At 41.7% G+C, this 139,267-nt stretch overlaps 4 protein-coding genes across 5 annotated transcripts in view; 2 read left to right on the plus strand and 2 right to left on the minus strand.

The window, feature by feature from the left end:
• The window catches only part of mettl16 (methyltransferase 16, N6-methyladenosine), a 24,382-nt gene extending 7,813 nt beyond the window's left edge, over positions 1–16,569 (plus strand). Inside the window, exons 3-10 of the mRNA XM_083913614.1 lie at positions 3,809–3,996; positions 4,624–4,764; positions 5,136–5,251; positions 5,437–5,579; positions 8,191–8,260; positions 9,612–9,701; positions 14,328–14,501; positions 15,753–16,569. Coding sequence (XP_083769740.1) covers positions 3,809–3,996; positions 4,624–4,764; positions 5,136–5,251; positions 5,437–5,579; positions 8,191–8,260; positions 9,612–9,701; positions 14,328–14,501; positions 15,753–16,430 — 1,600 coding nt within the window. The 3' untranslated portion in view covers positions 16,431–16,569. The remainder of the gene's footprint in view (positions 1–3,808; positions 3,997–4,623; positions 4,765–5,135; positions 5,252–5,436; positions 5,580–8,190; positions 8,261–9,611; positions 9,702–14,327; positions 14,502–15,752) is intronic.
• Positions 16,570–20,397: 3,828 nt separating this feature from the next.
• On the plus strand, positions 20,398–38,002 carry mnta (MAX network transcriptional repressor a). Of its 2 annotated transcripts, XM_083913728.1 has the most exons (6): positions 20,398–20,576; positions 26,658–27,246; positions 27,580–27,621; positions 27,905–28,016; positions 34,792–34,984; positions 35,161–38,002. In XM_083913728.1, the coding sequence occupies exons 1-6, from the start codon at positions 20,504–20,506 to the stop codon at positions 35,973–35,975; spliced, it is 1,824 nt and encodes a 607-aa protein (XP_083769854.1). In that variant the 5' UTR covers positions 20,398–20,503; the 3' UTR covers positions 35,976–38,002. The 2 variants fall into 2 exon arrangements, with proteins under 2 accessions (XP_083769854.1, XP_083769855.1); XM_083913729.1 differs by lacking the exon at positions 27,580–27,621.
• An 859-nt stretch (positions 38,003–38,861) lies between these two features.
• septin4b (septin 4b) lies at positions 38,862–85,832 on the minus strand. The gene is made up of 13 exons (XM_083914660.1): positions 85,615–85,832; positions 48,825–48,950; positions 47,512–47,844; positions 47,068–47,164; positions 46,859–46,945; positions 46,610–46,733; positions 45,887–46,021; positions 44,955–45,072; positions 44,739–44,840; positions 43,337–43,433; positions 42,941–43,103; positions 42,107–42,206; positions 38,862–40,519 (listed from the first exon to the last, which is right to left on the minus strand). Exons 1-13 carry the CDS (start codon positions 85,672–85,674, stop codon positions 40,451–40,453), a joined length of 1,611 nt encoding a protein of 536 aa, XP_083770786.1. The 5' UTR covers positions 85,675–85,832; the 3' UTR covers positions 38,862–40,450.
• A 1,681-nt stretch (positions 85,833–87,513) lies between these two features.
• Positions 87,514–113,697, minus strand: limk1a (LIM domain kinase 1a). Its single transcript, XM_083914355.1, has 14 exons — positions 113,607–113,697; positions 98,830–98,939; positions 97,544–97,759; positions 97,142–97,247; positions 96,822–97,033; positions 96,294–96,480; positions 95,920–96,006; positions 93,928–94,059; positions 93,737–93,796; positions 93,213–93,278; positions 92,582–92,750; positions 92,386–92,441; positions 91,433–91,590; positions 87,514–90,640 (listed from the first exon to the last, which is right to left on the minus strand). The coding sequence occupies exons 1-14, from the start codon at positions 113,607–113,609 to the stop codon at positions 90,472–90,474; spliced, it is 1,731 nt and encodes a 576-aa protein (XP_083770481.1). The 5' UTR covers positions 113,610–113,697; the 3' UTR covers positions 87,514–90,471.
• Positions 113,698–139,267: the final 25,570 nt, after the last annotated feature.

Below are 139,267 nucleotides of genomic sequence, written 5' to 3' on the forward strand. Positions count from 1 at the left end.
TCTTGAATGAATCTAAACTCCTCTGTAATGAATGTTTATGTCTATTTGTTCAAAGACCTCATGTTCAGCTCTCAGTCATATTTAAAGTGTTATATATATGAAATACTGTATATATGACATGACTTACAAAACTCCAATAAACATTTTATTCATCAAATCATAAATAATAATAGATAATCAGAGAAACAAATAGAAAAATAATCCTTTAAACCATAATTACTGGTTATTATGATCCAAACTAGCCATCAGAATCATCAAATCACTGAATGAGCTCTGAGGTACTCAAAGTCGTTACCTTTAAATCCTAAATCCATGTTTTTAGGCAATGCACTCATTTCTGCTCTTGTGAGGACTCCTGAGGAAAAAAACCACCTGACGTGTTCGAGGAAGTTGCAGCTAATCAGCACAATTTCTTTTCCCCGGCACAGTCAGAGTGGAGTAGATGTACCTTGAAGGTCACCTCTCTCTGGACAGAGATTGAAAGTGTGTGTGTGTTTTCATGCTGATCATGTAGCATAGAGGTGAGTGAGCTGTTTGGCTCAGCAGTAAACTCTCCTCCAGTCTCATGATGTCCTTTTCTTCATCCATCTGAACCAAAGACTGGTTTCTTCTTCCCAGCACTTAAGTATCTTCTTCTTCTTCTTTTTCTTCTTCTTCTTCCTCTTCTTCTTCTTCTTCTTCTTCTTCTTCTTCTTCTTCTTCTTCTTCTTCTTCTTCTTCTTCTTCTTCTTCTTCTTCTTCTTCTTCTTCTTCTTCTTCTTCTTCTTCTTCTTCGTCTCCTTCTTCTTCTTGCTGCAGCAGTTTAACCTGAACATTAGCTGGAGTCGAGTTTTGAGTTATAACTGCTTCCTGCTCCCCACCTTTCCCCCCTCTTTCACTCGTCTTATCATCGAACAGTATATTCAGTCTCATCACAACTTTCTCATTCAGGTTTGTCCCACGCTGCGCCCCGTTGGTCATGTTAATGTCGTAAGCACGCAGCGGTGCACCTACGGGGCAGCACAGACGTAAACCGCGGGCACGCTCACGCTCCGTCTGGCATCAGCCATTGCTCCAGCGTGGCCGGATTTGCGTGCTCTCCTCATCTGTTCAGTAGGAGGGGTTGCCATGGAGACGTGGCATTTGCAGTGCTGCTGATGGGAGTGATCGGTCTGCATTGCACTCACACACTCACACACGCTCTCTCTCCTCAGGGGCTAAAAATAGAGGGCTGGCCTGAGCTGCCTCTCTCTCTGAATATTGATCCTTATCTAATGATGCCTCAGAGGAGAAATGAAAGAGGGCAGAGTATCTGAGGGATTCAGGCTTTCATTTTTGGAAAAGAGCGAGTGATGTGCTGACGTATCACATCTCCCTCATTAGCTTGATTCCTCCCTTAAGCTCAGGCCATTTTTACAAAGTACAAATTTCTTCTACTTTAGAAAACGTGCATCCTCAAAGGAGGGCCAGGTGTTGGCTTTCCTGCAGAAGGTCACACCCCTTCAGCCGCTGATTCAACCGGACCATTAACCTAATATGTTCATTAGGTAAGAGACACAGGGTAAGATTGATGACTGGCTCTACAGGTAAATCGCTTCTCATTTGTATCTGTCTCACACCTGGAGGCTCGTTTGTCTTTGTTGTCACTCCTCAATGAAGATGTGGAGTTCACTGACCAGAGTCACTTCAGCAGCGAGGCAGGTTTATATCCCGTTTTGCACTCAGTTTTTTTTTTACTTTAATGAATTCTAATTTAAAGAGTAATTACTCTTTAATATTTTGACAGCTGAGGGAACAAAACTGCTAAGGACATAAGCACAACACACACAACTCATGTCCTGACCTGCATATGTGTTAAAACACACAACACATGTTTGTCCTCGGTGTCACTTCTGAACAACTCCGCCAACTCATAGGTACGGAAGTAGCAGGTAGCATCTTTCTTTTCACAATGCACTTCTGCCATGACCCCCCCCCCCCCGCCGAATTTTGATTGGTTGACGTGTGTGTGTGACGATTGCTGATATACGCCTAGTCTCTTACGTGACTGAGATAAATAATAGCCCGGGCTATTATTTGATATTTTACGGTAATGTGTTAATAATTTCACACATAAGTCGCTCCAGAGTATAAATCGCAACTGCGACTTATAATCCGAAAAATACGGTAATAATAATATCAATAATTTCATTATTTCTTTTATTACGTTTCCAGTCTTAATTGTGCTTTAGTGGTGCTCAGACCGACTTCGGCCCTGCATTGGGGCGTGCTATGTCAAAAATCGAAGGGTCGCTCTGACATGAAATGTGAAAGCGCACATTCAGGACAAATAACTTGTAACGTGAACGCTGTAATTCTACTGCTTGCCTTGTGATGGTAGGGAAGAAAGGTTAAATAATTGCTGCTCTGAAACCTCTACAGGGTAAAATCCTTCTAAAATCATTATATTATAAACTGTGGTGCAGCGTTTTGGCCTCTCTTTGGATCTCATGCTCAAACTTGACTGTTGTAATTAATGTGTCTGTGGTACCTGAAGCGACAAAGGACTGTTATCAGCCATCACATTGGCCTAGAAGAAAGGGAGAAAGAAAGGAAATTCGGATTCACTTTTATTTGTTGTGAAGAATCGCTGAAGAGGAGCTGAGTAGTGAGAAGGCAAAATATTTCAGCTCTTTATGGGTAATTGATGAGTGAAGAGAAATAAAAACAAAATCTGAGGTTGTGTTTTTTGAATCTCAGTTAAATCTCCGTCTTTACCCGCAGTGGATGTTTTTTTTGGGGGGGGGTTTGCTCACACCCAAACTGCTGAGGTGCCAGACGCTGCCATCACCAGGATGTGTCTAATTACATCTGCTGAGGTGCGAATGCGCTCAGCGAAGCTTTAATTATACCTATCTCGCCCACTCGTTCTGTCTGCCGCACACGTGCCCATTTGTGTGACAGCTGAAATCATTAAACACTTCGAGAGGAAAAGACGAGAGAGCTGAGGGAGTGGGGCTGAGAATTGGGAGTGAAAAAGTGGGTGGACTTAGCAATGTTGAAAATGTGAATTTCATTGTCATTAGAGAGGGATTGTGAAGTGATGGGCTGCTTATCTCCCTATTGTCCTTCGTGTGTGTGCGTGTGTGCGTGTGTGCGTGTGTGCGTGTGTGCGTGTGTGCGTGTGTGTGTGTGCGTGTGCGTGTGTGTGTGTGTGTGCGCGTGTGAGCATTTGGTGCACGTGTGTGTGTGTAAAAGTAATGGGGCTCGGTGCGGAGAGCTGCAGCGGACTGGAGGAGCAGAGGGTTAATGAAGTGCTGCATTAAGAGCAGTTTGGTAAATTGCTGTCAGGGCGCCTCATTGATAAAACAAGAGGATCAGCAACTCACTAAATTGAAATCATCCCTAAAAGGGAGTTCTGGTTTCATACAACAGTTTTATTTCTGTAGCTTTGGTCACTGTTTCTATCAGTAAAAATGTCCTTCAGGCTAATGTTAGCAAAGGAGAAAACAAAGGTGAACAGTAGAACTATTACTGTGTTTGATAATGCCTTTTATAATGCCACCTCTCTTCAATTTAAATTAAAACATGGGTTTGCTTTTGTTTAGTTTTTACAAACCCTTTGTTTAACAATAGGAGATAAACACAATTATTGAAAGTTTACTTAACAAAAGCAGCTTTAAAAGAAATTACAACTAAATAAAATGGTATAAAATCAGATTAATTGAAGTGGTTTTTCATAAAATAAAAGCTGAAACTACAAAGATGATAAACCGGAATGTTCCTTTGTGTCACTGTACGATTTAGACGTCAACATAAACTCAATTATCCATGTTTGTTCCTCTTCTAGTGTGAATTTCAAAGAGCCGGAGGCGGTGCGAGCGCTGACCTGCACGCTGCTGAAGGAGGACTTTGGTTTGACCATTGAGATCCCTCTGGAGCGCCTCATACCCACTGTCCCCCTCCGCCTCAACTACATCCACTGGGTCGAGGACCTCATCGACGGCCGGAAGCAACCACGCAGGGGCATCGACATCGGTAACAGCACCACCGTTTGTGTCATTTTCTGGACGGGAAAAACAAATGTTTAAGTGTTTTTTTTTCTCCGAGTTAATTAGCGTTCGAGACCCATGCTCTTGTTTATTCTGGATGTGGCTGCCAGCAGCTCAGAGCGGCGCGCAAAATGTCAGTTGGTGCTTCCAGCTGGTGCACATAAGCCCAGTCTCTCCCAGTGTTCCCAGCACTCAGCAGCCAAATCCCCATCCACATGTCACAGCCTGTTTGCCGTTCTGTGTGTCACAGAAAAAGCTGTCTGACTTTGCGTGTGTGTCCTCTTTAGGACCTCAGGTCACTGACTGGTGACCCTGAATGTTTCTGTAAGCACATTGAAGCTGTCTGCTCTCTGATGGATCACCTCTGGGCGTTACTTACTTGTGCCACTTTGGTCTGAGCCCGGACTGAATTATGCGGCTGTGGTCGTGGTTGTCATACGTGGATGATTTAATAACAGCTGCTGGAACTGACATTTATTGTCCATTATAGTCCCTTTACCATTTACTTTAAACAACATATTTCCATATAGTCCAATGAAACTCATAACCATTCATCATCTAAATGAACACACACATCCTCAAGCTGCAAACAAATGTGTGTGTGTTTCCTCAGGAACTGGTGCATCCTGTATCTACCCCTTACTGGGAGCCACAATGAACGGCTGGTACTTTCTGGCCACAGAAGTGGACAACATCTGTTTTGATTACGCTACGAAAAACGTGGAGCAGAACAACATGTCTGAGCTGATTAAAGGTAAATGTGTTCCACTCGTCCTGAAGAACAATGTCTCTCAAGACATTAGTCTTTCAGTGTGTGTTTGTATATTGTCTCACTTAATCTGTCCTTAAGCTTTCGGTCATAATTAGGGATGTTCCTTATTACTAATTTTCCTTGCCAGACCACGCTGTTTTTACGAGGTGTCGTGTTTTTTCAATCCGGAGTAGTTAACATTAGTAGCTGACTAATTCTCATTTTTTAAAAAGCATTATAAACATGTGACTAGTAGGAAGACGACATTTCAGTGCAAGTTATGTCATGGAGTAATTAAAATGTATATGTTAATAAAGTAATGATAACAATAGCTTAAAAACCTGTCTCCCCTCTGTGTGCCTGCACTTTCCTAGTTGTTAAAGTCCCTCAGAAGACTTTACTGATGGACGCCTTGAAAGAAGAGACAGAAATAGTGTACGACTTCTGCATGTGCAACCCTCCTTTTTTTGCAAACCAGCTTGAAGCAAAGGTGAGTGTTTCCCCGCCTTAATGTTTCACTGGTGTCCTGCACATTTCTGTTAAATAAATAGACTTCGTTGAAAATAAGTGTTTGGCTCATTGAGAGTAAACCCTGCACTTGTTTGTTTACACGATAGTAACGTGCCTCTAATAGGATTTCATCTTAATCTCTGTCTGTCTTGTTGCTCCGTCCAGGGGGTAAACTCCAGGAACTCACGTCGACCTCCTCCCAGTTCAGTGAACACAGGCGGCGTGACGGAGATCATGGCGGAGGGCGGGGAGCTGGAGTTTGTCAAGAGGATCATTCATGACAGCGTGCAGCTCAAGAAACGCTTGCGGTGAGATAACGACACGGAATTTGACCAGCAAAACAAAACCTGACTCAAACGTGATTTCTGCCTGTAGTTGCAGGTGTGTTTGTCGAGTGTGTAAAAGCAAATGTAAGCCAGATTCCTTGAGCTCAATCATACACAGAAACTGTGAGTATTCAGGGTTACACAGCTACATATCTGAAGTGGCAGATGCATGAACAAGAGCGCTGCAGTTCTGTTGCCTTTGGAGAGGCTTTGAGAGGTTTCAATGGGCGCAGAGAGCACCAGTGAAAGGGGAAACACCAAGAGGTGAAATGTGCAGATGGATCGCTGCACATTAATGGAGCTGTCACCTACACTTGGTTTAATGATTTTGGCACAGGCTCACCCTGTACTGTATCCGGGAGCCCACAGGGAACAGCTGTGTTTGGGTGGGTGGCTATGGGTGTCTCCAGCGGCCATCACTTTACCCTCCCCCGTTACCAGGGCTGTCACCGGGGCAGCAGAGTGAGACACAGATAGAGGGGGCTGCAGTGGTGCTATTAAAACTGATTAGACATGCCACACCTGCTTTGCCTCCAAAAGCAGAGTACGGTGTGTGTGCTGTATACAGTGTGTGTGTTTGCATACTTCACTGGAAAGATGAGCGGCCCTGGGAGGGACCTATCCGAACACCTGCCTGCTCCTGTGTTACAGCCATGTAGCGGAGAAAGGAAGTGAGAACGATCCCAGTCTTATTTAACAGGTTTGAGGCTCGGGCCAACCAACTGGAGCCGGCTGTCACTCCAAAATGCATGCTGGGACACCAGAGCCACCAGGTGTCCATGGAAACATTGCCAGCTTCACCGATTGGTCCTATGAGGCGCCCTCAGCACCCCACCCTGCTCCTCTTCCCCTCTTCTTTCCACTGAAGTGTAATTACTGTCAGATAACCACCTTAGTTCCCAGTGTAACACACATCCAAAACCCCAGTTAGAAATGAGGTAATACTCCTCATTTATCATGCCATTGATATGAAAATTACTATCTCTGCTAATAAGATTGTAATCATTCGTGCTTCAACATGTGAAGAGTGAATATATTTGCAGCTGCACTCTTGTACATGTTTGAAGAGCCGCTGGTGGAGGAGGGAAAGCCGGGGAGCTGCTCTGGGTGTTCCTCCCCACTGTGTCGAAAAGTGGGGAACATCTGTGAATATTAGAGCTGTTCAATATTTCATTGTGTCAACCGAGGCTGACACGTTGCTCTCCCCGCCCCTCCTCCCCTTCTGGGCATCTTCAGACCTCCCTCAGATGATTACAAATCATCAACCTTTTCTCTCTGGCAGTCACAAGTCAAGCTGTAATTTTTTCTACAGACGTTGCTCGCGGCTGTTACTTTGTACCTTTCTGTATCTTAAGGGATATGACTATGCCTGTCACAATAACAAATTTTGCTGGATGATAACTTGTCCCAGAAATAATTGCGATAAGCGATAATACTGCCATTTTTAGTCCATTTTCAACTGATTTGATGATAATGTACACCCTTTCAAAGATCAATAAACGTTTATTTCTAAATAATATTTAACACTAGAACTGGAAGACATTTAAAATATCCAAAATAGATAAACAAAACAACCAAAAACAATAAATCACTACAAGTCACAATAAATGGACTCTCAGTCTATTTTAACACATTGGCGCGTTTATTTGTTACTGTTTTACAACAAATGCGATTGCCTGGAGTGAAAACTCTGGTCATCCAGTCTCTTTGATAGAGAAACATGAGGAAAACAAACAAGCATGCAAATGGAAATGATTGCGTTTGGCAAAGTTATCAAGCTCATTTTAAGTTATCATGGGATAAATGGATGTATTGCTTATTGTGACAGGCCTACTGACTATTTACAAGGACTTAGATTTGAACACAATCTGCTAACTACTTAAAATCGCATTTAGGTCCATTGATGTATTTACATTTTACCACAATCCTTTTCTCTTTGATTGAGGTTCAATTCTATTCTCATTTTTACGTAAATATTTACTAAACCTGCAACTATTGTTTTCATCATTGATCCTTCTGTTAATTTAATATGTATCTGGGGTTTCCCTTATGTCCGTCCATCCGTCCCGTTCTTGTGAACGTGGTACCTCAGGAACATCTTCAGGGAATGTCTTCAGAATTAGCATCAACGTCCACTCGTATTCGAGGATGAAGTGATTCGATTTTGAACTGATCCCTTCCCGAGCTGTGGTGATTAAATAAAGACCATGTAATTAGCTTTATATAAGGCGAAGTGAAAACTAAACAGACCCTGACAAGGTTTGTGGAAACTGACCAGTCCGACTCGCTGATGTGTTTATCTTTCCTCCATCCTCCCCGGGCCGGACTCTGCTGCTTATTGATCCAGACCAGCCTCACCTCTTTATTGCACAGCAGTGATTATTGATCAGACCTCCACCCAGGGATGACTTCAAAAGAGCTTTTCCTCCAATGTGGACAGTACACACGCACCGATGTTTTTCCTGTCTCATGTTTTATATTTTGTGTTTGTGTTCCTCCCCAAAGTTCAGCTTGGCTCGTTTGATCTCTGCTTGGTAGTTCATGCCCGCTAACACAGCTACACACAGCTGGTTAATATGGTTTCTTCCTGCAGGTGGTACAGCTGCATGTTGGGGAAGAAATGTAGCTTGGCACCTTTGAAAGAGGAGCTGAGGAAGCAAGGGGTAAGTACCAACCAAGCCCAGCACACAAACATGTCTACATCCTCTGCAATCAATGAGTTACAGGGCATCCACAGCTTTTGATCTCAGTTCGTTCATGCAGGGAGGTGCCCCTACTGGGCAGGGTTTGATAATGGCTTATTGAAACAATCTCTGCTTCCCGTCTCAAACCACAACACTCTTCTGGGACTCTGTATTGATGTTAGAAGCAGACGTCCGTCACTGTCGGAGCAGCAGAGAAATAAAACACACCAGCAATTTCTAATATACCCATTGAGCAGAGTCACAAACGAGGCATGAAGGAGCTGATGTCTGTTAGCGGTGCATGACTGGATCACACGGCACTCTGTGGCCAACATGCATTAGTGTCATTAGCCTAACTAATAGCCCAGCACATGACTCCTGACTGTTGAAGGCCTCTCCCTGCGCCCTCACATGCTTAAAAAAAGAAAAAACTCCACCTGCCATCCCTCAAAGCTCCTCCAGAGGTTTTCGGGTGCTGTCGCTGCTCATCAGAGTGAGTGCAGCCTTGGCTAACGTCCAGAGAGGAGACGGTTGCCTCTTTTTTTTTTTAAAGTGTGTGTAAACAGAAACCAGGCTTCTTAATATGCTGATGCGTTTATCACCCCGTCTTCTCTCTGGTGTCTCCTCATCTCTCTTTGAGTTTTAATTTAGCAAATGTGAACATCTCAGATACAGAGCTGTTTGACCTCTGACCCTTTACTGAAGCAGTCCTGGGAGACATTTAAAGTGCTCTGTTAGCACAAGCTTTTTTACACCAAACCTGGGTCTTTTCACACCATGGGCCTTTGTTTTTTCACCCACTATTAGAGATGTGGAGCTCACTGAAGCGTGCGGAAAATACATTTCCAAGGACGAGCTGTCGGTGTAACATTATTGGTCTGTTGAAAATGATTTGGTTATAGAGAAATTATCTAAATTTTATGACATACTGTACAAATCATGACTTAAAATCCAGCCAACTACTGTAGTTCAACTAACTCCAGCTGTTTTATTGTTTAATTTTATGGGAAAACATTTTTGAATCAGCGTTGATGGGAGGTTACAATGTTCCCTCTAATAGATGTAAAGTTACCAGATAAAATATGTAAGGCTATTTCAGGTTTTTTTTATATATTCACAATGCTTTAAAATATATAATTATATAATTTGGAGTACTCTGACACAGCCAAAAATAAGAGCATGACCAGAAACGAACTAACTATAAAATTACTGGTGGAAGATGGGAGTCAGATTTTGGACCAATTGTCATCAGTTTGCACTGTGAAGTCATCTGCTGCAAGCAGCGAGTGACCCACTGCTGCTCATACGTCTGATTGTCTTTTTTTCTCAGGTACCTAAAGTAACACACACAGAGTTCTGCCAGGGGCGGACGATGCGTTGGGCGCTGGCCTGGAGTTTCTACGATGATGTGATTGTTCCGGTAAGTCTGAGCAGATTTAATTTCCCGTCGTGTGCGCTTGAACTCCGGTCCCACTGCACACTTAGACTCAACAGATTGTTTTGTGGTCCTTATGGTTGGGTAATTTAGAACCCATCCAGCATCGTGCATCGATGATGCCAAGAAATGGACTTGACATTTGGTACCGTAAGTCAATACACATGTAAATAATCTCAACAGCTTGAACTTGATATTTCCAAAACCCAAAGCCTCCTCCTCAATTATGCAGCACCTCCATCCTCTCGTCCTCCTCTTTCCCTCCAGCTCACTTCCATTAGAAGCACTTACTCCATCCTCCTCTGGGGAGATGTTTATGTGAGTTTTAACATGCCGTATCCAGGCAACAGTTGCCAGGGCATGCACTGTGTGCCTGCACACACCGTACAATTGTCTTGCCTGGACAGTGAGAGAGATGAAGATGAATAGAAAGCAGAGACAGCGAAGTAGCCACAACAGTTAACAGTCAACCTAAAAAAACACTAATAATAATGTTGGAGTGTCAACAGACGGAAGGCAAAGTAAGGTGTTGAGGCGGTCAGCGGGTGCAGCAGAGGCTGTGTGACGACAACTGTTTGTGTTTAGTTTAACTGATTTCTGTTTTGGCCTTTTCAGCATAAAAGCAGTTGAGCAGAATGATTGGCCTACATTTACTACTCCTCATTTACACTCACTCACTCACTCACTCACTCACTCACTCACTCACTCACTCATTCATACATTACAAAGCAGACGTGTACGTGTACGTGTGCGCATGCCTGTGTGTGTGTGTGTGTGTTTGCGCCCACATGACACAAGTTTCTGCATGTGTAGTTCCTTGCATGGCTGACTGCCTAATTCTGCCTGCACGCTTGTATTTCTATGGACGTCTGGTCTATATGTATGTGCATGAGGTGCTCATTAATGTTACATATAGACTATAACATATGTGACATACATGCAGCTGTGACCTACTTACCAGATCAGGTTGCAAACTAATATTACTACCATTACTTTAAATGTATCTTATCTTTCATTCTGTTGTCTGGTTTAAACTTAAATTAACTGCACAGGTGACAAAGTGTCTTCAACACAACTAATGAACCAATCTAACTCTCTGGATTCAAAAGGTTGACTTATATCTCAAATCCAGGAAGTCGTCCTCGAAACAGTCCTCGGGACTAGACTGCCAGTTTCACACATCACAGGTTTACAGGTCTGGAGGAGTAAGACTGCTTATGTGAATAAAGTTGCGTAAAGTCTTTTGTAGCTCCAGAGTGAAATATGTGTGTGAAGCTTAAAGAAAGAAGTGAGCTTACAGTACTGCTGGTTTTGCTGTATGTTTTTTTGTTTTGTTTCTTAACCGTCTATCGTGAGTCTGATGATGTCATAGGAGTTTGATGCTAAATCCATGGAGCGCTCTTTAAAGCCATACCTCGTTATAGCTTTTATGGCGGTATCTGTCTCTTCCCTGTACAGCCTCAGTTTATTGTCCCAGAAAGGCCTTAATTTAGTGCAACTCCAGAAATCAAACGAGTGGTTTGACCACAGAGCTTTCCGCATATTTGTTCTTGAGTGCTTGGCTTTTGATCTGGGTGTTATAAATACATTCAACATTGAATTCTGCTTTTTAAAGACAGAATAATATAAATATCAACTCATTGTCACAGGGGAAAGATGCTGAGGATAGATTAAATAAATTGGACCGAAGGAAGAAATCCAGCAAAAAAGACAAAGAGATCGAGACTGTGGATAGTGAGATGAGCACGTGGACAGAAGAGACAAGGAAGCCCGGCTTAATCGGAGCCCTGAGGTGTGCTGTTGTTGCTCATACAGGCCTCTGGCGGGAGAGGGTTCAGGAAGGTCCAGAGTTCAGGCCTCTGTGCGGGGGGATTGGGACTTCACACAAAGGAAATGGGGGTTGGCAGAAGAGGGATGATAAGAGTATGATTTACAATGTTTGCCTGAAGGTGAAATCAGCATTTTATTTTTCTATTTTGTGTGTGTGTGTGTGTGTTTGCGTTTTGTTCTCTCTTTGTGTGTGTGTGTCTGTGTGTGTGAGTGTTTTGTTCTGTGTGCGTGTGCACGTGCCATCAGGATGGATGGTTGAATTAAATTATATCTGGAGAAGCTCTTATTGGACTTGTAGGCTTTTACTGTGCCTAGTGTTCAAAATTAGGCCAGGCTTTTATTGTGAGGTTGTCATTTACCCGTGTGTGTGTGTGTGTGCGTGTGTGTGTGCATGCAGTGAGGTGCGAGTGAGTGTGTAAGTGGGATTAATAATGGAGTGAAAGAGCAGCAGAGTCAGAAGATGATGTGATTCCCTGTTAAAAAAAAAAAGAACTGTACACAAGCGGCTTGCATGCTCTTTGTCTGAGTCTATCTTTGTGTGTGTGTGTCTGTGTGTGTGTGTGTGTGTGTGTTTTGTGATATATACTAATGTATTAGTGCAAGAATCTGTGTGAAGGATGCTTCATACAGACAGACATGTTTGGCTTGATGGATTTTATTGATTTATTTTCCTTGTACAATGAGCTGCAGGGCTTAGAGGAAAAAGGGGGAAGAGACATCTGTGAGAAACAATAAGAAGTACATAAAAAAAGAAAAATCAACAAGCAGCCAGACAAGGCAGTGTTCATCATTAACCCATTTATTAAATACGTCCATCCCTTCCAAACATGCATCTACAAGGACAATCATTTTAACTAAAAATCAATACGTGATCAAAATTAAAAAACCTTTTACTTGAGATCTTGTTTTTTCAATGATGCAGGAATGGGAATGTATTTATTATACTTTGTTTCCATTTCATCTGTTATTCTTAACATTCTTATCCCTAAACAGTTATATATTACATGCTAATTAAAACAAAAAAAGGCCACGAAGTCTTCCAAAGCACTACAATGAGTGAGTAATCAAGAGTTGACTCTCAGATCAGATCAGTGCAGCAATGTGAAGGTCACCGTCTGCTCCTTCGTGCAGCTGTTTGTAGGTCAGTCGGCCATGCTGTCTGCTCTGTCACAGTACAGCGCGGCTGCAGACCCCTGCTGTCTCCACACTTTCAGTCAGACCGCAGTGACTCGCCAGCGCAGCGTTGACTTATTGGCTGCAGTGGACGTGAAGGGGACGGTTGCTGCAGAGCGTCTGATGTATTCAGACACGGTTGGGTAATGACCTCCTCCGCCATCACAGCGTGACATTAGAGGGGATTACAAATAAGGAGCGGCGCTTAATTCAAGGCAGGTTCAGGAGGAGCTTGTGTGGTTAGAGTGCCCTCTTGTGGTTTGCAACGTACGTCCATGTTTCGTTTGACTACAGACACTCATCACAGCTTTATGGAGTGATGATCTCTGACTCAGTCAACGAGGGTTATCTGTCATCACGTTTTGAGAAGTTGAGACGGATGATAATTGGAAAAAAAAGAAGAAAAAAGCTTGTTGTACAGTGTGCTGCAGAGCAAGAGGTGATAGCCGAAGAAACACAAGTGCTTAAGATAGTGACAACATACACCTCCCACAAGTGTACATTTTTACATGTTTTTCTTAGTGTTTTGGGGATATTTTAAGCTTTTTTAGGCAGTAGAGAAACAAAAGTGACAAAACTCACACATTTACATCCAGGTTAGTAACAGACTCCTCTGATTTGATGATTGAAAAAATAAGGGAACATTCCTAATGTCTAAAGTATGTGTGCTATTTATTTGACCTCTGCCTGTGCACTCCTTTTACTATCTATTGTGTCCGTGAATACTCACAACCCTTTATTAGTTACGGTGGAAATGAAAGATAATGCATGAGGAGCTGTGTTGAGGTGAGAAATCATTGTCACAAACAAGGAATGTGTTTCAAAAGAGGGGGCCTAATTCAGATAAATGTAATTTAAGAGTTCATACAGGTTTCTTGTGGTCTGTTGGTCTAATATCAAGGCCCATGTGATTACCTCACTGAGTTTGATAGTCAATGCATGAGCAGTATGTACAAACCTGTGGAAAGACCTTCTCTTAGACAATCAATTGTCTTTTTTCAAACATGTTACCTGGAGGAAATTGGCCTTTGTCTTGACTTTTAACTTTGCTAAAAAATTAGGTGGTGCAGCTCATACTGTGTGCGAAGCACTGCCGTCTGTTGGCAGCCCTGTTCTTGGTTCCTGTTCCTGTTATTTGTTGCCTTCTATAGCTTCAGTCATACCTAGCCTCTGTTGTAAAAATGTAAAATCACTTTGCCCCAATATGTCACTTAAAAACACAGAAAAGCCTAAGAACCGACAAATAACTGGACAGATAAAAGAAACTAGGGAAGACAAGCATAAATGTATTTAAAATATGAGGTGACATGGGGAAATAGACAAAACATAAGCATACAGTTTGGAAAGAACAACATGAAAAATGTTATATTTTCAGTTTAGGAATATTTTCCTGCATATTTAAGGCTTTGCTCATCATTGCAGCTTAATCTTGTTGATTACTACACGTACAGTATCTTTGGCATTGACTTCACCCACATGACCCATGTTTTTTCTGTTACACGACACCTTTGAAACCAGATTATTTGTGTCCATTGTGTTTTGTTTGACATACAAAATACTCTATTACAGACTCTTTATTCATTTTCTTGATCTCCCTTTTTATCTCAGTCTCCTCCTAGTAAGAAGCGTAAACTGGAGAAGGTGCGGAAACCCCTGTCGTTCACTCTACCAGAGGCCGGACTAAAGGAGCTCCAAGCCAAGGCCGCAGCTTTATGCGGTGCAGCCCGCGGCCCCGTGGACAGCATCACTGCTCTGCTGGAGAAAACACTCACTGACCTGCGGGTAAGCTTTATGGCTGTACCACTACAGTTAGGAGAGGACAACTAAATACAAGGTTAAAGTTGTAGACCTGGGGGACATTACGGCTGCGGAAATCATCAGTCAGGTTCTCTGTGATTTAAACATTGGGACCGTTTCCTTGCTCACATCAGCCTGGTTCACATTTAGCACTAAAAGCCACCTTGAATAATCCAATCACAAAGGGGACGCTCTAACAAGTTCAAGTTCAATTTACTTTATTAGTACCCAGAGGTAGGTTTTGTTTGCAGTAGAGTTCACATACACATAGAAGCACACCACACACGTTGTCACACTGAAGACAGTGGAAATTAAAAGGAAATGGCAAATTAAAAAGTTCTTACAGGTCCAGAAGTATCTTAAACCATATCATGTCTGCGTATATAAATAAAATCGTCAATAAATAATCACCTTCGCAAAATATAGCGTTGACTTATTCCTAAGTGTGATGGCTGCAGGTATAAAACTGTTTTTGTGTGTGTTTTTGTTCTACACATGGGGACTGAGGGGAGAAGCTCAAACTCAGTGTGCAACGGATGGGAACTGTCATTTAGATTGGGGTGTAACTGCCCCTGAATTACAACCAGCAGTCAGTTCAGTTCAGTTCATATCAGAATATTTCCAGTAGAACCATTTCATTCAGTCCTGATTACCATCTGTTGAGGTACCTAGCAGCCTAATCAGATATTAAAAGGTGGAGATAGAAAACTGTAGTCGGGGATGGTCGCTGGATGGAGCACCTTGTGTCTCAGCGCTCTTACCATCCGGTAATAATCCCGTCTACATTTAAGAGTACCATCTGTGGTGTGTAGTTACACCATATAGGATATGTACGGATTTAAAGTTACTGTACCGAAAGTGTTTGATTGGAACATGGCTCTATCTCCCATGCACAGGTGCTACTGCAGCACTTTTATTCATTGCACAGACTGATTTTTGTGTAGCATGTGCAACATCTATGTTGCACTGTACAGCCCTGGCTTTACAATATAATGTTAATGTAGTACAGCATATAGAGTTGAGTCCACTTGTCTGAAAGACTCGGCACACACTTCACTCTTTGCAAGTCTGTTGTATTAGAATGAACAGGTGATGCTTCTGTCCCATCCTGTATGTAGCAGTAATTTTGAGCCACAGTCAGCTATTGTTCACAGACGTACATCAGTTAAAGCAATCGATCAGTTCAATACATCCTTCATCTCCATGAGTCAGATTGTTTTCTGTGTGGCTCTGCAGGTGCTTCACAAACGTGTCCCATGCAAAAAGCAGGAGCAGAGCCTCTTTCTAACAGCTGTGGAGAACACCTGGATCCACGGACGTCAGAAGCGACGTGAAGGGTCACGTCAGTTGCGAGAGCTTCCCAGGGCGCCTCACTGTGCTGGAACCAGCTCTCAAACTCCTCTGGTCACAGCTGCTCCTGCCAAAACCCCAGCACCTCAAAACCAGTCCGCCTCCAAACAAAACAGCAACACCGAGGGTGAGGACGCCCAGAAAAAAACAACGTCAGCGCAGGAGGTCACCGTTCAGCAGAATCCCGCAGAGCAGATTGAAAATGGCGCCTCTTCAAATGAGACAAGTAAAGATGTAACACACAACCCGACAGCAGAACAGAATGAGGTCTTAGAAAATGTATCAGGTGAAGAGGTGGACATGGAGTCGTCCACCTGCACAGACGCAGGGCAGGAAGTGGGTCCACAGGAAGCTCCCGCTGCAGCGTGTGAACCGCCCTCTAAACGACCCCCGAGCCCCGCTGGAGGCGAACACTTCCTGTTTAAGTGTCTGCTGAATGTGATGCAGGAGGAGAGGGATGCAGTGATCGAGATGCACTGGGTGGAGGGGCAGAGTAAAGACCTGATGAACCAACTGTGCACGTACCTGAAGAACACCCTTTTAAGATCTGTTGCAAAGCCCTAAATGATCAGAAATGTTGTTTTTAGATTCGATTTTTCACTGTGACTTCTTAAGGTTTATCCCAGTAGATAATCCGCAGTGCACAGCATGTCATTTTCTTGCTTTACTTTGTCAGTTTACCTTTTAAGTTCGTGCATACTGTATAGTGGTGTTTTGTGCTCTAAATTTTCAAAACACTTGCAATAAATATACATTTTTATAACATGTTTTCTACTTCATGGTCCATCTTTTATGCACAGTTGAGCATTTTTGGTGTTTTTTTAAATGATGATGATGCAGTACAGTCACATGGCGACAAGGGGGCAGTGTATGTTCCTCTATAAGTGACTATATTCCTGTCAGGATCTATGGCACTGGTTCTTAAACTGTGGTACTTGTACTGGGGCTTTAGCCGATGTCTGTCGCAGGGCACATAGAGACAGACAACCATTCACACTCACGCCTACGGGCAATTTAAAGTCATCAGTTAACCTAACTCATGCATGTCTTTGGACAGTGGGAGGAACCTGGAGAAAACCCACGCAGACACGGGGATTACATGCAAATTTCACACAGAAGGGCCCCAGCCGGGATTCAAACTAGGAACCCTCTTGCTGTGAGGTGACAGTGCTAACCACCACACTACTGTGTCGCCCAACTTTTAACATTCATGAAATGTAATTTAAAATAAGTTTAGCATCATTCATTCATCCCTCTTCAAACGCTTGTCCTGTCATATTTTTTGTTTTAATATCAGCCTGCTACGTGGTTATGTTCATGAGTTACAAGCTAAACTGTGATGGCAAGAGAGTCAGCAGAGGTAAAATGATTGGTTTGAAAAAACGTAATAGTGGCTCCTAAATGGGAACTAAGTGCGGATCAGGAGGAGAATATTTAGAACAGAAACTGAAGTCATGGATGAAGACAGTCAATAATAAATAATCTCCTGATTAGTAATAAACTTTCCTGTCCTTAGCTGAATAGTGCCGGTCTACGCTACTGTAGTTTAACACTGGTCTTAGTGGTGGGACTCAAAGTTTGATGACCACTAATCTATTGTATTAAGATGAGACCCTTTAATTGCTTTCTTAGAGATTTTGACTTTTTGAATGGCTTTGGAAGTTGAGCCCATTGCTTCTTTATAGTTGGCATGTCTTAAATTTACACACAGTCTGCTTAATTCAGGATGTTCCTGGAGCCCCTCAGGCCTTCCTGTGCCTGGAGAATCTTTAGTATTGTGGTTCACTATTATTACGCTGCTGTAGGCGACATACTTCCTGCCCAGAGCTGAGTGAATAACAGGAAAAGAAACCTAAATATCCAGGGCCATGTGTATGTACCATACTTGCACTTTGATTGTGTGTTGTAAGCAAAGACCCAGTTCCGACTCGTACCACATGGCCCTCGGTTATACCAGGACTTTGACTCCACCAGCTCTTCTGTGTGAACGTCAATCTGGCTATTCCTGGGCCATTAGGGCTGATGTAATGAAAAAAAAAATGACTTATCTTTTAAGGTATTGTTCTGAGGAAAAGCCCAAAACATTTGCCGACTCTAGCCCCTCAAATTCAAGAAGGTGCTGTTTGTTTTGTTTTGTTTTTTACTATCTCACAGAATTACAAATTGAATATCTTAAGGTTTTGGACTGTTGGCACGACAAAAATAATAATTAGAAGATGTCACCTTAGAATCTGGGGAATGGCGTGGGTATTTGTTTTTTATTTATTTTATTTTATTGAATACATGATTAATCCATTAACTGAAAAATGAATCGAAGATATATATCAATGTGTTTTGCTGGCAGGTTACATACAGAAGCATACGTCTATTTAACTATATTCATTTTCCACGCACAGATAAATCCAATTGGTTTAGACTATCATATATCTGATAACAACTCAATAAAGAAGTTGCACTCATAGCCTTAATATGTTGTGCAATGGTGGAAAAAAAAAAAGACTCAGATATTTCCATTAAGTTAAAATAGCAATACCACGGTGTAGGAATACTCTGAAGTAAGAATCCTGCATTGACAATCTTAAGTAAAACAAAAAGAGTACCAAAAGTAACTGTACTCATAATGCAAATTGATGCATTAAACGTGTATATCCCTTTTATGCTCCTGGTAATCACTTCAAGTCTTATCTTAACATAAAAGACTACATCACACTTTAATTATTGATACTATTTGATATTATTAATCTGAATCAGCATAGTAAACAAATGTATCAACTAAATGTATTTGAATTACAGTACAATATTTTCCTCTGATATTTAATGTAGCAGTATAAAGTACAGATATGAGGTACAGTTCACATTTTGTTTGCAGGATAAACATAAGTAAAATGTTAAAAAAAGATAGTAGAGGTGTAATGCATAATGTTACATTACATGCTCTTGCACTACAGCCCTTTTAATTAGCTATACGTGTTTTTATCCACTGGGCTGTCGTTTTCAAGGCTGCATCCTATATATCTCCGTTATTATCCGTGTAATGCTCGGCTGTGACGCCAGGACGCGGGAGATACTGCTGCACAATGCATCGCTTGTATCCATGTGTGCAGACTTGTTGTTCTTCACGCCCATTGGCCGATGAACAATACATCACTGAGATGTAGATCTGCTGCAGTCATGGTTACAAGTAAATTACGGAGACGGTTGTCAACATAACGTTTTCCCTTACACCAGACACTGGAACTATATTTGTAATATTTAAGTATGTGATTATAACATGTTGACACGTGCATATGGGGGAATAACCACAGGAACTAGAGTTCCGTGAGTGAAAGTATGTTAGGATTATAAACCAGTGGATAAAACTGAGTGTGTTAGATTAAAACTAAACAGTTTTTATGCACATTATCTGGAACAAACTCCCAGAGAACTGCTGCAAAACTCAGGTGCTTTTAAACCAAGACTGAAGACTTTTCTGTCTTCCCATTGCCTTTCAGTAAACAAAACCATTTATTAACTGCTTATACTGCACTGTACTTATATTTCTTTGATATTCTCGGTTTTATTTATTTATTTTTATTGTATTTGTTTGTATTTTTTGTTATTATTTTATCAGAAGGCCATTTTATATCTTAATATCATTTAAAATATATAATTAAGATGTCTAAAAGCCATTATAAATCATTTCTCCTTAGTTTTTTTAATTAAATACTTCAAAATTCAGTACATTGCATGCAGTACAGTGAAACAAGTGAATCCCTTCTTATAACATGTGGATACATTAGACAGACATAAGATTAACATAAAGGTAAGCAACAAACAAAACAAATAAACAAAGGGAAATCACAAATTTATATTAAAAGTGTTTCTTTGATACCTTGCATTAAAATACCGCAGATACTTGGATAAACAGGGGTTGTGTCCCCGTTTTTTCCGTTAGCTAACATATATTTGAGTATAATATTTGCTCTCTTCCTTGTCATTGTATAAAGGGGTTTCGTATATCTTTTAAATTCTCTCTTAAATACTAGAAAGTGAGGGAATGTTTTTAAATATCTGTTTTTATGAATAAAAATCTAATATAATCACCACATTCACCGTGTAATATTCTTCTGAATTTCTCCGTAGTTAAGTTGCTCTCTTGTTGCGCTGAAGTGGTTGCTAAGCGACACATGACTAGCAACCGTGTGAATGCTAACCGTCGTTTTTGCAACATTTTGTTACATTTGTCTGAGAAATGAAATGAAAAAAAGCATCAGGTGAGTTTTACAACAGTCCCAGTCGTGACTCAGCTCCCGGGTGTAGCTTTATAACACAGTTGTTAATCCAATCCTAGCTTAAAGTTCCGTGTTTTATCGTTTTCTCGGTGTGTGTGCATGGGGAGGGAGCGTGTCTGTGGGCGGTTACAAACGGTGCGTGATTCACAAACCCCTTGTTTGTTCCTACTACTTTGAGCGCCATCTTGTTTGTAACTCTTCAACGTAAGTGGTAGAGTTTCTACCGAGGGGGTATCACATTACCCTTTTTTTCCAGCGTTTAGACTGGGACCCTCTCCCTGTAGTACTCGGGCGCATTGCTGCATTTCGCTTTAACGCCTTCCTCTTTAAAACATTAAGTCACAGTCTCTCTGTAACTGGACAGAAATGAGCATCGAAACGCTTCTGGAAGCAGCCAAGTTTTTGGAATTGCAAGCCCAGCAACAACAGAAAGCACGTGGTAAGTTGGTATTTTTATTAGAAATATAATCACGTTTTTTCAGTATTGCTAACTGTGAAATAGTAACCGTCCACCACTCAACAGCTCAGTGTAATGCTTCTGTCAGAGACGCGTTTTCTGAGTTAAAAGACAAACCCTTTATGTTCACGTAGTTCCGTTCGTGATCGTAATTAACGTTTACAGCAGCACATTGCCTGTTTGTTATTACATTTAAATTAAAATACGATTAACCACTTAGACGAGCACGTCTCAGTCGGTGACATTATTGTTTTACTTTCATATTCGTCAAAGTGAGCAGACGCGTTTGCAGAATGATGTACACCTCTTGCTTTGGTTCATGTAACAGTGTGGTAAACCTAAAATCCAAATAATCTAATAAACATACACTGGCTGCTGCAGTATCAGGAGCTACTGCATTGAAACCTGCTGCATAGACAGGGTTATTAATGGTAGACTGCACGGACAGCAGCACTGTAAACTTCTCAGATCCTTTCCCTTTCGTATTTTTCCAGTATATTTATGACTGGTGCACGAATGGTTTGGAGACATTTCAAGTGAAATAACCGAAACGTGCGAGATAAAGGGCGGTGGCGCAGGGGATGCCAAGCTCGTTTTATATAATGACCTGACATCTTCCGCCGGGGGATCAAGTGACTGTGTCCAAGGCTTCCCCTGTATGCATCTGCGCTCCTCAGTCACGCCATATGCTTTAAAAATGTACTGTTTTTGTTCTTTAACGCTGTAGCTATATGTGCATGCTTCAATCTGATTGATTTTGTAAAAAAAAAACAAAAAAACACACACACATAAACTCCCTGGCCTTTCCGTCGCTCGTGGAGAGCTTTGAGTGTCTGTCGATGACGTGTACCAACCCACCACGCCTCCATATTTTACCAGCAGGGGGTGGCCCCGCCCCTTTCACCACGTGCGTGCTGGGCTACCCCTCCCAAAGATTGTTTATGAAGAAGATGAGTCACTACTACATGCAGTCTGGAGAAAAAAATTTGCCCACCTCCTCAAAAATCATTTGTGTGCTCCTAATTTTGCAGAAGAAAAGCAAATGCTGCAGCTCCATGGCTAAAAAAAAACACATGCAGTGTGTCCCAATCCCATACTGCATACTGTCTGCTGTATACACACATTTACAGCTGCAGTGCAGGACATTAATACATGTTGTCACTACCAAGCCGAATGTTTTCCAAAGATTTTTGTTTCCTCACTTTCACAGTGTGATATTTAAAGGTTAGATATGGGGAATAAGCAGAACACCGCTGTCTATAGTGTCTCAAGATCGTAGTCGCAACAAAAAAAAATAAATCCACCACTCAGGTTGCCAGGTTTGTCAGACCCGGCCCAGTAGCCTACAGGGGCCTGGAGTCAGTTTGAACCCATCCCCTACAGCAAATCGCACCATAAAAACAAGTATTGCAGAGGAGTTGGAATGACAGTTACCGTTAGCTGTTAGCGTTAGCCTTTACTGCTAAGTAAACGCATAAGTTAGCTTAGATAGCCATTTCGGCATGTGTTTTAATGCCGTTGAACTCCTTTATCTCAGTCCATGGAGTGAATGCTTGGCCCATATTGACTCTGGTTTTTGCCCGTCTCCGTTCACTGAGCTGCTGGGACAAATAAGCAGCTGCAGGATTGGCAAACTCCATTTCACCACTGCTAGCCTACAGTAGCTGCACCCAACAACAGACAGCCCTGGCAACCTGCAATGCCGGACGCTATTGGCTGGTGCCATGGAAACAGAACTTGATTTGTCAAACTCGTACAATTTAAAAAGAAAAAGTACTAATATAGACTAAATATTTTTATTTATTTATGGAAAAGCAATACTTTCATTCTCTACCCCTCAAAACGCCCTGTGGGTGTATTATTATTGTTATCAATATTATTATTATATATTTTTTTAAATATAGCTTTTTTTTGAAGATTTATCATATTCAACATGTAATGTGAACTCTATTCTTCAATATTGCACCCACTGAAAAATGTGTAACTACACAACTTTTTGCTGTTTTTATCTGTTAATTGTACATCATTTGTTATAGATGTCACGGTTACAGTATCATTTTCATATTTTTATTATTTCTATTTATGTTATTGACTACAGTACTTTGCTTACTGTTATTTCTTTTTCACTATTGTATGCATTGAACACCAAGCAAATTCCTTGTATGTGAAAACGTACTTGGCAATAAACGCCTTTCTGATACTGATTCTATTACCTTCATAAATCCACACAGTATAACGTAAAACAAGTATTAGAAAAATGAGCCCCTTACAAAAATCGATTTTCTTCATTTTGTTTGTGAGTAAATTGGTTGAAAAACAGTGGATATAAGTTACATCAAACACAACAGTGAAACATGTCCTTAAACCTTCCTACTGTATTAACAGGACACCTGTACCCTGTAAACACAGCCAGTGTTACATGTCACTCGCCCTACTTGGGCACAAGTGACGTTTCTATAACACACTTGAAAGTGGTTCAACACAGAAATGAGGGAACTGCTGTCCGTCCACGCTGAAGACAGGTTTACACAACAGCTTAGGCATGCTGCGGTAAACAAGCTGTTGATATAGACATTTTACATTAAGGATGTGTGAAAGCGAAAATTATATTATTTTGGCAATTACATAGATTGTGAAAAAGCCTGCTTCATCTTTTATTATAGTGCTGCAGGGATGACGTGTTTTTGTAGGCCATCCCGGAAGTTTGCTTTGCTAGAGTTCCCTGGACAAAAATTAATGGGACTTTTCCTTTGCATTATTGCAGAAAATAAGCTCTGCGGCGTTCAAGATTATCTTAACAAATGAACACCAATGTTATGATTTTTGAAGCGTTAATGTAATGTAAGTGAAAAGCTAACGTCGGAACTAGCCTCCAACTGATTTTACTTGTATGGCGTGATGATGTTTTTTAGTCTTATTTAGCGACTTGTTAATAACCACCTTTTTAAAAAAAAAAAAAGAGGACAATATTTTGGCTTTTTATGCCTTGTATTTGATAGTACAGCTGAGGGTTGATGAGAAATGAAGATGTTTAGCCTCTGTAAATGGGGCGCCCAGTAGCTCACCTGGTAGAGCGGGTGTCCCAGCATCCACCTTCTGAAAGATGAAGGGTATTTACTGCCATATTTTATGTAGTTGAACAAAACATTAAAATATCTTCTGTCTGTTTACCACATACCTTATTTAAGGCATAACCATAAAAACATAAAATCTGACTGGGGGAGGGAACCAAAAGTGAAAAAGTGCTAACTCACGTCCGTGTTCAGGACTCGTTTCTGCAGCAGTATTAATGGAGACGTTTGTGATATTCAGAAAGGCTCAGAGTGAGAGCTCCTGCTTCTTTCCTCTCCCAGCTCTTCCGCCATGCTGCATTGGGAGAGCAGAGTCCTCCCCCCTCCTCCCTCTCTGCTACTGTAGAGCAGGTCACTGTGTGGAGAAAAGTAGGCCAGTGTTTCTCAATGTGCTGCAGTTATATAATGTCTATCGAAAATCCTCTTGTTTTTCTAAGTGCTTCATGAATTTTCTCTCAAAAAGGCACTCCTCGGTCTAGAGTGTGTTGGCACCACAATACTAAATTACCAGTCTCTCATAAGGACATTCAACACCTTTATGAAAGCTGGCTAGCACCATAACCAGAACATCTTGTTCTTTTCTGCTTTCTTCTACTTAAAAGAGAACATTTTTCAGTGTAACTTAATATACTCATACAGCAAATGGAGACGCACTGGCCTGTTAAATATGATCCCAATAAATTGTTCTCCGGGGTGATTTAGACCTGGAAATGTCTCCTTCTTTCACATGGTTTCTTACAATGGTAGGACGTGTTCAAGCTACACTCTCCTTACAAATATTTTCATATGAACAAAAATATCTAAATGTGCTTTTTAAGCTCTTTTGATAGGCCTTATATGTGAGCCAGGCCTCACTCAGTGAAAGCTTTGTGAAAGTAGGGCTATAATGTTCCTGAACTTTGAACCCTTAACTGCTAGACAATGTTGTTAAATTGTAATCTGTGAGGGGGCTCACTATACACGGGGGAATATTAAGTAGTATCCATCACACTGAAAAGTTACGTTTTTTCACCCTAACCTAAATAACTAAGTGCTTAAACAGTGTAATTTTCAAGGCAGAACTATTATAGATTATCCCAATATTCACCCCCCTTAAATCGAAATAATTCACCGCAGAGGCAGAAATATTTCATAGTATAGTAAGCTCAGTTGCAAGTTTATCAGGTACACCTGGCTAAAAACAAATAAGTCGTGTTGTGAATCGGTCCAGCTTCATGAACGTTATGTTCAGTTTCTGTTAAAACTGTTTTAGAGAGGAGTTGATTGAGCCGAGCATTTTTCAAAGATGCGGTTCATGGTGCTGTTGAACGTATATACGGATGCTTCTGTCATTGTGTAAGCTCCATTTACGTCAACAGGGGTATCTTTCCCTGATAAACTGGCCCCGGAGCTACAAGTCTGCTTGTGATACAGTGTCCATAGGGGACGGTGTGTTTCTAATGGCTTTAATCCTTAACGTTGATCCTGAACACTACGAGTGTGAACTAGTCAGCCTCTTTCTCCTGCATGCATTCATCATGGAGAGTGTGTTTACTAACTACTATCTCCAAAATACTGCAGTATGATACAAGCAAGAGTTTCCTGGCAAATGGTTGTCACATCTATCAGAACACTCTCCGCTGTTTATTTTTTCCTTTTTTATTCATCTTCTTCAACCGCTTATCAACCTGGGGTAACTAACTTGTGCCGTTTCAGAAGTGATCTCCAGTAAGAGTGTCCAAATAAGTTTTTATTTCACATGGCATGGTAAGGGTTTCCTCCCTGTGGGGCTTTGTTAGTAGAGATGTAGAGCTGACTTGCACCAGCCCCCCCCCCCCCCAGGAAAAGTCTGAAGCCAATTTGCTATAGTGGACAAACTCTTGAATTACAACTTCCATGGAAGAAAAACACTTTTCCCCATTGACCGGGGAAAGTCTCTAATTTACCTTGCAGTGTGGCGGAAGTTGTGCCGACCATCTGGGTATTTTCTGACGCGGACTTTGAACTTTCTTGGCTTCATGTGCCACTGAGCAGCTTTCATAGGAGTGAACGGGCCCCCCTTGACCGCTGTGTCCAGATCTCTTTATACATCCATGAAATGCAGCCACCTATCTGGGTTTACATTACAGCGAGATGCACCTCCATTATAGCACCAGCCTTCTCTCAGATTGTGCTTAAATTGTGGCAGGATTTATTCTGTACATGTAAAAATACACATACATTTAAGCCTGTCGTGGAGCACTCACTGCTGTTAATGTAAGATGTTTGTCTTTATGTAATCATTTATTTGGCATCACTGCTGTATTGATAAACAGAGCCTGGTATGGCATAAGTTCTGGGTTATAACGTGATGTTTTTTACCTGCCACTTTAAATCTTGAACACTTTGTTACTTAACGTTATGAGGAAAATTGGCATGAGTGGCTTTGGTTTGTGTATGTCGTATAAGAACTTGTCAATGGTTTGTCAGTCTTTGGTTTATATTCAGTATACGCCAGTCACAGCTGAAAACAGGCCTGTTTTATTTACATTACATTCAAGTTCTTTCGTGAATATCTTAATTAGAGCTGCAAAGATGAATAGATTGATGTGTTGTTCTTTCTCAACTAATTTGATAATTAATGTTTTGAGCAATTGTTGAAGAAAAAATTTATGAAAATGATCTTATTCCAACTTCTTAAATGTGAACACTTTCTGTTTTTTTTTTTACTCCTCCATGGCAGTAAACTGAATATCTTTTGACTTGAGCTTTGGGAAACACCAATCGACATTTTTAACCATTTTCTAATATTTTACGGACCAAAAAATTAATTGCTTTATTGACCAGGTGACATGGTTAGTTGCAGCCCTAATCCTAATCAAGGTCATGGTTCTATTACGGATTGTTTGCCTGTAATTTATCAAAACTAAAGGATATTCACATTCTGTGGTGTAGTGATTTATAGTACCTGAAGTGCTCATAGGAGGACACTGTGGTGTTTCTTCTGTTAACTTGCCTTTTGTTTCTTCCACAGAGGATGAGCTAAAGGAAAAGCAGCGCCTGGAGCAGTTGGCAGAGCAGAGGCGCTCTGATGTGAAGTATACCTCAACAATCCACATCAACAATGTTTTCAAAGCAGAGGAGCTGCGCACTGAGTGCCACCTGGCGCCTGCCCCGCCCTCTCTGCCTCTCCCCTCCATGCCCATCACCGTCATCCCCATCCCTATGGTCACCCCCAACCCAACAGGCTCACCCGCCCTGCCTGTCGCCACGCTGTCCCCTCCAGCTGCGCTACCACCTGCCGCCACCCTGCCATGCTCTCCACAACTCAAATCTGAGTACCCGGCCTCTGTGCTGACCGCCAACCACAAGCAGCTGATACAGAACCACCATCATCACCCACAGCTCATCCCCCAAACTAACAATACTAAACTACTGAAGCAGCAGACACACCCGCAGCTGGTTCAACGCTACCCTGGTTCCATCGTCTCGCCGCCCCAGCAGCATGCCTTACTCCCTCAGTCGGGCCCTGTGGTCCAGCAGGCTCCTCTACTGAACGGCCCCATCAGCCGGGGGAGTCCTCCTGATGACAGCCGCCACCTAGGCAAGAAGAGGCCTGGAGGGTACGCCTATTCACTTGTTCACATTGTAGTTTAAATTGGACTGCAACCGACTATTACTTTTTATTGATCTGTTAATATTTGTCAATCCATATATCAATCTAAAAAAACCCTCATAGCATGTGCCTTGTAATGATTTTAAATGCAGAAAAACAAGCAAACTTTAGCATTTGTGAAGCTGTTATATTATTGATATTTCACCTCTAAAAGACAGAATATTGTCACTAAACTATCTGCTAGCAACAAAATAAGAAAACTGGTTGATTTTTATTATTCCTGTCACATTGCCCTTTTAAACGCCAAATTCTTACTGTGCTCTCATCTGTGCTCTTACAGGGCAGGCACAAGAGAAGGGCATAACAAGCTTGAGAAAAACAGGTGGGTTCAACCTGTCTACCATAGGGCCTCCTTAATGAGAGGGCGATCTGAGGTTATTTGTATTGTTACATGTGAATAATAGTGTACTAGTTACGTAGTGTGTTTTCTCTGAAACTGACTGGTGCCTTTGAAGCAGTTTAATTTTAATGCTACCCTTGATCGTGTTTAGTTTAGCACACTTAAATAAATCTTTGTGGTTATCATCTGTTTCTAAAATAAAGCCAAGTGCAGCTCTGCCATTGCCGCTGTCTCAAATTCCCTCTCTGTGTTTTGTGTCCGTCAGACGAGCACACTTGAAGGAGTGCTTTGAGACTCTGAAAAAGAACATTCCCAACATAGACGAGAAGAAGACCTCCAATCTGAGTGTGCTGAGAAGTGCGTTGAGATATATTCAGGTAAGACAAGTCTACTTTGCTAATACAAAGCCTATTACCTCAACAACTATACTATGACAGAGCTTTATTGTATCTGTCGTTACACTAAATATTCTAGCAGCCTGTGTGCTGCCTTCTCCAGATTTGTGTGAATCTTGCTAAGACTTTTGTGCAGGTTTATTGACATTCATGATTACTACTGAACAACGGAGCCTCCATTATTTTGAAGCCAAACTGCAGTAGGAGCTGGAGTCTCGGTACAAAACGAATGGCATATGTCAAGGAAAATGTGTATGCTCCTTTTTAAATATAAGCCTGATTGCAACTGCATTATCGGCTCTGAATTTAAAGAGATAGGGATGTATGGTTAAGGCTGGGTATCGTTTGAAAAATTTGATACCAGGACCCTTTGAGTGATACTGCAGAGTTCGTACAGGTGCTGGAAGTCCATAGCCTCGTGAGAACAGGATAGTCTCGCGAGCTCCATTGTATTTTACTCGCAGATCTGTCTGGTTTCCCAAGTGACCGAACCAATCAGCGTTGGTTTTGAGGCGGCTCGAAGTGTGACACAACGAGAAGCGACTGTTCAGTGTAAAAAATGGCGGTTTCCGCTCTGTTAGTACGTCAAACGCTTCGTTTATCTGATCGGTTGATTTGGCCTGATTTCCGCCTCTTCCCAAAAGATTCCAACCGAGAGTTCCCAGATGGATATGCTGAGCAAATGCGAATTATGCTTGTCAATCCATCTGGTGGAGTCGGGTTAGGAATCCCTTGAAAACACTTGAATTTTAATGTGGTGTTTTCAAGTTTTGAATAAAGTGCATGAAAGTGCTTGAATTTAAGGTAAGACAGTCTTCCTTTTGCCTTTTGTATTTCAGTGTTTGGATTGTCACTGAGGATAACACTTCCTCATTTTGAACGGACTCTGTGTTTAATATTAAGAACATGTGCCATGTCCACAAATGACTGAGGTGTTTGAGTCGGGTGCTCACTGTGAGAGTATCCTGGTTGTAAACACCTGGTGCACCGCTAGCTTAGTGTAACTTTTTCTGACTGACTGGGTTATTGAGCGTGTCATAGTGTGAGTGTCTTTTCTTCTTCTCCTATAGATAGATACTGTAGGTTTGTTAGGTTTAAATCTGAGGCACAAGTTCACCCGTGGGCCTACAGTGTGGCTGGCATGTTTATGTGTGCATTTGTGCTGTAATTGTTATAATGACATAGTCACAGGTGTGCAGTGCTGTACAGAATAATTAGGTACTTACCTGGTTATACTATGTGGTAATATTTGGTGTGCACAGTGATAGCCTTTTGCTTTTGGTGCCTGCATTATTCATATTGCATTACTGTGGTGCAGGTTTACTAATGTTGATGCTGGGAGAAGCAGCAGTCTGACTATTCCTCTCAGAGTAGATACTGAGGGAAACTAGGACAGCGTGGGTGCAGATCGTCACCCAAGCTCCCTCTCTCTGTCCCCTTTCTGTGTGATTAAGCAACACAGCGTTAAGAGTGTTGTGTTCGACTGGCAGACTGACCTGCCTCTCTTTTCCTACTATCAACAACTGAGCTGGACAAGAGATACAACAGTTACAACCTCATCATGTCTAGTGGAAAACACTTGTTAATGTATTAATTAATTATTTTTAGCTCAATTGAAGGTCAATTCTTGGCCCCTTTCTCCCCAAGGTGTCTTTTTTCACTGGCCTGGTTTGTCTTGTTTTGTTTTGGAGTGGTGGAGTAAAAATAGAGAACTTAAGGTGACAGGAAGCCAAAACAAAACACGTGTTCACACTGACATCTTGACATGGGTGGTACAGACCTTTGTGTCCTGCCTGCGTACGCCTCCCTCCCTCCCCGCCCCTGTCCCTGCCCTCCTCTGGGCTGGCAGCAGAGAAGCAGCCCGCACACAAAAACACCGAGCTCAGGAGAGGCTTTAGGCTCAGCATCACATTTCATTTGATTTATCTTGCCTGTTAACTCAATTGTCAACTTGGAAAAATAAGTGCAGTTTGAAGTTTTATCAGTTCTCCACAGACAGGCACTGGCTTGGCTCACAGCTACATGGTTCAACTTCTACTTCTGCATTTCATTTCCAGGGTTCGTACGGTTGCTGGAAATCCCACACTTGAATTTTAGTGTACTGTTGTCAAGGTTGGACAAGTATTTGGATTTTGAAAAAAGGGCTTGAAACTACTTGAAATGTTATATTGGATGGCATATATGATATAAGACAGAGAAAAGAAGATTTCCATATTTGAGAGCCTGAAAACAGCTATTTCTTTCTATTTCTTCTTTTGCATGAAAAATTGACTTTTGATGATTAACAGATTATCAAAATACTTGGTGATTATATTTCTGTCGATCTATTGGTCGAGTTAGTGTTCCCTTCGTTTGTCGTCCTTCTGTAGAAAGCAGTCTTAAACCATCATGTTTGTTGTTTTTAGGACAATAACATCTAACTTAATATGATAAACAAGTCCAATAATAAGTGCACTGAGTATTGTACTGTGTACAGACATGTAGTTTACCACAGCTATAAGGTGTTGGAAAAGCATGAAAATGTACCTTGAAATGCTTGAAAAGTGGGAGCCCTGAATTTCAAGTCCAAATGACTCTGCAACTAATTGACCACAAATTGCAGGCAAATGAACTGTTTTACTGTTGGATTGTGTTTTTATGTTGACAGTCTACATATAACATATTGTTCCTAAAGGCTTTCCCCTGAGCCTGTAGTGCTGCTGTAAAAGCCGAGGCTGTAAAATAAGCCCTGATGCATAAGAGCTCCTCCTCTCTACTCCCCCTCCCGTCCTCCCTCCATTCTGCCTCTCTGAGCTTTTAAGGCCACATGAGCAGCAAGCACATGGCTAGCCTGAGCTGCGTGACGTCACCCCCCGTGCTGGGCCCCCGCCCATCACTGCAACAGGCAGGACTCGTCGTACCACCAGGCTAAGCTGCCAGCAGCGGGGAGGGAACATGGTGCGGTAAACACAGGGCTCGGTTTACTCCGCTCGCGCTTCATTTCCCCTCAAAGATGACTGAACTTGTTCCTCCACTGCTTGTCCCCAGAATGCCAGGTTGAAATGTGTTCTGCCATCTGGTGGAAGAAAATCTGAATGTAGAGGTGGAGGAAGGTGTTTTTAAAAAAAATATTTTTATTTCAAGTAAATTATATTTAATTGTACAGAAGTCTTACCTTTTAAAAGAAAGCACTGATGGCTTTGACATTTATTATTCATTCAGCCTTAAACACTAAAAGCAATCCTCTTTAAAATGGTGGTGGTTATGGTTTTACTTTTTGTGAAAGTCTCAGTGACACAAGCATGTAGAGTCAATCTCTCTGGAAATTATTTTCAGAGGAAAGAAGAAAAATATCTTTATCAGCAAGGTCTCCTGCCCAGTTATTTCAAGGGATAAGGACAGCTATGTGACAGAATACCCAACCACAAATATATAAGTGGAGTACACAATTGTTGTTTCACAGTACTTGTTGACAGCACTGGTCACTGGTTTGGACTATCGACCTGTCTTTAGCCATGATGAGGTAATCAGGTCAGTTATGACCAGCACAAGCTCGTACACAGTTGTGTGCAAAGGTAGGATTTCTTTCAACAGACAAGCCCTTTATTGTTGAAGTCAGGAACCACGTGAAGTTCTCTGTTGCAGCTTGAAGGCGCAGTGAGACAAGGGTTTATGGTTACTACACTGTCACAAGACCTTTGTGCAGAAGCCTGATCAGTCATCCAGGCAGAGCAGCATGTCTGCAACGTGGCCTCCTTTGCTCCTGGCCCTTTAAGAAAACCCAGCCTTGTGCCGTCTGCTGCAAAAGTGAGTCAGTGAGTACAGCTTGTATTGCTCTCTTTCAATCCCCCGCTCTCTGCCGCCCTCCCTCTCCTGTTCTCTGTGGGGCCATGTGCTCAGCACTCGCATTGCTTGTGACAGCAGTTGAGCAGTGTTTACCTTCCACGCAGACGCACACACATATAATGCAGCCTATCCCTGAGCGGATCTAGATTTTCACAAGCAAGTCCGAGGTGGGGCCATGTCTCCCTCGAAGGAGGAGGTTCAGAGGCTCAGGGGTGCGGCCGTGTTTAAAGAGACAAAAGGTCACTGTGGAACAAACCTGGTGACATGATTAACGGGGTGATGAAGTCATGTTAGATCAACAGACTTGGTTTTCAGGTTTAAATGGTTAATCTGAGACTAGCTGCTTCTTAAAAGACAAACGCAGCGTTTGCTCTCTCCCCCATGAGCACTGAGACACACTGAACTCTCGCTGTTTGTGGAGCGTTTCTCTCCATGAGTCATAGTTTGTGGCATGCACAGTTGTGGAGCCGCTCACATAAAGCTGCCTGCTAATACAGAAGTGTAAAAGGGAGGCAGCCAGCCCTCAGTCCACGTGTCACATATTTTGTACGCTCTTTATACTTTTTCATTGTGCTCTGCTGACGACCTTTTTGAGATGGATGCCACGTGAGACAATATTCATGCATTTGAGTAATTGTTTTTATCATTACATCCAGGTGTAAAAGAACGCTTTACATGTTGAAACACTGTCAGGTGAGAATTGAATAGCACATGAAGGCGTGCATGGTCTTTTAAGTTGCCATGACAACCAAAGATGAGGGCATTTCAGTACATCATGTGTTGAGACCGAGGATACTGTTCAGACTGAAGTAACGACATAGAGAGGCTGCCGATGGCGTTATTCATTCGCCAGTGGTGTATGATTCAACAATAATTATTTTAACAGAACTGAGATGATCATTTTGATTCTAAGGCGGGTAAATACACCTGGCGTGTGTGCGCGTGCGTGTGCGTGCATGCGTGTGTGTGTCGCATGGCCCGTGCGGTTCTAATCCTGGATAAGGACTAGGGACAGGTGCTGAATTACACAAGGCCTGCCTTTTGTCCCCCTTTCCTATTTATGTATATATAAGTATATTACACTATAGAAGTATCTCTTTTAACACAGCTGCAATTAGCCAAACACACACGGAAGATTTCCATTGACACTTTCAATGAGACTTTGGAAATATTCAAATTAGAAATTGGGGTAATTAAACAAACTGTGTCATATCCAAACATAAATATAAAAACATTTTGATTTGTCATAGGCAGACATCCATCGTGTGATATTTGCAAGTTAAAGATTAAACAAATGTATTTACCCCATAATATAATCAAAATTTACTTCACTTCATGTCGTCCACAGGCTCAATGTGTGGCTTCAATAGTCTTGTGCTCTGGGCTAAAACACGTGGCCTCAATAGTCCAGGGCTCTAGATATCTGGCATTGAACTGAATCTGGTTGTTTCAGTAAAAAATAGGCTAAAATATATTTTCCCAACGACATTTAAAATACCCGTTAAGGGCCAACCTTCAATTTTTGTAAATTCCAGGTTTATTCCCATAAATTCCTGTTAATTCCCATGGAAAGTTTCTAATTTTCAACCCTACAACCCCACACAGCACACACATGCATGCGCTTTCTCAATCCAGCGCTGTCACACAAGAGGACCTGCACATGTACGGGACCCTCACACACAGATGCACCGTGACATGAACACTAACAGGAAGTCCACCCTTTGGGGAAACGGCTTTATGAACCTGAGTCATCAGGTTGTTGGTAACAGATCTCACACAGTATCATTTCCCTGCGCGTCTCCCTCCGAGGCCAGAGTGTAGGACTCACTTTGACCAGGCGGAGCTCGACGTCTAATAAATTATATGAAGTGTTCAATTTCAAAACACTAATCCCCTAACAGCGTAACCCTATCCCGTCTGTATTACCTTCTCCATCAGTTATTTATCTGGAAAGAAGTTGGGAATTTAAATTGAACAATTTTCTCTGTACATTAGCATTACTCTTACACAGTTTGAAGTTTGCTATGGTCTTCATAAATGTTTAATCTCGTCCTCCTGTGTCCGTGTACAGGGAAGTCCAGTCCTATTTGTTTGGTTTTTGTCAGCTGACGGGTTAAGGGAAATTGGGTCACAGAGAGTCACTGCCTGGAAGCACCTCCTCCTTTCCATACTCGTCTCCTGCCTCCTTCCCTTGTGCTTCTGTCGCTGTTATTTTGCTCCCTGCACACAGGCTCAGGTTGTAGTTATTTTTAAATAGTGATTTCTTATTGATGAGCTGTAAAGGCAGCAGGGGCATACTCAGGGTTTTCTATTGGGGTTTACTGGTGCTTACTGGTACTTTTGTTTTTGAACGGTAATAATACCATATTTTTTTTTCAGGGGGCATTTTCTAGGAATCCACCGGCTGTCGCTGGAGGCTGAATTGACATGATTTTTACATAAATTAATGAGACAGCCTCCTCCTTTGGTGCCTAAAGTGGTTTAATATGGAATTGTTGTTGATTATGTTTTTTAATTCTAATCTGATTCTGGAAAATAACAATACCTGTAAATGTAGTTCAGTAAAAAAAAAGTGTAGGGGAGTGGAAGTATAAAATAGCATCAAATAGAAATCCTCAGTGCCTCAAAACTAGTTTATCACAGTGTAACAAAAGCACCAGCTAAGGCCTCAAACACCTTTCTGTCTGACACAGTTTCAACAAAAGCAAAGCGTCACAAAGACTTTATTAAGAAATAAAGATTGAAAGAAAGGTTTTTTTTTGGATGCTGCTGTGTTGGATTATTGCCTTACGATGTACTTGTGGGGCTCATCAACCGGTAACAAGGTTTACATTCTCCGGTGGCAGCTTACACCGTCATGGAGTCACTCCATTCATGATTTTACAGCCTAATTATTTAGGAGTTTAACCATCTTCTGCTTTATCCTTTTCAGACGTTGAAGCGGAAAGAGAAGGAGTACGAGCACGACATGGAGCGACTGGCCAGAGAGAAGATAGCCACGCAGCAGCGATTAGCGGAGCTGAAGAACGATCTGAGCCAGTGGATGGATGTGATTGAGATCGACCGCATCCTCCGACAGACGGTGCAGCCAGAGGAGGACCAGGCCTCCACCTCCACTGCTTCAGGTAGACTGACAGTCAGGGCTGGATTACTGGAAGCGTGTAACAGTTCTGATCTACAAACAGCTAGCAAAACCAGCTACAGCATCAAACCTTTCCCCTTTTTTTTTAAAATGTAGGTGTCAATATTATCCGATACAATGTGATGTAAGAGTTAATTATTTCATCCGTTTGCGTTGCAGAAGGTGAAGACATAATGGACGATGACCTGGAAGACGACACTGCGCAGAGAGCACAGCCTGCCTTACCTATGGTGCCTCAAGCCATGAAACCTGAGCTGCACAAGACTGCAGCACCCACTCAGACCCAGATCCTGACCCCCACCACACCCACCACTACCTCCTTCATCACCCAACACATCTCCATCCAGCACAAAATCCCTCTGCACCAGCCTCAGCTCCAGCCGCGGACGGTGGCTCCTGCACAGCCCGTGTCCAAGCCTCCAGCCCCGCCTTCACTCTCAGCATCCAGCACTCCCACCACCCCCGCTCAACCCTTGATCCCGACCCAGACACAGATGGTGACCGCGTCCAGCCTACACCCCACAGTTATTGCCCACGCCTCAGTGTCCCACCCCTCAGTCATCCAAGCGGTCAACCACGTCATCCAAGGAGGGGGTCCCAAACATATCGCCCACCTGGCTCCCTCCACAACCACCAGCACTGTCCAGTTAGCCCCCGGCCACCAACCCATCGGCCATATCACCGTGCACCCGGTGGCCCACTTGAGCCAGCATCTACCTACCCTCTATCCCCAACCGGTGGCTGTCACGCAGTCAGCTGTGGTTGGTCACATCACCCACACCCTAAACCACGCCCACCCCCACATGAACGGCACTGCGACCAGCCAGACAGCTGCCACCATCGTTGGCAAGCAGACAGCAGTGAGCACCCAAATAGTGGCCCACCACCCGCAGCTGGTGAGCCAGGCAGTGCTCAACCCTGTGACAATGGTGACCATGCCCTCGTTCCCCATCAGCACTCTGAAGCTGGCCTGAACATGCCACCAGGCCCACCAGGCTGCGACACGAAGGCGCCCCTCGATAGGGGAGAACCACAGGCCTCAGACCAGGCCGTCAACGAGCCCACAGTTACGGCGGGGGAGCGGCTGGACACCTCGCGGACTCACTGTCATCCACAAGCATTACAGCTGATATAAAGCCGGGAATATTACTACAACAAAACCTCTTTCGATACTAGTCTACCACAGTGTCCTGACATCGTGATCCTGAATTCAGGATGTGGTCCATAGTCATAACGTTGAGTGTGTGCGGACAGATGCTTAGACTTCACCCGTCATCCGTTGTTGCAGATAATGGAGCAGTTGTCATTTTCAAATGAGCTTTACAGAAACAGCCTGAAATGGGGAAACGTCAGCGCCCCGTCACTGTGTTCATAGGTTGTGGTGGTTGGCTGCACTCCCAGCTATCACTGTGACTGCTGTGGATTAACCAATAATAGATCATGCACTTGAGAGGCAGCATTTGGTTTTGAGGGCTGTGACCGTGTAGGATCAGAGTGCTGAACCCGCCATAACGAGCACATTGGGAATGTGATTTAGAGGAGCTCCTCCTCTCCAGCAGAGGCACATGCTGCAGGGCTGGAGCAAAATCACGGACTGAAGTCCTCAGTCCACAGCTCCTGCAGTCCTCGGTAGTGGTGCGTACAGCAGTAGCTCCCCCTGCTGGCTGATTGTATTCAATGTAATACAACTACCCCCCATCAGATAACGCTCACTGAAAGCAAAATATATGCAGTTTTTTCAGGGTTCAGTTTTTAGTGGTGGACACTCACATTGTTACTTATCTCTAGTATTTGAGTATACTTCAAACATACTGGGGACTTTCACTGAGCACAAGTACAAGTTTTAGTTGTAGGATAAAGTTATGTTTTTGTCACAGCTGCTAATATGTTTTAAAATGTCTTTGCCAAATAGAATCAGTTTGTTATGCCCCCTAAATGTAAGCAGACAGTGGTATGTTTAAATACTAAACGTGTGAGATACAAACTCAAGTTAAGGGAGTGTTTAAAGGCTTCGAATGTGAATACATAAAGGTCGATAAAATGTAGTAAAGTTTATGCTGTGTTGCAGGTCAAATGGTAGTAGGATGTGTGTTTGCATGCTGTGACTGCATGCCATGACTCTGTTAATTAGTGATAATCTTGAAAGCGAGGTGCTGTCTGTTGTTCTTCGCAGAACTCGACAAGTTGCAGCAGGAATGTAAGAGTTTTTGGCTCAGAATCGAAGCTCCGTCATCCATAACTTTGGGCCGGTATCAAGTGATTTCAACAGCTGACATAAATCCAATCAATGTGCGTTTTTTTCGCAACCATCCTTTTCCAAAGCTAGCACTGTGAACATTTCTATTAGTCTCAATGAGCAGCAGTTTAGCGTAGCACTTGCTATATTTCATCTGAATGTACTGATCTGTGAAAGGATGTGGAGTAGTGCACTCATCAGAAGTTAAGCCCTTTTTTTTGCTTTATGAAATACAATTACTTTATTAAAGTATCACGTGTATGTAAAGTGTAACATTTAAAAATGATTTTGTATTTTAAAATTGACTGTTGCTTGTATCATCTGGAGAATGACTTGTTCTGTTCAGTGTAAGTTTGATAATATAGTTGTGTTTTTCTGGGACCATGTACAGTGCTGTACATCGGGGGTGACGACGACAGACCTCTTCCCACGATGATTCGCATTCGGCCACTTTGGAAAGTATTCACCCCGTAATCGTTGAATATTTTGTTCTGATGCAATATGATTAAAAATGAGTCTCTTAGTTTTGTTTTGAACTAATTCATTGTTAAGAATAAGTTGTTTTTTCACCCTCATATTTGATACAAGTGATCCTGAACAATTCACATTGAAATCATATTGTAGCAAAACAAAATGTGTAAAAATGAACGGATTGCGATACTTGATGAAGCAACAATATACTTGTGTGTTTTTCCCTATGGAGAAAGTTTAAGTTGTAAATAGCCTGTAAATGTTGGGCTGCATTTAGATCTAACTGTATTATGTAAAAAGCTGGGGAAAATATGTAAAATGAAAAATTTATAAAAAAGATACTTAATAAATTGTATTATGTTTACAAACATCTAAAGCTGCTTTTGTGTTGTTTTTAACCAAATGGTCATTTTTCAAATATTTTATTAGTATTGCAACAATACAAAGACTGATCAGGGTCTGGGCCTGAAAGTAAGATGTAATAAAGAGGTTTATGAAAAACAATCTTACAAACATCTAAATACAATGGCATTAAAAAAAGTATGCCCTAAAAAATCTCAAGTCATAGCATGGTAAGCCATAAAAAGTAAAGCAGGTCATAAAAGTGTAATAATTCATAGTAAAGTATGTCATGAAAAGTCAAAGTGGTGTCGAAAGGACTCACAGTATAGAGTGAAAGAAGTCCAGGTGCAACATAAAGTCGGGTCTGTTCGACGTTCCTGGAGGAATTGTTGGTCTCTGTAAATCATAAATGAGTCATAAGAGTGTGGTACAGACCTACTTTTATATGTTACGGGTCTTGAGATAACTTTTATTACGATTTAGCGCTGTAAATAAAACTGACTTGAATGGAAAAAGGTCAAAGTATGTAGAGGAAAGTGAAAAAGTCATGAGTATGAGCGTTGGTAGAGTCACCAATGAACCAACACTTGCATGTCCCGGGCCACTGGGAGAAAACATGCAAACTCCACACACAGATAAAAAAAAGTCCCAGTATGGGGCATAAAAATGTGATCTCTCATAAGAGGATTAAAATGTGTTCCAGTTTAAACTCATTTATTAAAGTCAAGCCACAGCACTCGATGTGCTTACATTTTTACAACATGAAAACAAAACTCAATGTCTGATGGAGACATGAAATTATATTCGTATTTTATTACAATATTAGAATTTGTACACGTCTTCATCCACATTTCATTTATAAATTTATTACATAAATATACTCCATAAAGTAGAATAACAAAAGACAAATATAATAGAAAACAAACTCAGAAAGAAAAGTAATCTGACTCTGCGACAGAAGCTCCAAGGAATGTTTTTGTCTTTTCTTTCACATAAAGGTCACGCGACGTGTCTTTGTACTCAGGACACAGAAACAATTAGCGAGAAAATCAAGTTCATCCGATCATTTTGTTCATTACTCTTGGCTTTGATGAGATATGTTCCTCATATCAATACAAGGCAAAAAAAAAATCATACTTCGAAAAGGGAAATCAAAAACATGTGGGACGTTTAAGTGTCGTTTTTGGCTTTCGTCATAAGATAAACATTAAGGTTTGCACACATCCGACACATGAGTTCCATTGAACTGAGGATACAATCACAACCAACCAAAATAAAACAAAAAAATCCACCTCCTCTCCATATATTTCCCCCAACAATTAAGTAGCTACGTATTTTCATTTCCCATAAATAACCTTATGATCACTCAATTGATCCTCAATCTGCGAAACCTTCACACAACACATGCAAAAATAAATACGCTGCATGGCCTTTGATGCGACCCTTCTCCTGGACGCTCACCTCATGCAAATCAGAGGGTCTTGTCTTCTCATCTAATCCATCTCTTACGACTAACGACTAACAGGTGTCATAACGTGTGAACTGTCGGTGTTTTCCGTCATGACATGACTCTGAAACAACTCTGTTTTGGGGAGGATCCTACAATAATGATGGACTCCTTTGTCATGTAAAGTGTTGGTGATCAGTGAGCATCGCAGTGAGTTAAGACGATGAGCGGAGCAGCTTACGTCTGTGCTGTCAGGCAGCAGAGGTGGCAGCTATGATAAACATGCAGACAATGATAAAACAACATTTAAATGAATCTAAACAATCTTCGCATTAAAGATTGAACCAAATTAACCAGCGGGAACCTCCGCTGAAGGGAAATCAACATAAAAAACACATCGTCCGTACATAATGGCAAGCAGTGTACTTTAAATAAAACCAGGAACACGTAAAAGATGGAAAAAACAGTAGAACAAATGTTTATGAGTGAACATTCAATTATTACAGTATGCATTTTGACCTCTAGAGATAATAAAAAAAATAAACACTGGCACCAGAAAAGTGTGCTGAGCAGGTCACCACATGAAAAACCTTCATATCAGAAGTCAAAAATAAAAACCTGTGATCATGTGGTTAGATAAAGTTTGATGCTATTGCGCCCTCCTCGCCATTAAGGTTTATTGAAACAAAGACAACAACCACATTTTTCAATTATTTTAAAGTTTTGACAGAACAGAAAGTGTAGGGAGGGTCGCCATGATGTCAGAACATCTTACCACCTCCTCGCGGGTCCCTGATCCGAGTGTGACGTGCTGCTGATGAGGTTGAGTGGTGGTTGGGTGGACACACGGGGATGTCAATGTTCTAGAGAGGAAAAAAAGGTTTCCTGGGTGTTTTAAAAACAAAAAAAAGAATCCCAGTTACAGAGACACACGTGCACGGCGCTGTCCTTTGTTAATAGCCGTCTTTCTGAGTGTGCATTTGATCCTGGATCCTCTGCAGCATCTCCTGCATCCGCCGCAACTGTGAGGGAGACATGAGACAAGAGTTGGTACCCGGTCTGATTTGACACAAAGTTGACTACGTCTGCGTTCATGTGGCGGTGGGAGACGTGGGGACGTCAAACAGGCGGTGCAGCCTTTTATACAGGATCATTATTTACACACGACTGCGCAGACAACAAATCGATAAGTGTTCTGGATCATGTGACCCGGGCTGGCTCCTCCACCACCTGCCTCTTCACCTTCACTACAGTGTATCCGTTTTACAAAGCAGCTAAAAACAGGGGTTTCTGTTGAACCAGTTAATCATGCTGAGGTCTTTGGGACCCAAATATTTGTTCATTCAGATTTAGCACAACATCAGGTGGAGTCCAGCAAACACGTACAGTTTTGTGCTATTTGCCGTTCAGTACGTGTTGAATATGTCGACCAACACACTTGCCTTTGTCCAATTACCCAACACACACAGATAGTACCGTGTCACAGTTTTGATTATTTAAAGTTATTTTGAGTAACCGCTTAGTTAAAAAGTCATTGTCCGATTCACCGATAATGAAAATAATCGATTATTCATCAGGAAACAGTGCTAAAGTATACTGCGGCCCACAGTGACACGCCCAAATGTCTTGTTGTCTGAAAAATAATTTCATTATCATCTAAGACTCACAAATCAACAAATTCCCATATTTGAGAAAGATGAAACGTTAAACGACCGAAATGATTATCAAAAGTTTCCGATGAATTGTCACGTTTAACAACATTTTAATGTCGGTTTCACAAAATAAATAAAAACAACTGAGGGAGAAACGATCTCTTTATTTGATAAAATAAATAGATTTGGGGGGGGAAGAGGGACGGAACTGAAAGCACGACGTCACATCTTTCACTATGAACAGATGCATCATCGCCTGTATTTGATTATAATAAAAACTAACTTCAAAATTATGTCAAAATTATGCAAGTCTGCTCCGTCTATCTTCAGTTCCTTTAACCTGGAAGTAATCACAGTGACCGGGCTCATACTGTAAAGACTTTAAATATTAGGAGCCTAAAAGGAATAGTATTTCATGTAATGATACTTTCTCTAAGAATATTTCATCTAACCAACGCCAAAGTAAACAATTTATATCATATTTCACACTAATTTTATTTAGCCCTTGAATATAATTGCTGGGAAATTAAAAATGATTGTTCTTCTAACATTATTAGTATCTTGTTTGCACCTCACTGGCTGCGTCAAACCGTAAAAAGTTTTTCCACAGCAGCGTTAATGCAGACTCTCAAATGTGGGATTATGAAACATTGCTCTTTTCCCTAACGCACAATTCAAATGTCCAAAGGACCCGCGAGGACAGAGGAGCAGGGGTCTGAATGTACAGTTACACCAGCTCATGTTTTTTAAGGCTGCTCATTGTCAACCTCAGAAAACATGACCCGAATGTGCTTCAACACAGAATGTGTGAGCTCAAGACGCTCAGAGGGCTTCATCGGAAAGATCTCTCTGAACCGAGTGCGTCTCTGTGTGCTGCTGAGGGTCTGAGTGCTCATGGTGTTCAGACGCGTGATGGTGTTGCCGGTGTGAATCCGGTTGGTGGCCGGCGTGCTGTACCTCCTCGTCTTTCTCCCGGATGAGTTTTTCCGTATCGCTGTCCGGCGCCGCGGGCACCACGGGGATGGGGAAGTCCGTGCCGCTCTCCCTGGTTAGTTTACTGCAGAGAAATACACGTCATGGAGACATTTAACATGAGATGTGTCACAAAGGGTGAGGCTCAAACGCTGCGTGGATCTGGATCTGACATGACGTTCATCATCGTAGTCACTGAGGACTTCAACTCAAAGCAAACACGAGCAGAGAGCAGAGCTGCGGCTGATCTTCTACTTCAGTGCTTCTCAAACTGTGTGTCCTCGCTATTTAGTTCATTTACTTACTTACAACGATCGTATGTGAAACCTTGGAAATACTTGATTGTGACAAAACCTTTGAGAACCACTGGTCTACTTCTCACAATCATCATCTCAAGCTCAAAACTGTCACTCAAAGTCATTTCAAGTTGCCTCGGCGGCACTCGGTGCTTGGTTGCTGTCTACCTCATGCTGCTGATGGACCTCATTAACACTTTAAAGCACAAACACTAAATAAAAGATGAACTAATTGACCTGCAGCTGTGAAGATGAATACAGTAAACATCTTTAAATACACTGAAAAATACCGAAATTCTAAGGATAGAAATCTGAATGTCTTAAAAGTAAATAAAGTAAAGGACTACAGCTCTAAGGAAATCCTTTTTATTCTCCTTCTAATGGTTTCTTCTCAAACAAAGTGCTCTTTAAGTGTCTGTATGTTCTACACTTCTTATCTCTTGATATTTAAACATGGACTATTTCTTTTACACGTCGTTGTGTGTATGTGGAGGTCTCCCCCCGTGTTTCGGTGTGAGCGTACTTGCGGTTGCGTTCCTTCACGACCATGCGGGTCATGCTCTGGATGCAGTGGGCTCTGTAGTTCTCGTAGTGAGTCTCCCGGGTCACGTCCTTCAGGTCTTGCATATGCGTGCGGACGAGCATGTTCCTCAGCTTCACAAAGTCGCAGTGTGCCGAGTTCTCCACTGTGAACCACAGCGTGAGGGTCAGATTCAACAGTGTATTCAGCATCCTTCAAAACACTGCAGACGCTGAGTCATGCATGCGACGTGGACTAACAAATGTAAAGAGGATTAAGCATCAATAAGCACACACAAGTCTTACTGTATGTACGTAGCTATGCAGCGTCTCTAAAGGGCTGATTTGACTTTGACTACAAATCACTTTAACGTGTGATGGAGCAGGAGAACAGGCCTACCCTCTACGATGCCCCAGGGATAGAGACGGCCTCGCACCCTCTTTCCTTTGGCCTCCACCACTGTGTTGCTGCCAATCACTGCAAAGGGGATGCTCTCCTTGTTGGGAGAACAGAAAAGGATGGGAAAACGTTTTAGAGATATCTGGCAGGGGAGGGTCTAGGTGAGGGTGCACCAGTGAGTGGTGCAGTGCAGATGTGTTTATTGTTGTTGTGTTCTTTACCTTTCCACAGTGACACGTGTCCTCCATTTCTCATTTCTGATTACTCTCATCTGAAACTACGCTCCGTATTTTTGTTTTTGTTCAACGGATCATAACTCCCATTCATTATTTCAGTTCTTCTGTCGCTTTCCTCATTTCTCTGCTGCAGTTAACACAGTGCTCTCATCAGAGGCCACGCAAGGACAGAGACAAAGAGACATACTGGCACACTGACTGGCTCCTCGCTGCCAGCGTACGATGCCAGGAGAGCGAGGAACAGTTGACTCATCAAGAGTGTGTAGTCATTTTAACATCCCTGCACGCTTTTTAAGGTCACATATTTTCAGGCTCATGGTGTTTTAATGTTTCATTCATTCCTCTTCAACCGCTTATCCCGGGGTCGGGGTCGCGGGGGTGCTGGAGCCGATCCCAGCTGACATTGGGCGTGAGGCGGGGTACACCCTGGACAGGACGCCAGTCTATCACAGGGCACATAGAGACGAACAGAGACAGACAACCATTCACACCTAAGGGCAATTTTAGAGTCATCAATTAACCTAACACATGCATGTCTTTGGATTGTGGGAGGAAACCGGAGAACCCGGAGAAAACCCACGCAGACACGGGGAGAACATGCAAACTCCACACAGAAAGGCCCAGGCCGGGATGCGAACCTGGAACCTTCTTGCTGTGACATTATTTTTCTGATATTTTCTGTCTGAAACGCTCAGTTTGTCTTTTTAAGACCTTCTCCTGAAAAAGTCGGTTTCGCGGTCTTCCACATGTGCTCTTTCAGCATTTCTACACCATGATTACAACTGGAGAATGACTGTAACGGCACTGTAATGGCAACTTTCTTACCTATATATAGTATAGTTGTGACATCATAACCGTACAGAAGTCCTGACGGTTCGTTTCAGTTTGCATTTCTCTGTGGATTGAGCGTTTTGATGCTTTCATATTATTTATATAAACCCTTAACCTGTTTATAATAAAAAAAAATGAAAACAAAAGTGTCTAGACATAAAGAAAATTCAAATGTAGGATGATATTCTTGTTTATTGAATGATCCATGTGAGCATCCCAGTTCTGTACGTGTCAATGCAGTGCTGACTTCAACTCCGACTGCAAACTCTAAACTGCAGATAAGACAACTGACAAAAAAAGAGCAGATAGAAAAACACCTGGCAGCTCTGACTCACCTTCAGCTGAAGGTCCTGCTGCTTAAAGTCCTCATCTTCATCAGAGTCGCAGTCAGGGAACTGGTATATCTTGATCCCGTACTGCTCGATCTCCTCTCGGATCTAAAGGCAAACAGACGACGGAGAAAGTACAGAATGAAAACATGGATTTTGGCTGTAAAAAGACTATTGAGTTGTGTTATAGATCAACAGTTTAGTGACTGAGATCAGCCTTACCTTGAATTTCTTTTTCTTGACCTCACTAGGGGTGAGCGTGTCTGCTTTGGCCAAGATGGGGACGATGTTAACCTTCTCATGTAGAGCTTTCATAAATTCAACATCCAAAGGCCGGAGGCTGGAAGAGACGCGAAACATACACGTCCATCAAGTACAGTGAGAGACAGATCCCTTAGAGTAACACCTAACACCTTCCATTGTGTCTTTCAGTAAAATATCTTGAAAACATAGGAACGGATTCCATAAATGTCCATAAATGACATTTGTTAGAATCAAGTCATTTATCCCGGTGATGATCCGAATGTGTTTTTATCCTGATTGGAGACATAAGACGTGTCTCTGGTCACTCAGCGGTGGCAGAGGTGACCTCTTGGCGTCTGAAGAGTAATGACCGAAGCTCATCGACAGAGGGAGCACTTTCTCCATCGCTGCGACTGTGAAAATGCACTGCACCATTACTTGAGCTTTGGCATATTTGTTTCTTTAACAAGCACGGTGAAGTGGAACGGTGCAAGTGCACAAATGCGGCAAAAAGCCCCACATCAGCACAAACAATTGATTAGAGCGAAAGCGCTGCACTCAATGTAAATCCACCTGAAGGCAGCTGAGAACTGCTTTAACTCGAGGCAGGAGCCCACTGCATTAACAATGTATAAGGCTGAATGCACTGCAAGTACATACTGGTGCGCTGGATATTTAAGACAAACCTGAATTAGTTAGGTGGTTGTGTGTGTGTGTGTGCAGGAAAAAAAAAACTGTATGACCATGCACAAATTTAGGGAAAGTAAAGGTAGTCACTGGTTTTATGCGAATGCCAGCACAGACATTACATACTGCAGCAGAAAGGGGATAATAATCCCCTTTATTAGTCGTGATTAAAGGGAGACAGAAGGCTAACTAATCCCTATGAGAGCACTGAGGATTTGTCATACCCATGACCAAAGGGTGAGATGAAATAGAGGCAGCAGTGTACGCGGTTGTCCTGGATGTTCTTGCGGTTGAGGCCACTCTCGTCCCTGAAGTACTGCTCAAACTGCTGGTCGATGTAGTCAGCCACTGACTTCCAGCTAGAGCAGAAACACACAGGGACATTCAGTCTCTGAGGCAATGCAGAGCAAACACTGCACATGACTTTTTAAACACTGCAGAGCTAAAAAGAGGTTATCCAGCTGTGTGCTGTGTGAATGGTTTCATTTCAGGTTATTCTTTTTTTCACTTAAGGTCCCATATGTTGCTTATTTTATTTTCAGGTTGATACTTGTATTTTGTGTTACTACTAGAATATGTTTACATGCTTTGACGTTTAAAAAACACATTATTTTTCTCATATTGTCTGTCTGGATAAACCTGTATACACCCTCTGTCGGAAACACTCAAAAGCTCAGTCTGCTCTGATTGGTCAGCGCTTCTGAGTCTTTCACATCTGAGCTCTCTGTGTCTCTGCACCGTCACTGCAGCCGGAGAATAACTACAATAGCACTGTAACAGCACTTTCTACCTTTATATAGTAAAGTTGGCTGTGTGCATTTCTCTTTGGGTTCAGCGTTTTGATACTTTCACAGTATTTATAGAGCACCTCACCCTGCCGTATAATTATAAAAAAAGAGAATCTGACTTTGTACAATAAGGGACCTTTAAAGTTGTTTGACATGTACCATTCAGTGTTGTTTACAGCGTCCCCAAACCCAGGTGTGTCCACGATGGTGAGCTTCAGTTTGACACCTTTCTCTTCTATATCCACTGTGTGTTTGGTGATTTCTACTGTTTGTGTGATTCGCTCTGGGGGAAAGGACACAAACACACCACCGCTCTGAATATCAGCCATGACATACTGTATTACAGGGCAAATGTTTATAAAACAAAAAGTATACAAAAAAGTATATCAAAAGCTAGAGCGTACTCACCTTCAGCATTGAGCAGCTTCCTATCTTTGTAAAGATCTGTGAGAAAAAGACTGTTGACCAGGGTTGACTTCCCCAGGCCAGACTCCCCTTCAAACAAAGAACAACAAAGACCAAAAGAACGAGGTATAAGACTTTGTGATCAGCAGTCTCTCCAAACTAAAAGGTGGGCTTAAGATCAAGTGTCTGCTAATGTAGAAACGAGGATTTACCTGCGACCATTAGCGTGAAGTCAAATCCCTTCTTCACTGACTTGCGGTGCACCTGGTTTGGCAGCGTCGCAAAACCCACATATTCCTTGTCCTGGTCCTAAAAATCCAAGGAGAGATGAAAGAATACATCAGGGAAGCACATTACCATTTATATTTGACTATATTTGTAAACAGTGCTGTTAAAAACGTGGGTGGCCCATTCACACTACGGGAACTCTCATATATAACAAATGAAAAAGCATTGCAACAACATCGCAACCTTCAACAGGCCCAGAGAAACCCTTTTTATGACCACATATTAGTTTAAGGCACAAGCTCAGTCACATCTATGAACTGTGTTCATCAGTCTGAGCTGCTCAACACATCACAGCACACAAACACCATCGCCTTTAAAGCAGAACTGAGCCGCACAGTTTACCCTCTCTGGGTTTCCCCTCGTGTTACCTCGTTGTTGTTGTACGGGTCAAATCGACCCCAGGGACTCTTGGGCCTGGTGGGACTCATGGGGCACGGCAAGTCAAACTCCACACTCCTGCTCTGCGGTAAACTGGGCTCTGAACCTGAATCCATCTGCGCCCCGCCCGCCACGGGAGGGCGCAAACATGACGGGGTGTTGGGGCGGTCTCCGCCCTCAGCTTCCCTGCCTGCATCATGAGGCTCACGGCCATGATGGTGGGGGTGGTGGGGCTTGTGTTCATGGTGGTGGCCGTGCCCTCCTTGATGGTGAGGGTCGTGCATAATGGTCTCCACCTCTGAGTCATCTGAATGGCTTGAATGCTAGAGAGACACCGCGGTTGAAAGGGGGGCGGGTGAGGCGGGGCAGAGGAACGAGTGGAGAAAACAAAATGATAGGTAGAGGGAAGTGTCGATGTGGAGGGGGGAGGGATTGAGATCCAGAAAGTGGAAATTTCACACTTTTAGAAAACGGTCAGAATATTTTATGGTGATGGGGGAAAAAAAAGAAACATGGCAACATGTAGGTGAAGCTGGTGATTACTTTGTATCACCGTTAATGAGGGTGGATCATGTTACAGGTGGACAATAACACCAGACATCCATCAGTGGATCTGTGTGTTATTTCATCACAGTGAAAAGAATACTGAATGAGCTGTTATACCTGGGCATAACGTTAACTGTACATTCCTGGAAGTAGACAGCAAGTTTTTCCTACATCATCATGGATATAAATGTCCTGACCACTTCATACATTTTGTAGAGCTATTTTGATACAAAAGGGCTCTTTTTATGGTCGTTATTAAAAGGACAAAGACTGTTTCATTACATTAGACACATACGTTTATTCTTCATTCCTAGATATCCAGGTTTAATACACGTTAAGCTGTCACAAAGCTGAAAAATAAAGTGTAGCTTTTCCTGTAAGATGATACGCAGCTGAAGTGGAGGCTGCTGTACACAGCCGTGGACTCCTTACCAAAAACCAATGTCTCTCTGTTAGTCGAGCTCAAAGATGAATAATGCAGTGGCCTTCAGAAAGCATGAGGCCACACTGTGACTCTGCACTCGTGCTGTGTGTATGAGCCGTGAATTAGCTAAGGGGTGAAGTAGAAGTAGGTAGCTGGGACAGGACACATGAAGATGCAACTTATAATACGAGTCTGAATGAAAAACACCTACATGTTGCTTTTTGAGGAGGCTCAACAGGTAAAGTTAAGTTGACCAAATCACTCAAAGACTGTCACTGGAAAGGGACATTAAATAGGTAGTTTAAGGGGGTTTTGGGGGGTTTTCTGCGGTACCTGTTCAGCATCATGGTCCCTGCTGTGATTAGGAGAGGCAGGGCAGGAGTCCTGCTCGTCTGATGAAGAGTGAGCCTCATGGTCACTGTCCTCCATTGCAACTGGGGCTACAGTGCACTCTGCAATCTCCAACCGGAAGGGAGCACACGTGTGGAGAGGGTTTACGATCGTTAAAGGACACAGAGGGTCGGGTCAGGAGAGGAGGGAGCAGAGAGTCCGCCGTGAGGAAATGAGTTGTGTGAGGTTCAAGAGCAGGGAGCGATGTGACAAAAGGAGCGAATGTGTTCAGGCAAGACGGACGAAGACAAGACGAATGAAAAAAATTCAAATTATTAAATAAAGTAACGACATATGAAACAACATGCCATGAAGCACAGTGAATGGCATGATTGAAGAGCAAATACGAGTAACCAGATAGATGACTGAGTGATTCATAATGGCATTTTGAGGGCAGTTTTTTTCCCACAGTCTTCCAATATAATGTTCCCTCCCATTACAGTCCGGCCTAATGGTATTATTTCTCTCCATTCAGTGTTTCAGGAACCACTAAAAATGCACTGGTCCAGCCAGCGTCAGTGCCAGCAGATAAGATTATCCGATCTGTGCCAGCTGCAGTTACATAATGCAGCCAGTCATTGAAAGTTTGATGAATAGCAAAGTTAAAACACACAATTCTGCCAAAATATTTCATTTATTTATGTTCAGAGCCACTATGTTTAGAGTCAATCATCACTATATATATATTTCATTCCCTTGCATGTTAACATCCCCACTGGAAAATACTTTGAGTCTGAAGTTTAAGTTTGATATCCCTCCATCACTGTGCAACCAGAGTAAAATAATAAAATCATCGATGTCACCCCTACATGGTTTGTGCCCACAGCCCACAGCTTAAATAATGCTGGATTTAGAGCTTTAGGGCAGAGGAGAAATTGATAGTTTCACAGTTTAGGAAATCAGTGACCTGCTTACTTGTGTTACAATCAAAGCACAAAGATCAATGACCAACATGGTGGATCCTGTGACCCACATAGAAGAGAGGGTCGATTGCAAAGCTCTGACAACTGTGGAGCAGAACCACTAACAGGTTCATCATTCAGTACCCTTCTTTTTGTTGGTGTTAAAAAAGTGAACTGATTGTCCTCAACAAACTCAGATGTTATCTAGTGCTAAAATCACAACTGCAACAACATTAAAAGGCCTTCTTCTTCCCATATATAACCTGGTAGAGCGGGCGCCCCAAATGCGGAGGCTTAGTCCTCGCCGCAGTGGTCCAGGTTCGACTCCGACCTTCAGCCCTTTGCTGCATGTCGCCCCCTCTCTCTTTCTCCCCTGTTTCCTATCAACCTCCAGCTGGACTATAAAATAAAGAGGCTTAAAAAGCATTCCTCTCAGAAAAGTGAATCATAAAAGTTGCATCACAAACTCACAAACCACCCCCTCCCTCCCTCTACACAGAGCCTCACCTCTTCTGCTGCAGAGCCTCACCTGTGGTACCTTAAATCAGCGTGTGAAGCCTCTTCCTCTGGCCTCTGCGTTCACTGCTCTTCATGCCAACTCCAGCAGGAAGCAGGAGGCAGAGACCAGAGGCTCCAGCATTTATACGCCTCCATCCCAGAGGACACAGCGACCTTCAACCCCATCGAGCCACTCAGCCCCCCAGGGAACTGATCAGCAGCATTGATGAGCCACACATCATCGTTCACAGGCATTCTCCCTCGCTGAATTTACTTACAAGTTGTAGCAGTAGAGCTCATCAGACACAACATAAAAATACATAAACACTTTTCAGATATATGATTCACCATAGTTCATATAGTTGTGAGTGTGTCAGACACCCCAACACTGATGAACTACACTAGACAAGACTGGATGTGGCCAAAATCTTCTATCCTGATACAGGTTTTTAATATCTTGATTGAATAATAATAATAATATAATAATATATATCATGATATAGCATCTTCTCTGGTAATTCAGTAAATAAAAAACACAAAGTAATGCCTAGTTTTGTATCCTTCTGTGTAAATTGAATAGGTAATAAATGAAAAATATTGAGCGTTTTCTCATTTTATTCAGAACTTTAATGCAAAATATGAACTGAGAACATTTCACATTAGATTTTCTGAAAAAATAGAGTATGTGCTTGTTGTGCTTGGCATACTTGTGTATCACGACATCTCGATATCTGATTTCATCTTGATACGACTCCATCGAAAGAGGATGAATGATCATATCGTTATCGCCCAGCCCTAGTGCAACCTGCGTATCGGCCAAACTGTTAAGATGAGCCTCTTGAGCTGCTTAAATTCTCATTATGAATCACGAATGATGTATTAAACATAACCTGCTATGCTAATGAATTCACTAATTAAGCTGATAAATGAATTCATTACGAACTATTTATACACCAACATGCTTCTTCACATACCACATTAAGCATTAAGGAGATTTCCCTCATTCATATGCAAATTTAAGCAGCAAGTTGCTCCAAGAAGTAAGACTATAGACTCTACACACAGCAGCCCCATGATGACACAATGTCTGGGATAAAACCACTCACGACGTTATCATGAATGTTTCAGAGCCTCATCAGATGTAATGCTCTGCCAGTCCTTGGACATTTCTCCTCCATTTTTCATGTGCACATTATTAGAAACTTCAAACCTACATTTACATGTTACCTTCTTCCTGTTTTCTGTGGCATCAGTCTCTGAAGCGCTGAGGCATCCCTGTGTGCAGTCAGGGATTAGATTCACTTTCCATCAAGCACTCTAAAGTCAAAAATGGAGCACGGTGCAACCTTATCTCTCCCACTCCAGCAGCCAGACTATTAGTCCATGATGTTATTAGTTTTCATGTTTAAGTTTTTTGGAGGGAAAAAACAGTTACAGCTGAACAGGCTTCAAGGGATCCAAGAAGGGAAGGAATTTCATTGTTAATGGAAACTTTCTTTTTTTATACATGCTCGCCCAGGTGGCCAAAAACACACATACTTCCTCTCGAGCTCTTTATTTGATATCATGTCAAAAAGTCTCTCGGCTCTTTGAAAAAATACGATCCACAAGACGAGCAGAGATGATCACGGCTCCAGAACAAAAGATGGCATCATGCTTTCCAATCAGAGCTATACGTGGTGTTCCTGGCACACAGCTGTGTGGAGTAGGAAAAGCTCAGCGGTTGACGTTTGTTTTAGCATTCCCTCCTCCAGGAAAAGGGATACGGGAGAATTATAACGCTTCAGTAATATTAGAGGTTCAACAGAGACGAGAGATTTGAAGCGATTTTTTACTGCACTTTTTCCACATGAGAACATTTCCACTAGTACAGGACTTTATTAAGCTATTTGAGTTTCTCCTGTCACACAGAAGCAGTAGCACTTGAAATTGAATCCCACTGAATTGCTCTTTTTGCGTCACTCAGTGAATTTCTTTTCCACAGCTCCACCACAATGCAGGTGGACGTCTCACTGTGCAGGGTTGCTGTAACTATCCCACTCTCACAAAACAAAGCAATTCAATTCAATTATATTTACGGTGCCAAAACATAACAGTTATATCAAGATCTCACTTTACATACAGAGTAGGTAAAGACCACACTCTATGACGTATTTCTGATTTACAGAGACCCAACAATTCCCCCATGAGCAGCAATAAGTCACACTAGTTTTAATAAGAGTAGTTATAGTTATTATATACAGTATTAATCCAGCAATCTTGTGCACACAGTGGCAACGAAAACCTTCCCGTTAACAGGCAGGATCGTGGAACAGACCCAGCTCTATGGAGAACGGACATCTGTCTTGACCGGTAGGGGAGGAATGCAGAATGCTCTAATATCACCCAGAGAACACGTACTATCTGACAACAACTGTGTGTTTGTGATCAGTAAAAACACCCTCCCACAAGTCTCATCACAGCCACTGGCAACAGAAAACCAAAGTCAGGCTATCATGTGTGCAGCAGAAAAATCAATACGCTTATGAAACACATGACAACACAAACGTCATTCCATCCATGTTCAACACACAGAGGGCTTCCACTGTAACACACACGCCATCTGTCCTTGAAAAATAAATATAGTCAAGTAGAGTCATTGTCTGTTTCAAGCTCAAACAAGATTACTCGCTTAAAAGATTAGAAAAATGACCAACAAACAAGAAACTCCAAGACCCTGACCTCTTTTACAACAAAAAAAACTGTGGCCTAGCTTTGTAACATTTACAGAAGACTCCCTAATTCTCGTTCTGAAATATTAATTAGATGGTGTGAAAACAGTCTCCTATAACGAGAATACATCCTAATGGGCTCTGACATCAATTTCACACATTTTCATTCACGGCCACACAGAGTCTCCCACCGGAACGAGTCACAGCTGAGACCTGAACCAATTACAATTTCCATAACTGGCTGAACTGACATTTCGGTTCCTCTTGAGGATTATTAGTTCATTGTCACTAATAAGCAACCTTTACCAGCAGTGATGCCACGCAGAGTTTGTCCGCTGTGAAACAAATAATAAGCCTCAGACCAGGTGAAAGCACAGTGTGGCTGGTTCAGGTCCGAAGAGGGATAAAGTACGGCTGAGGCCCTGGGGCCAGACGCATGACTGGGAAGGTCTCAGATGGGGTTAAAAACACAACTACTTTGTGACAAATAAGCCTTCATATACAGCGGGGCAACTCACTTGAAGCCTTCCTCACCTCAACATTTTCAACAGCCAAATAAATGAGACATAATGTGAAATTAAACAAATGTTTTTAGACAGGAACATTACGTTTTAAGTAATGACAGCATATTTTTAGGCATTCACTGCAATACATGCGCTGATGCCTCTCAACAGACTCACGTGCTGAACTTTATCTTGTGCCTGATCTAAGATCTCCGCTCTGGAGGAGATGCTGGCCAGGAATGTCCTGTTTGTCATGTGAATTGAGTAAAGTGGGGCTAAAGCTGAAGTTTCACCAAAGAGCAGTTTATTGCATACACAGTACCAAGGGATCCAATACTTTTAATGACATTTAATAAGCAGTCTGAAGAGCAAATGGTAGGTTTCTACACAACTACAGAAACAAATACCCTTTTCAGTCAAAGCTTATCAAGGAGACCATTGTAAGCGGCCTCTTGAGTATGTCAGAGAGATATGGGATATATTTTACGATGGGACAAGAGCCCATTCGGTCCCTGAGAAACAATTGAAGGACATGAAACCCAATTCAACATAAACAAGTTGTGTGGTTGACTTCGCTGCTTTGTTAGTGTTGGATCGGGGTAGTGGGTTTGGCTGCCACAGTGCTGATGGATGATGATTTGCTGCATGAAACACAGCTCTCGGGGGGAAAGCCCACTTCAAATGCTCCCTGTATGACATGGGAAATGCAATCAGAAGCTGCCAGAAGTCATAAAGAAACTATACAGCGCGTTGTTATTGACCTTCTATGATGAAAGCAGATTTCAGCTTGAGAGGAAATGCAGTCGACAGAGTCGTTTATAATCCAGCAACAATTATTACTATTATTTAATGAATGCTAAATCATTTTTGCTCGTCAGGCTTAGGCCCTGTTGGCAGGAATGCTTATTTAACTGTATGCTGGTCAAGTGTTTGAGATGGTGCATACCGGCACAGTGGAATTAGTGCAGTTACCAATACTGTGCTGTGACAGTTTTTCAAGAAGAAGCACACATATAAATGTAGATATTCAAAAGGCATTCACCAGAAACAACACTCAGTGTTTATTCCTCTTCAAAAAGAGAATTTTGTGGAAGGGACGGTCTGAATGCCCGAGAGGTTTCCCCTTGTGGCGAGGCCAGTAGCAGGTGGTGAAGTGAGCCATGTGCGCTCTGTGTGAGTGCTGTGGTTGTTTGGATAGTTATAGCAGGGCTCTGTGTGAAGCTGGCTCAGTACGGAGAGAGAGAGAGAGAGAGAGAGAGAGAGAGAGAGAGAGAGATATAGAGAGAGAGAGAGACAGATAGATAGAGAGAGAGAGAGACTGAAATAGTCCCCCCTTCACCACACACTCCAACTGCTATAGAGCTGATGCACATTTCCACGTGACCAAAACTCACATATTCAGTGGGAAAGATAATTAAGACTCACGGTTTCTATGTGCTTTACTGTAAGTCAGAGGAAGATAAAAAAGATGCCAGGTAACTTAAGCCCCAAATGTATTCCTGTCAGTGTCTTCCACGTCAGAGGCTCCTCATCACCACACACTCTCAATGCATTAAGCTGTCACACCTGATCAATATTAAGTGTGCTTTAACATCTTAGATGGACAGTAGGGAAAAGCTCATCTCCACTGTGTTCTGCATGTGAGAAACAGATACTCCTCTCAGTAGCTTCGGATTACTTCTATGTTCGTGTTTGAGCACAAAGCCTGGTCACATGCATCCATGTGAATGTTCCAAGCTTGTGTGTGGATAATCTGACACATGTTTTATATATTTGCAGACAGAAAAACCTGCAGCCACGGGTGACTATGTTGGACGGTTAGGCAGAAAAAACACAGAGCAAGTCACTAACATAGAGATGCACTTAACTGCAGGGTCAGCTAGAAAGAAAGCAATGAGCACATACCTCTGTATCACTGTTTGTTTCTGAATGTGCTGCCATATTATCCTTTCAGAACTAGTAATATTCCTTTAGTTTCACAGCCAGAGAAGAGTCAGAAACATGTATAAAAAAAAAGGCCTTTGGAGAGCTCCTCGGTGTCACTTCACACGTTACATGAGCACACCTATTTCCCCTGTCTCACCAATCAGAGAGCATCCAGTTTTCTCTTCCAGCTGCCCCCACCCCCACACGCTTGGACTGAAACGGCCTTTTTAAAAACAGGTACACCTTCGATTTGTGCCACTTTGCATCTGGAGCATTTCAAAGCTCCACCCTGCTTTCCTGTTTTGGCCAATCTGCAGCTGATATGCAGATGAGCTGCAGCTGAAGTGACGGCAGATTGCGTCTGCAGAGGCGCCCTGACTTCAGAGGAGGTGAGGCTCTGCAGGGAGCTCCACAACATCTGCCTTGTCCCCTTTCGACAAGCCTGTCGTGCCCTCAATCCTAAAGCCCCACATGTGAGATCACAATACACAAATGCTCGCACACACACAATTAAATACAACTGGAATAATAAAGATGGAGAAATCAGAATTACATTAATCAAAGATGTGGGGTCAGAGCATCAGGGGAACACAACAACAGTGTGCGCATAACTTCTTACAATGGCCGTCTCATCAAACCCAGACCTCCCAGCTGGCAGAGCCAGGGCCAGCGTGGTACAAGACGAATCAGTGTGTGTGTGTGTGTGTGTGTGTGTTCGTGTGTGTGTGTTTGTCAGTGGTGGGGAGGAGAAGTGACTTGTGGCCTACATGCTACAAATAATCTTTTTATCAAATACTCTCTCTCGCACACACACACACACACACACACACACACACACACACACACACACACACACACACACACACACACACACACACACACACACACACACACACACACACACACACACACACACACACACACACACACACACACACACACACACACACACACACACACACACACACACACACACACACACACACACACACACACACACACACACACACACACACACAAGTGGGCCACAGCACAAAGCTTAATCTCAATGGATCTCTGTGCTCTGCAAGACTTATTATACTCACTCATTCTTAAGGAATTAGGATTTTGTGATTAATGTATTGCTTTGGATCTGGTACAGAAGTGAATGAGCTCAATGGAGCCTCAGCTATAAACTTTATGACACTTGTAAAAGAGACGTTTAAGGGACTGACACTGTCTAAACCACAAACAAAGAGCTCTGGTTTGAAAAGATCAGCTTGTGTGTGGGATCTCATCTTCAGCGTTAAAGTTTAACATGAGAAAGAACGGGAGAGAAAGAAAAACGGTGCAATTCCGCTGAGGATACATTTTCTGCATATGGGAGGAAGAACTAAATGCAACGTGATCCCAATCTTAATAGCTCACACTGTAGAGTGTGCCAACTTATACAACAGCAATAACTACCATCAGTAGTAGACAGAGAGAAACACAAATAGTATCAGATCAACAGACATGCCAGTCTAACAAACCACACAGCAGGTAAATCGTAATAAACGGCCCCCTCTTAATGTAACACATGGGGGGGGGGGGGGGGGGGGCGGGGTTTACTGTAAGCTTACAGACAGGAGACGTTACTTCCTGTAAGGAAAGATGGTGTCTGGGGAAGCGACTTCAGGTCTGCTTTAATCCTCTCTGGCTGGTCCTCATCAAGAGGCTGATTATAGTGGACTGTCTGAAAGGGCTGACAGCGCCCAAGGGATGGATGGCTTTAGATATACAATCTCAGGCTACACGCACACACACATGTTCATGCATTAACTTACATGTTGGCCTGCACACACACATAAGGGTCAAACACACCAGACATTACATTAAAACGCTGTCTGTGGTGCTGTGAGGATCGCATTGCCGGTCGTAATTAAAATGTCTCTTTGTCCCTGTTTACTTTGTGAGGTTGTCTGGCTCGGGCCCAGCAGGGCTGGAATGAGTTCCTTGATAAAAGCCGCTGCGCACAGACCAACATCTGCAGCCAACACACAATGGTATTCAAAAAAAGACCCCAGCCAACAAACCAGGGAGGAGTCTGATCTACTAACGGCATCTTCACAAAGCATGTCTCTGTTATAAGTGTATGAAGCTACGTAAGGGCAAAAAGTAATTTATTTATTGCAGAGGATGCTGCTGTGCCCCATGGGAGCAAACAGTGGAGGGAGGGCAGTGCCACCTGCTGCCCATGACTGAAAAAAATGGTGTAAAAACAAAATAAGGGCTAGATATGGCTGCATTTTTATTGACAATGTGAAAAAAGAAGAAAAAGCCACGTACAATTGATGTTTAATGCCATCGCTGTAATGCATTACATCAAAAAACCTTTTTTTATTACAGTTTGCTTGGAATAATTAACCTTAACTACATAATTTAAAACAGTAACACTATTGATATTGCTATAACAGTGCTTAACACCGCAAATACCTTTGCCTATGATGGTACATGATGCTCAGGGTCTCTGCAATCTACTGTTTTTTGTTTTGTCTCCTTAAGCTGCTACGATGTGTGTGTGTTGGTGTGTGTGTTGGTGTGTAAGCTTGACCTTTAAAAGACACATTCAAAACGATGAGTATATTCTATTTGATGCTTTTACTGTTAAATTATTTCTGCCCTTTTAAGGGATTGTATTGTAGATTTTGTTGTACTGGTACAATGACAATAAAGACAATTCTATTCTATTCTATTGCAATATTGCAGATCCATAATGATACACACCAGCTCTGAACTGGACAACAACTTTTACCACAGGAACGAGCAGTCCTGTATCTCTGTGTAAAGCCGGGTGTTTTGTGCCACTGAATACTTGAAAGGAAAATCCAGGAAAGAATCAAAACCTGTGTAGTTTGAGGGCAACAGGAAATATGTGGAAACTTTGAATTGGATATAAATTTTCTAGTGAACTGTCTGAGAAACAGGACGAAACTTCTTAACAGAGCAGTGGACGCTGACGCCCTCTGAAGCAGATATCCACCATCTCTGCAGGAACATAAATATTGTTAAACAATAGCGAGGAACGCTGGATCTGCTGAACTTACACTTCCTTCACTTCCTCCTCCATTCAATTAAGGCTCTTTATCTGACACAGAGAGATTCCTGTTGGAAAGCAGCTAAAGCATTTTCTCACTTTGTTTTTTCCCCTCCCTAAAAAGGTGGCATGGTGCAACAAAAGCTCATGTGGCTCTGCAGAGAGGGGGGTTTTCTGCTCGACGACTTAAAGAATGGGAGAGGCTTTTCCAGATTACAAGTGAGGAATTCCTTTGTTCATGTTAATTCATGTTAATCACACTGTATATTACCATCAGCGGCCATCTAAAGGTTTACAGGTTTAGCTGGTGGTGATCTACAGTATGTTGACAGGATGCCAGATTTATGTGTGCTGTAATGCAAGGTGCCGTCACCTGTGGTTTGTCCAGTCTGTATGCCCACTGACCGACATGAACAGCTCTGCCCGCAGAGAGTGTGATTTCCAGATGGACCAAAATCTGTCTCAAGATCATTTTAGCCACAAAGAACCAGAGCAGAACAGCAGAAAATAAGGCAATTATTGCCATATGAGGGCAATTATTGCCATATGAGCCATATTTCTCAATTCTGGGGTGCTTGCACTGTTCTGTTTGTAATCTTTTCCAACAGTTTAAGAAGTCTGAGCTGCATCATTAGCAAGAAGCATTTACTGTATGGCTTAATGTAACCTTGCTAAATTAAGAAAGGATTGTTTAAAATATCAAGCAGATGTAGAGCTTATCGAAATCAGACATGCACAGTTAGCACACACACAAGACGCTGACATTACACTTCAGAAGCCACAACAAAGGGTCTGGTTTCCCCAGAAACTCTTTTCTTTGGCCTGAGCATGTGTTGACAATGTGTTTATTTTCAGCCATTATACAAAATGAGAACCATGAATTATTACGTCTATTGATTTCCACTGACTACCGGCTAGCTGAATCATGAAGAGACCACAGAACAAACTGACTTGGATTCAGTCTACTAACATTTAGTTAGACTGGTGTGTTGCAGCCAAACAGAGCAGAAAAAAGCCAACACCTGTGAGACGAAAGGAGACAGCAGACAAAACAAGACCAACATCTGCTGGGCAATGAACTCTGTTTGCCCCGGCGAAAGGAAGTCCCTGGGTTGTTGTGTGGCCTAACTCATGCAACACTGAACTCCAGCCGGTGTAACTCTCCACGTTACATGAACACAAAACCACCTTGTGTGGTTTTTGGCTCCTGCTGGGCATTATCACAATGAAGAGGGTGAAGTCTGAAGTCGGAGCCACAGATCTGCTGAAACAGTGTGGGCATTGTGTGTTGAACAGATTCAATAAGAGAAACTACATCAGTGTCTGAACTGGGTTTCCTGTTTTGCCAAAAGTGCCAATCAAGTGGAAACAAACAGAAAGTAGCTTAACTATTGTTAGATACATTACTTTTACAACAGTGGATTAAGAAACTGCAGTCAACGGACCGGACCCCAGGGCAGGCAATGTTGGAGGTCGACTGTTCATTACATCATGTGCAATAAGCACGAAAAAGTTTGACTAAAGTGTAAGTTTGCACTTCAGGCAAAACGTATGCCAGGGAGATAGTCTGTGAAGTCTAACACCATGCAGATTTACTTCATAAAATTATCAGTCCTGTCTTTTACATTTGAGCTTGGCCTCCCTAAGTTGTCTTAAAACATAACCATGTGCTTTTGTTGATAGAATTTTTCCCTGAAACTGATCTCAGAGTACTGTAACAACAAGAATTGAATGTGTAACCAAAACACCAGCAGTTGTGTCTTTAAAAAAGCTTTTATATCATAGAGTGTATATGGTCTATGTACTTATGAAGTTAATAATAACACAGAGGCTATGTAGTTGGACGACGGCGGAAACCTTTTTATTACCTTCAACATTGCCAACAGCATATTCTTACTGTGCATTTAACAATAAAAGACTAAGGTATATAAAGTTATAGTGCATCACTTGAATTACAATATGATGAGAGATTATTATGCATTTTTTGCACAACATTGCAAAAAGGAGGCACAGCGTGCATTGGCAGTGCACCTGCTACACCAGACTCCAGTGGTAACATGTGGCCGCTGCCAGCTTCACTGTGTACATGTTGAGGTTTAACACAGTTGGTTCTGTAGATTTGGAAGCTGTGCCGCCTCACATTGCTATCTGGTAAAATTAGGTATATATCTTTCTTTTTTTTGGGCAGTTTTTCAAGCCTTTATAATATAGGATAGACAGGAAAATAGGGTGAGAGAGAGGGGGAGACATGCAGCAAAAGGCTGCAGGTCAGAGTAGAACCCGCGGCCGCTGCCTTGAGGACCTTCAGCCTCTTTACATGGGGCGACTGCTCTAACCACTCAGCCACCGGCCGGCCCAACGACGTATATATATCTTACTAATTTTTAAAACAGATTGTGTTAATTTTTTACTCACTTCTATATAGTTTTTACCTGTCAGAGGGCCACATAGCCACACACACAGGGAGAAAAAGGGAGTAATTATTAGACGCAACTCAAGCACTTTCCTCTTCCTTTCAGATTGCCCTTGGTGGCAGACAGAATTGCAACGTTATCTCCCCTTTCCTACCCTCTTTTGTGAACTGAATTACCCCCCGGGGATGAATGAAGTTTCTTGAATTGAATTGTGAAAGTGATGCGATTCTCGACTTTTACTGTCACACGTCAAAGTATCAGACACAACGCCAGATTACTCCTGATGGTTAGGCCAGCGTCCTGCATGGTAACTCACTGCCATCGGTGTCCATTTACCATTCAAGAGCTACCTCATGGAAAACGTTTTGTAAGCTTTAAGATTTCTTCTATGTAGAGTTCTCGTGCCTAAAGACGAAACAGCCACCTGTTTTCCTACTACTTGATACTGTGTCCTCTCATACCAAAGGCCTCCTGAGGGCATGATCGTATAATGTCATTCTAGAGAGCGCAGTTCAGTTGTGAAATGGGTATGACGTGGAAGGGTTTTTTGAGCTTGGAGTGAATAAATGCAACATTAATGGTAATCTTCAAGTCTTATTTCAATTGGAATTAAATTGTTCTGTTAGTTGGATTTTACTAAAGAAAAAGATTTATGAAAAAAGATCTCTCAAAAAGATCAGAAGGAAAGAAGATAGTTGAGAAATATAAAACATCAAAAGCATGGACCACAGGCCAGTTGCACAGAGGCAATGTAATCCATATGTAATTTGGTCGGTTGAAAGTTGAAAATCAGTACATTTTAATAAAACATTCGTCCTGGTCAATAGCCTACAGTGCTTTCTGCCATTAAAGGATACAGGACCCACTATTCTGAGCTTACTTAATAAAATTTGCAAGTCAGCACATACAGGGTGACACAGTACTGAACACATTTTCATTTCATAATGTCTTTTCACAGAGAAGCATCTGCAATAACTTAGATTGTCTCTTGCAAGATTTCAAAGATAGAGAGAACAGACTGATGATGCCATGACTCCATGCCTAACATATTGCTGCACAAACAGGCTTCAGACTGGTAAACACCCTTGGTACAGCCATTACTAAACAGTTATAACCAATGCTACCCAGCAAAAGTGTGAGAAAGTGTCAGATAGTTGAACGTGTTAAGTTCTTATGAAGCAGAAAGTACTTGAGCGTGTGAGGGGATAATCTTCTATACCAGTTCCTTTCCAAAGAAAGAAATATGTTAGAAATCTACCACAGGGATCCTTTTATCTATAGAGTCCCATAAATAAAGTTTGAGGAGATAAAAATTCAATACTTCAACATTTCCCAAATAGACAAGATTATGGTGTTGCATCTGGATCCAATAAATGCAAAACTGTCTCCTGGGCTGTCTGGGGTCATCTCCCTGGTGATTGACCGGTTTACCTCATACATCAAAGATCTAAACAGCATCAGTGATTGACAAGCAGCAGCCCTTCAATTGAGCCTACAAGAGCCTGTTATTGACGGCGCAGACACCAGGAAACCCTGTGTGCTCAGGATTATGAAGCTGTTAGCAAATGAAGCAGGTAAGCGGTTCAAAGAAACTCTTCTCACATTGGCTAAAAAGATATCATAATGGCTGGAGGAACATGGCTGATTTCCCACCATGTGGCCTCAATAGTTTCTGCTCTCATATGTGGTTTCATTCAGTCTGAAGTCTGCGAGTGAATATAAAGTTAACATCTACGATGATTTAGACGACTCTTTTACGTGATGACCTCAGAATTCTAGACAAACTAAATGATTTCGGCTTGTTCTTAAATAAGGATTATGCTTCAAATCTGTGATTTGTGCCTCTAACAGATGCCGTTGGTGACTTCTGGGGTGGTGGCTGACTGGCCTGGGCTCCAGCATGAACTACATATAATTGTCCCCTTCCTCATTCTCTTTCCATCTGTTCTCCTCCTCCCGGATGTAATCCGCTTCTCTAATCTTGATGCCCAAACATACCGACAGCCACAAAAAATCCTTGGAAACCTCAACACAAGTATACAAACACACACACACACACACACACACACACAAATACACACACAAATGGGATGTCTTGCCAACTGGCTCATCTGTGATGCCAGTGACTTCAGCAGCTCAAACATACGTTTTGCAACCCCTTCAAATGGGATTCACACTCCTCTGCTGCGGATTTGATTAACCCTTAACTCTGGTTTACAGCTGCCTTTTATACTGCACAGCTGGACTGAACCTACAGGAACATCTGGCTGCCAGGAGCAAAGCCCCAGCTCTCCCTGTACATCCTTTTCACTTCAGTTACACTGCCACCAAGAAACATATCAATCTCAAGACGTGCAGGTAGAGTAGACAGAGTGAGTCCAGACAGTCATTAAGACATTATTAAAAACACAACGTTCCTGATAAAGACTCCGGAGTGATTCAGAGGACACTGTGTTGGGAAACACAGAAAAACAACTGGTCAGAGCATCACACTGTCAAAAACTAAAGGCAGATTGATAAAAAACATGACCACATTATAAACAAGGAGAGGTAGACTGTGGCCGAGCTTATCTCACTTCTCATCACAATGCAGATGAACACGCTGCACTTAACATTCTGCTGATGGCCAAGACACAAGCGCACACACACACACACACACACACACACACACACACACACACACACACACACACACACACACACACACACACACACACACACACACACACACACACACACACACACACACACACACACACACACACACACACACACACACACACACACACACACACACACACACACACACACACACACACACACACACACACACACACACACACACACACACACACACACACACACACACACACACACACACACACACACACACACACACACACACACACACACACACACACACACAACCCAGTAAAGGACAGCGACCGACTGCAAGCTGCCCCAACTCTGCACAGACACAGCATTATCATTTAAGTGTACAAAACCAAAAATCCTACTTCATGATAATTACTTATAAATCTGAACTAATGACAAGTTTTAGAAGTCTGCGACAGAAAATGATGCACTACCTGTTTGACTACAGACATAAAACACAATTAAAGAGATATTTACTGATTTAAATCCTATGCACGGATCATTGGAGGTACGCCAAAATCCGCCTGGAGTGAAACAAGTCCTTGCGATCTACCCAAATTTTGCAGAGAATTTCAGCAGACCTAAAATGTTCTGCTCCGTGGGAATTTTCTCCACAGAGGGAAGTTTAACACTGTTCTTCTGCAATCACTGCCCACACTGCCATGACACAGAGGAGGTTTAGAAATCGAGAAAGTATCCCTTTAATAGTATCCAGACTACTTATGCCCTACGATTAGTGTTGACAGGACTCTTTCACTCTTTATTTTATTAAGTGATTTATCTCAGAACCACACTACTCATATTTATGGTTAACTGAAAGCCAAAACAAATTAAAAAAAACCCAGGTCACTGTGGTGGGATCACCACAACCAACCTTTGCACCTACTTTACCCACTACGATTTAAATGCTGTCATTCCTGGTCTGTTTAGGTCACTGCTGCCCTGGTTAAAGTGTTTGGGTACATTCAGTGGGGCATGATAATATTTATTTAGGCTGTGTGTAGTCTTCGCCCTCACTTACACATGAACAATACTGTAGCTAAGGGTGAGCCTTTGATGGTTTCAGTGTCAAAGTTAGCACTTCTGTCCCTTTAAGCTCAAACTTATCACCGGTAGGTAAAAACAGCGATGAGCGAGCTGGAACTTTTTCTCTTTTGCTGATGACCTTTCCACCGGCTTTAATCATCTATAAACCAAAGAAAAGGCAGCACAAGTGCACACAGAGTTGTGAGAAGAGTACTGTTTCAGATTTATGGAGAGTGCTGCACTATTCTTGAAATCAAATCAAAGAGCATGAAATTATGTTTGGCACATGGTGTGCGTCACCAGCACTCACACCTCAAGTAAACGAGGTGTCAAAAGAGTATAAAAAAAAAAAAATGGCACTGATTCAGCGAGACACCTGGCATCCTGCAGGGTCTCTCAACGTGATGAACCCAGAACCCAGGGCAAATACATGGAAATGAAAAGTTGTGCTGAACATTGTGATGGTTATATTATTGTAAAGTGGCGCATCTATGTTGGTATTTTGACTATTTTTCATTAGTGTTGAAAATAACATGTATGACACTATCTGCTGTAAGTGCTATAACAAAGACTAACGTGTGGTCGCTGGTTCCATTAAAGCTGCAGACTTCCACATTTATGCGACCACAGGTAAATGTTGAGAGGCCGAGTTTAATATTGAAAACATTTAATTAATAAATGACAGACAGAAGCTCTCCTTAAATTATGAGTCAATGACTGTCATGGCCATGTTTCTGTGGAAGAAACTATCGAAAAGTCTTAAAGTGGGTCACTGCACCACCAGGGAGGACCTGTGTACAGTTCAGTAGATCCAGGATTTACTGTAGTAAAAGGTTGGCAATATCTCAGCTAGCATTGATGATCGTTTTCATCTGCTGTGCATATTTATTTCTTAAAATCACAGAGGAAAATACATTTTCTTATGCTTAATATAAGTATTATCAATTTGTGTGTGGAGAACTGAATCTATTTAGCAGATAATGCAATCACACACAAATCTGGCAAGGCTGCAGAGTTTGGAGATAATGTGAATTTTAACCTCTGTGACGAATAACAATTGACACAGAGACAATTGTAAAGTGGTGCAGACTTCTCCTCCAGGAGAAATATTTTCAACTAATCTCAGACTTTCAGGCGTCTTTTTGAGAGAGCTGCAGTATAAAAGTCAGTCTGTCAGTCAAGCTGAACAGAGTGATGAACTCCACTTTTAAACAGCCTTGGGGTCTTCGTGGCTACTGGGGAACAGCAGGGACTGAGCCACGATGGCTCAACATGACAGTGATGTGGAGAGAAGGAGAAGGTGAAAGGCATGTTTAGAGAGCAATCAACAACAGTGACGTGAAAATAGCAAGAGGCGGAGAGAAAAGGCTTTGAGCAATGCACAGACTGATACACAGAGCGCCAGAGTTCAGAGGCCCCGAATCAAATGACATCTCATAACTATCCACCAGGGTTGTTGTTTTTTTTCCTTTGGCTCGGGTCGCTCTTCGCAGTCTGACCCCAAAAGGACAAAAATGTGCAGCTTGCCATTGAAGTTCACATTCCTGTATTTCATGCAAGTTAAATGTGGCTATAAAAAAACATAAAAATAGATCAACTGTACATAGAAAATGTCTTACAGGACTTAAGAAAGTGTTTTGTTTCTACATCTGTTGCAAAAATTCACTCCACCAGATGTTCAGATTATAATCTCCATAAACCAAAAATAGCACATTTATGTTGCACAAAATGACGAAGCACAAACTCAAGAATGACCGGAACAGATTAATGTCACTGTAAATACACACTCACACTTAAACTATGCCACGGACAACAAACACACAGATAATGATGTCAAAGACACTCGTGCACTATTTAACCCGTCATATGTGTAGATTTTGAGTGGATTTTAATCTGCGTGGGTCATGATGATGTACAGACATTAAACTGGTAGGGGATATTTTAGGTTCACGCAGGCCATCTGTGACTGTGGCATAAGCAGCGCTGTGTTGATATTTGTCTAAATTAGTGTGTGATAGTCAGGCCTGTGTGGCTCCGAGTTAAGCTGTAAACTCCAGATGTGTGTGAATGTGTGTTTATGTTCACTGGAGCTCGTGTGTCTATTTATCTATTCTGTCTGATCGGACAGATTGCTGACAAAGCTGCCATCGTCTAACCAGCAGCTGTGCTGCGCTAAAAACAATAATCCAGTCAGCCGCATCTGTAATGCATAGAAAAAACAGCTATTTTAGCGGAGAAATACATTAAATGCCATTAAACTTGGGCCAAGTTCTAAAACAAAATAAAAAAATTGCGTATTAAAACGACACTACCAAATAACACTCCTAAGTCAGGCTACATTTTGGAGAGGAAAAACTGGCATGGCTCCCACCATGGCCGAGGGGTCCATTAACCTCTCACCTCTAGATATCTGAATGAAATTGTCACTCAGTACTGACGGACTGTGGTGTCATTAAAGTCATTTTAGTGTGTTGACTGCTGTAGTGTATTCACGTTAAATAAAAAGTAAATTAATGTTACTGCTTTGAGTTCAGTCCTTAATGTAAACATTATATTTCAATAATGCACCGGTTTAGAGGGTTCATTGTGCAATTTACATCACTAGTTCTCTGAGAATCTCTTTCATATCAAAGCAAAATGTTTTTTTAACTGAAGTATCATTAATCAAATTGATATTGAATCATGTCAAACTGAATCATAAGCTGAATCAAATCGGATCATCAGTGGCAATAACCAACCCTAATCTGAGTGGGCAGTAGAATTATACGGCTGTGATCGTTTCTATGAAGGTTTTTATATATTCATTATTGAGAGAAATTGACATTTACCAGATTTATTTTAAGGTAAACAACATTTTTACATAACACATTGAATAACTGCACATACTGTATTGAATAATGTAATAAAAACGTAAAACATGATGATCACACAGGACTCCAAACTAACTTTTTTCACTAGGAGCACTGTGGCACATACAGTAAATCAACAATCTAACCAAATATTCACATTTCTACTGATTTTCCCTGTATTATTAATAAATACTTTGATAATAGATGCAGAAATTACAATGTGCTGTTTCAAATTCAGTGTCTTTTCTATTGTGCTCTTTTGAAGATGCAACACAGTAAACCGACAGCACCACCACTGCCCTGACAGTACAATATTAATAAATATACCATACATTCAGAATGGGGGTGTGACGAGACCTTCAGATCATGAGACAAGACGATACACGACATTGTATCCAACGAGAACGAGACGAGATTCTAAAACTACTTTAAATGTCAGTATTTCCTTTACAGGGAGGTTGATTTTAGCAGAGAGCTGTGGTGGTGCTGCAGGTGTCTTTGCAAAGTACTTGTTAGCGCGGTGTCGCCTACGGTACTCACAGAGGTAAAATAAGATCTGGGTCAGGTGCAGACACTGAACCTGTAACCTGTAGCCTAATGTTAGAGAAGCTGCGGGGCTCACGTGTTACGGTGTTGACAGCATCACTCTGTGGCTGTTTAGTCACTTATATATTGATATGGCGAGACACACATATATATATATATATATATATACTCTCAAATTTTGGTCGCAGTCTGGAGCCCTGTCAAATAACTTGTTGCATATAATAAAAAAATATGAATAATAATAATGCTGCATGGTGATTTTGGTGGGATAATATTTTAAGAATGGCAACAATAAAGGTAGTATAAACCTCTGCATCACCTTTCAAAGATTCACAGAGGAGCTTATGTGAACCTGCAAAATGTGCAGCTCTAAAGGCCAAATGCTAATTCGTGGGGGTGATATCTGATAGCACTGGTGCAGAGCAAGAATTTCCCTTCATTTCCCATGGGGTTTAGTAAAAAGTGTTGGTCATGCTGTCAGTAAAACACACTCATCAAAGCCACTGTTGTTAGTCCATTATGTTCACTATAAGGCTGACAAATCTTTTCCTATTCTGATTTCTCGAACCTATTAAAACAATGACGGAGGACATTAAGGAGGGAGACTGAAGCACAGTCCCAGTGCATAAAAAAATGTGTCACCTCTTGAATTAAAAAGAAAATGTAGTTTGGATGCCGAGGACACGATCCCATGGGTAAAGTACTTTCCACTGTGTGAACCATATAAAAAGCTTAAAGCGGTGAACTAATGTAGCAGCAGGATCAAGGATCAGTGGGTACTCCCCACCTCACAATACATCCTGCATGAGTGGAAGTTTACATATATGAATAAAAATGTGAAAAATGCATAATTTCTGGGAAGGACTTTTCCTTCTTGTTCCCTGCCACAAGTTGGGAGCAGGAATCTGATTGCTGACCTTAGTCTGAATTCTCAGGCTAGCTCTATTAATAGCCCAGACACCAGCGAGCGCAAGACTCCTAAGTCAGCAGCAGCCAGAGCTCGCTGGCCAGGCCCTGCTTTAGTCTGGCTCTAGATTAACCAGGCGGTTGATTAGAAAGAAAAACACGGCTCCTGAATCGCCTTCTCTGCTTGTTCAAGTTAGTCATTCTTCTTCAGTTTACAAGAAAAGGTACAATGCAACTAAACATATACCATACGGTCCAAACATGGATGGCAAAGATTTTAAATTGCACACAACAAGATATCAACATCTGTTACTGCTGCACTGGGATGAAACCTGTGACTTTTTAAGCAGAATGGTTCAAACTAAACAAAGCACATCTCGCTCTAATGCCAATACCACAGAGAAGGGGGCAGCCCTTTTGGCAGGACTCCCAGGGAAACTGGGCAGCAATGCGAGAGAGATGCTGCTATGCCGTAACCTCCCCTGCTCTTTCAGAGTGGGCAAACTTTTTTGTCTCCACAAACTCTGAAAAACAGAAAGATATTTTGAGAATATTGGTGCACTGCAGCTCCAACATTGGTTTCAAATCAGTTGGAAACTTCTTCCTAAATGCAGCAAAAGATGAACAGTCTGAGACGTGCGTTAGACACGCCAAACTCCCGTCATGCTTTCAACTGACGGACTGTGTTTTATGGTGACAGAAATTTACAGCTCAAGCTTCTTCATGTCACACAGGAATTCCTTCTGGTGTGTGTGTGTGTGTGTGTGTGTGTGTGTGTGTGTGTGTGTGTGTGTGTGTGTGTGTGTGTGTGTGAGTGTGTGAGGTTTGCTTTCTTTAAAGCACTGGGGGGCTTAGTATACATTGTTTTGGGATGTAATGTGATGCTAAGACACCTTTTTTCCCGGCCCACTCAATGCTGTAGTTATGTTCATAACCAAAAGTGGCGCAGTTGAAAAGGCCACACGCGTCAATTTAGATAAACATGGTGTCACAGCTACATCTTACTGTCCGCCTACAAAGTTTCTTACCAAAATGACAAGAAACCTACACTACTTCTTAACTTTGACAATGCCTTAAATACACACTCTTTCCTACTTTAGTCACCTCTGAGATCTATTTTGACTGCTTAAATGAGTGTGCAACTGCTCATTTAGGCAATTTCCGAGGTCCCACATTTTGAACACAAATGTTTAGATGTCCTCTGAGTGTGTTTTGTAATTTGATCCAGTACATCATGTAAGGTTAAACACACCCCCATATCCTCCATGGTGCTCCTAAAATATGTCACATTCCTTACAAACATAAATATCACAAACAGGCGGCACGAGAGGGCGGCTAGCAGTCTACTGTGGCAGTGGTTAACAGGTGGGGCGAAGGGCAAGGACACTGAGGGCGTTTATTTACTGCCTTGTGGTCTGCTCTGTGGTGGGAGACTATAAGAGCCTAAAGGGGTCTTTCAGACTCTTTAAATTCTGTTTTTCTTAAAATATAAATCAAGAGCATTTACTTTACTTTTAATAAGTGCATTTAATAAAAGTCAGTCTGGGTCCCAAAATCAATACCAAATGCTGGCTAAAACAAATTCAAACAGTGCACTGAAAAAGTAATAATCTATAAATAATTCTTTAAATGATTTGACTTAAGTTTTAGTCTTTGCGGGTGAGCCAAGAAGCTGACACTGTATAATTAAAGCAGGGAAGGGACCTTCAGTAGTTAAAATCTTATCCATCGTCTGTTCAATAGTGAATCAGAAGTGTGCTTCCATGTCATTTTTCCCCAAGCTCCTCTGCCAGCAAGAAGTGAGTGTTTTTTTGTTCTCGCCCCTGGCATCTCACAGAGGCAGACAGTTTCAGGTCAACTTATCTTCTGGTTGAATTAACTCGTTTGACATGTGTGTAGCCTACAGACGTGTGGTGTGCTATGACAATATCATCAGAATCAATAACACTCACATACAGTACTTGCTGGACATTAAAATCCAATTTAGCATTGCTTTTCAAGTGCTTTCCAGTGATAATGAGACAGATCACAGCAACCTTTCTATATGTATCTGCACTTATTTACAGACTAATGAGGATACCTAAAGACTCTGATAGTGACTTAGAGCAGCTTTCAACTTTTTTACAACGTCAAACCTGGGTCAAGTCCAGCAGGTGTGCAGGCACAGTACTTAACAGTATGTCAGCTATTTGAGAGCTTGTCTGTGGCTGTAAATACAGTTCACTTCCACATTGGTTTGACCTTGGGATCTAGATTTTATGGTAAATTGATTTGATTAATAGGCTGAAAATAAAGCGGTCACCCTGAGCAACACAGACATTGTTACACAATAGTTTTTTTTAGGACATATAAAACATTTTTGGCTCTGCGGGATTCAGTTTTTATCAGTGACTTAAAAATATCCTCAGAGGTAAGTGTGATCCCATTCTTTTGTACACACGTTTTATGGAAATGCTGTTTAACATAACAGTGGCCCACAATACTACGGATACTCAGAGAAAGGCTTGAATTAACATTGTCAGTGTGAAACACACAACAAAGAGTTGCCTGTGGCAACCTGTTAATCGGCTAAAACTACCGGATGTTTTTCTTGTTTCCTAGTCAATGACCAGGAGCCTAAAAAAAAAAAAAAATACTTTTCAACAGTAAAAATAAGGAAGTCATTAGCTCCTTATGTTTCTTAAATACTAAGGCCGGCTCCGTAAAGTTGGCAGTAATGGCCATTCATGCTCTGTGTCCTCTTAACCTTTGAAGATCAAACACACACACACACACACACACACACACACACACACACACACACACACACACACACACACACACACACACACACACACACACACACACACACACACACACACACACACACACACACACACACACACACACACACACACACACACACACACACACACACACACACACACACACACACACACACACACACACACACACACACACACACACACACACACACACACACACACACACACACACACACACACACTTAAACTACCTCACACAGTTGCAGTAAATGAGTATGTGGTTTCCTGCCAGCCAGAGGTCTTAACTTGAGCACTATAGTTGTGGATTAAAGTGTTTTTGACACAGCCTTAATTAGTTGGCATTTGAAGTGCTTTGATGGGCAGTAATTAAGGAGGTTAATGGTCCCTAATTAATGGGTTCAATAGAACAAATGACAGATAAAACTAGTCGCAAAATCCAGTCAGGGGTAAAACCATAAATCATAAACGTTTCCTGACTGCACAGTTTGCTATCGCTATCTTGGTGAAAAAATCTGGCCACAGACAGACAGACAGACAGACAGACAGACAGACAGACAGACAGACAGACATATAAACACCTGGCAAAATAATCAAAACCTCCTCAGTGGTAGTTCCCGCTACAGTAGGTAGCCACCACATTTTGCCATGACGAGACACAACCAGTGTCGCTGTCGCTGCTGATAAATATACAGCTGGGATCATGAGAGGTTCATTAATAACTCTTTGGACTGATAGATTTTCATGGGGATAAAGCCAAAAATATCTTTGAGCACTGTTACTTTCACTATCCTCTGTTGGCGCCTAATGGATGTTACTGTAAAATACAACACAAACTGCTTTAGTTATTTCCCACAACGTATCCTTGTTTCTTATTGTTTGGTCATGCTTTATGTTAACGATTCTGTTAGATGGATTTTTGATTATAATGCTATGCTGGTCATACTTTAATGCAGGGGGATGAGAGGATAGTCATCATGTATTGTTCTTGTTGCTGTTACAATGATTATGCTTGTTCATTGATGCAGTGCTGCTGAGTCTTTGTTACTCTCTAATGAATATTTGATGTTTGCTTTATGTACACTCTCCATGCTGCAAAATCAATTTCCCTTTGGGGACAAATAAAGTTAAAAGATGAAGTTAACTTTTGGTTTAGAAATTTGCTTCTTGGGTGGAGTGGGATGAAGAGGAATGGAGAGGGATGGGTATACAGAGGGATGCCTGTGTGGTTTGAGCTCCTGGATAATAGGAAGGTCAACATGCCGCAGGTATGTGAGTGTGTTTATGTGGAGGTTAAAGAGATGAAAGCCTGAAAGCCAGAGGGAGTCAATCCTGCAAGTGAGACGGACTATTTCAGACGGACGGGGGAGCTCCTTCGAACACCGGAAGACAAAGAGGAGAAAAAACAAGTTTAGAAAGAAGGGAAGCACATGAAAGGGGAGAGAGGTGAACAGGGAAAGGGGGAGCTGGCTCTTGGGATGGAGGGAGGCAAGAGCCACGTGTCTTCTCTTTGATCCTTCAATGAGATGCACATGTTGTGGTGTTCACCCAGTTCCTATGATCCCAATTCTCACAGAAGCACATTTCAGACACATCCGTCCCAAATCCAAACACTAGCAAGAGTACAGTCAATAAAGTAATGTCAGAGAGCAACATGAAAGCAATCAGACAAGTACCCAAACATGTCATGACATGATCCAAACATCCAATAACGACAATCCTCATTCATACTGGCCACAGTTACTGTTGTTGCTGGCTTTTTTCAGTGTCCATCATCATCCATCATCATCCATCATCTTCAAACGCTTGCCCCTGACGGGGTCGCGGGGGCTGGGGGCAAAAATTGCTTGTATTTCTTTCCAACAGCAGTTTCAAAATAAGAAAAAGTTTCAATAGAAAATATTAATGGTCTCGATTACTAGTTTCAAGTCTGCTTCAATACAGCTAGGTGCCACTGAAGTACATCCAGATTCATGGTGCCAGTGCCAGAGGTCTCCGCTCATCTGCAGGCTTAAGTCCACTGGATGGTTTGTGTCAGCTGATAGAAAATCAGGTAAAATGTTTCCTCTTTAGTGTTTAGCTTATTGCAGTTCCATTGAAACGTTATTTGCGTAGCGGTCCCCATAGTCCCGCCCTCTTGTCCAAATATGGTCACTTCTGGCACCAAAATACCAAGATGGTGACAGCCAAATGCCAAACTTCTGGCTTCAAAACGGTAGTCGGTGTAACGGCTTAACGGTGGCTGTCTATCATTTTTTACAGTCTATGATCAGAACACAAGTGATTCTGAGTGCATATTATGTGCTACTTATATTTTTGCAACAATTCACAGGTAAATCAGATACAATGATGAGTCATCTCCAGCTCAACTGGATACTAAATACATAAACTTAGTTTCCAGATCAAGAAGCAAAAAATAGCAACCACTTTTGGCTTAAGGGAATAATTCGCTAAAACCGCTCAAAGAGCTGTAAACACTAACTGACATACTGGCACGCCACCGTGCTCTAGTTATTTCAGCATCTGGTGTCAACAGGGCTGGCTGTGGAGTGATATGGATTAAGACACACACAGACACACAGACACACAGACACACAGAGACACACACACACACACACACACACACACACACACACACACACACACACACACACACACACACACACACACACACACACACACACACACACACACACACACACACACACACACACACACACACACACACACACACACACACACACACACACACACACACACACACACACACACACACACACACACACACACACACACACACACACACACACACACACACACACACACACACACACACACACGCACACACACACGCACACACACACGCACACACACACACACACGCACACACGCACAAACGCACGCACGCACACACACACGCACACGCACACGCACACGCACACCGACTGATGGTCAATAAAAGTACAGCTGGTCTCTGCACACCCATCAAATTTCTGACACTGTTTACCCACACTGGGTGAGCAGCTACTATGCGTGTATTTGTTTATGTAGGGCCTATCTATCTGCTGCAGGTTGGGGTCCCCTGCTTATGTTGGCCGTACGGACGGAGGGTGGTCATGTAGAGGGAACACCGGATTCAAAAGGCAGCTAAAATCCACATCCACGACTAATAAAATATCTGATTTGTTTCTTTCTTATTGAACCACTTCCTAAAGCCCACTTACAGTAACATTCTCTAAATATTGTGGTTTTGTCTTAAGTGTCTTCGTCTCCCAGCCTCCTCTCTCCTCCATCTATCATCGTGTCACAGCATGCTAAGACATTCCATGCTTTACTTACACCCAAGTGCTTAAATCTGATACCACCATCTGTATCTGTTTTGTCTCTGTGTGTGTCTCTGCTGGTTGTGTTGATGCTGATGGTGAGGATAGAAGAATACAGTAGGTATTTTTGTATCTTGCCCTACAAAGCCAAAGTTTGTTTACTGTCACAACAAATAGTTATAGATAGTTGGCACATCTATGATATAGTATAATTTTAACCAAATTAATCCAAACCTCCATATTTTCAGGCCTAAAACTGCAGATTTCACATTACTCATGATTTCATAGTTATGTAGTAACTTTCATCACTGCTCACACGTTTCTTTTTTGGGTCATCTACAAACCCTTCATCACCACGGCATCTTCCCTTTTCCTTTTACTCAACATTATCTGCAACTATGCAATATCCTTGCCCCTTTATATCTAAAATCCTGATCCTGAAGATAAGGGGCTCATTTCCACTGACAAACAGTCTCAAGATAGAGGATATATGTTCCCTGGGGGACATTAACCATCCTTCACTACATCCCCTGTCCTCAAGAAGATCTCCGCCATCTCTCCCACTCTTCCTTTTGGCTTGCCTGGCATTTCCTCTCACTGTCCTGCAGCATGGTGGGAGCATCTGGACGTGTTTTCTTAAGGGGAGTGAAGGGCGCTGCAGCGGAGGACCATGTTGGCTCAGTCTGGACACGCACAACTGTCATCTCTATGCATTAGCACATACTAGGGCTGGGCAATATGACGATATAGATCACTCAGGGTTAAGAAAAAAAAAACATCTTAGGCCTTCAGCTGGTACAAAATGCAGCTGCTTCGCTTTTCACAAACACTAGAAGACAGGTTCATATCAGCCCAGCTCTCTTCACTGGTTAACAGTCAGTTTTAGAATTGGTTTTACACTTTTACAGATTACTTTTAAAGCACTTCATGGTTCAGCTCCCAATCCCATTGCTGCTCCCCTCAGCTCAGGAACTCCTTGACTGTGCCTGAGGCTTGAAGAACCAGTAACATCTTTTAAATCACTTCGTAAACTTATTTTTTATAAAAAAGCTTTTTATTAATGAGAACATGTCACTTTATTTACAAGATGTCGTTGTTGTGTTGTTTTTCTATTTAGTTTATATTATTGAAACGATATAAAAATTTCTATCATATACACTGATCTATATCGTTCCCATCGCTGAAATGAACTATGGTAATATTTACGTAATTTTGACGACACTTTACGTTCTGATTCTTGCATGTTATGTTCATTTTGTATTAAGGTTTTATATAATTCACACAAGTTTACAAAAACAGGCTTTGCCATGTGTTCATTTAATGAATTAAAACATATGAGGTGTAATAATTATATTAGTTGGCATTTGAAAAACATAGATTATGGCCTTGGGGGCTTGAAATATGACTATTTAAAAATAAATTGCTACACTACATTAAAAATCGTTCACAATCTTTTTTTTTTTTTGGTGCAGTCACTTCATGACTCCCGGGGTAAGTAAACACAGCTTTCTCTTTTTCTGCAGACGTCACATCACATTTCAGAAACTTGCTTTCCCATATGACCATTTCTATGTAGCTGTCCTGATACTGATATTTTAATGACTGTCTTCAGTTGTTATCTGCCTGATGTGGAGCTCTCTGTCTTCACAGTGCCTGCAGTTGAAGTAAACTCTCTGACTTTGCTCCCAGAAGCACAAAGATTAGATCAAGGCGTCTTGGCTCTCGGCCCAGGCTACTGTCCATCCTAAAGAACATCAGCCTGCTTGATGCACCGCCTGTGCTTTGTGGAACATAAATACGGGAAGTTACAGTAAAAGATATACTGTAGTTCATAGTTTAGACGTTTCCTAAATTGCCTTTTAACAACACTTACACAGCAGACCTATGTCTTCTTCACCACACTGTAGGCTCTGTTAACAGCATGACACTGACTGTCCTTGATGAAACATGCAGTGTGTCTTGAGGATTAAAGTCGTACATTGATATCTTAAGGTCAGTGAAACACTTGCAATATGCTTTTAAAAAGGTTGGTAAACCTTGGGCGTTTACTACTGACATTTATGAAGCCTTTTTCTTCATTAAGTTCCACAGTAGCTGCAGAGTAAATAATGTGTCACTTCTGAAACATCTTTCCACAAATAAGCCTGAATAAGACTAACAAACCATCAAAAGATGAAACGTATAAGCTGCACACATGCAAAATGCTAATATCTGTGCCAATGTTTTAGCTTAGCTACAGTGTGTTATGGTGAATTTTCCCTTTATAGTTTGGTTTGTGTGTGTCAACTTCACGTTATCATAAGCACACTGCAAGCAAATATATTTTCAAACAGCTGATCCCGGAGGGATTAGAGATGACGGCACTCCAAACCACAGATTGAAAAACTGGAGGAATTTGTCCCACAGGGGTTAGAGGGTAGGAATGGACGCTGCAAACACTATATTTGTGCAATATGAACATGGAATTTGAGTAAGCCAAAAATATTAAAAACAGCCACACAGGAGATGTGAATTTAAATGGGACCAAACCATACAGTCAGCTCCAAGCTACATCAATGATTGTCACCACCGTAGAAGACATGCAGTCCTTAGATGGACACTAAAAGCACAAAATGCAGCACAAAACAAACGATCTGTATACAGACAGAATCCATCACTGCTTTTAATCAGATCGCTTTGATAACCGCTGCCATGACCTCAACACCTGCCCCACTTCCTACCAGAAAGATAATCATCCCTGGATTGCTACTACAGCGTGGTGTCAACATAGCATTTTATGCTTTGCTAACTGAGTGCAGGGACCTCGTGGGGGCCATGGGAACTGGGCTGATATTATTTATAGCGGGTAGGGGGCTTGGCAGGAGCCACTTCTATGAGGCTTTAGAGGAATGTCTAAGGTCGCCCTGTGACCAAAACTTCTGCAGAGTGCTGAGGCTGGAGGTTGGGAGGCTAGCTCAGGCTGACGTGGGACATCTGCAGAGATGAAGACACGAGCCAATTAGCTTGAGGGTCTGGTGAGCAGGCCCAGCAGGGACAGGAAGGAAGCGGTGAGTATAGGAAGTTAGGATGTCAGGGAAGGACCAAATAGAGCAATCCGGCAAGCCATTTTAAAGCTTGCAATTTAGAAAAATAATACTAGGACTATTAACGGCAGTCTCGATGCAGATGTTCCAGACATGTTTGCAGGGGAATACATACAAGGAGAGAGGAGGTATAGTTTAAATAGCCAAATATCACATCCTTTCTGTTGTACCTATAACTGTATGTGTAGATTATGTGTGTTTCTTAACAACATTAAATAGATAGAGAGATAGATAGAGAGATAGAGAGATATATGGATAGATAACTAAGCAGCATAAATTATCAATTTAAGGCTGCTGTAGTTGTAGAAATTGCAGGTGTCAATAATAACATTAACAATAGCTCTGTTCTATTTGTTAAGTGAACCACTAAGTCACGATGGTCTCACAGTGAGCCAGCAAGCGCAATACGAGGAAATTGTCATCATTAAACCTGGGAGAGGCAGTTTATTTTGGAGTAGTTAAAACTGTTTTATTTAGTTAAAACTATAATCTTTCATCACATTCCAATTCAAGTGTTCAGAGAGAAAACTAGACTTCTGGACCTCCTCTTTGCTGTTTTCAGGCTTTAGAAAATGTACCGCTCATTTTAGAGAGAGAGAGAGCGCTCCTATTGGTGCAGGATAGAGAGGGGACGGGTAGAGCTGCAGGAAAAGATCTTATTATGCTTTCAATTCTGGCTTTGATGCTGTTGTTTTTGCTTTTTACCTCCTGCAGCTTTAATTTCAACATAACAAAACTGTAACTGCAGCGCCCCACCCCTTCTAACAAATAATACAGAACACATGATAGAGTCTAATGTTCACAACAAACCCCTCTTTATTGTTGTCTTGCGGCTGCCTCCTATTCAGTGGAGTGTTGCGTGCATGCTCCCTAACCCGATTGTTTGCCCTCACATCAAACTGAAAAAGTCCAGAGGGCCGCCTGTCAGAGCAATGCCCACAGGCCGAAACCCCACCACTACAGCCTCTGTGTCTACATCAACACTGAGCCATCACACAGTGACTCTCACTACAAACCCGCAGACTTTACCCAGTGGGGAGTTATACCAAATGATGGGTCAGGTTTCACTGATGAGTTATATGCCACCATCCCTCACTGAAGGGCAGTGTGCGGATTCACTGAGATAATGTAATGGATGATAGGATGGCTGCACAGACAAGAGTATCATTCTAACACTTGATACAGTATGCTGGTTAAGATCCACATGATAATGAATATGACTACAGTAGATATATGTGAAGGTAGAGAGAGAAGAAAGAGAACAATTCATCCTCATTTAACACATACTGTGTCACAATGAAGTGAACCTGTGAGTAAATGTCATCAGATCATGTTTCACACCCTTCATTTGACATTCCCATGATTTAAGTACTTACATGGTTGTGTTCATAATACAATGTTCTGTATGTGTCTCTCCAACAATGAAATGTCAATCCGCACTGATGGGTGTGGTGCAACATATCTTCAGATTCTGCCATTCCAGTTTGCAAATGAATGCAATGAGTGTGCTAGCAGTGACAGCAAATGAGAAAAACAGACACGGCTACAGGGGAAACAGAGGAGAGGGGGGAACCGGCATCCACTGCAGTAGCTAGCAAGCTAATGGGCTAATAAAGTCCAAGTATAGACTGCCTACACTTTGGCTGCAGTGGCAAGCAGCAATTGAAGGCACAGGAAGCTAATAGCTAGTTGAGTAAAAGCCACAGAGGAATGCACCACGGTGAATGTGTGTGAATGTGTGTGTTTGTGTGTGTGAGAGAGAGAGAGACAACCGTCCCCTCCGCTGCTTCTCTGTCCACAGCTGGCACTACCCGTGAATGGTGACGTCATTCTGTGTGTCTGCATGTATGTGAGGTTATGTGGCATTTTTAGGCTAACAAAAGGAAGCCGCAGCCATCCTCTTGCTCCGCCACACCCCAGAGTCCTGCGTGGTTTACAGTGCCAGGGTGTGTGCACAGGGGAAGGGCACTTTAGTTGTGTCAACCTGGACTCAGAAGAGAGATACCTTGTGTTTAATAAGTATCACACAGTGGGTGTGTTTGAAGAGCAGGAACTAATTGTATGTGGACTTGGACATCCTGTTTAATCACATACCCAGAGAGAGATGTGCCAAACCATCATGAAGAGTAAGCGGTGAACGCTGTCATCCACAAACTCACCCTACCAGCAGCAGTAGCAGCCTCTGGGCCTCAGACAGATGTTGAAAGGTTCCTCATAAGGTGTTCCCTCTGTCAGCACACCCTGCAGCTTTGTCACATAGGCTAGGAATGTTGCTGAGGAAGGAACCAGGGTTTGTCACACCCATACGGATTCACTACTCTCCAACCGTTTGTGAACGGTTGGGCTTGAAAACAAACACGTCCCCACATCCCCACTCAGCCAGGTCAAACACAGCTGCAGGGCTTTTTGGACATGGAGAAGGGGAGAAAGAAAAGGGATGGGGGCAGTTTTGACACTGAGGTGTCAGGCTACTGGAGAGGCGATAACAGATCAGCAACATTACTCTGATACTACACACTTCAGGAGAGATGCTGACTCTGCTGCAGGATGATCCAGTTGTTTGGTAAGAGAGAAGGCGAATATCAACACTAAAATGTCAAAAGTGAAACAAAGCTGACACACAGCAGATTCTCAGCTGTCACTTTGTGAGACAAGGAACAAGAAAATCTGGGCTCTGAGAACACACCTATTCTCACTCAGCTATTCCTCTTTGGTGTCAAGTAAAACCCTGAAGCACATAAGCTCAGTTTAAAGTCTATGTGAATAGCAGAAGACAAGAGTAGACCTGTGACTTCAGCAAAGTTTGACGTTCCAAAATTTCAAGAATTAATGTCTTTTCCACTTATTCAAAACTTTAAAAACATAAACTCTTTTCAAATGAACACAAACTGCACAAAACCCGTCTGAATAGTAGTGGTTATCAGGGGTAAAATGGGCTGACATCAACAAACCACAATGTCCTCATTTTGGTGGGATAATCAAGGCCAAATCTCCCTTCACCAGTGACCTACTTCGTCTCAGGCAGCAGGATTAAGGAAAACTCTGGTTTCTTACCTCATCGTCTGGTGAGAGGAGGATGATTGATCCGCAGGGGTAGACATAGGAGAGGAACAGAAACACAATATTGACACCATGTTAAAAAGTGATAACAACAAGTTAGGAGAACATCTATTTAGTGAATAACAACATGCTGGTAGTGATCTGAGAAACAATTGATCGATGCTGAGGTAACATTTGGGATGGCATTTGACCTCTTCGTGGTAATCCCATTGTAACTGTATGCAGTTCAGGATCTGCATGACACTTATAATAACAACCTGATCCTGTCAGTTGCAAAAACAAGCACTTTAAGTGGACGCTCAATACTGTACCAATTTAAAAAAAAAGTTGTTGCCGTCAATTAAACAGAATTACATGGGGAAAAGGGCAAGGTTGAAAAACACCCAAATTCCCCTTTAAATATATGGCTTTCTTAAAGCAACTAGTTTATTAATCAGACAATATGCAAACAAATTAAACTTCTGCACATATCTAGACCAAGCCCCCACCACAGCGACTTCCTGGTTTATCTGATAAGAAAGTGCCAAAAATGTTTGTTCGTCAAGTGGCCAGTAGGGGCAGGATTCATAATAGCGCAGTTTCTCGGTGACCCCCATGTTAAACAGGCCGTTTTCACAGCATAATCAAACCTATTTAAGGCAAATAAACAAATCTAGTCTGTATGTTTAGGTCATATTTCCATGACAACACTGAGGAGGGTGAGTTTTTTTGGTACCAGGCTAATTTTTATTTTATTCGAGATTGAAGTTTATGAATAATTGGGGGCGTGGCCTCTTGAGTGACAGCTAGCTGCTGACCCTCACCTCTCCTTGGAAGTATAAGTCAGGCAGACGGACGCATCTCCCTCCCCCCAATGTCACATACATGCCCTTTTTTGGTCAGAGGCGAGTATGATTGGATAAAGTTGAGAGAACAGACCTCGACAGAGATGCTACGTCCAATTTCTACACAGTCTATGATAAAAACCTATTAAACATGATGTTGCAGAAGTATCCAAAAGCCTGCTTTTCACAGACTGCGTGAAATTTAGTTTTCAAAAGGTCAAGCATGCTTGTGTTCCCCAAATAAATTGGTGCAGGGACTCCTGGTAGGTTTTCAGATTTAGAGTGGGAGGTCAGTCTTGAGGAACGGGTTGCAATTATACTATTATATACAATGTACTATACTATTACCGGACAATACATTTGTGAAATCCACCATTTCCACACCCTGCTGGTAAAGGTCATGTACTTTGCTTCAGGAAACAATGCAGGAGTGTGGCACGCTCAGAAATTAAACTGGCACTTATCTCAAAGTCTGGCACTTTCTGATCAGCTGGCATTGGCAACTGACAACAGTAATTTGTTCGGAGCAGCCGCTAGTCATAATTATTCATGCCATTTGCCATTTACGGATTCTTTCAGTTCTTTCAGAGGCAAAACAAACCTCTCTAATCAAAGCTGTCTGTCTCAGAAAACGCACTGGCAGTGTTACAAATATTGATTCACTTATTTAAACTCAGGACCATCCCTGCCTGTAAGCTCACAGAGCAGACTATGCTGAGACGCAGGTCTGGGGACTGAAATATTATTATAGCCTCTGCCACTATTAACAACCACTTCAAGAACAGCTGAAATGTTACAGCCGACAGGCAGAGCGTCACATGTCGTCCTTGCACATGGAGACTATATAATGTATGAGCTGCATATTGCTGCTGCTCTTTAAAACAGAACTGGCTTCAGTATGCATCACTCCAGATGCACTTTGAATGAAATTACTGTGGCAGGACAACGTGCAAATAAGACTCCTGCGCACCGTTGACAGAGCAAACAAATGAACACATAAATAAAACATCCACAACCACAGCTCTCCAAAAATTGCTGCAAATTTAGAGCTGAAAACATCTTATTACAGACATTCAGAACATGTGATGGACGTTTAATTCCTGTGCTGGGCTATGATGGCTACTCCCTTGACTTGTACATTTTTCTTGTGGTTCATCTCTTGACCTACATGCAGAGGTTCTCCACCAGCAATGCTGTCAGCGCAGCCACAGGCAGCGGCAAGGATGGTGGAGTCTCTCCACAAGGCTTTCCCCGAGGAATGTAAGCGACTGCTGATTGTGCCTCCTATCCACACCTCTCACTTTCCTACTGCGTGCATTACACAGACTTTGTTTTTTAGTGAGTCTGGTGTTGTCTTGTGTTGAAAATGAACATGTTGCTGTACTTGTTAAAAGGGGTTACCGGCTCACAATAAAGCAGGCCTACGGTAGACTCTAGTTTTACCTACAGCTTTTGGGTCAGTTCAGCTAAAAACAGTTTTATTGAGAAATCCCATTTTATAATGTCTTGTTTGCGTGGTTTTCAATTCGCTGACTTATGTGTGAACAGTTCCGCAAAGACATGTCACTAAAGAGATGTTGATAAGATTTTCCAGTGAGCTGAATCAGGCAATAGTAACACATGAAAGTCAGACATGGAAAAACTAATATTTGAACTTATCACCAAGATGTCAAATCTGAAGTTGTTCCACAAAAGCATGAATTGACAGAGAGGCTAAAGGTGATTCTCAGGGTGTATAATTTCAATGTTTGGTTAAGAAAGGAGAACAAAACTAACCACAAAAGGAAAACAACTCTGAAACATGCAACATGGATTTGAAATAAGTGTGTTTTTCATGATTCTTTCCTGGTTCCTGGTCAAACTAGTGCAGTAAATGCAAGTAATACACTGTTATATTTAGATCCATTCATCTACTGTATATCTAAATGTCCAGTGTGTGAGTAAAATAATGCAACTGGACATAAATGGACAAAGTAAAAGCTTCTACCACAGATTTTTGAGCAACCGTCCTTTTCCTAATAAGACATAATAATCACATCTGAAGTGCAGCATAAAACATGATCAATACAAGCAAGTAAACCCACACTGAGGCTCAGTACTATCTTTGTTCACAATATCACACTATCTCCTCTCCTTCTTTGTCTCCAACACAGCAGCAGTGCTGTATACACCACAGGGCAGCAGTTTGAATGAGCCCGATGTTTCAGCGTGACTGCAGCCTTCAGTGCTCCATATCATGAGACTGATGTGACGGAAAATAAACTCCTTTCTTTGAAAAGACTGGGATAAGATGCATAAGATGTGAGGAGAGCCAACATAGTTTTCAAACATAATAAGATACAGGTGATCTGTGTTGGATACGGTTTGAATCAGGAAACTATTCCATGCCACCAGACAGGAAGTATGGGGTAAAGTTAGCCCGACGAACAGGCTGGTCCTGTATGCCATCTGATATTAGCTTATTGCTGATATAACATAGAGGTGTACATGTCGGCTGCTAAGTAAGAAATGTGAGAAACCTAATTTTTCACCTGTGAAAGGCACATTTTAGGGATCTTAAACGTTCATGTTGTGAAATTCTTTCATTATCCTTTTTTTAAAGCAGAGATCTGATTCCATTTCCAGGGTTGTTTCATTCAACGCTGTGTCTGGGAACGTATCATCATCAAAGACAATATATTTGTTAAAAATAAATAAATAAATAATTACTGGCTTTTGGACAAGGTGGCCACTAAGGTAGCCATGCACAAATACAATTGATCTAAGGGCTCAATGTGGCTTCAACATGTATGTTTAACATTAACATATGATGTATAAATATATGAATATGTTAATAACAATCATTTTAATATCTTAGTATTGTATGCACCATAAAAATCTGTATATTTAGGTCACCATAGCTGTTAGGCCGGATTTAATTTGCAACTCAATTTTATACATTTGTAGAAGGGGTCCCTGCTTCTCTCTGTGTTACAGCTCAGGGGTCCTTGGACTAAAAAGCCTGTTTTAAGGGAAACTCTCAAGCACTGATATCTTCACCTGATTTAAAAAAAAAAATCCAGTATTGGTCAGACTGTGGGAGTGAGGCAGTGAACAAATCTCATTTATGTGTAAAGCTTCCTGACACAACATACTGAGCCAGAACTGCTTGTTTTACCGCCGCAGGGTAAATAAACAGCGTGATGATGGGGCGAGTCTTTCATGCAGCCCTTTCGTTTGTCAGTGAACTAGTATCCAGCTAACACTTTACATCTACATGCTCCAGAAATAGTTTTACTGTGGAGAGTGTTTTGGTGCCGCTCTTGCATAACTGTAGCATTACAGTGTGGAGCTCAAACTGCGGGCTTTTCAGGGATTTTGCTTTAGCAGTACGGAGTGTGCCCTCTGGTCCAGTGACAACGGGATTCATCTGCACACATTAAACAAGCTGTACTCTCACCATCGGCTTGTTAAACCTGCATTAAACCGGACTATGGGGCCCGGTATCAAGACTGCGGGTGTGATGTGTTTTAACGGTGCATGCTAGCGTTTAACAGCTCCGTGTGTGTGTGTGTGTGACACGAACAAGCACGGTTTAAAGGGAAGCTGCTGTCTTAAATTAAAGCTCAGTCACTAGAAGAGCATCACCGGAGTCATTTAACATCCAACATGCAAGTGTCAGAGGTGAACACACTCACCGTGGTTGAAGATTGTGGACCGAAATCGGTTGTTGCTGGACGAGTGATCCATGTTTAAAGTTTCAGTTATAGCGCCAACGGCTGAGACCTTCTTCTTCTTCTTCTTCTTCGTCTTCTTGTTCCTCTTGTTCTTCTTCTTCTCCTTCGTCCTCTTCTTCTTCTTCGGTATTTCCTTAATTTCCTCTCTCAATCCCAGCACAACTGCGGTGAAATGACAGCTCGTGCGTTTGACCGGACAAACCCGTCCCCCTTGTGTGAGTGCTGCTGCTGCCGCACACACACACACGCGCACGCACGCACGCACGCACACACACACACACACACACACACACACACACACACACACACACACACACACACACACACACACACACACACACACACACACACACACTCATTCAAAACTGACGAGCCAGCCAGCCCGGTGACGTCACAAGCCTTTACAGCGGCAGCAGCGTCCGGAATGAAAACAATCGCACGTGGATGCGATGCGAGAAGGGTCACGTGCACCTGCAATGAAAAACAACAACAACAAAAAAGTATTAAGTCAGTTTTGTATTCAACATTCATTTGATATTGGAAATGAAAAAATATGATAATTTTAAACCATTTCATTGAATTATGTCAAACCACGTGTGCAACGTAAGACTAACATTCCTCGTGTATCACACGGCTTCTTTTTGAATAATATATTTTCAATGATTTTTTATGATTTCTGGCCAAACTTAAAACTTTATTTCGAATATCAAATGACTGTTGAATATCAAACTGACTAAAAACCACACCCTACCTCGCGAAAATGAACAACAGAGGTCGAGTAATTGTTAGAGAGGCACAGTCCATAAATGGAAAAAATAGAAATAGTGTTGCATGAATGTGTCATGTTGTTTACAGGCTTATTCTTCGACTAGAACTGTGATTTACCAAAATAACTCATGTATTAATGCGGTAGTTTAGCTGATATACTTCTATCGTCCCCATACATTGATATTAGGCTATTAGTGGTAGTGACATTGGTGGAATGTGGCAAAGTACCAGTTAAGTAGTAAGTTTTACCTTCATTTCGCTACCTTGTACATTATTATATATATATTTATATAAATGCACTTCATTCTCTGATATACAATATAACTGACAGTTACTACTTATTGTGAAATCAACATTTTACCTAGAAAACAAAATGACCAGTTCTTAAAGTTGTAATGACTTTTATAGAATTTAAATTTCTCCACCTCATTTAGCCTATAACAGTAAAAAGTGCTTACACAGCAATGCTTCAGTGACAGTTATCCAATAACATATGATAATATTGATGGGACATTTGTTTACTTTACTTTTTCTATTGATACTTACGTTCATTTTGCTGATAATGCCCCTGTACGGCAGTATTTGTTGTGGAAGAATGAGTGACACTAGAGTATATACATACTCTCCACCAGGTTGGGAGATGAGCAGCTGAGTTTTGTTGTTTTTACCATAAAATATGAGATTCTTACCCATTTAATTTCACCATAGACATAAAAAGCAGAGATAAATAGTGACATCTGGTGGTCACTTTGTAAACACATTTCAAATTAAATCACCTTTTCTTTTTCCAAGCACATGCAAACAACACTTTTACTACTTTAATGCAGCCCACACATTCTCTCTACCAAAAATACTTCCATACCTCGGAACTGCCATACTTCTCTGTGTGCTTGAGTGGTAGAAATGTAGAGGAAGGTTCATGATGGAGTGAATGTGAATAGAATTTAAGTGGCGGAGAGCGACATCCTCATTAATGTACAAACACTTTGAGTCTTTGCTTTGTTTTAGAAGCAACAGTTTTATTTTTAGCTGTGACAAAAGGGGGGAAAACGCCTCCTCAGAGTCTAAATGTTCACGTTCAGGATTAAAGTGCAGAATTGTTTTCACAGCTTGTGTAAAAAAAATTAAATAAGACAAAAAAAAAGAAATATTAAAATATCAAAACTAACAATGGAGATCTGGAAAATATAAATATGATACAGAACAAGATGAAATCTCATACAACATAGTATCAGCAATGATATTCAATCCACTTGAATCAGGCTTGCACTTATGATACATAAAAAAAAGGAAATCAGTTCACGTTTTTCGATTCGTTGGCAAGGCTAGCTTACAACAAAGGCACAGCATTGTTCAGAGGTAACGATCCTTTGCAAAGAAGTGCTGCGGCGACATTCTCACTGATCCTCAGACACACCTGACACGCTCGACATGGCTCAGTCGGGAATGGAGAAAGAAACACGGCAAAGCCACACGTGTGCGGAACATGCCCACAGCTTGTTTCACAGAAGCATATTTTGTGTTATCAGCCTATACATTGACAGAAGTTTACATGCTCTTTGAGTCTCGCTATTAGTGTTGAATGCTGCTTTTCTATTAAGCTGCTGTATGAACAGAATTGTGAAGAAAGCCCTGGAAAGGTACGGCCCTGAGCCAAAAGACTGTGATGAGGAGGTGAGAGGTGAGGCAGGCCAGTTTAAGTGCTCTATTATCAGAAAGACCAGCAGTCGGTTGCAGCCTCTGTGGGCATCATCATACGAAACCAAGCAGTCAGAAACAACACAGAACATCATTTACAAAGGACCATTCTGTAGGCAGCAGGCGGAGCTGGGACATCGCATCCTCTTGGTAGCAAATACATTTTGGAGACTTCTGCCAAAAGCATAAAAAATAAAATACAGTCATTCTTTCTAATGACTTTAAAGTTGAACCATGCACAAAAAATGCATCCAAATAATCAGAAACTGCTTGCTATCAAGAGGAAGAATTTCCCAGATCCCATTTTTACAGTTGAAAGGCTCTATCAGTGTCTTGCATTCATATATCAACCTGAACCGACATAATTTAAATCCTTATCACAAGTAGCCCAAGAGAGGAAACAGACATGGCTTCATCCAGCCATTTGGTAATATAGTGCAAATTAAAGTACTCGAATCTATACAAAAAGATTTCAGTGGTTATATATTTATATAAAAAAACAGATGCTGTGTTTTTCTCTCATTTCCTTTTCTAGCTTGACTTTCTCTGTTGACTTTTCCGTCTTTCATTCTCTGTTTTCTTATTTAAAATTACATCATTTCGAGACAAAAAAGTAGCTTGGTGTAGAAGCTGAACACACCTAGCTACCTAGCTAGTACATCATGCAGCTGGTGAAAACAACAGCAGGAAATAAATTTAAAAAACACGTTTTTTAGAGAGAGAGAGCAAAGTTATGTTAGAAGGTGCAAGAGAGAGAAATCTGAAAGGGGAGGAGATTATTTCTGAGGAGTGTGCATATTTATGCAATGCACGCAGACAGATGCAAGGACAGACGTGTATATACAGTGATATTTACAGATAGAATTTACATGTAAACAAACAGTGGGTCGTCCACAGGAGGAGAGACACAAATGTGGAGAGACAGTTGACATGATGAGGCAGTACCTGGTGATCTCCACACCTTAACTATTGTACAGTACATGAGACGAGAATGAACAATTAACACACTGACTGCCCTCCAAATTGTCATATTACAGTTGATATTAGAGTTGATCATAATACGCAGATTTAGTTCAGCAAGTCTGATGTAATCAGACAATCCAGTATTAAGTACCTCTAAGGGTACATGGAAACTCAAAGAGGCCGATCAAATGTTAATAAAACACTTTTTGGGTGGAGGGAAATGACAGAAATGTAACATTTACTAAGCTTGAACTGAGGGAAAGAGATATTTGAACTCAAATGCTAAAAGCCTCTAACCTGCCACAGTGGTGCAAAAACAACAACGCGTTCAGCTGTGCCCTATTGACTGCAGTCAAAACTTCTAACTCTCCTTTTTTTCAACTGGTCGGCCAATAAAAATATGGCAATGTAGCATACGTATATAAAATATGTCTGTACATTTAGAATATTTAAAACATTTACAATGTCTCCAGCTATTTAAACTGGCATGTGTTTGAATGTATGAGATGCCACATCAATATAAATGAGATACGCTAACAGCTCTTAGAATGGGACGAGGTACCAAATCCACGCACGAGATGTGAATCTCAATTTTACGTCAGTGCTACACAATAAAGGAGGGAGAGGGGCCACAGACGCATGTAGGTCTCGTAGTTTATGACCAAGAGGTCAGAGAGACACGAGGAACCAGGATATGACCTAACAGCATTATTTACACCCATGCACTCTTCAGTGAACTATTTAAAGCTTGGATAGTGGACAGCAAGTTGATTTAAATCTTTGTGTCTAAAGTGACAGATGGGCCCCTCTCCTTTGCATTTTTCACAAGCTCAGTCTTTCAAACCAAACCTAAAGCAAAGTCAAACCAAACTCATCCAGAAACACCTGCAAACACATTCTCACTGTAGAGGCCCAAAGAGAGGAGGCTGAAGGTTTGCCTCTGTTTTTTGGACTACATGGATATACACACTACAGTAAGTACAGTAATTATTCTTGAATGTTATGACCACTAATGTTAAATTAGACTCTTGAATCTATGTGATTCAAGAGTTTGAGTCATGATTTGAAAGTTGGGTCTGATTGCATATGACACGTTCCCACTTTAGCTTCAGGTGCAGTAAAACCAAGCTATCGTAGTTAATGTCTCTTGATTTGATTTTGAATGTGTGTGTGTGTGTGTGTGCATCTTGCACAGGTGGCTTTTCAGATCCACGTTTTCCCCCTGAGTCTACTCATTAAGCCTGAGCCATCCTACACCTGCAGCTTCAAACATGGGAGAGTATTTAAGCGACTCCTCCAGCCACTGCTCTGCCCGAGGCAGGCGACAGCTGTCCACGTGGGGGCTTACTCTAACTTCCCACTCCTCCAGTCTTGTTAAGCCCTACTCCGGCTCTTCGGGGTGGGTGCGCAGGCTGTTTTCAAGGCGTGTGATTCTGTGGTTCTCCCAGAAGGCCTTGTGCAGCTGGTCAGCTTCAGACACCAGCGGTAGACCAATGTCCAAGTGCATCTTCAGGTTCTCCAGCCACTCCTCCAGTTTGGAGAAAGCAGGCCTAAAGATTAAGACAGCACATAGGGATCTCAGATTAAAATATTATTTTAATTATCTACATTTACCCCACAATAAAAGGTAGACCTCTTACCAGAATTCTAGCTATTTATTCATATACTTTCAGGGTGATTTGCCAAAGCTAATAACTGTAGCTCACCCAATACAGTACAGTGGAGGGCATCTTACTTATGCAGCTCAAAACATTAAAAACAAATAAAAACACTAGAAAAACTCAGTAACAAAGTCTCTTTTCAATAGGGTTGATGTATTCTGGTTGGTTGGTTGATGAGTTGATGGATTTACTCTGACCAAATTCTCATTTGTCGGATAATCGCTGGTGTTGCTTTCCTAAGACCGTGTGTATAATAAAGCATTTTATCCCAGCTGAAAAGCATGCACTCTTCTAAAAAATGCCCAGCAGAAAGTGCCAGAGCGGTTTGAAGGTGCAGCATTTTATTCAAGTGAGATCAATCCTGAGACTGAGAAGCTTTGATCCTACGATTCTCCTGTGATCTCGCGAGAATCCTGCTGCCGTGCAAGTTAATTGGAGTACTGCGACACGGAATATCCGCAGAAGTGAAAATGTCGGCACAAGGTAGAATACCTGCTCTGGATGAAAGGACGACTGAAGCATGTAAGGAGAGAGGACAGATATATATGTACTGATATCTATACGGTCCAGAAGCTGAGATACAAAACTCAGCAAATCACCCTGAAACTTGGAGTGAAAGGGAAGAAAAAGAGCTGTCCCTTTGGGTTAAATTTAAATAAGAATCTATTGGAGATGTCTGACCGTTTATCTGCATCAAGGTCACAGCACACAGCAGCCATGGGGAAGAAAGCGGGGGGACAATCAGGGGGACAGAAATGCTCCAAGAAGCCAGACACGTTCAGTCCAAAGTCCATCGCTCTGGGGAGGTAGTCTGGGTCTGCGTTCACCCTGCCAATTATCTGGAGAGGGCAAGAAAAACAAAAAGAGAGAGAAAGAGTAAGAAGAGTTGCTGATCTGCTGAAAGCCAGTAAACCCTCCAAACTGAAGCTGATCGTTCCCAGCAGACCACAACTACCGTGTGTGTGCCTGTCAGAAACCACATGAAGACAACTTTGCTTTTCTGCTCCCTCTAATCCCTGAAATATTCTCCTGCTAATGGCGTCCATCTGGGGAAGTCATATTCTGGGGCTTCTGAGCGACTGGACTAAACTGTTGTTGAGCCCAAATTATGAGGATGGTGTGAGGCCAAGCCCAAAGCTTTACACACTTTGGAGCTGTTTTTTCATTTGGAAAGCAAATATCTGGAATTTTGGAGAAGCAAGACTTTTCCCCTTATAAAACTAAATGGATCTTTTACACATATTGGGAGGACTTGGTACTTTCACAGACGGTTACATTTTCCATATTTTGCAGAAAACCTTTCAAAAACAAAGTTCAGAATGTTGACGCGAGACCAAGAGGTGAAATGGAGTGAAGAGCAGCTGTGCACAAATGAAAATCAGTCTTGTAGCTGAACCTGGAAAAGATTATAAAAACTGAACCTGGAAAAGATTATAAAAGCAGCTTCTTGGTGGAAAACTTTGGCCAAATTCAATGAATATTAAAACTGATAAATCATGTCAGTCCAGAGGGTTTGAAAGGGTTTTAAGCTTTTAGAAAAAAGGCTCTGATAAATTTTAGTTGCTCATCAAACAGTAACCTGTCTGAAAACCTGGTTGGGTCTTTATTAGTTCTGAGAGTGGAAGGTCACTCACCTCGCAGAGCATGATACCAAAGGAAAAGATGTCTACTCTCTCATCGTAGCTCTTCCCTGTGAAGGGAAAAGGACACAATTAAGCTTTTGTTCATCATTAGACATATAGTCATGAAGTGGAGCACTGCAGTAACTAGTTTTCTTCATCTTAGGAGGGTGTGAATGGATTTAAATCAATCAATCCCTGTAGATCATACCGTGGATCATTTCAGGAGCCATCCAGTAAGGGTTTCCCACCACGGTGTACCTCTTTCTGCGGTCGGGCTTCTTCAGGCCAGGCAGTTTACCCTGGGACAACTTCTCTTCGTGCTTGTCGTCCACCATGAGCCGAGCCAGCCCGAAGTCCGCCACCACCACTGTGTTGTTCTACACAAAGAAAATAAACATGACATAAAATGTTATTGTTATGCTGTAAGCATACATGCTGCCTGACACTGCAAGAGAGCAATAAAAAAGATAAAAGCTTCAAGGCAACCGCAGTTTTCAAATAGTCTAAAGCTCCTTTATAAAGCTTGAAATTCAACTAAAAGTTTCTAACAGCTCTTTTCCCCCAAACACTTCAGATGTGAGCTCATCAGTACAAGCATTTTTTTTTTTTTGTGACACCGTCTTTGTTTGAGTAGGATAAGCTGGCAGTTTCCGCTCCAAGTTACTTTAAAGAAGGCTGAGTCTGTTAAAGCTTCTGCAAACAAAGCTCTGCTTTGTTTTCTTTCTGAAGTGCCCCAGCAAATGACACATGCACTGTGTTAAATCCTCAAAGAAAACATACTGCACATACACAGGTATGTCCACACATACATGTGTGTACAGGAACACGCAAGTTCTTACCTCTCGGACTAGACAGTTGTGAGAGTTCAGGTCCCGGTGGATGATGTTCATGGAATGCAGATATGTCTGAATGAAAGATAGATAGACAGATGGGAGAGGGCAGAAAGACAGGGAGAATAAAATATAAATAACCAGAAAACATAGAAGCTTTTAGATGTAATCTTAAACCCAAACCAAGTGGAACAATCCTGCCTTGTATCACCTCAAGCAGCTGGTGTTGTGAATACAATAATCCAGTCATGCACGGCATTCATCATTGAGCTCAAGGGGAAACATTAATAACTGATAGTATAATCCTACAGGAATTCATGCTGTAATTTCCATAGAGGAGGACAGAAAATATTGTGCGCATTATTAACAGAAGTGTTGCGACTCACTAACACGATCACTAGAGGGAGACAGTGGTTAAGATAACAGGAAGCAATGTGCCGTGCTGCATATCAAGGGACTTTAATGTCTGAGGAGGCTGTACAGGTGTACTGTAACTATTCCAATTACATGCACTTTTCAGTCTTTGAACTCACCATCCCAGCAGCTATGTCCCTGGCAAAACTGACCCGCCGATTCCAGGGATAGTTGCTGTCCTGTGGGCAAAAATCATTATTAAATGTTAATGTCTTCAGTGGCAGTAGCTGATGAGGAATCGCGACCATTTCCTCAGTTACTAATAGGTCTAATGAATGTATTTTGAATACTGAACAGGCAGCAGACTCACCATTTTCTTGATGATTTCCCTCAAGGTGCCTCCTTTTATATACTCTGCAATGAAATTGAGTCTCTTGTCCTTGTAGAGGACTCCAATGAACTTGAGTACGTTGGGGTGATCCAGGCAACGCATGACCTTTACCTGATGAAACAATGTCAGTTTATCTTTACTGTTTATATATATTATGTATATATTAAATAAAAACTTTAAAGGAATAGTTCAACATTTGAGGAAACATTTTTACACTTAGCGTAAAGACTGGAACGGGGAAAGAGACCTTCTGTTATACCTTGTTTTTTTAATTTGCATAGAAACCAAAGTGTAAAAGACGGCAGGGGGTTATGTGCTGGACTATTTCTTGGCCAGGAGCAGCCTTTGTGTTAAGCTAAGCTTCATCTTTACAGACATGAGAGTCTTATGGGTCTTTTCATCTTGCTAAAAAGGGAATTATTTCCTTACTTTTCTTTTATACTTCTAGTATAATGATACTGTGTTGATGAGGAGCATTTGAAAGTCAAAGAAAGTTTGACAATCTTTTCCAGACGGAATTCATTTTAAGCAATCCGGTCGCTCAGGATTTGTCAAAAGGTGGATCGCAAGTCAGTCTAGTAGATCTGCAGGCTGCATTTAATCAGGCGCACTCACAGAATCTCCTACACCAAAAACTGTCATGTTAATCTCAGCTTTAGTGGATTTTGGTTTTTGAAGCCAAAAACTGTTGATACCAGTAAAACAACAACCATTAAAAACCCCATACCACATGCTCACACCTGTTATAGTGTAGGTTTCTGGTCTATTCATTTTTTATTTGAAATACAACAGAGAACGTTCTTGCAACCCAGCGTGTGCTGTGTAGAAGGTTACAAGTTGTGTCCACAGCATTACTACAGTATGACACCTCCTAAAACATGTCCCCACCTGAGGGTTGGGCTGTAAAGGACAAGGCAGGTCACTATCACACACACACACACACACACACACACACACACACACACACACACACACACACACACACACACACACCCAAACCTGAAATATTAATCATGTCTTTGTCTGAAATGTTTGGGGCATTCCTTTCTCGAACAAGATCACAAGAGACTCAGTAATGTGAGACTCGGGCCACCTACAAACAAACAGCCAGCGGGAGTAATAATCATGCTCCATTGTGGTCGGGGGGTTTGTTTTATAGCCGCTCTTTCTACTCTGCTGTCGTCTACACCAATTACAAAGCAAAGACTCTGTGTTATCGTAACATAAAAATAAACCCGCACATATGGGAACAATTTTCCTGAACTTCAAACATCTAATTAGAAGGTTGTTAACTGGATGAGTGAGTCTACAGATACTCAACATAAAACAGAAGCATCACGAGTAATACAGATCACTTCAAGGGCAAAAATAACTCAAAAAGTCTTACAGAAGTCCAAACTTCTGCCTATGATTCATTCTCTGTTAACTTTTCAGATTAATGGAAGGACAGGAGCGAGACGAAGCTGTGTGTGGGAGTTGAAATGAGCTCTGCTCGTCCATCATTTTCAGGAGAAAGGACTGTGTTAGCACTCCCTTTCGTCCTATTTCAGAGGTAATTTCATGCACTTTACTTTTATTTATTCAGGAGAGAGACCTCTTTCTTTTTTTATTCAGTCGTGCCCTACATTCACACAGAGGAGCTGCTAATTTTAGCCACAATATTCAGCTTCTTATTCATGTACATAAAAACAAAACAAAAACATATTTCTTTTACTTCCTCAGCAAAGATTTTCCCAACTGGTCCAGGAATTTGAGCCTGCAACAAACTTGCTTTGCTAACTTTAAGATACTGACTGCCCTCATTTTACTGATTATAATTAAGTTTTTATTCAAGGAAATTATTTATGAACATCCTGGTTATTTTATGATCTGACATCAACACTTATTGATTTCAGATTTCAACAAAAAACAGTTGATTCAGCCTCACACTCCTTAGTGAGATAACATCTGGGATCTTCCACTCCCACTCACCTCTTTCAGGAATGTTCTCTGTGTCTCGTCATCAAAGCGGATCAATTCCTTCATCACCATGACCTCCCCTGTTTCCTTGTGGGTCACCTACAACGAGGAAGCAATGCAAAAAAAAAAGTTGAGCAACGAGCTGGGAGACCCAGACAGTGTTAACCATAAAGTGTGTGAAAGTTTCATTCCACCTGTCTGTATGTCAGCATGGGAAACAGACAGAAATCTCCAGGATGTATTATAACCGCAAACATTTTCACCTCCTGTCTCACGTGTCTCTTACTTATCTCAATCCTGCCACCTTCTGGACAATGTGAGTATGACTACATTTGTTCTCTGTACCCTTTACATACAGCCAGCAGCGTCTCTGCACTCAAATCTACCTTGATGGCCTGTCCGAAGCAGCCCTTCCCCAGCACCTCTCCATGGATGAGGTCCGATGGGCGGAAGATGCGGTGCGTCTGATTGGACACGACACGGAGCGACTCTGATCGATTGATGTCCTTCCTCTGGGAGATGGGGGATGCCGCGTTGCTGGAGCCTGGTGACTTATCAATGCTGCAGCTCCTCCTGTAGGGTGAGAGGGGAGACAGGAAGAGAGAGAAGATAAGGAAAGGAAGGGGTGAAGAATGTGGGCACATGGGAAATTACAGATATTTTCATCAAACCTTATCTCTATAAAGAACAGAAGAAGAAACTCATACACTCTACAACTTCTCTATTATGTTGCTAACCTGAGTTAGAGCTGAACCTAAAAGAATAGAATGATTTTTTTTTTTGGTGATTAAATATTTCATCTACACATTTAGGGGTACGGCGGTTTTGGCTCAGGAGGAAGAGCAAATATAATATATATAAAAAATATCTCCCCTACAAAATGTTCAGTAAGCAGCACTGAATGTGTTTCTTACGTAATGATGCGGGATCTCAGGCTGTTGATGTCGGGATTGGGGGGCTGTGTGATGGGCAGGATGGGCTTGGGTCCCTCTGACAGAGGGGTGGACAGGGGGCCGTCCACTTGCTCTTCAGCCTCTGAGGAGCTTCCCTCCTGCCCCTGACTGTGAGGGTCGTGTTCGATGGTGAGCTGCAGCAGCCGGCTTGTCTCCTGGATCAGCAGGTCGATCTGGGGAGGAAGAGTTCAAGTGGGTCGGGTCAGTCCACAATTAGAACAGGAGAGAGCGTTCTTATAGCTAGAGAAATACTTGAAAGTAGAATCCTTCAGTGTCAATACCTCATCCAGAGGGACATTGTGAATAGGCGTCCCATTGATTTCAAGGATCCTATCTCCAACATGAATGGAGTTTTTTACATCTGGGCTGATGCAGCCTGAGTCCACCCTGAATAAAGAAGAAGAACAATAAGCAGAAAAAAATGATAGAGAACTTTTCAAATACCTTTCTGCATACAGACCTGAGATCGATAAAGTCTCAGCTCATTTAAATAACAGCGGCATACATTTCTGCTCATTTCCTTTCCCCTCCACACTATTATACATTTTAATGAGTCACATCTATCACACTGCCTACTCTTCTTCATCTTTTGCCCTCCACCATACTGACCTCCCCTACAGTTAATGTCTTTTCTCTTCACACAGTGACAATGATGACACACAAACATGAACAGATAAACTCACTGGGAGACTCTGACAGTAGGTCCATGCTCAGGGCTGTAGCCATTGGTGGAGCTGAGCGGCTGGTCGATGGCCACAGAGAAACCTCGCCCTCTGCGTCCATTGTTGCCCTCGGCTGAGGCCGGGATGGACACGAGTGTGACCGTATGAGGGATCCGTGAGCAAGGCGAGTCTGGCAGCGACACTGGTGTGACAATGGTCTGGTAGTAACAGTGACCACTGGAGCCAGAGAGGAAGATGAGAAAAGGATAGATGGAAAAGAGGAAGGAAGTTATAAAAAAAAGAAGAACAGAACAGAAAACGGGAATCCTGGAGAGATCTCTAAAGCCGCACATGCAATGATAAGGGGAACATCGCATTCTCATTACAGCAGGTTTTATAGCATCACATGTTGTTGACAAGACGTTGCTTTGGGAAAACACTGAGCTCACTATTATTGCCTGAAACATGAAGAATGCTCAGAATGAGTCAGAAGATTCATCAAATAGCTATGAAACAATTCAAAACTAACACACCAGAGCTGAAAAGAATATATTCATATGACTTTCTCTTTACAGAACCTACAGAACACTGATCTGGTAAACCTCTCAACAAATGTAATGATCTGAAACAATCACATTGTCATCATCATCCACTTCCATTCAGAGAAGAGCACAAAGGCTCCTCTGTCTGTCTGTATCTCAGTGTAGTGCAGCTGGTTGCACATTGACAGTCAACAAACCCCAGAGCTACACAAGGCAAGAACAACCTGAACCTGAAGCGGACAAAAAAAGACGTGTGACAGACTGTTTAAACGCAGGATCTCAGTCACCAGCTGAAAATAACTGTACTTTGAGTGGCTTATTGTGGTCTTCTGGCTGTTTATGTGGAATAAAACAAATTTTAAACAATAAACTGAAACGTGTGGTAAAACTGTGGTTGCTGCAAATTCCCACCAAGTCAGTTGTCACCACAGTTGGTCGTAAAGTCGAACAAAAAATCCTTTGAAGCCCAAAATAAGCTGCAGAAAATTTAAGATTTTGTCAATCAACTGCAGCTTCAGCTCTTTGTGGATTTATTGCACTTCAAATGGATTTTCAAGTGGATTAGTTTGCTGCAGAAGAGACAATCAGGAAAACTAACTAGAAGAAAAGGTAATAATAGTTTACACAAACTGCATAAGCTTTGATTTTCCAGTGTTAGATCAATTAAAGATGGAGGAATGTAACAAGGTGTGCGTCTCACAGTCTGATTTGATTTTGACAGACTTTTTGGTTTGCAGGCCTTATATTATTGTGCTTGAGGCTCACCAGTAGAGTTTGGATCTCTCCACCAGAGCGTATGTGTCTCCATCCCCGATGAACGCTCTGCAGTTCAGACAGGTGAAGCATTCTGGGTGATATTTCTGTTCCCCTGCGACCTGTTAGGAAAACAAAACAAAGACACAGTTAAAAGGAGAATTTGCCTTCCATGTGCTGTGATGATTCGACGTACTAGGATGTCAAAGGGATTGTTTTTCGGATCTCTAGTGAAAACACCGCAGGGGCGGGAATTCACAACAGTGTTCCTGATGTGACCGGAGCAACAGTCAACATGAGGCTTTAATAACTGGTCGGAGAAGTAGGGCGAGGTCTGGTCGCTGAGGGTAATACTGAGAGCTAAGAGATTGGATTTTCTGTTGCCAGATCCCCCTCAGAGAGCTTAGGGCAGTTTTGCAAACAAGAGAGGGAATTGAGTTAGGGCCGAAAAACAGAGGAGGCAATGAGCAGATTAATCACACTGGGCGATCTGAGGACAATGCTGCTGCTGGAGGTTTCTGCTCTGGATGATCTTCAGACTAACGGGAAGAAACCAAACGCTGTGAAAATGACCAGATAAATGAACGACAAATGAAAAGATCGAGTAACAACAGTCACACTTTTATTGTTGCTCATTAAATCCGTTTGTCCTAGCTTGTTGTGTGACTCTGATCGGCTGAGAAATTGATTAAGCAGCCCACACCTCCACATACATCAATATCGACCCCTTTTAACTCCTTCAGGTAATTGTGTGCCCATCGATGCAAATAACCCACCCACTCAAATACCTGATGAGGTCTATGATTAAACATGAGCTACGGTGTTAAGCACCAAAAGGCAGAGTCCACAAGAGCTGTTCACTCCCCCGAGGCTGTGCTTGTGGTTTAATTTTGTGCGTTGAGTGGCAGAACATTTTGGAGGGTGCGGCCCTCTGACAGCACTTCTCAGCTGCAATGATCTGCAATGCAAATTTAGTAAACCGAGCAAGAGAAGTTTCAGGGTGCTCAACAAAGAACAACCAATTCAATTGCAAATGAGAGCAATGAAATGTACTGAATGGTGTCATTATTTAAAGAGAAAACACATATTTGCTTTCTTTCTTTAAAAGGGCACATTTAGAATTTATTCCAACACATATTTCAAAGAAAATGCTTTACTGATTTCTATTTGTAAATATCAAATCAACATCACCAAAGAGCAAAATATGAGCTCATGGACGCAGCCACAATTCTGAGATGCAACCTTAAAAGTAACTGGAAAATGACAGCAGAACCAATCGCAGACAGAAAGAGACGCTACTTCTAAATGGTCGGTAAAACCGAAACAAAACGGTGAAACTGAGACAAAAAGGAAGAAAATGTGAAGATCAAAGAATCAATAAAATCACTGGGAACAGCCATATGTCTGCTGCCCCACCCTCCTTGGAGAGCAGCAGTGAAACCACAAGCACACACCAAACAGATAAACACATGCTGACAGCCTCCAGGCTGCAGGGAGGAAGACACTGTACAAGCATATTAATTAACTGCTTTTTAAGTAATTAGTCTGAGCAGAACCTTCCGGCAAAATACCAGGAAAACATGCCACCACTTGGCTTTCATACAAAGAGTAAGATAACATCCCGACTTTACTGTGTTATCTGAGGTGATTGATTTACATCCTCAATTGTCCTGTTCTGAGAACATTTAAGATAGACCCTGCAACAAATGAACGACACAGAATAGGAAACTTGCAGAATTTTTCTCATTTTCAGTGTTGTTTAGTGGTCATGCTGACAACACAACATCATAGCAGAAAGACAGAGAGTGAGATGAGAAAACAGACATAATGACTTTGCAATGGCAGAAAGCAGCTGCCGGGCTTATTGACCGACTTAATTTCCTTATTTGTCCTCCAAGCAGCCTCATAAAAAAGAGCCGTAAACAATAACTGCCTGACGTCGCCCTGGAGTGCAAACACAACAAATCAAAAAAATCAAAAGTATGAAAGAGAGATGAGTAAACAGAATCAGAAATAGAATTAACTGAAGGAAGGTTATTGTGGGTTGGAAAGATCATTTTAACGTTCAATACAACAATTGTGTCTTGTTTTTAAGCATCAGAGTTGTTTGTGGATAGCTAATAGATGTGTGTGTGTGTGTGTGTGTGTGTGTGTGTGTGTGTGTGTGTGTGTGTGTGTGTGTGTGTGTGTGTGTGTCACTTAGGGCCAGCCCTAAGGGAAAGACAGGAAGAGAGGACAGCTGGACGGAGATGACAAGGGTGTGTGGCTCTGCACAACCTGACACTGTGGCTGCCATTTGCTTGCCAGGCAGACATGACACACACACACACACACACACACACACACACACACACACACACACACACACACACACACACACACACACACACACACACACACACACACACACACACACACACACACACACACACACACACACACACACACACACACACACACACACACACACACACACACACACACCCTCTCTAAAACCACATTTACAGGCGACAGCTGCTGTGCTCACATTTAGGACATGCTTCCCTTCCAAAGTGTAAATATAAAGCCAGAGAAGAAGAAAGACATATTTCAAATATAAGTCATCAGTCAAGTCTATGAGAAATCAAACCGTGTGACTTCCACCATCTTCACTTAACACAGAGCGTGTGTGTATGTGTGCCTTCAAGCTTTGGAGAGGGTATTTCATTATTTGTGTATTAGCTCATCCTGCTCACGAGTGTGTGACTGCCTGTTAGCCTCGTGGTCTTTTCTAGTGACAACAAACCAAATCGTGTACAAGTCTCTTCAGGGTAAAGGGCAAGCAAGTCGACAGGGTCCAGGAGTAACTGGGCCGAGTTGCAGGCAGCACAATGTTCAGATGCCGTGTGTGATGGAGATCTCGGCCACATAGTTACCTTGACTTCAGAAACTGTGTAATGCGTCCTGTTTATAGGAAAACTAATAGAAACTTAGCTCAAGTACAAAAATAGATGTGCTCAAGTTATTATACTCGACTTCTTAGTCCAGTATTTCTCAAGTCTTCTTTCGCTCTTTCTTTCTTCTTCAACTTTTCTTCTTCTGAACCCTTGATACAAAGTCCACTATTCCACTATTTGTACAGTATGTCTATGACATGCTAACATCAAAGAGTGCTTTTGTCTCTGTTGGAGACAATACTTGCCAAGTTTGAATTTACTTGGTTGTACCATTAAAATATCTTAGCTGGTTAAGACTAGTAATGTGTAAATGGATGACATTTACATCTGTAGCATCGTAAATCAGCTACGTAAACAGAAAGTCAATGTAGCATCACAAAGTTGTAACACATCTGCCAAAAATAACACGGTTCACACCAAACACCTTCACTGTCAATCCTTTTGTAAATGCAGGTTTACTTTAGATTATTTATGCATACATGCGTGTTTCAGAGTTAGTAATTATACAGTTTAGATAAAAGAGTGTGAAACATAATTTTATGCTAACCTAGCTAACATTATTTGGCAATTTAGTGTAATGTTATCGGCAATGTCTTTTGATTTGGGGGTGTGTTGGGTTATTTTTCTTTTTTAAATATAATTGAAATCTTACAAGTTTACATAATAAATAAGTGTCAGGCCAGCTTTGCCAATATAACTTATTTTATCCATCCCTGTTCACGGGTCACAAATTCAAGCTAATGTTTGTCAGTTAGACATGCAGTAATTAAATCTGGAAATGACTGTGTTGATTCTTTATCACTAATCTCTACGTAAGAAGTTTTTTTTGTGGTGCAGCTTGTTTTCATTAATAGACTGAACTATAGAGAGCTGGTACATCCTCAAGATCTCACTCAAACTAATTATTTATGCTAAGTGTCTTTCTCAATGACTGAAGAGACTACAGGCGATGGTCATCCACAGAGACTGCTGGCTTGGCGTGTCAGGACCCTTAAGCTTTATTTGTTTTTAATGATTTATTTGGATGTGACCTTAACTGTGGAATGTGAACGGGCCCTTTTAAGCCATTTGGAGTTAATTTATGGCGCACTAATGCTCTCAGCGACACTAAACAGCTAAGAAACTTGCTCGTTTAGTCACGGATGCTTGACAGCTCATTCGGGCCATCAGTCACCCATGTTGACTTTTCCTGAGTAATAAATGTTTTTTACCTTTTCCTTCAGCAGTTGATAAAACATCCCTTACTGTTCTTGGATCTTTTCTATTTATCTTATCTATCATGTTTCAAAGGGAATCGTTTAGTTTCTATTTTGCCCTCACCACATTTTCAACACATTTCAGATTTCCCCGTGTTATATTCCAATTTCCTCACATAATCTCACATTTCCCTCGTTGATTATATCTGGTAATAAAAGGGGATTGAGTGTGTCTGCCAAGCGTCACTAGTAAAAATAAAATACACAGATGAAGAGCAGCAATAGATGCCAACTCATTTAGTTAAGTTGAAAATTACTTGAAAATGAAGGTAAGGTGACTGTCAGATGTCTGTTGAGTGCATCAAGGGGCTACTGCATCCGAGAGATCTTTCCCAAAATCATGACATGAAGCAAGATGAAGATTTTCCCCAGACTAAAGTAGATGATGATGGCCAATCCATCATCGCCCAGGCGTTATGGGAAATGTTGCATGGGGAAAATGAAACATTTGTTTAAACTCTATAATATTAAAACTATTCATGGTATTTGTTTATGTTTTCAGTTTTACTGTTATATGTTTGACTCACGAGACAGCCTGTTGCTGGGCATCTGTTGCTTATGAACTATCAATTCTTCAAAAAGCCAACTGCTTCCAGCCTCTCACATGTGAATATTTGCTGCCTTTCTTTGCCCTCTATAACCATGACGTTTCACAGATCAAATGATTCATATCAAATTAGTGCAGTTTAGGGTGGATGCTCTTGTTGAACACAGAGTTTGGAAGTGATCTGGAAAGATACACATGAGACATGACTTAAGACCTACAGCACGTGTGAGTTAGTGCATGTGTTTATACACAGCAGGACCTCAACAGGAACCTCTACATGCCTTCTGGACTCTTTACCTCAACAACTCCCACATAAACACCAGTTGGACCCTCTGACTTCACTCCGCTCCGGCTAAATGAGGACCGATGAGCTCATAACAACAGTGCTGAAGGTGCTTCTGAAGGGCCTCGCTAAATTATGGGAAGTCTGGCTCTGCTTAACCTCACGTTTGATGCAATGATCTTTACTGAAAAAGCCTCCCTCATTGGTTAAACTCAAAAACACAGTGATGTGACTGAGCTCCCAGAATCAACACGTGGCTTAAGAATTATGTTTAAAAAATGACCTCATGCTGATGTTTTTGAAGAAATAGTAATAACAACACGCTGATTAGGTACCTGGTGCTCTCCACAGAGAGAGCTACAACTAGGTCAGATCCCAAAAATGAGTCAAAGGGAATTCCTAATAGACTGATAAAAACAATATACTGTATGATCAAGATGTGTTGCTCTGCTGCAATCAAGGCTGCTGGAGAAGAAATAAAGGCAAAGGAAGACATTATCCTGGTTTCCTTTTAGATGTTTTACAGCAGACATCATTTAGGCAAATACAATTAGACAGAAAGCCTGAGGGAGAAAACAGAAGGCACATTCATGGTGTCTGAATGGAAACCCCCGTTCAGCTACAAACAGTACAGTATCACAGCATACACTGGCCTCAGCTTTAGAAATACTGTTAATGTATTCATGTTCTTCCCTCCTCTCTGCAAGTCTCACTTCCACTGTGGTTTACTGTAGGCCTGAATGTAGGTGGTAAACAAAAATAGCACTGTGCAATGATACAGTTATTAGACAAAACATCTGTTGTTCATCTCTAAATGTGTGCACTCACACACTTTAAATCCTACTTTTATCTGTGGAAGAATGTGCTCTATAAATAGCACACGTGCCATCATGGCTCATCAGTTTTTCATGACATGTAAAAAAAAAGAAAAAGCTAGAGCGCCGTACAGAAAGAGGAGCAGATCTGTGATTACTAGGCAAAAAGCTGACCCAGTTTACAGACAGACACACAGAACGCAGCAGTGTACAGTTTCATGCTTTAGCTTCAGTTTTAAAAATGAAAGAGATAAAGATGGAAAGAGTCTCAAACCATCTCAAACAGCCACTTGAGACTGAGTGCTTCCCTGCATCCTCGCCGGCTCGTGTACAACTGTTCATCACCCATTAGACACCCAGGAACCCAGAGCAGCAGCAGCCTCACCTTCTTATCTTTTTTCCACAGCCTGAGACAGCAGAAGCTCCAGTAAAACAAGTCCCCAACCATGTCAGCGAAAGCTGGCGACTCTCCTCACTGTTCTAGTTCATTCTAGTGAACCTCGCTGTCACAACAAAACACTGGCAGCGGCCAAACCGGCCGGGGAGACGGAGCTGCAGGGGGAGGGAGGAGAGAGCGAGAGAGCAGCCTACGCCTTTGCAGCTGAGCTCATCTCTGAATCAATGTCACTCCTCCCGGCTCCCCCTCCCACCCTGCCTTCCTCTTCTCTCTCTCTCTCTCTCACTATTGCTATGACCTCATCGTTTCCTGTTTGGCCCAGCCCACTCTTGCACACGTGCCACCTTGCTGCTTCAACCACACACACATACAAAACCCACCACCCCCTGCTGTCTTCAGTAAATTCCTCACTCCCCCTTTTCTCCCATGCTGCCCCAATTCCTGTAATCACATTTCCAAACCAGTGAAAACTAGCAGTGACAGTAAGACTCATGGGACATTGAGTGGGAAAAAAGTGTTCTTCGTTAGCTAATTTGTTTATGTTATATGTTGAATTTCCTTGACTTTGCTATTTTAAAAAACAGCATTGTTTCAAGCACACCGATAATAAATATGGTGCTGCACACTGTAGAAAATAGCTTAACTTACAGTAAACTGTTTGTGTTTGTCATTCTGCTCCTCTTATCACTATAACATGTACTCATTAAAGCTGCAAAATGATGATCTTCATTATCTATTAGTATATTTTTATAATTAAATGATTAACTGTCAAGTCACTCAAAATGTCATAAAATAGCAATACTGTCTGAGAGCCCACGGTGATGATGTAAATGTGAGAGGATGAAACCAGGAAAAGGGGAATAGTTTTTATTAAACAGGTGACCATTTACTTCGGTAAATCGATTCATTGTTGCAGAACTGGTTCCGATTAAAGTGAAAATTTATGAACTAGATAAAATTGTTTTGATCTGAAGCGCTTTCTTCTTTTCTGGAGAACAGTTTGTGTATGTCGCTTATGTTTTCTTAAAACTGTGTAGCTGAGTGCTCGTTTGACTTTTTTAAGACTGTTTATTCAAATATTAAAATAAACAGCCAATAGATTACTTTATACTAACGGCCCGAATAAATAAAGCCAAAGAGATTAATCTAAATATGTGTCTTTCAGCGGCTGAAACATGGAAAAATCATCTGTTCATTTGCCTGTAGCATACTCGACATTTGTCATTGTGTGTTGATCCATATCAGGTTATCATTAATTTCTGCATTAACCAACCTAGAAGAGTCCTGACAGGGTTTATTTTATTTATTCATTTTATCATTATCATAATCATAATTGTTTTAGTTTTTTTGGGTGGGGATGGGATGCATGTATTCTTGTTAGTTTTTGTCACATGGTATATGTCAATTGTACCATGTTGTCGTATGTTCCTGCTGTGAAGGCAAAAAAAAAAAAAAAAATGAGTTCATTCTCTAGTCCTGAACTAATCAGCTCCCACAGACGGCCTGTAGCGTTCAGCTGATTGTAAGGTTGTTAGCCCCGTACCTCTGCTCTACTTTTCTGTCCTCTCCTTCCTCGTATAATCTCTCTTCCCAGGTTTATCTTTGCTGCTGCGTCACTCTTTCTTCCCCCCCGCCCCGCCACTCTCTAGCGCTGTATCTCACTTTGTTCATGTCCCTAACATGTCCTGCATGCCATGTGTCAATCCCTCAGAGTGGGAAGATATTAATAGACTCTCTACACTTCCTGTTGGTTCTTATGATGAGCTGTGCAGAGAGGGATGACTGCTACAGAACACCTGATTAAGTTAATGTAGGAGTAACTGTATGGAAGCTGCGTCAGTAATCGCTCCAGAGAAATCCACACACATCCAGGGTGAAGACCACAACGGGCAGAAAACACAACAACAGTAGTGTCAGGTTGAACCATCAGATTGTTTACAGAACTTAACGGCAGTAATCAGCAGTTATACATCTGTTGTGATTGTATTGATACACAAGTAAACATGACCAAATGTTTTGACTTTTTATTCTTGTTTTAGTCTTCCTTATTATTAATTCCACCGTCATATATTTAACTTCTTAACACAATCTGTATGATGTTCAGTAATTTTCTGTTTTTTATGGGCTACAATATATAGTGCATGTATAAGTATAAAAAAGGGCCAGTTTTGCCTTTTTTCCTAGAACCAGAATTTGTGATAAACTGCGTCGATCTTGTGATTTTTTTCTAATTCTGATGATTTGTCTCCCACCCCCACTGTGAAGTAGATGCCATTATAACTATCTCACAATCCTATGCATTTGGCCAATGACCTAAAGGAAGGAGGACCAACATAATACAATAAAATAAATTATTTTTATCACCATTGTACTTGTATTTCATAGAGTGAATGTCTTTCATAGCAAAACTATGTAACTTTGAAAGAAAACACAAGACACTCTTCTCCACACATTCATGAGCAATAAATGAAGGTTTTGTTCAAATCATTACACTCAGGGTTTTTACTGGCAGGATGACTCTTTTCTGCTGTTGCAACATTACATTTGCACATTTTATCCTGCAGTAATTGAGTTTTTTGTCTACTTTGGGGGCAGTGGGAACAAGCTGTGAACACAACAACACTGACATTATCACCTTATTACTATCAGGGGAAAGTTGCATCAGTGACTTCCTGTTCAATAAGTTCCCGTGGAGTTTTTTAAACCTGCTGGCAGTCAGCTCAGAAGTGAAACCCAGAAGCCCACAGCCCTGCCACAGGGGGGATTTCAGCCCTCAGAGGGCGCTGCTTACGTCAGAGTTTCCACTCTGGAAATAGGAAATGCTAAACAAGTTTCAAAAAACACTAGCGCAGGTCTCCACTGGGGTTATGATCCCTCCAAATCTCAGTGTTGATACTTCGATACTGCATCACAGCATTGAGCCATTCAGTCAAAGTGCTCTTGAGCAAGACAAGATGCCCCTGTCAGCTGCATTAGGACATCCCTCTGTGTGCGAGCCTGACCTTTTGACCTTTGAGTTTTAATAGAAAGACAACTCTATCTTAACCTCAGTGTTATGCAAAACAAGTTCCAAGACAAGAGTCCAGACTGTGTTTAACGTCACTGAAGAGATCATCAACAGCTGATCCTGTTGCTAGGAAAACAATGTCACAAGCTGAACGGCAACATCTTAACAAATACCATTTCCCAATACTCATTACACATTTGTCTGTCTTCACTTAGAAGACAAACAATTATCAGGCGTTTATAAAAAATGACTGGTAGATTCCCACTCACCCGCAGAGCAAGTGGGAGTTGATAAAGTACACATTAACACATTTGTAAGATTTGGGACTTTCCATTGGTTTAGTGACCCCCCCCCCCCCCCAAAAAAAAAAAATTCTCAATATACTTGTATATACTGTCTCTCACTGTCGGACTGACGGATTTTGTAAGCATTTAAAACAGAATCACCACATGACATACAGCATGTAAAGTGTGTATCTACTACTGGAAACACTAACCGAACACTGACTGAAATCACAATTTAGTACATTTCAAATTAAACAAACTGCAAGAAAACCCTCAAACATTCTCACTTGTGAATTCATAGCAGGTCTGGTATGTAATTCATTAGTCTCTGTGTTTTATTTCCTTTACGTTTTCCATGTATTATTTATTAGGAAATGTCTTGTTGTTGTTTACCATGTATAAGGAAATGATCCATATGCATCAGACTGAAGCAGAAAACAATATAATGTAAATGGGTTGAGGGGAGTGGTACAACATCTGGATTTGGGTCCATATGATGCCAAAAAGTCCCAGAGAATCATAAGCACTTGTGAATTCAGGGAAACGTCTTGGATTTCACCTTCAGCTATTTCGGTACTTCTTGCAATCTCAGAAACACAGAAAGAGGAAAAGAAACAAAGAAAATCCCCAGGATTGTACACAGCACCAGTAATCACAGGAACTGATAGGAGCTTGCTTTTCGAAAGTCTACTCCAGTCAACTCACAACATTCAGGACCTTGATCTGCTTACCTCAGAGATCATGCTCCATGTTAAAGAATATCATCTCACTAACACAAAGTCACCTACTCCTCCATTAAATCAAATAAGGTTTGACCCAAGGCCATGGTAATTAATCCCTAATATCTTGCTGGCCCAGTGAAGGGAAGTTTGTGTGAGGTTTTCTCGCACGCTGGACATGTTACACGTAGAGAGCAAGAAAACATCACACAAACTGCCCTTCACTGGACACCAGTGGCAAACGTAAAAGAGGCCGACCCAAGAACACCTGGCGCAGGATTGTCGAGGGAGAGCTGAAGACCCTACATCACACCTGGGGGTCTATAGAGACACCGGCCCAAAACAGACAGGAGTGGAAACTCTTTGTTGCTGCCCTACAAGTAAGTAAGTAAGTATCTTCATGGTCAACACTGAACTTAAGTTTAAAAACACACAGGAGCAGTGTTGATGGGCTGAGGACAGTGCGTTGTGGCAAAGATAAGGCAGTGAGGGGGAGAAACCGTGAAACTACTGCAGAATCAAATTCTGGACGTCTGACAGGCCTGGGTCGATGCCTGGCTCCCATCAGCTGGCTCTAAGCCCTGAGTTGTTGGCAGAAAGGCTGACTAACTCTAAACTGAATGTGGAGACGGCTGAGATTAGAAGAAGAAGAAGAAGAAGAAGAAGAATTCCTTCATTAGTCCCGCAACAGGGAAATTCGATTTTTTCACTCTATTATTGTTATTCATGTTACACACACGCAGGCCCGAAATACACACACACGCACAGACAGGACCTATTTACATGCAATTAATGGAGAGATGTTAGAGCGAGGGGGCTGCCAGTGACCAGCACCCCGAGCAGTTGGGGCTTCGGTGCCTTGCTCAACAGCACCTCAGCAGTGCCCAGGAGATGAACTGGCACCTCTCCAGCCACCAGTCAGCGCTCCATTCATGGTCCACACAGGGACTCGAACCGGCAACCCTCCTTACAGCACATCTGTCAGTAAAAGGTGTGATGGACAGATAGAGTGAAGCAGTGCTGGTAGGAGAGGAAATTCAATTACATCAGTTAACTTGTATTCAGCAAATAAATCAGTCTCACTAAGGGCAGGAAATAACTGAGTGAGATGATCTGGCTGAATAATACCAGTTTGCTTGTGGCTGAAGGAGATGACATGAGCAGAAGCAGCAGATGAAGCCGCACATACACCTGTTTACAACTAAACATACACACGCCAGTATGTTCATACTGTACAGACACACAGACAGTGCCCTCAATATCATGTTATGTATTCACTTAATACAATGGCCCCGTTATCAGGTCAGCTGTGGTCACTGACACACAGCCAAGTTATTTTGTGCTCGACAGTTCATCCTTGAGCTTGGAAACAGCCGCCAACAAAACAATCTGCACTCAAGGCCCACTTATATTTGGATCTTCGGTTTCAGAAACGTTAAGGAAGTTAAGACCCCGAAACTGTTTGAGTTTTCAGATTATTTGAAAAAACCTGATGAATCCTGTTTTGTTTACAGTGTTAGATGATCTTTTGACATATACTGAGGCCCTGAGGCTACGCAGAATATATCTGATCCACTAAACCAACACGACAACCAGAATTTTGTAACCTGTGTATAAAGTAGGGGAATCAAGAGGGTACAGTAGTAAATGAGAACATTGTAAAATCATGTTTCACTTTCAATGTAATGTTTAAAAACACTTGTTTCAAGGCTTTCTCATTAACTTCTCAACACATTGTGTTACAATGCTGTAAACATTGGCGATAATTATATGATAATTTATGTCTTTTAATGGAATCGTATTGTGATGAAATCAAATATCGAGTTATCGTAATACACAATTAAGATATCTTGATTGGTAATAAAAAGCACAAACTGACTGAAAATGTTTAGAAAATCTGATGTGAAATATTCCGAGTTTATATGTTACACTGAACTTCTTAATGAAATGATAAAATACTCAGTATTTGTCATTTATTACGTATTAAATTCACAAAGAAGTATACAAAAATAGGCTTTACCATGTGGTTATTACATATAGATTATTTATTTATTAAATAACAAGAGTACATGCTGTATTATGATATATATTGTTGTTTCTTTATAGAAGATTTTGGCCAGCTCTACTGGTAACGATCAAACAAAAAGACAAATAATGGGATCTTCTTGGCTAAAGTAAAAAGGCTGTTAGAAACAAGTAGTTGTGAGGAGCAATAAGGCTCAGCCTGTATGGGGGTTGGAGTGATGAAATCCCATACCGTACTCATTTATTGTGTCTGTCTTGCTGATCATCAGCTGTACATTTCTGTGTGCAGACTCTGACTCATCGCTGCATCATGGAGTGTTTTCACTGACTGTGACAGCGGCCTGTTCGGGTGCAGCGGATCAGTGAATTTAAAGAATAGGACTGTGTTTCCCTGCTAATCAGCACAGATGTCAGAGTGACTGTGCAGGACATGAGTAGGATTCTTCTTTCAGGGCGCGGCACAGGCGTAAAGAGCTGACCTTCGTGTCTCCACAGTAATACAATTGGTCCGGCCATCTTGGCAACTCAAGGCTGATTGGCTGACCGATCTCAAATTTACTAAAGTGTAAGTGCAGACTCAGAGACGGTCAATCAGTGTCTTTGCACTGTGGGACGAGCAATAAACCAGAGAAGGAGAAATAAGAGGAGAGGTGGTGCTGCATTCTCTCCACCTAATTCACTTTGGAGTCTCCTACATGCTTCATTACTGAGATTGCACTGCAAAGGGCAAGCTGTCTGGAGGCAGAGTAAATGTTAAAATACACACACACTCACACACACACACACACACACACACACACACACACACACACACACACACACACACACACACACACACACACACACACACACACACACACACACACACACACACACACACACACACACACACACACACACACACACACACACACACACACACACACACACACACACACACACACACACACACACACACACACACACACACACACACACACACACACAGATGCAGAGACAGGCTGAGCCATGAATGATTTCTGTCCATCGTGACCATGACACATGACCTGCCAAAAGCTGCTGGCTGCTGTATGAGACCCAGGAGGCAATTGTGTCAAAGAAGCTGCTTTATCTGCGATGAATGAACTCAGCTTTTCCCATCAAAGGACCACCAACAGCCCACAAATTTTTGATTTAGAGACCCAGACTATTGAAGTCTGGGTTTTTAGGAGGCTTGAGAGGCAGTTTATTGCCTTGACTGGCCATGAAACAAATTGAAACAGCCCCATTTTTCTTCATCAAAATGATTCAAACGGAAATTTAAATAACACTTTATTTAAGATAAAACTAAAAACAGTGAAATACTCATAATTGTGTAAAATTTAAACACAAATTGACAATACATCCCACAACAAATATCCCTTTGTTTTGTGTTACTCATCACTGAGTCTGACAATTACTCTCTGAGTTAATAAATTACTTTTTCATCTTTAAAACATAAAAAGGGCCATAACATAACCAAATCCATGTCTTCAGATGTCTCATTGTGTCTGACTAACACAGAAGTATTTGGTTTGTCATCATATAAGACAAAGAAAAGACACACATCCTCACAAATGAGAAGCTGGAACTCGAGAGTAGTTGGACATTTTGCTACAAATAGTTAGCTCTGATTACACTTCTGTTGATCAGCAGCAACACACAACTTAACTGCATTAAAGCTCAAACATCATAACTCAACATTTTTGGTCCTTGTATGTGATGGCCCAGCATCTGTACCAAGAGGTGGTCTGTGTTTGGGGCTGAAAAGAGCATCAAAATTGCACGCCGTCACCTAATCAGCGTTAACACAGTCTCAGCTGCAGGTCTTCAACCACCTCAGCAGGGGTGAGATCATTTGGAGCCAGGACATTACCAAACAGGAACAAAAGAAAACCTACTGCCTGAGGAAAATCACACTGCAGCTGCATTTGTACTGCTGCTGGCTTTGCACCGGGGCAGGGAAATAGGGCCCTATGACAAAATATTCTGTTTCACCAACATACACGATTAATCAGTTTCTTTAATCTTCCAATGTGTGTGGTTGCTTCACTAATCAACAAATAGTGACACAACTCTACTTTGATGCTGGTATCTTGTCTTTTCTAAAATACAGCAGCACCTGCATCAGCGGAGGTTTGCTCTATTGTTTATCTGCTTTCCGGTGCTGTGAGCACATCTATTCTGCACATGGACCTCTCTGCTCTCCTGTGTCACAACAACAGCTCTGACTCTCACTGGTGGTCTGTAAGACAATCTGACAAAGCAGCCAAAGGTATCAGGGTCAGTTACAGGTCTGGCACAGATCCTACGTGCATGTACCTATGTTGGCACACACCAACCCGTGAGGCTGTAGATGTATGGACTCAGTTGTGCGTGTGTTTATCCTCCTGCAGGCTGTTAGGGACAGCTGCAAACTGTAACTCGAGGTTTATCAGCGAACAAAGAACCAGAGATGTGATGAGAGGTGAGAGATGAGATACAGCGGATGGATCCTCTTACCATGATGAGGCCCGTTGTGATTGGGTCGTTGCAGCCATGGCACAGCTCCCCGAATTTGGCCCAGTAGTCCTTCTTGCAGAAGAGTCGCCCATCTTTTTCATAATACCAGTGGGACAGCGAGCCGCTGCATTCACAACACCTGACAGAGGAAGGGACGGAAAGAGCCGGATGAGCAATTAACACCTTTTTATGCAAAAAAAAAACCATCATAAGGTCCCAGAGTCCAGAGTGATGTGTTGAAATGGCAAAACTAACAATTCAAAACGCAAAGACATCCAATTTACAATGACAGAAAGATTACAACAATCTCCACATACTGTACACACATTTCAAGGACCCAGAAACGATTTTGCATTTTTGCTCTGAAAAGTGTTAACAATCTTTCAAAAAGACCTTTATTTATTATTTTCAGCAGTATTTGTACTATATTTGCTCCTGTGGTGCACAGAAAAAGCAGAAAACAGCATCCAACATCATCAGTATGTCACTGAATCAGCAGGTCAGACCCTTTAAAAAGTGCACTGACAACAAGTGAAGTTGTTATCGTGTTGACAACATTATATTGTACTCCACTCTCTAAACCGCACTTCAACCCTTCTAATGACACCCTGTGAGGCCCCAAATTATAGTTTTCATTAAAGTTGTCATGGTGATAATAAGTGGCTTTGTGGATCTATCACACACCACCACAACTGAGGTGGAACAGACAAATGAGATCACACAGAAACACAACTTTGTCTTACGGGAGGAACACAAACACAAAACAATGTAACTGCTGTTAACTACACCGAAGTGCTTTTCAGTGCAGTGTGCGCCTCTTATATGAACATTACAACCGACATCAAACATTAGAAGACATGTATTAAGTGCAACGAAGCGAGAGGAATGTTGTACCACCACATATGGCAATGTGTGAAAGTGAAACCCTTCTGGCAAGATACTATTAATTTGATTTATCAGATATTAGCTAAAAAGTTACCACTGAACACCAAGATTTTTCTTTTGGGTATATATCCAACTAAGTAAAGAATCTAGATTTGTAGACGTGTATATTGCAACCTAAAAGTACTACTTCCTTTAACTTAACTAACATACATTCTTGGGCGGAAGAAACATGTTTTTGATGACATAGGGAGACGTTTTATATATTTTTGCCATATAACATGACACCAATGTTGGTAATGTGCTACAGCAGAAGGAAGCTCTGAGAGTGTCCATGTGGTGTGATACAATGTCCTGACAAACGTTAATGTTACAACTATTTTCAATATTTGATTATTTAATCAATATGCAATGTGTGTATCTGTGTCCATGCTGGCTTGTATTTGTACTGTTAACCATATCTGGGGTTCTATTGTTATCAACATTATTTTTAATTTATTTATTTACTTTTTTTTGTTCTATTTTCATTTTATTTAGTTTTTATTGTTTTAGCATCCTATTCTTATTTGGGAGACGGGAGGGAGAACGGAGAAAAGTTTGCTTTGTTGCATGCAATAGTGACTTGCTGTTTGATTTGCTTTAGTTTGCGAACAAAAAACTAATAAATACATTCATTAAAAAAACAACAACATTAGAAATATAACTTAGTTGAATGAGTTTAAATCAATCCTTGGTGTTAGTTTTGACTTTAACGTACACAGTGAAACGTAAAAAGTACTGAGGAGGCTAACTTTGCTTACACTTTCCAAATGTGGGCCGTGCTGTGGGCTGGTTAGCTTAGCGTGCTAGCTTCACTTTCACGGTGGAGAACAAACTTGACGTCGGTTGATTGGTTGTTGTAGCTAACGGCAAATGACTCGTCTCGTATCAACGTCTGAGGGGTGGTTCTTATAGTTACAGGTGACTTTTCCCAAGTCAGTGACTTAATAGGCCTATCAACCACTATGATCGCGCGTCTCCTAGCAACACGGCTCTCAGAAGTGAGTCACTGTTGCCATGGTAATCGCTCCCGTGTTTATTAAAACCACATATTCCGCGTCTATCAAGCGCCGCTGGTGTAGTGGTATCATGCAAGATTCCCATTCTTGCGACCCGGGTTCGATTCCCGGGCGGCGCACGCTTTTAACAGTTTTGTCGATCCACACTATTCAGCTACGAGCAAGATAGTAAAGTTTTTTTTCCTAATCAGATGATTATTTATTTGCCGTCTTCAGCAACAGCCACTCTGTAGGAAGGGATGACATGACAGTGTTTTCATACCAATCTTTTTCCTCTGCTTACTATCTTACTATCACTGTTTAGCTCGTAACCCGTAGCCACGACTACATAACAGGCTAATTTTGAAACAAAAGTATTACAGGAAATGCTAAACTTGTTTTAAATTACATTTCACAAAGTTTAGGTATTTTCTTAGTGTTATATTAATTTAGTAATTCATTCATTCATTTTATCTTTTTTTTTATTTTGGAGATTGCTTCAGCACCACCACAGAGCTTGAGCACCACCTGTGGTCCATGTTCCACAGTTTGAGAACCAGCGTCTTACACAAAGTCCCCCTCATGTAGGATATCAGATGTAAATAACACATTGTTAAAAAAAAAAAGGGAACAAAAAACCCCAATATCTACAGAAGCAGACAGCAGCATGATGTGATTTGCTTTTCTGAACCTGAGCACCATCAGAGATTGATCTAGAGCGGTCTGGTCTGTCCATCTGTCACCAGAGTTCAATAGAAAGCTGCTGTAGTCCAGAGGGACGTCAGCCTGATAGACATCAGATGCTGATAGAGTGAAGGGCAGATGACGAGTTGGAGACAGACAGAGGGTGATAATATGGTGACAGAGCGTGCGTGCAAATACACAAACATAGACTTCTGCAAATGCTGGTTTGATATTCAAAATACTGATAAACTAGAATTAATGTCGTGCAGTTGTTTACCTCCGCAAACCAGTCAAGTTTCAGTTTACAACAAACTGTCCGGACTCACATTATATACGCTGGAATGTATTAAATCTATACACACGTCCGTTTCAAGACTAGTGTCAACAATTCAGTATCTGACCCATTATGACGTCACAGTGCCTTGAACTTCTGGATATAAAATGTCATCACCTTATCATTTTTATCCTATTAAACAATTGTGTGAACTGTTGTCATAATAAATGTAGGAACTCTTGAGTTGTGAGGTCACAGCGACCCTGACCTTCGACCTCCAAAATATTATCAGTTCATCCTTGAGTCCAGGTGGACATTTGTGAACACATTTGAGGAAAATCCCTCCCGGGGTTTCTGATTGGGTTCACAAGATTGGCAGAGACGGACAGACGACCTGAAATTCATGTCCCAAAAACGTTTTTACTCTACTGTTTTGAAGATGTGAAAAAAAAATGCTGAATATGGTCGAAGTGTCGAGTTAATGCACATTGGCTCTGCGTGTGTCCATAAATCAAAATGTGTGCTAATCCTTTTGGTTATGGTAAATGCAGTGATGTATGTGTGTGGGTTAGTGCACTCACATCTGCGTGCTTGTTTGTAATCGGTATAAATCTCAGTTTAACGGCCATGACTAAGTAAGCGTCTCAACTCCTTCCCAGTGGAGCTTCGCTGCCATCAGACAGCCGTCTGGCCTCATTCCAGCTCATGTCTGCTTAAACCAGGGCGGTTTCCTCTGAAAATATTAAAGGGTGAGCATGGCTGTAAGGCTGGAGCAGAATAATTGATCTCATCCCAATATTTACATGAGTCCCATTTCTTTCTTTTATTTTAGTGACACTGATGGGTTCTTAATCTTAGTGTCTGGCTCTGATGAGACAATTATACGGTGCCGGCTGCGTCATATTCTGGCAAAAACCTACTATTCTGCCTTTGCATGTTTTACAATCTGCACCGTTATGTTCATTCCTCAAGACATGTTTCATACAAAATGAAAATAATATATTACAACAGTCCTTGTATCACTTCATTTTATATACACCCTCCCTGTTGTCAGACAACATTAGTCTGAAGCTATTTTGATAAACAATTAATTGATCTTTAAAGCACAATGTGAAACATATCATAGCTGGAGCTTCTCTTTCTTTGTTTTATTTCATTGTAAATTTAATATCTTTATATCTATCTAAATTTAACACTGTTAGAACAAGACATTTAAAGTAGTAGCAATAGTGATAGCCATATTTCACTACTTTCTGACATTTAATGGGCCAAACTATGGATCCACTAACAGAGAAAATAATCTGCAGATTAATCAATAATGAAATAATCGTTAGCTGCAGCCAGAGACACACTGCTCAGTAGTAGAATTGTTCTGCGAGAGCCTAAATGTGACCTAAATCTTTGCAGTTATGTCACAGAGACAAGAAGGTAAAATAAAATAATAAAATAACAACTACTCTCTCACACACACACACACACACACACACACACGCACACGCACACGCACACGCACACGCACACGCACACACACACACACATCCTTGCAGCACATGCAGACATACATACAATTTATTTATTAGACAGACGGACACACCCTCTCTTCCCGGCACCTGCCTGCTCTGAGCTTCACTGCAGCTCAGCAGATTGTGGCAGAGCTGCTTCAGTATGCAGTGCGTTTGGGTGAGCGGGTTGGTGGACTTGGAAGTGGGTCAAGGCTTTCAGAAGACGTCCTCATGCTGCACCGAGCCAGGAGCTGCTCAGTTGTCTTGGCTTTCTTCCAATCAATAACTGCCTGTCACTGCGCATACTGCAAACCCCTGCTGGGGGAAAGTCATACCTGGGGACATAGACAGGTGCACATAGATGTCTGCACACACACACACACACACACACACACACACACACACACACACACACACACACACACACACACACACACACACACACACACACACACACACACACACACACACACACACACACACACACACACACACAGAGGCAGGAGAGTGGACTCAATGCTCTCAAGTTCAGTTCCTTCGTAGTAAAAGCTCTCAGAGCAGAGCTGGGAGTGGCAGCAGAGTATTAAAGAGATGAGTGAATACATTAGAGACTCCCAGATGGAGAGAGACGCCGAATTTCTGCCTTCAGGACAAGAATCTTATCTCAGAGGTGGAGGAGACAGGCGGCAACGCTCAGTTACAACTCAGTCCATGAATTTAAAACCCCACTACTACAATAAAATAAATACGAATGCTTTTCCAGTTAGTGTGTGTGTGCTCACATTTGGGCGTTTTTGTGCGGCTGCGGTTGTGTGCACGCACGTGTAAGAGGATTATCAGAGGGACAGACTCAGGGAGTCTTTGCCCACTCTGCAATGATGCTCAGAAAATCCAGCTGAATACAAAGCTTAGCAGCCTCTCACACACTCTGACACCTAAATATTACATGCTATTCTCGCAAAGCAATCAATAATGATGTTCAAGGACAGAAAAGGAAATGAGTTCGAGGAAAATCTGCATGAGAACAGACTAATAACTACAAAGACTTAATAACACAGACGTTTGATTTAAGACGCGGTGGTCAAGGACAAACAAGTCAAAACACAAAACCAAAGGCTGGATGCTCAGACATAAATAACTCCCATGAACAAGTGAGAGGGAGCAGAGCGGATTTCAGACCCGGCTGGATCCCCCCGAGGGTCACTGACAGAGAAGACCAGAAGGGGGGAGTGGAGTTAGTAAATCTGCCACTCTCCACACTTCTGCTCAAATCCCTGATGGAATTAGCTAAAAGTGTCTGGGAGAGTAATAAATTCCTTTTTCCAGGTCAAAAGGAGGCAGCCTTCTCCCCCGGTCCTCTCACCTTCCTCTGTCTACGTTTGCTAACGTTTAGTCTTGCTTTGCCACACCCTACTGTGGCGCTGGAGTAAGGTCTGGCTAACACCTACATATATTCTGGGAAAAAACAGGAGCTTATTCGCATTTCTCTAAACCAATCACAGTCATCTTGGGCAGCGCTAAGCCTCAGATGCAGCGACGGTGCTAAATAGTCTGGGTGGGAACTGGTTTGAGTGGAACGTTTGCACATACAGTGGGGCATTGAATGACTAATTTGTTGCTTAATTAACAAAAGACAGTAGTAGTTTAGTGTAAACAAAAGAAAAGTGTGTATGTATTTTTAAATAATGGTTTTCCAGATGAATTATCCATATGCTGCTTTTTATTGGTCTGCTATTATTCACATTTATTATTCCCAGTGAGATCGTCTCATTGGACAGTTTCATGATGTAATATGTTTGTGAATGACTGAGCGTCCTATTTATCATGCTGGCGGCCTGACCCGGGTCGATACCTAACGTGATTAATCCGTCCCGGCTGATATGAATGAGCTGAAGTTGAGTGGACATCAGGTCTGAATGGATGAAATTAAATTCCCTGAGGGACTGAACCGCTGAAGACCATGAAAGTGAGGACTTACAGGTGCCTCAGACTGTATGTTTACATTCAGCCTGTACAGCAAACACATTAAAATACATGATATATAGTTATGTATTTGCTATTTTAAACTAAAGGTTAAACAATAAACAACTGAAAATGAATCTGTAACTGTTTTGACAGTTGATTCATAGTTTCAGTCACAATAGAAAATAATCTGCAGATTAATCAATAAAAAGAATCATTAGGCCTACAACCGTTAACTGACTGTCAAAATAAACGAGGTAAAGGTCACAGACACAGGGAGACATGCAGATAGATAGATTAAATATTAAATAGGTCTGAATGTTTCCATTATTTCAGCTCCCTGTTGGTGAAACATGCAGAGCTTTGTGGTGTCACATGTCAGCTGCGTCTCAAACATGAGTCTGATGAAATAAGTCGATTTTCTGCCACATCTGAACCAGGACTGCAACTAACCATTATTCATTCTATTTATTTATTTATTATCACTAATCTTGCAACATTTTTTTATTAATGAATTAACTGTGTCTATAAAACTGCAAAAAAAAAAATGAATTAATACCCTGAGTGACATCTCAAAATGTCTTGTTTTGCTCTCCAACAGCTTAAAACCCAAAAGATATTCAATCTACAATCATATACGACAAAAGCACTACAAAGCCTCACATTTGGGAAGCTGGAACTGAAGGAATATTGTCATTTGTTTCGCTATATTTAATCTATTAACCAACTCATTTGTGCAGCAATAAATGTGAACGGAGCAGCAAGTGAAGCAGCTCTATCCAAACATTTAACTTTTATATTTTATCTGTTCTGGCGTCAGTGTGACTTCTCTCAAGATAAGCCCTCGAAAACCTTGAACTAAAACCAAACCAGATACTCCCACACAAACCTTGACCCTTCAGCTCTGGTCAGCATTTTCTTTGCTTGTGTGTGTGTATGTGTGTTTGTGAAGCCGCAGGTCATGACGCGTGGGCTGACACTGCTACAGGAAGCAGGAGGAGTCAAAAGGAAGCAGTGTGTGTGTTCTGGTGGAGGTGTGAGCAGGTTCATTACCTACTGACAGATGCAAAGTGGAAAGATTTACGAGGAGCAACACCGCACATCCACCTCCACCACCTCCAACTCCACCACCCCCAGCACACATACACATGTTTGTCCTCATTAATTATTAATTCTTCGATCATCTGTACCAAGCTCAGAAGGACGTCCATCTCCTTTCTATCTGCTGAGACAACAGAAACACTTTTGAGTGTTTCTGATCAATAAACCGGTACAGCTATCTGCTCGGCCTTCCAGTAAAATCAGGGCAATTAGACAACTGAGGGCAACAAATGTGTCTACTGCGTTAAAAAAGTGCTCAGCTGTTGTTACTGTGCATGCAGGCTAAGCAGAAATCCTCACAGACAAAAGAGAAAATACAGCCTCTGGGAGAGACATGACACACACACACATACACACACACACACACACACACACACACACACACACACGCACACACAGACGGGTGAAAGTCAAGCTGAGGAAATGGCAGACTGTCTGGGGAAGACCCCTCTCTTTCCTCTCAGGAGAGACTTAAATAGATGGACATTCCTGGCCCAGTGCCAAGATTTTCACTGCTCATATATTCCAGAAAAATAAAGGATTCCCACCTAGAGATGTGGATAAACGTACCTGTGTGTGTGTGTGTGTGTATGTGTGTGTGTGTGTGTGTGTGTGTGTGTGTATGTGTGTGTGTGTGTGTGTGTGTGTGTGCACTCTAACAAACAAATCCCCCCATTACTTCAATGTTTGAGTTTGCTTCACTCTCACACACATCAACAAACACATTCAAGGACACGTTCCTCCCGTTCCCATGCGCCCCCTTTTTTGTTCCCCTTATTTTAGCACACACACCCCCCCTCCTTCTCCATGGCAACACAGAATGCCTTAGCGATGATGTCACCCACTCACATAAAAAAGAGGCATTACCTCATCACCTCATGCTTACATCCCCCCACATCTCTCTCTCCTCCTCTGTTGGGTGGTTTCACACTCTCCCAGGAAATCCCTCAGCCCATCAGGCTTCAGTCTCTTCCCTTGCCCTTCTGAAACACAGGCTCAGCAGTGTTTACACCGGCATTAACCCTTTGGAGAACTCGGGGTGTGCTACAGTGAAACATCACTGAAACACAGCAGAGGAGAGCAGGTTGTGCATTTTAAACAGCAGCTATAATCACGCCCTCTGTAGCTTTGGCTCTGCAGCGACTGTGTGAGACCATCTCTTTATCTGTGTCCCGGTGGTCCATTCAGCTGGTAGACAGGAGCCCCGGCAGACTGTGAGTAAATGATGTGCACGGCAGCAGTTTCCTTTGTCACTGTTAAGCCGGCCTGACTGACTGACTGTCAGCACAGTCACAGACAGCAGAGCTCCTGTTCATCGTCACGTCTCTTTTTACAAAACAGTTTAGTGTCGCCTGTTTCTCATTCAGAGCCCAGTAGAAATGCATACGTTAAAAGATCAAGCTTACACTGGTTGTTGTTGTGGTTGTGGTTGATAAATACATGGATGTTAACACGGTTCGTACATCTTTTCAAGGTCCATTTTCAAGCTTTTCCAGCACCTTACAGCTGTGGTAAATTACATGTTTCTACAAATAAATACATATCGACAATTATTATTTAACTTTTACGGTAAAACGGTAAAAGAGATGGTATTATGCTATTAACAACTAACATTGTGTTTTGTAATAACAGAAGGATAATACATTTGATTAAAGTCCTATTCTACAGATCTTTGTTGTGAAAGAAAATGCAGATACAATTAAAAGCATTTTCAAGCACTTTATCCAAAATTAAAGCCCTTTTGCAACCTTGAAAACCTTAAAATTCAAGCATTTTCAAGGATTTCAAGCACCTGTACCGACCCTGTGTTAAGTGTTAATGCAGCAAACACTTCTACTACTCTTTGAATAGGCTACATCGAATGAGAAGATGATTTTCTGTTAAATAAAACAAATTCTACTTGATTTGAAATGTTATTAATGTTGTGATAAGAGGAAAAACTGTAGTAAAGTGCAGTCAAATCACTTTGTCTGAATATTCAGAATATTCATGATGGAAATTCAATTTATTGTGATAAAAATATATTATTGTCTCCCTACCAGTGGGTCAGTTCAGGTGGCATGTAGGGTTGGAAGAATGAAATAAATAAAATAATAATAAAACTTTTGATTCAAACTGGCTTTTGATTCATCTTTTCAATTTCTGAAAGTAAAGGCAATAGTTTTATTTTTGATCGGTCAGGTATTTAGTCCTGCTTCTTAGTTGCTGAACACTTCAAGAATCAGAAACGTTAACACTGTGGACGGTCATTGTCACAGATTGTAAGCAGTCTATGAGAACTAATAATTGTAGGTAAGTCATCGTTCGGCCACCAACAAAGTCTGACGAATAAAATCAACTTATCTCCAATCAAACTGTTGGAGTCAGTTGGGTGTTCTTTGGTTTGTTTCTTATTTTTTGTTGAACTGGAGAGAGAAAAACAGTTGTTACCGCATGCACGCACAGAGTATGAATGATTAACACAATCAGTAAAAATGAAAGATAGTTTAAGTTATTTGCACAATTATTAATACCTCAACAAGAAGCAGAGGACCGAAGAAGCAAGCAAAAAACAGACAACTCAAGGTATGCGCACCTAGGACACATTCATACAGTTAAACTCACCACCGTGACTGTCAGCATAGGACCAATCCGTCACTACACAAACAAAAAGTTTCTATTAAATGCCAGTTTGCGACGCCTGGCTCCAAAAAACTGCAGCCACCTTGAACTCAAGAGGTTATCTGCGCCTACATTTGCATGATGTCAAACAGACATCATGCACTGTGCGGTGATCTATTCTGCACAGGCCTGGCTCATCTCGAAGCAGTCTACTGAAATACCATCCAGGAAGTCCAGCTGGAGTAACAGATTATTGCGTTTAAAGGCTGCACAATGGGAAGTTATCCCAACAGCAGCTATTTGAGGCTAAATGGTAGAAAAGGAGAATTCACTTCACAAAAAAGCCCTAAATGTGCCGCCATGTCAACAGATTGATCTCCGTGACACCTGAGCAAACTCCATTCAATGAAATCACAGAGAAACGATTGTTTTTTTATATGATAAAGTACGTTAAAGTGTGTGAGCGCTGACAAAGACGGCACACTTTTTATGAACCGATGAGGGTCAAATCTAAAAGTGACAGGACTCGCACAATAGAGAGAATATGAGGGCGTTAATCTTCCTTTCTTTAATCACACGCAGGGTTTAACTCTGGACTTTATCTGACACAAACGCGACAAAATTGAATTTTCAAAGTGTGATTAAAACATCGCAGCGAGAGCCAAAGGTGGAAGCTCAGCGAACAGGTGATTAATCAAACCGCGCCAACGCACAGAGCCGACTCCTTTCTCCTCTCTGCAAATGTTATCGGCAGGTGTGAACCCCGGTGACGCTGCGCCGAGGAGGACGGGGAAGTAAGAAGTAAGAAAGTGTGTGTGTCAAAAACCAATGACAGATAAGATACAATATGGATCAAAGTTAATGTGATGGACTGAAGGTGACACAACAGACCAGTTAATTGACTCATTTAATGTTTCTTTGATTAAAAAAACATACTAGATGAAATTATATTAATGCTCTCAAACAACAAACTGTATCAAATGAAGTTTCAAATCCTGCTGAAATATCATATTTATACCTAATAGCTCAAAGGAAAGTAAATTTCAGGTTTGTAACAATGACGCAGACTTTATGGGGAAAATATTCATAAATCTACATGAAGGGATCATCTGTTGGAAGATTTTACTTTTTACTTATTTACAAAAAAAAAATTACAATACAATAGTTGCATGTGTATGTGTCTGCAGTGGCTCAGTCATAATAATAATAAAAAGTCAGAAAAACAGATACATTCTGTTTAAATCTAACATGCATGGTGCATTCTCGAGAAATATGAATATATCTAAGTGTGTCTGGCTAAATTGCCTTTAAATGTACAAATGTGCACACGTAGAAATAAATATTAAGTATTTAAGTGTTGTTTCTGGAATAAAAGAACAACTGGACATCCAGTCAGATAAACAAATGAGTTTCCCTCCTGGTCGTGCTGGATAACATGCTTATCTGCTTTGACACACACACACACACACACACACACACACACACACACACACACACACACACACACACACACACACACACACACATACACACACACACACACACACACACACACACACACACACACACACAGCTACCCTCTTCTCTGCAGAGTCATCTGTCAGTATTTTTGACTCACAGAAACACACTTAAGTTTGGTTAAAGCTGGTAAATAATACGACAAACAGGACAGAAATAATTCGATGACAATCATAAAGTCCACACAATGTCAGTCACATGCAGGACAGCAGGGTTTGAGTCATTGTCTTGCTTTGACAAACGAGGGAAGTCAATAAAGAAATATGAGGTTTTGGATCCAGACGGACAGAAGTGTGACTGATGAGAGCGGTTTCATTGGGGAAGTGAGAGACCGCTCAAAGAGAAATGAGTAAATCACCTGAATCCAAACAGTGTGCACATCCCTCTGACAGTCTGTGCATGACCAGATACAATAGGTTTGAATGAAGACAATGAGAGTAATTCAAAAACTGGATGATTAAGTTTTTGTGTGGAAACATGAAGCTGATCCAGTTTATGTGATGGTTCTGTACATTTAATAGTTTGGGGGTTCGGACATTTTATAGAGCGAACAATTCATGAATCACTCAAGAAACTGGGCAGACTAATCAATAACGGTAGTCATTAGCTGCAACTTCTATATTAGGAAATGAGAAAATATGAAAAGTATTTCAAAATGGGGCGGCCAGTGGCACAGTGGTTTGAGCAGCCTCCCCATGTAAAGAGGCTGATGGTCCTGGAGGCAGTGGTCGAGGGTTCGACTTGGACCTGCGGCCCTTTGCTGCATGTATTGAGATAATAACTAATCTATTACACCTCTATAGTCGTAGTCATGTGAAAGAACAGGAGAGAAAGACAATAGAAAGATTTTAGACATACATTAAACATATCTGCAGATTCAAAGTCATAGATTTGTTTGATTAGAACATAATCTATGACATATTACAGATTTAAATATTATTTGTCGGACTGTGAAACTGAAAATACTAAATAATATCATGATAACTTAAATTAATTAATCAGAAAACTTTTCATGGACTCCCTGGCCTCAGATCCCAAGAGATTCGATGACGTCACCTGGTTTTATAGACCGAAGTTGAATCTCTTAAACAAGAAAATAGTCAGGAGAATAATCTATAATAAAAAGTATTGTCGCAGCCCTATCCAAAAGACTGCAAAACTGAGTCACAAAGAGAAAATAAGTCACAAAAGTCCTCAGAATAAAAGAAAGTATTTAACATCTGTTATTCTGTAGCAAACTCCATCTGCTGAAGAAGACCGTGAGAATCGGTCAAAAGCCGGAGCTTTTGTGTCAACAACAACTAAAAATCCACCATCTTCCACCCTCTGTTTTCTATTAACGTGATGTTCTTTTGTACTAGTGTTGTTTAACTTGCTTTCTCTTTATTGTCTATTTTTTATGTATTTCCTCTAAAGCGTCTTTGAGTACTGAGAAAAGCACAATAAAAAACACATCTATTATTATTATTATTATCATTATTAATAGACCTTAAGATAAGATAGTTTTTCTATAACTTTCACTATTAGACCTGAGCAACTTCGTCCTCAAACTATAAACTTTACAAACATCCGGCCGCGTACTTTCGCTGCTCCACTTACTTTCTGAGTGGCCTCTTGCTGCGTTGGTTCTTTGCTGACATGTCACCCGTGGGAGCGTTGGTCTTGTTGTGACAGTCAGAAGACAGACTCATGTCAGCAGCTCTGATGTTTAACTCGACCTGCCTCACTGTCACAACCACCAGTGACTCTCTCTCTCTCTCTCTCTCTCTCTTCCTCTCAGTGCAGCTGCACAGGCGGGTCACGCTTCTTCTTCAACCATTTCCTTTCCTCTGCTCCTCCCACCTCATGACTACTTATTTCTTCTTTTTTAACTTCACTAGAGCCGCCCCTATAATGTGAACTGCCTGTTTCCTGCACTATTCAATACGCTTAAAGACTGTAATGGCACAAATCAAATGTTCCTATTGCCCATCATCTTTATACCCTTCCACCTCCTACCTCCTATCCTTCACGAGCCTCCTCTCAGGAGCCCCGAGGAGCTTTGTTTCAGCACCAGTAACACGACAGTTATCACATGAGAGGATCTGTAAAGAATAACTTCATTTAAAAGCGTAACAGACACCCAGAGAAGTCTCAGTCCGTCTGCACATGCAGCCTCAAACCCTCACAAACCCGCCGAGTCAGATATCGTCAACGATTCGGCGTCATCGACCAACTGTTCAGATCCAAACATCCTCAGACATCTTGACTCCGAGACACAATAGAGGCTTGTTGATAAACTGTCCAGACCGAAGCAGAATATCAGCATACGATCGCTGATTTACTCTACTGTAAAGGGATATCACGATTACTGTCAGAGGAAATATCAGCGCTTCACGATTATTAATCAGGGAATTTATTATTCGACACAATAGAAGGAAATCGACACTCGTTGACAAAAGAGGGTTCAGCACGAACTCATAGGACTGGAGTTACATCCAGATACTAAGATAACTACTACATATACCCACTAGATTCAGGAAGTAAACAGTAACACGTTGTGAACTAATCTACGCCGAGTTTGACTGTTTTGTTTCAGCTTAGTATTGGTACTTTTTTTTGTAGGTGGATGATTCTCGCCAAGATGTTGGAACATATTCAGAGTGTTGAACTGTTTGCGGTCACTTTAAGACAACACGCTTTGCAAACTGGATATCCATCTTCTACGGCAACTCTGAGGTAATTTCGTGAATATCTAAATGCTTGCATGCTGCCGACATTTATAAAAATAGTGATTGAATAGATTCTTCTGAAAGTTTGCATTTGTGCAGTGGAAAAAATATTCAGACAAACCTTTGGAAATACATGTTTGACCAACGAATCAAGCAATCGATCGACAAATAAATAAGTAAATACATTATGTACAAAAGGCCAATTACGCACACGTGTTACTTCAACAGCTCAGGAATCAGGACAACATAGTGTCTGTAACTTCTACAATTCATACGGCTAGGAAACCTTGATGTTCTATCACCAGTTATAACAAAATCTGTTAAGTCCAACATCACTAGTACTGTATATATAAATATATATATATATATATATATATATATATATATATATATATATATATATATATCGGGTTTTAATAATGTACGTCAATGAATTAAGAAATTACAGTGATGTCAAATATATGTTTGCTGTAGTTTAGAAACAGTGTCTCCATCGCATAGTTTATTTAATAACCAAAATTAAACATTATAAAATGTTTGTTTATGTAACTTGTTTGAAAAAAGTGTTGGCAAATGTAATGTTATGTCATTTTTTTAAAACACTCAAATATCCATATCAGTACCTGCCTCAAAGTTATCAGTGTGGCAATCAGTTTCACGTGTCCGAGGTCTGAAAGCTGCTGCATGATGCATAAAACTAATCGTCCCTGTTATAGTTTCCCACAGCCTGATGTAAAGAACAGTCCAAACCCCAAAAATGTTTCTGTGAATTTGACAACTGATTAACAAAAGCATCAAATCCTCACATCTGAGAAGCTGGAAATAATTGGCATGATGATTGAAAAATGATCAAAATCATTAAAAAGACTAAACACTACCCGGTGAATTTGTTTATCAAAGCTCTTCACTTGTTATTATTTATAATACTCTGTGTTAATTAGCACCTGTAATCACTTCGCTGTCTTCAATCTGACCTCACTAACATCAGTGAACCATCAGCACTGTAAGGGTTCAGTGTTGAGGTTCTGCTGCATGAAGATTTATTTTCTGACTCAGTAACAGTCCGACACGTACTGTAGAAGCCACGAATCATCCATCACGTCCTGCAGCTTCTGTCACTGGGCAGAGTTCATCTGCAGGTAGAAACAGCTGAGTCACTGCAGCCCTTTATGTTGCCTGTTTCTGACTAAACTTCACTGTATCACAGAGCTGGGAGGAAAAAATGGTGCAGCAGAGACTTCACTACATCCACGCATGACTCTGAATGTAATTATTTAGTGATCTTTATCTTTCATTGCGACGGTGGCGGTAATGTTGCTCCTGCAGACGAGAGTCAGGGAGCAGAGGGACGGATGTGGGAAGAAATGTGTCCTGCAGCAAACGGAAGCAGTGGATGAGCTGCAGGCTTTGTGTCCGCTCGTCCTTGAGAGAGGGCAGTCCTGCCTGAACAGCTTCAACTCATTGTTTCATAACAGTGTTCATTGCTGTGACAACAGAAAGTGCAAGCGCATAAGTGTGAATCCAGACACCAGCTTTAGAAAACACTCAGTGACCAGTAAATGCACACCGGATGTTACAAAAAATAAATGAGGTTGTTAGCTGAAGTACTAACGAAGCACACGTCTTTGTAGTCCTTTGGGACGACCGTGGGGCAGAAATAGTTTTATTGGGAGCCGGACGCTGCTGCACCATGCTGCAGAGAGACTGCAGCACCGCGTGTGTTTTCACTCAAAAACAAGCACATGTTGATAAGATGGGGATTCACAGCATGGCTAGAACTTGTTATTTGCACATTTCTAAAGCTGTTTTATTATTAATATCGCTGCAGAAGAAGGAACATGAAACATAAAAATATGAATTTGCTACAGTCCAGTGATTCTTCATCATATAATTTAAATAACCATTGAAGATAACTGATTTTATACTGTATAAGAACATAAAATGTAAATTACACACAGTGAATAAAAAAACATGAAACCAAAAGGATCGTCATGCTAATAACTATAATACTGGAAACCTTTTTAATGCTCGTTAAGAGGCAACAAGAGGTTGGGACTGACTCCAGAGTCCTTTCATAATGATGCTACACGTCTTCTTACTACGTCTGGTGTCTTTCATCAAATGTGAGGAGCATAATCTACTCAAATCCACCGTGAAGGAAGTGAAACTCACGCAGGAGCTCCTTGACGAGAGCTCTTACTGAGAAACACTGAGAGAGCCTTTTCAGAAATAATGAATGAATAAATCACTTAAAAAAGTAACAGAGAAGCATGTTTTTAGTCAAACTGCAGAACTGTCCAGAACGTAAAGTAAAAGGAGACGTGACGTGTTGTCGGCATCTAAGTGAAGACTTTAGCAAGTTGTTACTTAAAAAAGGAGAAATTACCCACAACTTTTATAAATACAGGTCTTTTTTCACATGTCACAGTAAAGCTGCATCCATGTGTCAGCGAAGGTCTGCTTGACATAAACGTCATTGTCCTGTCGTCACCCACGGGGGTCCGGGCTGACCGTTACTGCGCCGAATGCACACACAGCAGTGATGCGTGGATTGCACTCATGTCCGCGGGCACCGTGGTGGACAATAAAGACAGAAATTTAAAAAGTTCAAAAGATAGTGAGAGCACATAAAGGAGGAAATCTGTCGTCTTTAAAGGAATACAAAGACTACAGCTCCAACTGCCACCATCCAATAGATCAGGAAACACACACTGGAACGCCAGAATGAGTGGACCTCAATAAGGAACACAGAACCGTTTGTGCGTACGTGTGTCCAGTACAAGTCTGCATACGCAGAATATTGGAGCAGCTTAGCTTAGCTGCTTCAGTTTCAGGGTAACTGTTTTACTGTGACACTTAAATAGAACAGAGCCTGCACCTCACCGACGTGTATTTCAACAAATGTAAAATATAGTCAAACCTAAGTTATATTTGTGTAAAACTGGCAAGAGGGCGATACTGAAATGACCTCTAGAGAATACAGCGTCAAAGGTCAAAGAACAGCTATACAGAGGGCATCAGGAACATTTTAGACTACATCACCAGAATGAATCCGAAAGCCAAGTTGGTAGTTTAGCCGTTAAGTACTTATAAAGTACCGTTCAGTACAATAAATAAATGGAATGGCAGTTCTTCTAATGAAGAAGACCCAGTTAAGCTTTGGGACAAAACTCAATGTGAAAACAGATCTCAGTGGGAACACGGCTGCATTTTCCCATGAAGGCTACTGTATATACAGAGAACTGCTGCTATTTTCTGAGCAGAGGGTTTTTTTTTCCTCTACCCACGGGACCCTAAAGTCTTCAAACAACACTCTGAGCATTTTAACTCAGCATCAACCCTCTGCTATTATCATCTCCACTTCCTTTTCACTGGAGTAATGCTCCTTGGCAGCACCGGGCCCCGCAGTCTGACATTTTTTGTTTGGATTTAAGCTTCGTTCCCCAGTCCCACTAGTCAATTTTCCACGGAAGTCTTGTCAGGCTGGCGAAGCCGTCTTAAATCCTTCTTTTTTTATGACAATCCTGCTCCTCTCTGAGGATTTGGATCTAGGTCAGAAAAGGAATCCCTCTAATTTCCTGACACGGTGTGGTACGCAGGGGGAAATCTGGAGGATTTCTAGGAGCATGTAACACTTTCCAGAGAGACTATGACTCTCTTTTTTCACAGACGTCTTGACGTTGCTCACATGGCTTCACTCGTATTAATAAGACAGTTGTGGTGTGTTGTGTCACTGCATGATGGGCATAAGGGCTTAAAGCTGCAGGGTGATGACACCTCTTAAAGGAGTGTGAGGGAGCTGGCACAACAGTGTGCACCTAATGAGGCTGCAGATCCAAAGAAATGCATAGTAGTGGTTTTATTTTCAGTCAAAGTACGTAAATATGCAAACAAACAAAAATAACACACAAACGCACTCAGAAGAAAGAAATGCGAAAATGCAAAGACTTTAAAAAGAGACGCCCCACTGAGATAAACTGTAATCCTTCATCCATGCTGAGGCAGCCAGATGTAACTCCCTATCTGTTCTCTCTCATCACACACACACACACACACACACACACACACACACACACACACACACACACACACACACACACACACACACACACACACACACACACACACACACACACACACACACACACACACACACACACACACACACACACACACACACACACACACACACACACACACACACACACACAAATAAATAAAACCTTTGTGGACTCCGCCCACATACCCTCATCAGATTTCCCATTCAGACATCCGGCCAGAGGGAATCATTAATGACACGCTGAGCGGTGAGTTTTCCACACAGCGACGGCCAATCTGCCGACCGACTCGGTTTAACAGAGTGAAAAGGAGGAATGACGTCGACGACGCAGCTGGACATTTATCACCTCAAAGAAGTGAAGTAAGGGGAAACGAGAGTCACGTAAAATGATAAATGTGCATTTTATCAGTGAAAAGTGGCCCTTTTGTAACATCTAGTGGCAGCTGACATCAACAGCAAAGGTAAAGCAAAGTGATCACTTGGATGAACCCGCAGCTCTCATGCTGTGACGAGAAGTTAGCACGTCTCACTTTCAATCTTTGATTTCATTCTTCACAGACTAACAACAACAACAACGCCGCTGCTAACAAGACCAGGTACAATATGCGTCCTGTTCTGTTCCTGATGTTTGTAAACTGTTACTGAACGCGCTGTGGAGAACTAACTATAGCTGTGCTGCCCTACAAAGCCTCAGTGCAGTAACTACTGAATCCCTAATGACATGATTTGTGTACAGTTTTGGGCCTGTAAGTCTGTAAGTTAGGATTGATTTGGATATCAATTATTAAATGGCTAAAGTTGTGACGTGACAGAAAAGTGGAGCGCTCCGTCATCTCAGCGTCTCCAGGCAAAACACAACTGAATCTCAGAATGGACTGTTGGCGGACTAGCTGCATCGTGGGTAATGTAGGCGCCTTTTTCCACCAAAGAAGATGAATGACTTGTTGAATACTAATGATGACATCTGTGGTTCTGCTGCATCAATTTTGATACTTTAAGTCTTTTAGTCTATTGGTGCAGAAGAACACTTAAATACTGATTGCGTGCCGGCTGCACCTTTAAATTACAGCCTTCTCTTTTCAGGAAATACAGGTGCGGACCTCATGGTGACTTTTGAATGTTGTGAGACAAACAATGAGAAACTAAACGTTTCAGTCACAACTCCTCGACAAGAAGGTGCTTGATCTCCTGCTCGTCAAGATGAGAGAGACACAGGGGGAGGTATTACATAACATCATCGGCAACATCAGCAACTGTGTTCTATCAAAAATAAATACAACAGACTTGATATAACGGCTTTGTTTTCAAAGTAAATAACTCCTCCTGACTCGTCTTAATGAGATTATCAGCACTGACGGGAATCATCAGCTCGGTAATGTTTTATCTGCAGCGTCGAAAAACACAAACACGGAAGGACGTCAGCATGATACAAAACAAGAGCATCAAACAATCAAACAATCAAACAAACAAAAAATGATATCAGTTTCCAGTTATTTAAATGTCTGCTGTATGGAAGGCAACATACATATAACAAATATGAGTTTTCATTACCGTAGATTAAAAAATAAGTTACACCCTAAAAAAAACCTGTTGTTTGATTCTTTGTGCTTTCAAATAACAAATATAATAATCTAAAATATCATTAAAATAAAAAGCGGAAGTCTCAAATTTCAGTTTAGTGTGCGGAAAGAATCGATGGCCATTAGTGTGTCTCCACCATCTGTGCGTCTCTTTATGTTCACGTTCTCAAATGCATTGTGTTATATGAGCTGAGGCGACTGTATTGATCTGAAGACTTAGTCACTCCTTCTCCAACACCTTCTTTTTAAGTCGAGGCAGGGCGACAAACAGCAGAGGAAGAGCTACCAAATGGACTTTGTGGTGAGATTGATTTGTCAACAAAGATTCATCCTTAATATGTATAATAGCAATGTGTAATAATCCAATAATAATACATCTAATGTTGTTAATCTAATGTTCTAAGAAGAGCTTTTCTGTGTGCATTGAGCACCGACACGACTCTGCAAAGGTGCTCAAAGCTGCTTTCTCGCTGCAGAAAATCTCACTGATCAAGAACTCAGAAGAAACAGGAGACATTTTGTACGGCCTCCACATTCATCTGATTCATCAATCTGTAGTTGTTTCCAAGCGTGGAACCTCATCTAGACAGAAACCTGCGTGAGACTGAAACACAAACCGTCTCCTCCGAACAAAACCTTTGTAAAGTAAAACCAACACTGACGGACTGTTTATCACAGCGGCAGCTTCGGGCAGGAAACTGTGAGCTCGACACAACACCAGCTACGGTTCACATCTTCTGATAAGGAGAAAAAGTCAAACTAAATGCTCAATAACGCCTTTAAAAGTCTCAGAGTGGATTGGTCAGGGTGGTATTTGTATATATACAGATATTTATATCGACTCAGGTGTCAGGAGTCCCTAAGAGTAAATTTATGATAGAAATACTTCAATGGGGAAGCGAATGAAGTGGTGCACTATGTGCGGTCTGGATAGGACGTTTATCGTCTGGTGAAAAATGAAAATAGTGGAGAGTTGTGAGAGTAACAACTTTAACCTGCAGTTATATTGGGTGTTTTTTATCTGTTGGTGATGTGATGGCATCCCTGGCCAACTCTACCACATTCATAATGCCATCTTGATTAAGGCAATACCTTTTTAAAAGCTCACTATCATTTAAACTCTCCAAAATGTTGACTATAGCAGCCATGTGAGGTCCTTCCTGATTTACCCTAAATTACTTTTTTATAGATTCAGGAGCTACTTTTAGCGCTAAAATGCTTTGTGAATTACACTTGTGTTAAAAAGTTAGGAGACCTAAAATTAGGAGTGAACACCCCTTATTTTTAAGAGTTACTCCTAAATCAGCAAGTTAGGACCAAGCCCCCACCACAGCGACTTCCTGGCTGATCCAATAAGGAAGGGACCAAAACTGCAGTTCTCCGGGTGGCCACTAGGCAGGTTTTATAATAGAGCAGTTTCTCAGTGACCCCCACGTTTAACAGGCTGTTTTCACAGCATAATTAAACCTGTTTAAAGCCTGGTACAAAAAAAACCTTCTAGTCTGTATGTTCAACACTGAGGAGGTGATTTTTTTTTGTAACGACTAGTTTTCATTTTATCGGAGGTTGAAGTTTATGAATAATTAGAGGCGTGGCCACTTGAGTGACAGCTAGCCTCTGGCTCTCACTTCTCCTCGGAGGTTTACGTCAGACAGATGGACGTATCTGTCTGAGGCAAAGTCTGACAAGATGATGAGTACGGTTATGGTTAGGACCTACTTTTAGCCTTAGGATTTTTTGTGATTAGGGCCCCTGCTCTTCATGCAGGAAGAAAACAGAGCTCGATACAATTTCCAGGTCCATTAAGGAAACCTACTATATTGATTCATGTGCAAGATTACTCCCTTGATTCTCCTCTGAACCTATATAAGAAGGTGTCATTCGTTTTATCCAACCAACAATCCAAAACCAAACCTCATTTTATTTGCTTGGGCTGGAACTGGTGCTTGTTGCCTTGTATGTGACGTGTATGCTTGTGTCTGTGTGCTAAAGGGAGGGTATGTGATGTGCTATGCCAATCTGGTGGATAAATGTCTATGTTTAATGGAATCAATGTGTCATTTCTAATGTATCCTATGTGTTTTAACAGTGAGACCAAAGGTGATGTTGGTGACACGGCAAATAAAGTATATTCTTTCATACGTGGCAAAGAAAAGCATTAAATCTTCACATTTGAGAAGCTGAAACCAGCAGATGTTCAACTATCACGGCATGAAAAAGGGGTCAAAATAGTTGAATGTTTTGCTGACAATCAACTAACCGACAAATCAGGCAAAAAAGAAAACGCTTTTGTGATGGTGATGTTCTGCTTTTATTGGACAAAAGAAACAGTGACGAGAGGAGATGAAATACAACCACGGGCTGATTAATCTTCTGCCCTGAAACTCACTCATTCACTCACATGTTGAGGCTGCGGGGCAGTGTGGGCGGTGTGTGTGTATGTGTGTGTGTGTGTGTGCGTGTGTGTGTGTGTATGCGTGTGTGTATGCGTGTGTGTGTGTGTGTGTGCTGAATGTACCTGAAGCAGACGGTGTGCCAGTCAGTGTTGAGGGCCTGGAGGTACTGCTCATCGTAGATCCTCTGTTTGCATCCCGCACAGACGGGCAAACTTCCTCCAGCTGTAACACGTGAGACAGAGGTCACAGGATGCGCTGATGATATCTAACATTTTATAGTTCAATATGTATAAAATCAACAATAGTTCTTTGACGGGATGCAATAACAGGTGATGTGTGTGTTTGCTCGTGACTGTTGTCTCGGTTATTATCTCGCCCTCAATGCAAATCCTCACCGAAGCTCCAGATATCAAACGCACGACACACAGTCTCTGAAAAAGGCTTCGTCATGACTGACGGATAACTTTCAGCATGAACATCACGCTGGTGCCCACAGACGGATGACGATGATGATGATGATGACGATGATCACTCAGCAGGTTGTTTCATCTGTATTAAATCACAACATTTAGCTGAAAAAGATGCTAAAAGCTCACCCTTTTATTCAGTTACCCTCCTTTAATAACTCCTCACAAGCCGTAGTTTCTGATCACTGCACGCTCACTGCAAGTTTCCTCTTTCCAAGCAAAAGTTATAGGGGGATAAAAACGATTTCAGACTGTATTTTCTGCTATTTTTAGTCTGCCACAAAATATTTCCCCTCTATAAAATGCACAGATGATGTCGTACCACCAAGTGTTTCATTTTGCACATATCTCAGATCATAACTAGTAACTTTGGTAAATATGGAGAAGTTTCTTCTTTCATAGCAAAAGTTATATGGTTTGATATGGGGATGCAGATTTTTCTTCAGCCAGGTGCTAGTGCCCGTTCATCGCTGCTTGTAGCTTCAATTTAAAAAGGTTTTCGGCACCACAGAGTGCAGAAAAGTCAGATGGAGCATCTCTGATACTAAAAGGCTTTTTAATAACGTCCAAGTTTGGTCAAAGGAAGCCGATCTGGGAGGAGCGTGACCGGCTGCAACATCGGCACATTTAACAAACTATTCTCAAAAGTGTCAACAACATAAACATTAAAATAACTGAAGTAAAAGATTCTTCCTTCTAGTGTTTAAACATAAAAACTTTTGTTTTCAGTAGATAAGATTCTACTCTGGCTCAATCACAGTTTGGCGCCTCCTCCCGTTCTCTGATGAGGAGAATGTTAATTAGGATTCAAGTGTCGGGAAAATGCAACTTTGCAGAGTTGGAACAATTAAGTCTGCAATGAGAGAGTGCAGCAGCCTGTGTGTGTGTGTGTGTGTGTGTGTGTGTGTGTGCGTGTTGTCTGCTGATGAAGATCTGTTCGCCGCTGTAGAATGAGGTGACAGCAGCAGCAGATAACAGACGTCACGGCTTCATTCCGCAGATATCAAATCCGTCCGTGGTGATCCTTTCATTAGCAGGGCCATTATTTGAGAGGAAAGGATGAAAACTGTAACTTCCTTTTGTAACTCCAGCACTATTTTATTTATCTGCGTCATTGCCGAGTTATTTTGCTCTTGAAATGTGTTTGTTCACAAACTATCAGGGATCATACACCTGCGGTGAACTCAAACACATATAAGCCATTTTGTCTCATCATAGAAACAGCACGTGTGTGTTTGCACCTTTTCAACAAAGAAGCAGATATTATTTCAACGTGCAAATTGTTTTTAGATTGAAATTTTAACACGAGACTTGATCTGAACACGTGTGAGAATCACTGAACTGTGTGCAAAATATTGCAATTATTATAATTGGCAATGAATCATGTTCTGCAGCTGAAAAGTAAAACATCATGTCATTTTATCTATTATTTACTGCTTTATTTCTGCACATCCAGAGATACGTGTAGCTGCACGCCATCGCTCTAATGCAAAACAGCTATAAACAGTAAAAGACAGATCCGTTCAGAGTTCAAGAACTCTTCTGTCTCCTGCAACACAGCATTATTTATCCATCCCTCGATTTGAAGCCTGTCGTTACTGTAATGCCTGAGGGAGCCGCCCTGCTGTAATACTTTTATTGATCATATGGAGTCGTAGGCTGTCTGGTTTATGCTAATGCACCTCCCCTCTTCACTGATGAATATTTCTCACCTCATCTCTTTATTATGGAGCAATTCTATCCCTGAAAATTGTGTCCTCTTGACCTCTTTTATCTGAAAAGGTCTCGTAGAGCCACGCAAATACCTCAGCAGGGGCACACAAACACACCTACTGTAATGTATAACCTGCGCAGGTGTGTGACCCGGTATCCCTGCCCTCCCAACTCATTACTCCCAGAAACTCTTGCAGCACTTCCTCCTGCAAAGTGAGTCATCACATAAAAAGGTCTATTGTCGAGACCTGCGCACCTGACTGACAGCTACAGTAGTGTACATAATCTATAAACGTACAGTAACATCATCTTAGTGCAGGTATTTACGAAATATTCAGAGTAATATCCAAATTACTACACCACAACAATGTCTACTTGTATTATTTCTGAACAGTTCAACCAAGAGCTGCAGAAGAAGTAAAATAAAGTAATTAACAAGAAAAGAGAAATCTAAAGTAAATGTGCATAACTTTGTGTTAGCATGTATATTTTACTGTTTCCCTTCTTTTAATCATCTCACAACACCTCAAATTGAACTTGCAAAGCGTTGTAGAGATTTCTACAGTTTCAACAAATCAGAATGAAGTTAAATTGTGTTATCTGCTGATAGACATGATTAAGGACAGTTGAGGACAGTTGGTGGGATTTGAATCTTTGAGGCTTTCAGATCCATTTCCCACATCCTCTCTAATATGCAGAACCCATCATGTTGGACGAGACCATAACTTCAAGCTGCACCCTATAAAACAGTGTGATTTTGCTTAAATCCCCCCCTAAAGTCCTCATTATATTCTATTATTGTAACAGCCTGTTTATAACCAGCACATGTGTGGCTACCCTGGATCAAAGGATTACTGTGCACGGCCCGAGGGTGAACACTGCCTCCAAACATGACGGGGCGCATCAACTCGGAGAGAAAACATGGCTTCAGTCGCAGCACAATGTGGACACACAACCCGGCGCTCCCTGCAGAAACACTGTGTGTGTGTGTGTGTGTGTGTGTGTGTGTGTGTGTGTGTGTGTGTGTGTGTGTGTGTGTGTGTGTGTGTGTGTGTGTGAGTGACAATAAACGCAGGAAACATTGAGTAAAGCATAACGCGTAAGTGCCACTTTCGCTGGAGCATCTTCTGTTTTCTGTATGTGCACCTCCCGCCCCGCCGCCGCAGCCGCATG

This window comes from Echiichthys vipera (genome assembly GCF_963691815.1).
Source record: "Echiichthys vipera genome assembly, chromosome: 5".
NCBI lineage: Eukaryota > Metazoa > Chordata > Actinopteri > Perciformes > Trachinidae > Echiichthys > Echiichthys vipera.

Coding starts and splice junctions, on each gene's coding strand:
- septin4b (XM_083914660.1), bottom strand. CDS start 85,674: ATGGATCACTCGTCCAGCAACAACCGATTTCGGTCCACAATCTTCAAC. Junction 46,734..46,858: donor GAAGCTGCTCAATGCTGAAG/GTGAGTACGCTC, acceptor CCTTTCCCCCAG/AGCGAATCACACAAACAGTA. Junction 43,434..44,738: donor AGCAGGACCTTCAGCTGAAG/GTGAGTCAGAGC, acceptor TCTCCCAACAAG/GAGAGCATCCCCTTTGCAGT.
- limk1a (XM_083914355.1), bottom strand. Junction 94,060..95,919: donor AGAGAACATTCCTGAAAGAG/GTGAGTGGGAGT, acceptor TTGTTTCATCAG/GTAAAGGTCATGCGTTGCCT. Junction 91,591..92,385: donor TTGGTATCATGCTCTGCGAG/GTGAGTGACCTT, acceptor TGCCCTCTCCAG/ATAATTGGCAGGGTGAACGC.
- mnta (XM_083913728.1), top strand. CDS start 20,504: ATGAGCATCGAAACGCTTCTGGAAGCAGCCAAGTTTTTGGAATTGCAA. Junction 27,622..27,904: donor AACAAGCTTGAGAAAAACAG/GTGGGTTCAACC, acceptor TGTGTCCGTCAG/ACGAGCACACTTGAAGGAGT. Junction 34,985..35,160: donor CTCCACCTCCACTGCTTCAG/GTAGACTGACAG, acceptor TTTGCGTTGCAG/AAGGTGAAGACATAATGGAC.